At 35.7% G+C, this 134,295-nt stretch overlaps 2 protein-coding genes and 1 non-coding gene across 5 annotated transcripts; all 3 read right to left on the bottom strand.

The window, feature by feature from the left end:
* Nucleotides 1-22,321: 22,321 nt before the first annotated feature.
* Nucleotides 22,322-22,378, bottom strand: MIR12306 (microRNA mir-12306). Its single transcript, NR_162834.1, has one exon. It is a non-coding gene; the product is annotated as a microRNA mir-12306 (primary transcript).
* A 21,726-nt stretch (nt 22,379-44,104) lies between these two features.
* HEATR3 (HEAT repeat containing 3) lies at nt 44,105-90,059 on the bottom strand. 3 transcript variants are annotated; one of them, XR_458239.3, is made up of 16 exons: nt 89,730-90,059; nt 89,351-89,523; nt 82,804-82,891; nt 81,219-81,331; nt 78,364-78,473; nt 76,137-76,277; nt 74,288-74,568; nt 66,557-66,647; nt 66,273-66,430; nt 65,922-66,004; nt 65,184-65,320; nt 54,595-54,683; nt 52,118-52,261; nt 49,815-49,991; nt 49,194-49,317; nt 45,778-45,916 (listed from the first exon to the last, which is right to left on the bottom strand). XR_458239.3 is itself a non-coding variant. In XM_001371259.5 (15 exons), the coding sequence occupies exons 1-15, from the start codon at nt 89,850-89,852 to the stop codon at nt 45,794-45,796; spliced, it is 2,031 nt and encodes a 676-aa protein (XP_001371296.2). In that variant the 5' UTR covers nt 89,853-90,035; the 3' UTR covers nt 44,105-45,793. The 3 variants fall into 3 exon arrangements, 2 of the variants coding, with proteins under 2 accessions (XP_001371296.2, XP_056668246.1); XM_001371259.5 differs by lacking the exon at nt 49,194-49,317 and having other exon boundaries at nt 44,105-45,916; nt 89,730-90,035; XM_056812268.1 differs by lacking the exons at nt 49,194-49,317; nt 78,364-78,473; nt 89,351-89,523; nt 89,730-90,059 and having other exon boundaries at nt 44,105-45,916.
* Nucleotides 90,060-97,330: 7,271 nt separating this feature from the next.
* On the bottom strand, nt 97,331-109,508 carry CNEP1R1 (CTD nuclear envelope phosphatase 1 regulatory subunit 1). Its single transcript, XM_056812269.1, has 6 exons — nt 109,242-109,508; nt 107,777-107,848; nt 102,522-102,595; nt 99,919-100,028; nt 99,760-99,814; nt 97,331-98,897 (listed from the first exon to the last, which is right to left on the bottom strand). The coding sequence occupies exons 1-6, from the start codon at nt 109,264-109,266 to the stop codon at nt 98,856-98,858; spliced, it is 378 nt and encodes a 125-aa protein (XP_056668247.1). The 5' UTR covers nt 109,267-109,508; the 3' UTR covers nt 97,331-98,855.
* Between the last annotated feature and the right edge of the window lie 24,787 nt (nt 109,509-134,295).

The following is a 134,295-nucleotide window of genomic DNA, read 5'->3' as shown; positions in this document are numbered from 1 at the left end:
TTTTATGCATTAAAGACATTATTCTGAGAAGGGTTTCATAGGTTTCAACAGATTGTCAAAGAGGTTTAAGATAAAAAAAAGTTAATAAAATAATCCCTGCTCTAGTGGATTGATCTCTTCCCTGGCCCTGGCACATTTCATATTGGGGTGTGTGTGTGTGTGTGTGTGTGTGTGTGTGTTTTCTCTTCTGATAAATTATTGGTGCTCTAGACCAAAAAAGTAATGGTGCTATAATGGCACGATAGTTTGTCACATTAAAGTATCCATTTCTTCATACAAACTAGAAGAAAACATTTCATGTAAGAACAGTTATTTGCTAGGCTTCTAGGCTTCTCTATGATTTAGCTTAGAAAATATATCTCTCTTGATTTTTAGATAGACCCCTTTCCACCCCACCAGAATCCAAATGTTGCAAGAACGTCAGACTTAGGGCCAGCTCTCCTGACTGTTTACTGCCCTACTCCACACTTCATCTCCTTCTCCAATTCTAGAACTATAATCAGATCAGTTCTGTCATTGTTCCTGGATGGGGTGTGTCAATCATCACTAGCTCCATAAATCACCAATAACTTTCCAGCTAATCCCTTAATTGTGTGTTATTGTTTTTCCTATTAGTTTGTTAAGTTCCTGAAGGGCATTTATTTGTATCCCTAGAGTGCTTGGCACAACCATTAGTTCTTAATAAATGTTTTTCATTTTATTCATTGTTTCAATCGGTCTATAATTCACAAACTATAGTTTCAAATAAAGTATCTTTATAAAACTCTGACCTTGTTAACTCACATGACCATAAATAATGGTTATTCAACTGGAATCCTTATGTGGTAGAAAATTCACTTATTCCAAAAGCAATGTTTTCCCCATTTTTCAGTAACTTTAATTATTAGGAAGTTTTTCTTTAACATCAAGTCTAAATATGTGTCTTTGTCATTCTGTAACTTCTACTATTTGCTCCTAAATTCCCTCCTCTAGAGCCAGCTATGACAAAATTAACCTCTTTCTCCATGACAACTTTTCAAATTCTTGTAGAGTTATCACTTCTGTGGCCTCCCTTTCCCCACCTCAGCTTATGGTCACCTACCTCTGTACACATCAGCTTATCAGTGTCATTCCTAAAATGTGGCATTCAAACCAGAATATAATACTCCATAGTAATGTGATCTTCCTGGGGCAGAATACAGTAAAACTATCGTTCCTTCGGTCCTAGACAATATTTCCTTCAAAGTTGGAGCCTGCTGGCTTGCCTTCTTGCCCAAATTGTAACCTGCTGACTTGATCTCATAAAGGACAGAAATAGCAATATTGAACTAATCAATCAACAAACATTTATTGAGTGTCAGGCATTGTGCTAAGAGCTAGGGATACAGAAATAGACAAAAATAATCCCTGTTCTCAAGGAACTCACATTCTAAAGGGGGGGAACAGGCAAATGATTATGTATATAAGACAAAAAATAATTTTCTAGAGAAAAGGCCAAAACAATGGAGGTAACTAGCCAGGAAAGGTCTCTTGCAGAAGGTAGTATGTGATCTGTCTTGAGCATGAATCAGTCTAATAGTAGGTCATTTATTGCTCATTGATAAGTTTTATTTCTCTCATAAAGAATCAGCCTCAACTACATCAAGAAGCTGTGATTTTTTTTTTTTAAATCAACACGGGATTTCCAAACTTACTTTGGAAACCTACCATAGGAACTTCCTCTTTTTCTCCTCTGGCGCTCTTCTTAACTCCTTAAAATCTGGCTTAAAATCTTAACATTCCACCAAAATTGCTTTCTCCAAAGCAATTGGAGAAATTGTCAGTCTAGTGACCTTTCCTCAATCCTCATTCTCCTTGACCTCTCTGTAGCCTTTGAAACAATCACTGTTCCTTAATATTCTTTTCTCTCTGGGTTTTCCAGATACCTCTCTCTCCTAATTCTCCTCCTACCTGAATGCTCTTTCTCAGTCTCCTTTGCTAGGTCCATCTCCAAGTCACCCCCCACTAACTTTATGTGTCCCTCAGAGTTCTGTTCTGGGCCCTTTTCTCTCTTGCTTCTAAAATATTTCACTTGGTAAACTCAGCAGGTCCCATAAATTTAATAACTGTTTCTATGCTGATAATTCTTAGATATACTTTTCCTGTCTACTTTTCCTGCTGACCTCCAGGAGTCTCACATCTCCAGCTGCCTTTCAGACATCTTGAACTGGTTGTTAAGCAGACAAACTTAAACTCAGTATGTCCAAGGTAGAATTCATTATCTTTCCACCTAAGCCTTCCCCAACTTCTACCTTCCCTATTTCCTGTAAAGGGCAACTCCATATTTCTAGTACCTCAAGCTTACACCTAGGACTTCTCACTATCTCTCATCCCCCATATATCAAGCTCACCTTTGCAATATCTCTCAAATAAACCTCCTTTCCTCTTACTGTCGTGAAGGTCCTCATCTCTTCATGTCTGGTGGGTCTTCTTGCTTCAATTCTCTCCCCATTCTAATCTGTTCTCCATTCAGCCACTGCAGTGCAGGTCTTATCATGTCACCTTCCCACCTCCCCTCAATAAACTCCAGTAGCTTCCTATTGTCTCCAGGATGAGACATGCTGTTTGGCATTCAAAGTCCTTCAGAACCTGCTCCCCTCTTATCTTTCCAGACTTATTACACCTTACTCTCTAACACATACTTTAAAATCCAGTGACAACGGCCTCTTGGCTCTTCCAGGAATAACATACTCCATTCTCTAAGATCCAGGCATTTTTTCTGACTCTTTTCTCATGCCTGGAATACTCCCTTCTCCACTCGCTTCCTTTAAGTCTCATCTAAATGCCACCTTCTACAGGAAGCTTTAATTCCAATACCTTCCCTCTGTTAATTATTTCCTATTTATCCTGTGTAAAGCTTGCTTTGTATGTGTCAATTTGCATATTATCTCTTCCATCAGATTATAAGTCCTTTGAAGGCAAGGACTGTCTTTTGTCTACTTTTGTATACCCAGCTTAGCACACTACTTGGGCATAAGGAGGCATTTAATAAATGTTTATTAATTGGTTGATTAACATCACTCTTTCATTTTTGGAACTTGTGGCTTAATCCTGGCTTTCCAGAGTGAATGCTTCATTTGGTCCACTATTCTTTAGCCCACCTTATCCATATTTCAACTTAAATCCCTGCCACCCTCTAGCCATCGGCTCTGTGGCAAGGTACAAAAATTTCCTTCAGTCCTGTCTAGATCTGAGTAGACTAGAGATCAGAATGACACCTGTGGTTGCATTGGCCGAGAGGACTGCCAGATGAGGAAACTCCCTCTACCCAAGCTGATTGGCACCATCTCTGAAATTTATAGTCTTGGAGAGTTGCCTAGAGCTTTGAAGGATAAAATAACTTGTCCAGGGTCACACAGCCAGTATGTATCAGTGGTGCAACCTGAGCCCCAGTTCTAATAGCTCCTAGGCTAGTTCTCTATCCTTGCTGCTTCTCTGGAACCATAATCAAATAAATTTTGACATTGCTCCTAGAAAGCATGTGTCAATCCATTCTCTCTAAGGCAGTTAGGTGGTGCAGTGAATGATGAGCTAGACTTTGAGTCAGAAAGACCCAAGTTCAAATCCAGCCTTAGAAACTGAATGACACTTGGCAAAATGCATTTAATCTTTGTCTTCCTCAACTATAAATTGGGGGTAATAATAGTACCTACCCTACTCACAAGGTTGTTGTAAAGATGAAATGAGATACTTTCAAAGTGCTTAGCTAACCATACCTATGACTTTCCAAAATATTCTTCTCTGCCCATAATCATGCAGATCTACTCTCTACAGACTCTTTCTCTTCCTTGCTTGCCACAAGGAGGCCACCCTAAGAATGCTGCACATTCCAGCCCTCCTCACTGATGTCTTCTCCCCAGAATCACCATTTTATACATTACTATAGCCACTCTCCATCTCATTGTCACCTGAACTCTCTCTAGAATTTTTATTATCACCCCAGATAAGGTCTCCTATTCCACTCCCACCCCTCCATCTCCAATTAACTTCCCTTAACCTTCACCTCTCTCCAAGCATGCCTATTCTCCCATTAGAATGTAAGTTTCTTGAGGATAGAGACCATACAGCTTGCTTGTATTTGTATCCCCAGCATGTGCTTGGAACATAATAGGATCTTAATATTCTCTGAATTAAAATGTGTTCCTTGAAGACAAGTACTTTATCTGTTTCCTATTTGCATTTCTAGCACTTGTCACTGTGCTTGAACCATATTCAGTGCCTAATAAATGGCTTTTCATTCATTCATTTAAGAAATATTATTCTACACCTTCCTACCAAGAGTATATATCTTATTTGTACAGGATATACAGAGGATGACAGACTCTTTCACTCCATTAACCTTTAGTCTAGTTGGGGAGAAAAGATCAAAACCTAAACATTTGATATTTATGCAAGGCCCAAAAGACTTATTCTCCCCCCCCCCTTGTTTCTTCTTCCATAGTCTTTGTTTTCTCTCCCTAAACTCTATTTTCTCACCTATAGATAACTTCTGGTGAGTTGCTGTCAAAGTGTTCTATAACCATTTGGAAATGACATCAATAGTTTCCCTAATAAAATAAATAAATACCCCCAAATAAAATAATTTTGATTCAGAAAAAAATCTGCTTCGGTGTCCAAAGAGATATATGCCACTACCTGAAATGATCATTTTTAGGGATTGCTCAGCATTTTCATTTTGCTGTGAAAAGAACTGACATTTATTATGTTCTTCAATCTCATCTGCATTAAATGTACACACCAGTGAGCCAAAGAACAAAGATATTGTAGTACTTGAGCATTTTCTTCCATAATATATGCTCCCACTCATTCTGAGTACAGTATTCAAGTATTTATGGTAAAAATGTAGAACTGATGGTCTCTTAACTGGAAAGATTTATACAGAAATAGGTTCTTCAGGATAACAATTCAATATTGGAATGTAAAGAAGGCAAGTTACACAAGAGTGAGTCAAATTTAAATATATTTGCAATGATTTATTAAACTTCAAGAAACAGAAAGAAAATCTTCTGCAAATATTTTCTGTTATTATTCAATCAATCTTTGAAAATGTTTTATTAAATCATATCCTGATAATAATGAATAAAAAACAGAAATAATTTATAATGATATAATAGTCTAATTTGTGCTGCATCCACTCAAATTATCAAAATCTTGTGCTCTACTTATATTTCCCATTTCCTATCAAAGGATAGATTCTATTATTTTATTTCCTCATCCATGGAATGTAGATCCTAGGTAGCAAGGGATTGCCTTCTCCAGAGGCAGTCATGACTCCTAGTTGCCCCAGGATAAACTGTCAGGAGGTCTTAAGGGGTCCTGACAAACATTTGGGGGTTAGAAAGGAAGAGTTTTGGGGGCTTCATGTGAGGAGTGATCCTGGCCAGACCATGGCTTTGATTTTATTGGGGTCTACTCTCACTACTGGGGGCTACAATAAACTATAAATTTCTCTGTTTAGCATTTAAAATCCTACACAATTTGGCTCCAGCCAATCTTTCCAGGATGGTTACATATTACATATTACTTCCCCCCCCCCACCGGCTCTATTTTTCAACCTAACTGACCTATGAACTTAATGTTGCTCATATATAACATCTCATCTCTTGCCTCAGTGTCTTTACAAAGGAAATCCCTATTTCCTGGCATGTTCTCCCTCCTCACCTCCACCTCTTAGAACCCTAAGGAGCTCAGGTACCACCATCTCAGCTCTCATAAATCACCCCCTCCAAGTTGATGCTGCTCCAAGTCTCCCCCCCCCAATTACTTTGCATTTATTTAATACAGATTTTCTATTTACTTATAACAGTGTACATGTTTTGTTTCTTACCCATCCTTGAAATCCACCAATAGAATTTAGACTCCTGGAAGGCATTGACTATTGAATTTTGTCTCAGCATCCCTGGTGCCTAGCAGTCTGGCCTTTAGGTCCATGGTGTTGTAGAATTGAATTAAATTTTCAAATATTATCAAGAGGGGACAGCTAGATGGCTCAGTGGATTGAGAGCCAGACCCAGAAATGGGAGGTCCTGGGTTCGAATTTGTTCTCAGACACTTCCTAGCCCTGAGACCCTGGGCAAGTAAGTCACTTAATCCCCATTGCCTAGCCCTTACCACTCTTCTGCCTTGGAAACAATAATATTGATTCTAAGACAGAAGATAAGGGTTTAAAATATATATAAAATCAAGAAATCTTATTTAGCATATTGTAGAAACCTTTTATGGATACAAAGAGTCATTAGTTCTTTCAAATTCACTTGGGAAAATCTCTTATTGAACCCCTTCTGTCATCCTTTAAATAAGTTTGCATGTTTGATTGCATCATAATCAATATTATATCCCACAGGTTTCATGTAGTGGTTTTCAAGATTGACAACTACTTCAACTTGTTTCTGGTTTTAATGGGCATCAATAATGGTTAAATGTTTCAAAGAATCACCGAACTCACCTGCCTGCAGGGTAGATATAACTGCCATGGTACACAGGTTTCTTACCATTTAGCAGATAGTCCCAATCCCAGAGCTTTACTCTAAAATAAGGGAATCCCCCAAAAGAAATCAAGTAGCTCCCCAGCTTCAGCATGCCAAGATTCAAGATGGCCTTTCCCCCTGCATGTTAAAAGCAGACAGTTTTGGTTAATTGGCATCAGCAAGAATGTGCTCATTGGAGCTCAGTAGGTCCAATGAAGGCTTACAAATCTAATGAACACTGAAGATTTTACCCAGTGTTTATCTAAGCACCTTGTACTCTGCAGATGAGACATAAAACTCTGAGATGTTGCAGAAACTTTGAAAACCTAAGCATTCCATTCCTCTATTCTTATTCTATGATGTTGTTCTGCCACTATGTATCTACCAAGAAATGTACTCTTTGCTTATACAGTATCTTGTGGTATGAAATCCAATTTTATAAAGGCTGTGATAAGAACTTCCTAATGGCATTTTTGAGAGACAACATTATATTTCTCACCTGGGGACCTCATAGATGAAGGAAGAAGAAATAGAGAAATGCCTAAAAAATTACTCCACTGTGTATATATCCTTTGATTCAGCAATACTATTAATAGGCATGTACACTAAAGAGATTTTTAAAAAGAGAAAGGTTCTATATGGACAAGAAAATTTTACAGCAGCCCTTTTAGTAGGGGCAAAGAACTGGAACTGAAGAGGGGGCCAAACAATTGGGAAATGGCTGAACAAATTACAGAATATTAATCTAATAGAACACTTGTATATAAGAAATGATTGAAGGGGCAGTGAGGTGGCACAGTAGACAGAACACCAGGCCTGAAGTGGGAATATCTGGATTCAAATCTAACCTTAGACACTTCCTAGATGTGTTGACCTTGGACAAGTCACTTAACTCCATTTGCCTATCCTCATCCTTCTATCCTAGAGTTGTTACCAAAACTCAAAGTAAGGTTAAAAAAAATTATCAAAGAGACAATTTCATAAAAATCTGGGAAGACATATATAAATTGATGCAGAATAAAGTGAGCAGAACCAGAAGAACAATTTACACTAGAACATTGCCATTGTAAAAATGAACAGTTCTGAAAGACTTAAGACTTCTCATCAATATCAAGAATATTTTAATCCAAAGGACCAATACTGAAGAATTCTTTTCATTTCTCTGACAGAGAGGTCTCATTCTAAGCCATAAGAGAGAGATTTGGGGACTTGGCAAATATAGTATACATGGTACTTGATTGTATTTATTTGTTAAAAGAGTTTTATTTTTCTTTTTGTAAAAGAGGGGGAGGTGGGAGGGAGGAAAAATAAGTGATTGACAAAATTTTTGAAATGTGACTTTAAAAAAGAGAAGTGCACTAAAAAATGAGGTGAAAGGGGGAAGGAGAAACTAAAGACATGAAAACTTAGTACCAAATTCCAATTTTTCTTTTAATGCCATGGAATATTTTACAAGTTATTCAGAAAAGTAAACATTTGACCTGGCTCATTGCCTCTCTTGTATTATAGTCTTACTCTAATACTCACATAACTGAATGGATCTTTGATCTTGCCAATGCTGGTATTTCCTCTAATGATGCATATCTCAATCCATCCATGTCTTCCTACCCTGTGTAACTTGTTTATGTTCTCATAAATTCATCATAGTACAGGGAGGGAGACCCAATATTCTGAGGCCCTTCCTTGATTTCCCTTAAAGTGGCCTAGATACCAAAGAAGTATATTATTCATTGGTTATACCTCTTATTCACCATTTGACCAACATACCTTCATTTTCAACTATACATTTCTTTCAGGGCATCATTTTCTTCTCCTCTCCTGAATAATTCAGAAAGACACATGGTGACAAATTCTTTGGCCATGGCAATCCATGACACCTAGAAATATGGAAATAACTTCAAAACTCATGCATCTTATTCATCTTATATATCAAAACTGAAGCCAATTTTTCAAATAGGAGATAAGTCTAATTTAATTTGTGACACATAAAGCTGAAAAGCAGGTTAAGGCCAAAGAAAAAAAGAAAATGGAATTAGGCTGGCTTCTTGTCTCAGTTCTAAGCCACTAAATCATTATGACCTTGGGCAAGCCACTAAGCCTAAATTTCCTCCTATAAAATGTGGTAGTTAGACTAGGTGACCTCTCTGTTCCCTGCCAATTCTAAAAATCCTATGACTCTCTATCCACAAATTATCTTTTTTTTTAATGTCCTTTTTAAGAGACACAAGGGAATATTGAGTTAAGTCACAAATCTGCATTCCAAAGACCATTAAATTTGAATCACTTCTCTCTCCATATTCATCATCCCCTCTTCCAAGACCTTTAAGAGACACCTACCAGACTAAATAAATTAATAATAATAAAAAAAAGAAAACACCTTCCCCTCTGAAATTTTTCACATCTTTACTGAGAGAATTTCCACAACATAATCTGAACATAGTTTGGACATGAAATCCAAACTGTCAAAATCCATGTTAAAAATACCAGTATAGTGGGATTATTCAAATTGGTCCAGATAAACTAAGTCAGTCAAAGACCAAGTTTTTCAAAGGTAAAGCAGAGCAAATGAGTTACTTATATATTTCCTTATTTTGCAAGTAGATATGGGCATAAAAAAAAAAACATTTTATCTTCCATCTTAGATTCAATATTATGAATTGGTTCCAAGGCAGAGAAGCAGTAAGGGCTAGGCAGTGGGGATTAAGTGACTTGCCCAGGGTCACAGGGCTAGGGAGTGTCTGATAACAGATTCAAACCCAGGACCCTGACTCTAGGTCTGGCTCTCAATCTACTGAGCCACCTAGCTGCCCCCTAAATGGGCATTTTCATGAGAAGAATGGAGTTTTCCAGGAGTCCTGGAAATGATCTAGTTTTTTATTTTGGAAAGCAATCAGACTAACAGAACAAGGCTCTAGAATTAACCAAAATCAATAGCCAAAAGTCAAAAGTGTATGCTGAGACCATGAAGCAGTTTTAAAAACCCATTACATAGCTAGGGAAAATTTAGTCGTAGATTAGTGTGCCCTAATGTCCCACCTAGGCAATCAGTGCAAATGCCAGAAATAGAAGCTGCCACAGTTACCCAAGCTACTAAACTATGTTCTAATGTATATTCCCACTCTATCATATCATTTTAGTAGAGTAATTACATTTTTGCATCTACCTTCCTATTGTGAAAATAGCCTACATAATAAATTTCTGATACAGGAAAATGTTTGAAATGATCTGTAGAAGAAGAGTGTGGTAATGGATCCATCAAAAAGTAAACAGATTTTTTAAAAAGATACTATTTGTGATGTAACCAGAGGTAAACAATAAATTGCCCCCTTAACTTCCCATGATCAGAAGGGAATTATAATACCAGCAATTTTATTGAGCTTAGTTCAAAAATTTTTAATTGGATTTGAACACATCATTATAATCAAGGCTCAATCATTAATTAGCATCTATGGATAAACAATGATAGAGTAATAAGTTCCAGTCAGACCAGACTGTTCATTTACATGATCATGCCCTTTTTCTTCTCAGTGATATATGTAATATATTATATAACATATAATATAAATAATATAATATATCATTCATATATATCTAATTATAATATAATGTCATATGTTAAACTCTTACTTTCTGTTTTAATATTAATTCTAAGATAAAATAGTGACAAAACTTATGCAATCAGGATTAAGTGACTTGCCCAGGGTCACACGACTAGAAAATATCTGAGGCCAGTTTGTATATAGTAAAAGCAATAATATATAATGATCAACTGTGAGGGACTTAACTATCATCAGCAATGCAAGGATATAAGATAACTCTAAGTAACTCATGACATAAAAGCCCATCTACTGCCATGGAAAAAGTGGATGGAATCTGAATGCAGATTGAAGCATACCATTTTTCATTTTATTTCCTTCATGAATTTTTTCTTGTATAAGTGACATGTTTTCTTTCACAAGAAGTTGTAAGAGAAGTTTCTCTGTTCACATGATGAACATGGAAGTGTATTGAATGATATCACATGTACCTATAGCATGCTACTTGCCAGCTTAGAGAGGGAGAAGGAAAGGAAAAGAGGCAGATTTCAAAGAGACATGGATTTTGAAATGTCAAAAAACAGTTATTAAAAATTGTATCTACATGTAATTTGGAAAATAAAAATATAATAAAAAATATTTTCAATAAATCAATCATTTGTTCAATGTTTGGTCCTAACTGTTGCTTCTTGACCTTCATTTGGTTTCTCAGGAGACAAGAAAGATTATCTAGTATTCCCATCTCTTTGAGAGTTTGCCGCATTTTCTTGTGATCCACACAAAGATTTTGGTGTAATCAGTTAAGCAGAACTAAATGTTTCTCAGGAACTCCCTTGCTTCCTCCATAATCCAGAGAATATCGACAATTTGGTCTCTAGTTCCTCTACCTCGTAAAAAACCAGCTTACATTTCTGGTAATTCTCAGTTCACATATTATGGAAGTCTAGCTTGCAGAATCTTAAGCATAACCTTGTTAGTGTGTGAAATGAGTGAAATGTTCGGTAATTTGAACATTGTTTGGCATTGCCGTTCTTTAGGACTGGACAAAAACTGATCTTTTCCAATTCAGTGGTCACAGTTGAGTTTTCCAAATTTGCTGGCATATTAAGTTTTTAACAGCATCATCTTTTAGGATTTTAAAAAGCTGAGCTAGAATTTCATTACTTCCACTGGCCTTATTGTTAGTAATGCTTCCTAAGGTCCACTTGACATTACTCTTCAGGATGTCTGGCTCTAAATCAGTAACCACACAATGATTATGGGTGATATTAAGATCTTTTTTGTATAGTTCTTCTGAATATTCTTGCCTACTCTGCTTTTTTTTTAACCCTTACATTCTGTCTTGGAATCAATACTTTGGATTGGTTCCAAGGCAGAAGAATGATAAGGGCTAGGCAATGGGGGTTAAGTGACTTGCCCAGGGTCACACAGCTGGGAAGTGTCTGAGTCCAGATTTGAACCCAGGACCTCCCATCTCTAGGCCTGGCTTTCAATCCACTGAGCCACCTAGCTGACCCCTTTGCCTCCTCTTTTTAATCTCTTCCACTTCTGTTAATTCCCTAACATTTTTGTCTTTTATCATGCCCATTTTGGCATGAAAACATTCCCTTAATATTTCTAATTTCTTGAAGAGATCTTTTCTATTGTCTTGTTTTCTTCTATGTTTTTGTATTGCTCAATTAAGGAACTTTGATCTCTCCTTGCCATTTGCTAGAATTTTTCATTCCGTTAGGTATATCTTTCCCTTTCTCCTTTATCATTCACTTTCCTTCTTTCCTCATGTATTTACCTCATCACACAGCCATTATGCTTTTTTGCTCTTCTTTTTCTTTGCAATGTTTTTTGTTGCTGCTTCCTTTACTCTGTTGTGAACCTCAGTCCATAGTTCTTCAGGTACTCTGCCAAATCTAAAACCTTAAAAATCTACTTATAACTTCCACTTCATATTCATAAGGAAGGTTATTTAGGTCATACCTATGTTTCCTGATAGTTTTCCCTACTTTCTTCAATTTAATCCTGAATTTTGCAACAAGAAGCTCATGATCTGACCCATAGTCAGCTCCATTTCTTGTTTTAACTGATTATATAGAGCTCCTCCATCTTTGGTTATAAAGTACATAATCAACCTGACTTTGAAATTGACCATCTGGTGATGTCCAGAGTAGAGTTTCCTTTTGGGTTGTTGAAAACGAGTGTTTGCAATAATCAGGAAGTTATCTTGACAAAACTCTATTAGTCTCTGCCCTGCTTCATTTTGAACTCCCAAGACCAAGCTTGCCTATTATTCTAATTATCTTTTGATTTCCTACTTTAGCATCCCAATCCCCTATAATGAATGTGACTTAAAAAAATTTTTTTTTATAAAAACCTTCCATCTTGGAATCAATATTGGTTCCAAGGCAGAAGAGTGGTAAGGGTTAGGCAATGGGGGTTAAGTGACTTGTCCAGGGTCATATAGCTGGGAAGTGTCTGAGGTCCGATTTGAACCCAGGACCTCCCATCTCGAGGCCTGGCTCTCAATCCACTGAGCTACCTAGGTGCCCCCATGACATATTTTTTGTGTGTTTTTTTTCCTTAAAGATGTTGTAAGTCTTTCATAGAACTGCTCGGCTTTGGCCTCTTTGGCATTAGCAGTTGGAGAATAGACTTGTATTACTTTGCTGTTTAATAGTTTGCTTTGTCTTTAAACAGATATCATTCTGTCATTTTTGAGATTATACCCCAGTACTGCTTTCTCACCCTTTTATTGATACTCCTTTCTTTTTAGGGTATTCTTGCCCATAGTAGTATATGAGTGATCAGCTGAATTAAATTCACCCATTCCCATCCATTTAAGTTCACTGACAGCCAAGAAGTTGATCTTTAATCTTTCCATCTTTTGTCTGATTATATCTAGCTTACCTTGGTTCATATGTCTTACATTCTAGATTCCTTGATCTTTATAACATTAAACTTTCATCTGACATACCCATACCTCAGTTTTCTTTCAGCTTTGCTCAGATACTTCATTCTTTCTGGAGTTACTTGTAGTTGTCCTCCACTCTTCCTTTGTAGCAAATTGAACAGGGGCCCATCTTCTGGTATCAGATATTTTGTCTTTTTAATACTGTCCACAGGGCTTTCTTGGCAAATCTATGAGTGATTTAGCATTTCCTTCTCCAGCAGATTGCCTCTTGTCAGAACTTTCCACTATGACCTGTCCTCCTTGAGTAACCCGGCATAACCCATCTGATAATTTCATTGAGTAATGCAAGCCCTTCTGCCACATGGCAAGGCAGTGATCCAAAAGTGCAGTTTGTACATAATTGTTTGCATGTTGCCTCCTCCATTAGGCTGTGAGCTCCTTGAAAGCAACGATGATTTTTTTGCCTTTATGTGTATCCTCAATGCTTATCTCAATGCTTGACACATAGTAGGCACTAAATATTATTGACTGACCATAAAGAGATAAGTAATAGCTATACTGCATCTTGGAATTATGAGAATTAAATAATATAATGCACTTTTATGTAATTATAAAGCATAATTAAATGTAAATTATTCTTGAAAGTGAATATTGACTAAATGTTTACTTTTATCCATACTTAGCATTATATAGACAGTGTATACGCATGTTGATATCCATTGTATTCGGTCTTTTTCATTCCATCATATCTGTAACTGCTTATTTTACTTAATCTCCTTTAAAGCGAATGTGAGTTTCTTGGGGATATGAACCATATCTAAGTAAAATGACATAGTAGTCTTCTCTTGAGTTGCTACTGCTGATGTCAGAATATGTGTCTTGCTATTGATTAGGGAATGGCTAAACACATGGTAGCACACAAATGTAATGGAATATTACTACATTCTAAGAAACAATGGATGAATATGATGAATACAGAGAAGTTTAGGAAGACATGAATAGATACAAAAGCAAGCAAAAATAGGAAAACTATGCATAATGACTATAATATAAATGAAAATAATAAAAAATTAAAAATGAATGCTTTGAAATTATAATGAACAAGCTTGACCCTGCCCCCAAGATATAAAAAGGGATCTTATCCCAATTCACTGTAGAGGTGGGGAATTTAAGATTGTGGAAAATTGCAAATAATAGGGGCTTTTTCAATAGCTCAGCTGATTTTGCTGAACTACTTTTCCCATTTTTAAATTTTTTGTTATAAAAGTTGACTCTCTAGGACAGGCATAAGTAAAAATTCACTGGAAAACATAGATGCTATTAATAAAAACAGGATCTATTCATAGAAATCTATTTTTTAAAGAAAGAAAAAAGGACACAAAATATGTGATAGACTAATGAATGCCCCTATGGTCAACATTATTGTTATTTCTAACATTTATATAGTCTCAAGTCCACTGATATGAAATATTCTTTAAATCAATTTCATAATAACTTTAGAAAATTTGATTTTAGTAGGAAGTAGGTATCCAAATTTTATTTTTTTTAACATCGTTTAGTCTTCAGCCCTTTTTACCAAATTACCATGAACTCAAATCTACAGTGGCCAGACATGGGATATTACCAAAAATTACTTCAACTTACCTTCCTATATTCATCTCTAGTTATTGCATCACATGAAGCATGGAAGAAGAGAAAGACAGTAGAATAAATGCTACTCTGAAGCAGGATTCCTCATTCTCTTAGAATGTAATTCCAATAGTTTCAGCCTAACCAAGAGTCCATAAGGTTAGGAAAGAGAAAAAAAATTATTCTTTGTTGGAATTCCCATCAATCTATACTTGCCAGGTTACTCTTATAGATGTAATTAGGTAGATAAACTTCAGTGGAATATTATTATTGGTTAGCTTTTCAGATTCAAACATACTTTGACTGCTACTGGGCCAGGTACCATGGACTCTTACTGAATTTGATGGCCTTTTGTCTACAGTCTACTATGATGGTTTCTCATCATATAGAGTGATGTCACAGAGACCTTTTGGATGAGGGTGAGTTAATTCAGTGAATGCACTAAAACTTTCATGGAGAAATGATGATGACTCTTATTTGACTTGGATTGTCAATTCAACTCAAGAAGTATTTCTTAATTGACCGTTATATGCAAGGGACAGTATACTGAGGATACAAATATAAATATAAACTCAGACTCAAGGAACATATAATCTAATGAAAGGGAAAATAATAAAAAAAATACACTTTAGTGAATGCAAAGACATGGAGATAAATAACTCATAAAAGATGAAAGAAGATACAGAAGACATGCCTAGCAAATTTGCATATGACAAAGAACTATCAGAGGAAACTAATATAGCAGATGCCAGGATTTTAAAAAGACCTTTATAAACTAGAACAATGGCCCAAATCTAACATGATGAAATCCATCTGAGATAAACATAAAGGTTGATACTTGGGTTCAAGAAATCAGTTTCACAAGTAAAAGATGGAAAAAGAATGATTAGATAGTAGGTCCATGTAAAAAAAAGATTTGGAGATTTTAGCAAATTATGAACATATCAGTAGGGCAACATGGTGACTTAAAAAGCTAAATTGATTTTAGATTACAGTAAGAGCAGTATTATGTCTGGAGGGGGAGGGGAGAGGTGGGATGAAGAGATTAAAATTTTTTTTTTCATATTTAGTAGGGTTTTTTTTATCCTTACCTTCTGTCTTAGTATCAATTCTAAGACAAAAGAGTAGCAAAGGCTAGGCAATAGAAATTAAGTGACTTGCCCAGAGTCACTTAGCTAGGAAGTATTTGAGGTAAGATTTGAACCTAGGTTTTCCCAACTCCAGACCCAGTGCTCTTTCCATTGTGCGACCTTGCTGCCCTGATAATATGTTTTTGATCATTTAAAAAATAAGAAAATCAAGATTAAAAGGCAGTAAGAAAAGAAGAGAAAGACAGAAATAGAAATAAGGATGGAAATAGAGAGAGGTGAAAGAGAGAGAAGAGGAGAGAAAATGTGTGTATGCAAAGGTGAAAGCGAAAGAGAAAAATAGAAAGAGACAGAGACAGACAGAAATAGAGATGGAGAGACAGAGAGAGGTTTAGTGTTTAGAAGAAGGGAGGTAGTAGTCTTACTGTACTCTTGTTGGTCAGATCATATCTGAAGGATTATGTTGAAGTCTAGGTCCTACACTTTAGGAAGGTCATTTGTAAGCTAGAGTGTGTCCAGAGGAAGGTGATCTGGAAGGTAAGGAGAAAAGAAATAATATCCTGTATATAAAGAGCTTTGTAGTATGGTGGAAAGAATAAGTCATTAAGAATTTCTTTAGAGCTTTCTATGTGCCAGGCACTATGCTCAGAACTGGAATACAAAGAGTCATTTAAGAAAGGGAAAAAAAACTTAAACAGCCAAATACAAGAAACCTAAGTGGATGGATGGAATTCCAAGGGAGAAAGATGGTAGCAGATCAGGGGACCAGGAAAAAGCCTAACAATGTAGGTAACCTTTGAGATGACTCTCGAAAAAAGCCAGGGAAGCTAAGAGGTAGAAGTGAGGAAGAGCATTCCATGAGGCCAGGGCAAAGGCATAAATAGTAGAAAAGAGTGTTAGGTTTCAAGAATTGCAACTAGTCCATTATTGCCAGAGAAAAGAATGCTTAAAGGAGAGCAAAGTACTAATAGACTAAAAAATAGTAGAAAGAGGCTATGTTATAGGAGTTTTAAATGCCAAATAGAACTTTATATTTGATTCTAGGATAGGGAATGACTGAAGCTTAGTGAGCAGGTCATTGACATTGTCAGACCTATGCTCCAGAAAGATCACCTAAGACAGCTGACTGCTGAATCTGGTACAAATTCTGACTCTTCCACTAGCCAACTGTGTGCCCTTGGGCAATCAAATCTCTCCAGGTTTCAACTTCCTCATCTGTAAAGTGAGAGGATTAAATGATCTCTAAGATCTTATTTAATTCTATACTTATGCCTTCATGATCCTAAAGTTGATTAAAGGAACTAGAATCTTTTCCCTATAGAAAAGGAGATTTGGGGAAGGGAGAAAGGGGAAGGGAAATGGTAGCCAACTTCAATGTTTTAAAGGACTGTCTTCAGAAAGAAGGATTAAATTTGTTTTGAATGGTTGCTGAGGACAGAAGTAGGATTAATTAATGGAAGGTGTAAAAAAGGCACCTTCTGCAAGGTAAGGAAAATTTTTCTAACAATTAGAGTTATCCAAGTAGGTCAGAAGATCCACTTGATCAGAAGATAATGGAATCCTCCTCACTATAAGATCTTCAACTGAAGGCTTGAAATGTTGTGGAGGTGATTACTTTATTTGAGGTTCTATCTAACCCTAAGATCCTATGATTCTGAGGGAAGAGAAGCTAGGAAAAATTTCAAATCAGAAGGTAACCCCTGAGTTTGGTCTTGAAGAGAGGAACATGCAAATACAAAACTGTCATAGGTGGAATGGATGCTACCATTCCACACATGACTGATAACTATTATAACAGTCTAGGCAAAAAGGTAGTGTAAGGAATTAAATTTAGGGGTTTGACTAAAATATATGAAGATTCTAAAATAATCTTGTGGTTGCTGATTTAAAGTATTATAACAAACTGAAAATGATTTTTAATACCTTTTATTTAAAAAAGAGGTGGAAAGAGTGAAAGTAGAGAAATTTTTAAAAAGGGTAAAGAAGATATCTAGCCTATCACAAAATATTGCTCTGGGGCTTGGCTCAACCGGGCTGGGTTTCTTAACCCATAACCAGAGGAACAGGTGTTCCACCAATGATGCCACCTCCAAGAGATGAAGGCCTCTCTGGAACTAATCTCTCTCCAGGAAGCCAGGAAAGGAAAGGCCAGCTACTCACTCACCCAAGAAACAGTCCAATATCAAAGGCCCCAAGTCAAAGCCAAGGTCCAAGTCCAGAGTCACCTCCAAGAGGCAGATCACCAGCTGAAGCTCCAAGATGAAGATTTAAGCTAAAGACAACTTGAAGACTCAAATTGAAGACAACTCTCTAGCCAAAGAAGATCAGGACTTATATTGTCCTTTTTGTCCCTTCCCCTCTTCATAGGGGCCAATCACAGCTTCCAAATTGCCTAGCACTGCCCAGGTAGAACAGTGTCTGTAGGATTCACACCTCTCATCCTCTGAAAATGTAAACTCTTATCAAAAGGATTTACAAGTTCCTGACTGATTGAGTTTCTGAGGGTGTGAACTTTTTAAGTAAGTGACTTGTGAATTCTCTTACTTGTTGGCTAACAAATTGTTAAGTAAGGGTGTTTTCAGTTTTTGGTTGATTAAATTAAAAGTTGCCTATTGACAGACAAAGAAAGTTTGATTCACACTTCACAATTTCCCCTGTGATTCTTTGGAAGACTAGTCTCCCCAATGAATCCTTTAACATAACCAGCTTATACCTCTAAAGATCTTCTAACTAAAGGTGCATACAACATTGTACTTTCTAAGAGGAAACTACAATAGAGATAAGAGGGAAATAGAAGAGGGAGAGAGCAAAACCAATGTTTGCTAAGCACATTGACAAAAAGGCCGATTAGGGGGCAGTTCCATTTGGCAGAAGAATTTACATTTAGAATGTTTTCAAACCCCTTCAGTTTAATAAATTACACCCCAAAGTTCATTCTGGATCTTCTGATGCAGGGTGGAGGTTTCTTTACAGCACTTCTTCCAAACAGTTCATTTTCTTCATTAAAGGAGTTATCAAGCTTCTTTTCTGAAATGTTTTCTCAAAAAAATTTTAAATTTTGGATTTTATGAAAATTATACAGTAGGAGGATATGATTTTTGCACTATTGACTTATTGAGCTTTCATTAAAATCATAGATTTAAACTAGAATGGTTGATAATGGAGGTGCTAGCAGAACATTCAGATAGAGTTATCCAGGAGATAATTATAAAAGTACAAGAGCTCATGAGGAAGTCAAGAAGTTGCAAGGGATCTATGGAAGTCATCTACAGTTAGGTGACAAATGGTTCAAGTAGCAATCATAGATGAACTCACCAAGAAGTAGCTTATAGAGAGAATAAACAAGCATAGAACCTATAAAACATAAACATGTATAGAACACCAATAAAACTTAAAGAATTCTAAAGAAGGATAAAACCTTCAGGAATACCCAACTTTAAAGGGCTAAAAGAGGATATGGAGCTAGATACACAAAAGGAATGTTCAAAGAGATAGAGTAGAAAAAACCACAAAAGTAAATTTTCAGAGAAACAAAATGAGGACAAAGTATTAGGATAGAAGGGTTGGTCAATAGTGTCCAATGATATGGAGAAATCAAGAATACCTATATGGATTAGTGTCTTTATTGATTCAGAAGTTCCCTCCAACAATACAAATTGAAACCCATCCATGCCTACCCATTTGGTATAATGCTGTTTTTCCATATCCTCACATAAATTTGGACAGGAATGTTCAAATGCACTGATTGTACAGGAGGCCTCCCTCCCTCTTTCTCTCTCTCTCTCTCTCTTTCTCTCTCTCTCTCTCTCTCTGTCCCTCTCTCTCTCTCCTGTATTTCTCTCCTTTCTCTCTGTCTATCTCTGTCTGTCTCTGTCTGTCTTCTCTTTGTCTCTGTCTCTTTGCATCTCCTCTCTCTCTTTCTCTCTCTCTCTCTCTCTCTCTCTCTCTGTCTCTCTCTGTCTCTGTCTCTCTCTCCCTCTCTCTCTCTCTCTCTGTCTCTCTCTCTCTGTGTCTCTGTCTGTCTGTCTGTCTCTGTCTGTCTGTCTGTCTCTCTGTCTCTGTCTCTGTCTCTCTCTCTCTCTCTCTCTCTCCTAATCTCATGAGGATACCAGAAGAACACTCTGGCTATCTTCATTCCTCCCCCTCACCACATGATCAGGTCATTTTTTCCTTCCTAGCATCAATTCTTCAATGACATATTTAACCCCTAATCTTCAAAGTCCCTCTTGGTTATATTGTAGCCAGTTCATACCCACCATACTCCTCTTCATAGTCCTCTGAGTGATATTTATTTTTAATTTCCTTGAGTCTTATTATCTTCCATACTTTCTGCCATATAGCAATACTGGATGCTGGTGTTGAAAGATAGACCTTTGCTTTAATGGGAAGTTTGGGGTTACTTAAGAAGCTTTGCAATGTCCTGAAAACAACCAAGCTCACTCTTCCTCATTTCTTAGCCTTATACTGTTTACCTCAGCCATATATTCCAGGACAAGCTCTATGAGTTATCCATTCAAATGCATGTTATAATTTAGCCAGCAAACCTTCTTAATTCACATGATCTTTCCTACATGGATGGTCTGGTCAGACTCCTCTCAATTGTGACATATCTCTTCCAGGAGGCTCAGTGTTGTCCTAGGACTTGATACAATCATCATATCCATAAATAAGAGCATCTTGGAGGACCTAACCAACCACATGGAATCTCTCTTCAAATTCTACTCTAAATCTCCACCACTAAGAAGGAAAGGAAATAAGCATTTATTAAGTCTCTACTAAATGCCAGCCATTGTGCCAAGTGCTACATAAATACCTTATTTTTATCTTCACAACAACTGAGAGGTAGGTGCTATTGTTATCCTTATGCAGATGAAGAAACTGAGGCAGAAAGATGGCTAAAATGACTTACCCAGGGTCACACAGCTAGTGTTTGAAGTGGGATTTGAACTCAGGTCTTCCTCATTATAGCTCAGTGTTCAATTTACTTTGCCTCCTATCTGTCACAATAGCAAATGCTTTTGACAAACATGTATTTTCCTGTGTCATGCCTACCCTGATGTTTATGATTACAGGGTTATGAAATAGGGTTAATATTATCTTTTTTTTAATTTTATAATGACTTTGATGTATGGAAAGACATTGCCTTGTTGTAAAAGAGCTATTCAATAGAATGTTTTTTCATAATTTTTTGAAAGCACAATAGGATTTTTAAATTTTCTATATTTCAGTTAATTACAAAATGGCAGCAATGTCACCCATTTTTTTTTTTAATAAACCCTTACCTTCCGTCTTGGAGTCAATACTGTGTATTGGCTCCAAGGCAGAAGAGTGGCAAGGGCTAGGCAATGGGGGTCAAGTGACTTGCCCAAGGTCACACAGCTAGGAAGTGGCTGAGGCCAGATTTGAACCTAGGACCTCCCATCTCTAGGACTGGCTCCTAATCCACTGAGCTACCCAGCTGCCCACAATGTCACCCATTTTTAATATCACTTGCAAAAGTCTGTTTGTTTCCTATTAATAACCACATAAAGGACATCCTTGGTATAGAGACGACATAGTTTTTTTGTAGTTGGGTGACTAGACATAAAGATTAGTAGCAACTGATGTTTCTTTGATTGGATTTTTTCCAGTATGTAAGGTTCAAGACTTTTTTCACAGTATCCTTCCCCTTCAGGTATTTTGTATCAGTCAACACCCTCATAACTGTGTTGCCTAAAATAGTGCTCTCTATTCATATGCTTGTCCAGTCTCTCTCTCTCTCTCTCTCTCTCTCTCTCTCTCTCTCTCTCTCTCTCTCTCTCTCACTTTCTCTCTCTCCCCCAATTACATGTAAACTTTTTTTAACATTTGTTTTTTAATTCTTTGAGTTCCAAATTCTCTGCTTCCTTTCCTCCTCTCCCCTCATATAGAGAGGGCATGCAATTTTGATATCGGTTACATATATGCAGTCATGTTATTATTCTCTTTAATGACTTTTCTGCATCCTCTAGACTGTAATGTTAGAGTCTAAGTGTGGGACATCATTTGAAGTGCCAAATATTTTGCTATGCACTGCAGATACAGAGAGAAAATTGAGATAGACCCTGGTATGCAGAAGCTCACATTCCATTAGAGGAGATAGCACATGTAGGAGGTTTCAGCTTCAGGGCAGATGGAATCTAAGAATCATCAATAAATATTTATTAAGCACCTACTATGTGCTAGCCAGTGGCAAGCCTGGAGTCAGGAATCTTCAAGTTCAAATTTTTCTCTAAACACTTAGTAGCTGTGCGACCCTGGGTAAATCATTTAACCCTGTTTGCCTCCTTTTCCTCATCTGTCAAATGAGCTGAAGGACATGGGAAACAACTCTAGTATCTTTGCCAAGAAAACCCAAAATGGAGACATGAAGAGCCAGACATGACTGAAACTGAACAACAAGAACAAATATGAATGCAAATAAGACAACATGGATATATAAATATGAATATATATATATATCACACACACAAACACACATATATATGTTAACAGTGGCCCTTAACACTGGCCCAGAAAGATTGGGAAACACTTTATGGAGAAGGTGTGACCTGAGCTGAATCCTGCAGGAAGAACTCTATGAGGCAAAGATGAAGAGGGAGGGCACTCTAGGTATGCGGGACAGCCAAGGGCACAGTGACTAGAAATGGACTGAAAGGGATTAGCAAGCTCTTGCATCAGAGGGAAGACTAGAACCTCTGATGCAAGAGCTTGCTAATCCCTTTCAGGGCTGCTCATCCCCTTTTGTTGTCCATATGCTATCTAGCTCTCACCTGTGGCTCCAAGAAGCTATAGAATGTGCAGGAGTCACAACCTGGTAAACCATCCTGGAAGGCAGGGTAAGCCAATTTGGGGGTAACTGAGAAGTCTCAAACCTGTAGATAGGCGTGTGTGAAAATTTCCCCAGGTAGAAGGTATGGATGAGAATAATTCATTCCAATAGCCATGAAAGTGGCTCAAGCAGGTGCTGTGGAGCACTTAGCGGTTGATCAGGCATCCAAAAAGCCAAGGTCATCCCCTACATCCTGGGCCATCACCAGTCAACTTGACACTGGATTTGGATGACTCTAGAAGACAGAGTGAGGCTGATGGCTTTGTACAAGTCCGGTTCACTCAAATCCAAAACACAAGTAAGTCAAAAGACATCACTCATGATGGTGTAGCCTCTTTATCTGCTATTATCCTTCCTTTTTACTAAGGACAACAACCAAGTCAAGCATGAGGAACAGGAGAAGGCCAGTTTGTCTAGAATCACAGTTGCTCCTTCAAGATTAAAGTTTGAATGATGGGAGCTTTGGCCATTGAAAACTACAATGTTTGTTCACAGAAAATGAAATATTGTGGAATGATCAAATGTAATGGACTTCTCTACTAGCAGCAATGGACTGAGGATCTTATGAGAAAGAACACTATCTACATCCAAAGAAAGAACTGTGGGAATAGAAACACAGAAGAGAAACATATGATTGATTACTTATTTATATGGACGTAGGATTTGGGTTTTAAAAGATTACTGTGTTACAAAAATGAATAATATAAAAAAAACTACAATGTTACAAAAATTTTTTAATTGAATTAGGAATAAGTTCTGGTGTCCAGCAACACATAGAAGACGCCTCCACCTAGAGACCTTTTATTTTATTTCCTTATTTTTTAAACCTCACCTTCCCTTTTAGAACCAATACTGTCTATTGGTTCCAAGGCAGAAGAATCGTAAGCACTAGGCAATGGGGATTAATGTGTGACTTGCCCAGGGTCACACAGCTAGGAAGTGTCTGAGGCCAGATTTGAACCTAGGACCTCCCATCTCTAAGCCTGGGTCTCCATTCACTGAACTACCCAGCTCCCCCACAGAGACTCTTTACAACAAAGGGCATCACCAACTCAATCTGGCTTGAAGCTTCTTACAGTCTACTTAAGAGTGGACCCAATAAGTACCCTGCTCCTAGCTATGTAACCTAGAGAAACAAGAAGGCCTTTTTGCCTAAACAGATAAGGAAGTTCTCTTGTTTACCTGCCTGAGCATATTTAATTGAATGCTTCAGGTTAGCTTGTGGTCACTCCACTGACTGGAACTTTTGTTCACCCTGAGCTGTTGTGAGGATAAAATGATGTAATATTTGCAAAGCTTAAAGGGCTATGTAAATGCTAACTTTCATTATCTTTCTGCATAAAATCTTCCACAAACTTCCTTTCTTCTACTGTCCATTCCTGAACAAAAATGGTTCTGATAGGTGGCTGGTTCCTTGAAAGGGGTCTTCAGCATAGACATTCACAAATATACCTACATAAATCTGTGTGTGTGTGTGTATCAGTACTATACGTACTGGGGAGGGAGGTGGATAAAGTGTTGGACCTGGAGTCAGTCTGTGAGTTCAAATAAGGCCTCAGATAAGCTGTGGGACTAGGCAAGTCTCTTAACCCTGTTTGTCTCAGTTTCTTCATCTGTCAAATGAACTGGAGAAGGAAATAACCAAACCACTCCAGTTTCTCTGCCAAGAAATCCCCAAATGGGGTCATAAAGAGTCAGACACAAATGAAAAACAAAATGCATCAGTGCCACTATTAATGACTTTTTGACAGAACGGAAGCATTTGAGCTTCTGGCACAGTTTCTAATTTTCCAAAACCACCTCCAATTGTGGCTCTACAGGAGGTCCCTTCAGACATGGCTGATGTCTGTCTCCCAAACCAACAGGGTCCCAGGATGGACTTGATGAAAGGGAAATAAGTGAGAACATCTCCCTAGATCATTCCCCTGCCGATGCTCTAGCTCTGCTGACGTTCTTAGAGAAAACCCCAGTAAAGAAAGAAATGGGTGGAACATTCCCATTAGAGAAAAACAAATACCAAAATCTCTACTTCTGTCTCACACTTTCTAACCCATATGGCATCAGCCATATTAATTCAGCCTGGTTGTAATCTCATAAATTCATAGTGGTCCGAGGAAGAGGAGGAGAAGGAGAGATCTCTTTGCTTTAAAAGCCACTCATCTGGGGGCATCTGGGTAGCTCAGTGGATTGAGAGCCAGGCCTAGAAACGGGAGGTCTCTAGGTTCAAATCTGGCCTCAGACACTTCCCAGCTGTGTGACCCTGGGCAAGTCACTTGACCCCCATTGCCTAGCCCTTACCACTCTTCTGCCTTGGAGCCAATACACAGTATTGATTCCAAGACAGATGGTAAGGGTTTAAAAAAAAAAGCCACTCATTCATCCTTTCCCCACTATTGCCTAGCTCTCTTACCAAATATTCTCTACTTATCTCCACATACAATTTTTTAATCCCTCCAAGCCTTAACTTCTTTCTACTGGCTGCTTTTAGATTCTGCTGGCACAAATGCTAAATCAGATGGCAGAGCACAAAGTTCAGTAAGCAGGATCCATTTCAGATTCCCCCTGCTTGATCTCCATTTTCCAGCTCCAGCCCCAGCAGTGTATGAAGCTAGGCTCAGTCAATCCTGCCTGCTTTTGTCTACCTCAGGTCTCTGCTTGGTCCGAACAGTCACTCAGCTGGCAGATTGCAAAAAAACAAGTTCAGTCTAGATGCTCCTGCCTTGAGCTCTGAGAGCCCTTCTCTTTCAGGATGAGCCCAGCATGACCCAGCTACTGGAGCTGGGCTGTGGGAGCAATGGAAGGATCTTTTTATTTCAAGCAGTCTTTACCACAGGGTCCACAGCAGGAAGCTGAAGGGACACAACATGAGCTATTTGCTACTGCCTTCTTTCACCGGAAGACCTCCTTTTTCTCCTCCCTTAAGCCCTGTATTACTTCCATCATTGAATCCTGAAGAGGTGGAGGAAACCACCCAACTGTGATGTGTACATTTTAAATACATGTTATCCAGTTTCAACAGGCCATCAGAGCAGAAAGGGAATCTTCTTATTCCTCTCTAGTAGCTTTCATTTCTCATTTTCCACAGAAGCTATTCCAAATCTTACCTTCCTTCTTTAAACATCCCACACCCTATAAAGTCATGATTGAAAATGATTTTGGAAAATCAAAGACCATGCCAGAGGCCCAAATACCTTCTTAATTAATTTACTGGGAAAACTGAGGTCATTTAAAGAAAACTCCTTCCTTTCTCTTCTATCTAAAAATTCTTTGACATCATTTTCCACTCTTTCATTCTTTCCACCATTATCTGACAAAAAGGTGGCCTTTCTCTTTGTCAAAGCTCATCTCTTTACTTTTGTGCTTGAACCCATTCCTTCCCATCTTCTCCAACAGATTGCAACCTCCATCATCAACCCCATCAGTCCCCTCTTATTTTTCTATTGGTTCCTTCTCTACTGCTTTCAAGCATGCCCAAGTCTCTTATCCTTAAATACAAAACAACAAAAAACCTTCATTATATCCTACCATTTCCTCAAGTTATTATCCTATATATATAATCTTTCTCAAGCTTCTTGAAAAAGCAGTCGATGCTTGTTTCATCCACTTTCATTTTACCTACTAAACTTTTTGCAATCTGGTTACAGAAATCACTCATTTAAAATTCAATCTACCCTCCTGACTTCCAGGTAAGCATGGCAGCAGATTAGACTCAGCTTGCTTCCCCTCCTTAGACCCAACAATACAGAGGACTTCAAAAGACCCCCAAAAAACCATCCTCATAAGAACAGAGGGCCCCTACAGTAGGGCGCAGCACTGAAGGTATGTGGGACACGGGCATTTCCACACTATAAGGGAACAAAAAAGCTCCCACCCAAACCTGAGCTGACCTACCCTCCCCCACCACACCTATGGAGCCAGAGTTAAAGTCAGCGCGTGCCAGAACTAACGAGTGAGGGAGGGGTACACCAGAAGTGAACAAAGGGCAGCTCCAGGTCTTGGGAGCTACTAAGACCACCAAGGACTTATCCCTGAGAGCAGTAACACCCGGAACCCCAGCAGGCAGGCAAGGGGAGCTCAGATCTCAGGCTCTCAGAACCAGTGCGCCATAATCAACGAGTGTGTAAAGGGCACCCCTGAAGTGAGTAAGGGGCACCTATAGGTCTTTGGAGTTGACTAAGACCACTAAGGACCCACCCCTGAGAGCAGTAACAACAGAACCGCCGGCAGGCAGGGGAGGGCAGACCTTGGGCTCCCCCGGGAAGATAGCCCAGCTAGGAGAATCGAGAGCTGGCCCGAGGCAAAAAGCCTTGATCATTAGATCCATACACAGAGAGCCAGCCCTCCTCATTCAGATTTCTGACTGGAAAGGGAAGGGAAAACCATAGAGATGGCAAACAGTGCCCGGGAACAACTTCCTAACACCAAGAAAAGCAAGAAGAAGGGGTTGAATTTGGATAGTTTTTATGGAGGAAAATTACAGACTACAGAGGAAATAGCAGAAAAGGAAACCCAAATAAATGCTCCAAAACCTTCCAAAAGAAGTGGAAATTGTCTACAAGCTCTTGAAGAACTTAAATTGGAGGTTATCAAAAAGATGGAAGCCTTCTGGCAGGAAAAATGGGATATAATGCAAAGAGAATTTAATAATCTGAGGTACAAGAACTCCCAATTGGAGAAACAGCTGGAAGCCTCAAAAAGCAGGATAGACGAAACTGAAAAGGAAAAGCAGTCTTTAAAGACCAGAATTAGGCAACTGGAAGACAATGATTTTGCAAAACAGCAAGAATTAATAAAGTAAAGTCAAAAAAATTACATATTAGAAGAAAACATAAAATATCTCACTGAAAAGGTGACAGATCAGGAAAACATAGGAAGGAGAGACAATCTGAGAATCATTGGTCTACCTGAAAAGGCAGAAATAAACAGGAATCTTGATATCATAATACAAGATATCATCCAAGAAAACTGCCCTGAGATTCTAGAACAAGGGGACAAAATAGACATCGAACACCCTCTACACTAGAATACAATACAATAGAACACCCTCTACCCTAAATCCCCAAAAGACAACTTCCAGGTATGTAATTGCCAAATTTCAAAGCTTTCAGGCTAAGGAGAGAATCCTACAAGAAGCCAGAAAGAAACAATTCAGATACCAAGGAGTTCCAATCAGGATCACACAAGACCTGGCAGCTTCCACACTGAACGACTGCAAGGCCTGGAACACAATATTCAGAAAGGCAAGAGACCTGGGTCTTCAACCAAGAATCACCTATCCATCAAGACTGACTATATACTTCCAAAGGAAAGTATGGGTATTCAACAAAATAGAAGATTTCCAAGTATTTGTAAAGAAAAGACCAAAACTCAGTGGAAAATTTGATATCCAAACACAAAGAGCCAGAGAAACATGAAAAGGTAAATATGAAAGAAAGGGAAGAGGAGAAAAATGTTTTTTTTCTTTTATTCAAACTCTCTTCTACATTTAGATCAAATTATATATATATATATATATATATATATATATATATATATATATTAATATGTGGGGAAAATGTTATGTGTAATTCTCTCAAAAATTGTATGCATTATTAGAGTAATTGGAAGAATCACTCATAGAGAAAGATTGGGACATTAAGATGATATAGAGAAAGGGGAGGGAAAAAAAGAAATAAAAAGGGAAGGAGGGAATCAATGATGATATCAAGATATACTTGAAGAAATAGAAATAAATTAAATAGAATAATCCTTGTCACACAAAGATACACATGGGAAGGGGAGGGGAAGAATTCTCTTATAAGGAGAGGAAGAGAGTGTTAATTGGTACTACTTAAACCTTACTCTCAGTGAAATCAAATCTGAGAGGGAAGAGCATCTAGACCCGTTGAGATCTTGAATTCTATCTTATCCAACAGGGTAAGGGAGAACGGAAAATTAAGGGAGGGAGGGGGAGTACAAAAAGGAAGGGAAGGAGAGGGGGGAGGGAAATTAACAGACCCCCCCCAAAAAAGAAGGGAACAAAAAGGAAGAGGATAGAAAGGGAAGCATATCAAGGGAGGGGACTAGGGGGACTGATTTAAAGTAAACCACGGTTGTAAAAGGTTATAGCAAAAGAAGAAATGTCAGAATTAGGGGAGGAGATCAAAATGCCAGGGAAGTCACAAGTGACAATCATATCTTTGAACATGAATGGGATGAACTCACCCATAAAACGTAGACGAATAGCAGAGTGGATTCGAATCCAAAACCCTACCATTTGTTGTCTTCCAGAAACACACATAAGGTGGGTAGATACTCACAAGGTCAGAATTGAAGGTTGGAGTAAGACCTATTGGGCCTCAACTGATAGAAAGAAGGCAGGAGTTGCAATCATGATATCTGACAAAGCCAAAGCAAAAACAGACCTGATCAAAAGGAATAGGGAAGGTAAATACATCCTGATAAAAGGGAGTATAGACAATGAGAAAATATCACTAATCAACATGTATGAACCAAATGGTATAGCACCTAAATTTCTAATGGAGAAACTAGGAGAACTGAAGGAGAAAATACATAGTAAAACTATATTAGTGGGAGACCTAAACCAACCACTATAAAATTTGGATAAATCAAATAAAAAAAATAAATAAGAGGTAAAAGATGTGAATGAAATATTAGAAAAATTAGAATTAACAGATATATGGAGAAAAATAAATAGGGACAAAAAGGAATACATCTTCTTTTCAGCAGCACATGGCACATTCACAAAGATTGACCATATATTAGGTCATAAAAACATGACAAACAAATGCAGAAAAGCAGAAATAATAAATGCAACCTTTTCAGATCATAAGGCAATAAAAATAATAATCAGTAAGGATGCATGGGGAGCCAAATTAAAATCAATTGGAAATTAAATAATATTATACTCTAAAATCGGTTAGAGAACAAATCATAGAAGCAATTAATAATTTCATTAAAGAAAATGACAATGGTGAGACATCCTTTCAAACCTTATGGGATGCAGCCAAAGCAGTACTCAGAGGAAAATTAATATCCTTGAGTGCATATATTAACAAATTAGGGAGGGCAGAGATCAATGAATTGAAAATACAAGTAAAAAAACTTGAAAGCAAACAAATTAAAAACCCCCAAAAGAAAACCAAATTAGAGATCCTAAAAATTAAGGGAGAAATTAATAAAATCGAAAGTGATAGAACAATTGAACTAATAAATAAGACTAGAAGCTGGTACTTTGAAAAAACAAACAAAATAGACAAAGTACTGGTCAATCTAATTAAAAAAAGGAAAGAAGGAAAGCAAATTAACAGTTATCATAGATGAAAAGGGGGTCCTTACCTCCAATGAAGAGGAAATTAAGGCAATCATTAAAAACTTCTTTGCCCAATTATATGGCAATAAATATGCCAATCTAGGCAATATGGATGAATATTTACAAAAATACAAATTTCCTAGACTAACAGAAGAAGAAATAGAATTCTTAAATAATCCCATATTAGAAAATGAAATCCAACAGGCCATCAAAGAACTCCCTAAGAAAAAATCCCCAGGGCCTGATGGATTCACAAGTGAATTCTATCAAACATTTAAAGAACAGCTAATCCCAATACTATACAAACTATTTGACATAAGCAAAGAGGGAGTGCTACCAAATTCCTTCTATGACACAAATATGGTACTGATTCCAAAGCCAGGTGGGTCAAAAACAGAGAAAGAAAACTACAGACCAATCTCCTTAATGAACATAGATATAAAAATCTTAAACAGGATACTAGAAAAAGACTCCAGCAAGTGATCATGAGGGTCATTCACTATGATCAAGTAGGATTTATACCAGGAATGCAAGGATGGTTCAATATTAGGGAAAACATCCACATAATTGACCATATCAACAAGCAATCCAACAAAAACCACATGATTAGCTCAATAGATGCAGAAAAAACCTTTAATAAAATACAACACACATTCCTTTTAAAAACACTAGAAAACATAGAAATAGAAGGGTCTTTCCTAAAAATAATAAGCAGTATATATCTAAAACCATCAGCAAACATCATCTGCAATGGGGATAAACTAGATGCATTCCCAATAAGATCAGGAGTGAAACAAGGATGCCCATTATCACCTCTATTATTCAACATTGTACTAGAAACACTAGCAGTAGAAATTAGAGAAGAAAAAGAAATTGAAGGTATTAAAATTGGCAATGAGGAGACCAAGCTGTCAGTCTTTTCAGATGATATGATGGTCTACTTAAAGAATCCTAGAGAGTCAACAAAAAAGCTAGTGGAAATAAACAACAATTTTAGCAAAGCAGCAGGATACAAAATAAATCCACATAAGTCATCAGCATTTCTATATATCTCCAACACATCTTAGAAGCAAGAATTAGAAAGAGAAATTCCATTCAAAATCACCTCAGAGAACATAAAATACTTAGGAATCTATCTGCCGAGACAAACACAGGAACTATATGAACACAACTACAAAACACTCTCCACACAACTAAAACTAGACTTGAGCAATTGGAAAAACATTAACTGCTCATGGGTAGGATGAGCTAATACAATAAAAATGACCATCATACCCAAACTTATCTATTTAGTTACCCATTGAACTTCCAAAAAACTTTTTTACTGAATTAGAAAAAAACATAACAAAGTTCATTTGGAAGAACAAAGAATCAAGGATATCCAGGGAAATAATGAAAAAAAAAATACAAAGGAAGGTGGCCTTGCAGTCCCAGATCTCAAACTATATTTTAAAGCAATGGTCATCAAAACAATTTGGTACTGGCTAAGAGACAGAAAGGAGGATCAGTGGAATAGACTTGGGGTAAGTGACCTCAGCAAGACAGTCTATGACAATCCCAAAGACCCCAGCTTTTGGGACAAAAATCCACTATTCGATAAAAACTGCTGGGAAAAATGGAAGACAGTGTGGGAGAGATTGGGTTTGGATCAACACCTCACACCCTACACCAAGATAAACTCAGAATTGGTGAATGACTTGAACATAAAGAAGGAAACTATACGTAAATTAGGTGAACACAGAATAGTATACATGTCAGACCTTTGGGAAGGGAAAGATTTTAAAACCAAGCAAGACTTAGAGTCACAAAATGTAAAATAAATAATTTTGATTACATCAAATTAAAAAGTTTTTGTACAAACAAAACCAATGTAACTAAAATCAGAAGGGAATCAACAAATTGGGAAACAATCTTCTGACAAAGGTTTAATTACTCAAATTTACAAAGAGCTAAATCAACTGTACAAAAAAATCAAGCCATTCTCCAATTAATAAGCACATGAAAAAGTGTTCTAAATCTCTTCTAATCAGAGAGGTGCAAATCAAAACAACTCTGAGGTATCACCTCACACCTAGCAGATTGGCTAACATGACAGCAATGGAATGTAATAAATGCTAGAGGGGATGTGGCAAAGTTGGGACATTAATTCATTGCTGGTGGAGTTGTGAATTGATCCAACCATTCTGGAGGACAATTTGGAACTATGCCCAAAGGGCGATAAAAGACTGTCTGCCCTTTGATCCATCCATAGAACTGCTGGATTTGTACCACAAAGAGATAATAAGGAAAAAGACATGTACAAGAATATTCATAGCTGCACTCTTTGTGGTGGCAAAAAAAATTGGAAAATGAGGGGATGCCCTTCAATTGGGGAATGGCTGAACAAATTGTCGGATATGTTGATGATGGAATACTATTGTGCTAAAAGGAATAATAAAGTGGAGGAATTCCATGGAGACTGGAACAACTTCCAGGAAGTGATGCAGAGCGAAAGGAGCAGAAGCAGGAGAACATTGTACACAGAGACTGATATACTGTGGTTCAATCCAACATAATGGATTTCTCCATTAGTGTCAATGCAATGTCCCTGAACAATCTGCAGGGATCTAGGAGAAAAAACACTACCCACAAGCAGAGGACAAATGGTGGAAGTAAAAATAACGAGGAAAAGCAACTGCTTGACTACAAGGGTTGAGGGGATATGACTGAGGAGGGACTTTAAATGAACACCCCAATGCAAATACCAACAGCATGGAAATGGGTTCAGATCAAGGACACATGTGATACCCAGAGGAATCAGGCATCGGCTATGGGGGGGGGGGGGGAGAAAAAGAAAATGATCTTGGTTTCCAATGAATAATGTTTGAAAATGACCAAATAAAATAATGTTTAAAAGGAAAAAAATAAATAAAAAATAAAAATTCAATCTAAATGACTTTACATGAAGTAATCCTGAACAACTCGGAAGGAGTTATGAGAAGGTACTATTCACATCCACAGGAAGAACTGTGGGAGTAGAAACACAGAAGAAAAAACAAATGCTTGATCACATGGGTCGATGGGGATATAATTGGGGATGCAGACTCTAAATGAATATCCTAAGTGCAAACACCAACAACATGGAAATAGGTTCTGATCAAGGACACATGTAAAACCCAGTGGAATTACATGTCAGCTACAAGAAGGGAAGGGAGGGGAGGGAAGGCATATGATTCTTGCAACCAAAGAATAATATTCTAAATTGACTAAATAAAATTTTAAATTTTTTTTAATTTAATTAAAGAAAAATGACTTTGTATAAACTGTCTGTCCCTTGTGCCTGGAATCCCTAGTTTCCTTCATAATGAAGCTTAGGTATCACCTTCTCTATGAAGGCTTTCTTGCTCTCCCCAACTCTTAAGTGCTTTCCTCTTAAATGACCTTGTATTTTTATATACTTATGCTTATTATATATGTTGTCTCAATAGAAACTCTTGAGGGCAAAGCTCTTTTTCATTTTTGTCTTTGTATCTTCAGTGCTTAGTACATTATAGATACTTAAATGCTGATTTATTGATTTCGCTCATAGTTCTTGGATTATCAGTATTTGGTGTATATACATATATACACATATAACACAAATATATCTATACCTATATGTTCTTATATAGAGATATGCTAATATATATCATCTGAATCTTCCATCTTAATTAAAATTATTATTTATTCCTTTTTTTACAGTATTCATTTTCAAAGATCTTTCCTCTCCCCTATCCAGTAAATCCCCTCTTACCAAAGATCAAGGAGAGCAGAATTAAAAAAAAACAAAAACTAACCAACACACCAAAAGTGTCCATTATAAGCAACATTCTACACCTTGCCCCTTGAAATGAAGGGAAGCAAGAACATTTTATCCCCTCTTTCCCAGGGCCAAAATTTGTCATTTTAATTTCACACAAATTTCATTTTTTCTTTCAGTTTACATAGTTGTCATTGTGAACATGTTCTCCTGGTTTTGTTTCCTATTTGTTATTTCTTTTAGTATTATACCATTCCAATACAATCATGAATCACAATTGTATTTAGTCCTTACCCAATTGAAAGGCATCTACTGTTTCTACTTTTTTGCTGCCATAAAATTTGCTTTATGAATATTTTGGTGTATGTGGGTCATTTCATTCTTTCTCTGACCTTTTTTGGAATAAATGGGTAGAAGAGTAAATCTCTGGATCAAAGATTATTTGCTTTTTTTAAACCATAATTCCAAATTGCTTTTTGAGAATTAATTCACAGCTGCAAGTGTATTGGTATACCTTTCTTCTTCTATTGTCTCTGTACTTTAATAGAAACCAAAGTTAACTATAACTTTAATGATTACTAGATTTGAATTTTAAAGTCAGTTCAATGTGATATTCCTCCCACTTCCTACAAATGACCAAATTCCCCTTTTACTTTAAATGATTTCAAGTTCACACTCTTTTAAAAAAACATCCCTATTAATATAATTGAATAAGTTAGCACCTACTCAAAAGTACGAAAGAGAGCTCTCCCTCCGTCTGTGTAAGCTTTTTTAAAAAAAGAGAAAAATGTTTGAGATCTATATATATATACATACACACGCACGCACATCTATATCTATGTATAGTTATATCTATGTATTACCTTGTTTCTTTAGAACTTGAGTTCCCAACTTGGGCTCAACAAAACACAGTATGGATTAATGTCTCTTGAAAAGTGTCTAATGACTTTGGAATTACACATTTTATTGGTACAGTGACTCAAAATACACTGCCTAGTTGATAAATGGTGAAGACAGAGTGAGTTTGAGCCAATTTTCTGTAAGCAAAGCCAAACTGTGAGTTCAGACTCTTAACTACATTTCTTTGCATTTCTAACTGCCTACCAAGACAGCTCCACCTAAATATTCCATCATCATCTGAGAGTGAGCATTTCAAATCTTAGCTTTTCTTTCCTTCTAAGCCCCGATTCCTTTCAATTTACTTTGTCTTTCCTATTCAAAACCTCAGTTATTTTTGCCATTTCTACCTCACCTCTCAAACTTATTAAGACCCATTGGTTCTACTTCCAAATTTCTCACATCTGGTTCCCTCTTTCCTGTTGCTACCATCACACTTCTATAGGCTCAAAGAAAAGTTAAGCAATCCACAAGGAAAGGCAGAGGAGGGAGTGTATTCCAGCCAGAAGGGAACAGCTTCTGTATGAAGATTAGCTGATAATATGATTCACATGGAGAACAGGAGGTATGGATGGCCATTTGGATAGCCCGCATGTGGCAGGAAGAGGAGTAATGTATAAACCTAGAAAGGCAAGGAGGAGCAATATTATGGACTAGTAGAGCAGCTAGTGGCTTAGTGGATAGAACACCAGACCTGGAAAGGGAAGGTCCTGGGTTCAAATATAACCTCAGACAATTCCTAGCTGTGTGACCCTGGGCAAGTCACTTCCCCTCATTGCTCAAACCTTACCCCTCTTCTGCCTTGGAATGGAGAATATAAATTCTAAGACAGAAGATAAGGGCTAAAAAAAAAAAGAATTTAATGCCAAACAGATATCTCAAGGGCAGTTTGGAGCCTCATATTGAGCTTCTTGAGCAAGGGGGTAACATGGAGGGTGGAATGAAGAGGAGAGTTTTTAGAAGGAGGGAGTGCAATCAGGAGACTACTGCAATAATCCAGGTGAGACATGATGAGGGCCTTAACTTAAATCTGTGATCGGAGAGAAGACCCGTAAGAAGAAATACTACTGAGTTAAAATTTACAGGATGACAACCAAATGGCTATAAAGGAGGAAAGGGGGCAACTAGGTAGCACTAGACCTGGAGTCACGAGATCACACTTCCTAGCTGCACCCACAGCACGTCACTCAACCCCCTTACTGTTCTCCTTTCGCAGTAGTTATTAAGACAAAGGATGGGGGGGGGGGGGGATGATACCGAGTTTTATTACCTGATTAGAATAGTGAAGCCCTGAACAGAAACAGTGAAGAACCATTTTCAAACTTCAAGTTGCTTTCCCAAAAATGTAATGAAACACCCCTTTGAAGACAAAATATTCTTTCAGTTTAGCAATAAAAAATTTAGTTATAAACTTTTGACTTAGCATCCCAAATGCAGGGCTTAAAAGGACTCCAAAGGTCATCTAGTTCAATCCCAGCATTTTATAGATGAAGGAATGGAGGCCCGAAGAGACCAGGTGAGTTGTTCAAGGCCATTGGAGTGGTAGAGCCGGGATTAAACACCCAGGCCCGAGACTCCAAATCCAGCTCATTGTGCTGCCTTGTAGACCCTTTTAAGTTCGTGGTAAACTGAAAACTATCAGGCAAGAAATGCCAAAATTTCATTATTGTTTCTATGTGGAAGTTCAGCATTTATGAGTATTTATGGAATAACAAATAAGGTATGAATTTTAATATAAAATGTATGTGAAATACAACCAGTGTTTTCATTAAAATATTAGAGTTCTCATTCAGCACCAGGATTTTATGTTTCTATTCCAGGAGTGCATGAATATTCCCAGAGAGGGACAAAGGAAGAGTCCATTTAGGCCAGTATTCTGAAGTGTGGCAGCACTGGATCTGGAGTGAGAACTCGGGTTCAAAGCCTTGCTCTTAATCTGTATGTGTGGACTTGTTTAAGTCCCTGCTCTGATGTGAGCTTCTCTTAGAAACAAGAAGCAACTGGATTCGATATCCTCGAAGGCACCTTCCAGCCCCTCTCTATGGATATATGACAGACTCAGCCTTAGGGAAGGCAGCGTGGTGTGATGGAGAGGCCCGAATTTGAAGTTTGAGGACCCAGCTTCAAAACCTGATTCTGCTACGTATTACCTATGTGTATTCTAACTCCTTTGTGTGTATTGGGGCAGTTTCCTCATCTAAAAAATGAGGCACGTCTGCCCAGCCTAGCTACCTAAATGGAAGCAGAAAGCTCAGCTCTCAGGTGTAAGTAATGTGGCTCTAGCAAATATCTAAAAATCTCACCAGACTGAATAATGATTGAGAAATGCAAAGAGAAATTTCAGGAAGTGACTTTATCAACTCAGAAATGCAGAAAAAGTCAGAAATCCACAGACAATAGAAAAAGTGACCAGCAAGCCAAACAAGCCTATGTGTAACAGCTAACTAACCAGAGAAACTTGTCTACGAGGCTCCTTTTCCCAAGGCAGCAAGATGGAGAAATCTGCTTAGAAAGGCCCTTGTGGTTAGAAGCCCAGAGAGTCAAACTTTAGATAACAGTGGAATAGGCAGTGATTCAATAACTCAATAATTGCAATCAGAGACTCAATGAAAAAAATGAAATGAAGCAAGATTTTTTAAAAAATGAAATAAATGTCCTTAGGGGAAAAACTAGTAGAATAAAACTTAGAAGATAAAAGAGGCAAAGTACCCAAGTAATGGACTGACTAAAAGTAGAAAAGACCAAACAGGAAACATTGACTCCATGAGACAGCAAGATAAATCAAAATATTGAAAAAATTGAAAAATATAAAATATGAAAAAAAATTTACATGGAAAAAGAAATAACTTAGGAATCACTGTATACTTTCTAAAAATAATGACAAAAAGGACATACATTTCAAGAAATAAGTAAAAATCATCCAGATCTATTAGTGCCATAACACACGCACACATACACACACAAAATAGAATCAACTGACCACCTCACAAAAGAAATCCAAAGGAGGCAGCTTTGGGTGGCTCAGTGGACAGAGAGTCAGGCCTAGAAACGGGAGGTCCTAGGTTCAGATTTGGCCTCAGATACTTCCTAGCTGTGTGACCCTGGGCAAGTCACTTAACCCCCATTTCCTCGCCCTTACCACTCTTAAGATGAAAGGTAAGGGTTTAATAAAAAAAAAATCCCAAAAGGAATGTCATAGCCAAACTCTAGAGCCTCAAATCAAAGAAAAAACAAACTGAAATCACTCAGAAAGCCGTTCAAGTAACAAGGAAATAGTCAGGACCTGGCAACTTCTATCATAAGCAAGAAATGTTGAACACAATATTCCAAAAAGGGAAAAAGAGACAGACTTACAATAAAAAATAACATCCTGCAAAGTTGAGCATAATCCCACAGGGAAAAACATGGGTTTTTTAACAGAAGATATTGTCAAGCATTTCTAATGAAGAATCTAAAGCTGAGAAAACTTTGAAATTCAAATTGAAAACTCAAGAAATATATAGAAAAGTAAACTTATTTGAGCAACTAGCATCATGATGAGGGGCAAACATTCCATTGGGGGGGATGAAAAATTTCCTTTTAGTAAACATTCATCTTAATGTCTTCAAAAGGAATTGATGAGGTTCATAAAAAGTTAATTCTGAAAGGTAAAAAGAAACATGTACTAATATAGAAAGGGAGAAGAAACAGGGAGAACTAACACTTATTTCACATAACTGTAGTGAAAAAAATACACAAACATCGGTCAGTGGGGATCTTATGAAATTCACTCATCTAAAATTTTCCATGTGAAAGTTTAGTGCAGAAATTAAATCTAAAAATTGCATTGACTTTTCCTCTTATAGATAGGGAAACAATCACAGACAAGAAGAGAAAGAGTAAGATGGACAATATTAGAGAGGAAATAGTCTCAAGGAATACAAACTTCTTGATCATGAATGGAGTATTAAAGGAATGAAAAACCTGTAAAGTGGGTGTCCAGCAACTAGGGAATGGCTGAAAAAAATTCTAGTATATGAATCTAATAGAGTATGAAACAATTTGAGAAAATCCTGGAAAGTACAGACTGATGCAAAGTAAGTAAATGAAGGGAAAGTTTATATGATGCTGTAAAGTATCTTTGCAACACTCAAAACAATGATCAAAGCAATAAGAAGTTGCCTATAATATAATGAAGCATGTTACTTCCTCTACATAGAGGTGATAGACTTATGGTCTGGAAGGCAACATAGATTTTTGGACATGGATTGGGGGTAGATGCTTTGTTTGATTATTCTTTTTTTTTTTTTAATTAAACCCTTACCTTCCGTCTTGGAGTCAATACTGTGTATTGGCTCCAAGGCAGAAGAGTGGTAAGGGCTAGGCAATGGGGGTCAAGTGACTTGCCCAGGGTCACACAGCTGAGAAGTGTCTGAGGCCAGATTTGAACCCAGGACCTCCCGTCTCTAGGACTGGCTCTCAATCCACTGAGTTACCCAGCTGCCCCCGTTGATTATTCTTATTTGGTAAAAGGGTTTGTTTTTTAACTTGTTCTTAATTTGGCATTGGGATTCTGAAGGAAGAGTATTGATAGTAATGCCAAAAAATAAATTTTAAGAGAGGAAAGAGGCTCAGTGAATAGAGAGCCAGGCCTAGAGAAGTGCACAGAAAAGGCAGCTAGATAATATAGTGGATAGATCACCTGAACTGGCATCAGGAGGACTTGAGTTCAAATCTGGTCTCAGACACTTCCCAGCTGTGTGACCCTGGGTAAGTCACTTAACTCCCACTGCCTAGCCTTACCACTCTTCTGCCACAGAACCCATACTCAGTATTGATTCTAAGACAGAAAATAAGTGATATATATTTTTTTTAAACCCTCACCTTCCATCTTTGATTTGAACTCAAGTCCTCCTGAAGACAGATTTGAACCTAGGACCTCCCATCTCTAGGCCTGGCTCTCAATCCAGTAGGCCATCCAGCTGTCCCCTCCAATTTTTTTTAAGTGCATAGAACACACATAGAACATATCAAGTTCAAAAGAAACCTAGATAAGCGCAATTTTTGAAAATAATGGATTGGGTTTACATACATTTTTTTAAAAGTTGATATGATTCATGATTCTTTATATAATTTAAGCTTTTGTTAATTAAAAAAAACTTCCTCTCAAAATCAGTTTTTTTAAAAAGGTCATTCCTTTAAATATGAAGTTTGGTCATCACTTTTATGTCCCATAAACTCAATCATCTTGTGAGCATTTTTTGTATTCATAAAACTAAAAATTCAAAATGTATTGAATTAGACATCCTTATATGCAAATTTAAAATTCCTTAAACCAATTATTAAGAAATAAACTATTGAACCCAACAAACTCAGTCATTAAAAGATCAGTAGTCATTTTTGGAGGGGTTGTAGAAAGATAGCTATTTACTGTTGGCATTCTTATAAATTATTTCCATTTTTAAAAACAATTTGGAATTATGCTATATAGAAATTAAAATGTTCATATCCTTTGATCTAAAGAGTCCAATGCTAGGTATATAACTCCCAAAATACAAAAAATTTTCATAAATTTTTCATAAATATCAAAAGTTCTAGTAGTACTTTGAGTAGTAGCAAATAACTGGAAAAGCTCATGAACTGGGTTATAGTTAATCAAATTGTGATATGTGAATATAATGGAGAAAAATATGAAAGATATACATGAGAAAATTTTTAAATGCTATATAATTATGATTAAGGTTGGCACTTTTTTTTTCTTTGCAGAAAGTGTGGAAAGCATTGCATGTAATGCTAGACTTGGTTAGTTTTGCTTTTCTCCTTCCCTCTATCCCCATCTTTTTCTTTTGTTTTGAAGAGAGAGATGGGAAGTTTATAAGTAATGGCTCTGAGTTAGAGACGGGTTATATTTGAAAATGAAGATACAAAAGCAAAACATAAAAATTGCTATAAAAGAATTAACCTATGAAATTGGTTAACTGTCAAAGGATTTTATTTAAGCAGAATTCCTACTTCTTTGATATTCCTAAAAGCCATTTTTCTAAACTGAGTTAGCATTTTCAACATAATCTTCCAGGAAAATAATATAAATTACATGGATTTCTTAAAAACTTAAGTTTTATTATATGAATCAATATTGACTTTTTAAAGAGTCTTGCTTTTGGGGCTGAATTGTCCTAACTAGGGCTTAAGGGTAATCAAGAAAAAAATTTAGTTTTTTAATGTTCTCTAGAACCATTATACAATGCCTTGCTTTTAATATATATACAATATCCCTTTATTTAAGTTCAAGTTTTGAATACAACTCAACAAACAAATTTGTAATTAAATAACAGTGTCTGCAATAATTAGTAAGCCATTACTTAAAACTCTAAGTCTCTACATTGTCTTCATAGACCTAACAAAGGCGTTCGACACAGTGAACAGGGACGCGTTGTGGGTGATCCTCAGCAAGCTCGGTTACCCAGCAAAATTCGTCAAATTGATTTGGTGGAGAGACTTCCGATCGCTTCAACATCTCCAATGGCATGAAACAAGGCTGTGTCCTCGCTCCGGTACTATTCAACCTCTACTTCACCCAAGTATTACGACATGCTGTGATGGATCTAGACCTGGGCGTCTACATCAAATACCGACTGGATGGCTCACTATTTGACCTTCGCCACCTGACTGCAAAAACAAAGACAACAGAGAGACTCATCCTGGAAGCTTTGCAGATGACTGTGCTCTCATGGCCCACCAAGAAAATCATCTCCAAACCATTGTGGACAGGTTCTCCACCGCAACAAAACTGCTTGGCCTAACTATCAGCCTCAGCAAAACAGAGGTGCTGTTCCAAACTGCACCAGGGAGGCCAACGAACCAGCCATACATTACAATTGATGGTACGCAGCTTTCTAACGTCAACACTTTCAAGTACCTGGGCAGCACCATCACCAACGACAGGTCCCTGGACCACAAGATCAATGCGAGGATCCAAAAGGCCAGCCAAGCACTCGGGTGACTGCACTCCAAAGTCCTCCAACACAGCGGTGTAAGCACTGCGACGAAGCTCAAAGTGTACAACTCAGCTCGCTCCTGTACGGTTGTGAGACATGGACACTGTACCAGAAGCACATGAAGCAGCTGGAGCAATTCCACCAACGCTCCCTCCAGTCAATCATGAGGATCCGATGGCAGGACCGAATCACCAACCAGGAAGTCCTCGACAGAGCCAACTCCACCAGCATCGAAGTCATGGTCCTCCAAACCCAGCTACGATGGTCTGGACACGTCATCTGCATGGACCCACAGCGAATACCAAGACAGGTATTCTATGGTGAACTATCAGCTGGACTCAGGAAACAAGGCCGACCAAAGAAAAGATTCAAGGATCAGCTAAAGTCCAACTTGAAGTGGGCTGGCATTACACCAAAGCAACTAGAACTTGCTGCCTCTGACAGAAGCAGCTGGCGAACCCACATTAAACGTGCCGCCACCACCTTTGAAGATGAGCGACGTCGACGTCTTGCCGCTGCGCGTGAACAGACACCAGGCCACAACCGCACCTCCTGTAACAACTGGAGTCCCATGCCCCATGTGCCACAAACTCTGTGCCTCAGCCTTTGGACTCCAAAGCCACATGAGGGTACACCGTAGATGAAACTGCACAAAGACAATAGTCATTCTCGGTCACCGAGAGACTACCATTACTACTACTACTATTTAAAACTCTCTGAACCACTTTCCAAACTCACAAAAGGCAAGGTTTTGACCTAAAGTGGACGACTTCTGTGAATTCTTCCCATTCTAAATTTATGACCTTAACACTGACTTATGAGTCACTGAAGCTTTGATTTTAATGATGGGAAATATAACAAACCCCAAAACTTTTTCCCTAAGAGACTACTATACATTTAGAGTCTTTCCAAAATGGCTTAAACTAAAGCTAAAACGGTAGTCTGAATTAAAACACTTCCTCCCTTGGTGGGCCAGAGTTTTGGAAACCATATTTCAAAATTATTCCTGGTTAGACACAAAATTTATATATATTTTTGGTTCAAAGCAAGCAAGAAATGAAATTTGGTTAAAAGATGTTTCTACATTCAATCTGAGAAGCAGTATGGTGTAGTAGATAGCTGGCTTCAAAGCTAGGAAAGCCTGGCTTTCTGTTTTTGATCCCTGGAAAGTTGCTTAAAGTCTCAGGTTTCTAGGAGGTTATGGCTTTGTGCCAATTTGTGTTGGTAGAGGGAGCTTCCTCCGGGGGCAGTTCACAGGTGCCTAGCCTACATTCCATATGCAAAAGTAAGAAGTAGAAAAAGATGTAGTGGGTCCAGGGCCTTTTTGGGGGAAATGCTTTCCATATAAAGACATTTTTCCTTCACAAGTAGCTCTCTCCTTCAATGCCTAATAGGGATCTGAATCAATTTATCCATATTATTTAACTGAATTTTATCAAGGGATTGGCAGAAATTTTAATCTCTCCACTTATGATCAACTCTAAAATAAACCCACCTTAGTTACACAATATTTTTTATCTTGGTTCTCTTGTACTTATACTTACTTATGTCTACAGAACAGAGAGCGCCTTGTTTCAATTGGTTTGAGCAACTCAATTGTTAAGACCAGAGTTAAGAGAAAAAAGTGTTTAACATTGCCATCTTAGAGAAAAAAGCCAAGAAAACTTAACACTATGATAACAAAAGCTTCATCCATGCTTTTTAAGCTAAGAATTATTTGAAATCTACATAAAGTGAAATAACTTCCCAAGTTCAAGGTATTGTTCTTTTATTATGTCATAAACATGTTAAAAACTGATAGCAACAGCAAAGAAATGGAACTAAGAGTTCCTTTCCTTATATAGCACATAAAAGTTGTAAGGATGCTTAAAAAGAAACGAATTTCATTTAGTTCTGAATGCAATTTACCTCTCCCATTTTCCCTCGAGATGTAAATAAGAAGTACTATGTTTAAGTTGGGAAATTTGTCAAATTAATTTGCAATTAAAGGCAAGGCAGGTTTTACTTACATAGAAATAAAGTATAAAAGATTGCACTTGTGTCATTAACTTAAAAAGAATTATTTTATGTGAACAAAATGGCAAGGTAGTGAAGTCAATCGTTTGCAAAATGTTTTTAAATTCTATAAAATATCCTTAAGTAACAATTTTCAATTCATTCTAGTTGAAAATGAAAGATGAAATTCTATGAATAGAGTATATACAACCTGCACGTAGATTTAATATAATCAGTTATTGTCTTGATTTACTTTAAAATGGTATAAAATACATCTGACAATAGAACTGAGCAGGAATGTTATATAGAAATAAGGCTTTTCCATCTTCATAATTCATATGCATATTTGTGAAATATTAAATAATGACAAAACTGAAAAGTTGAGGAATTTAATCAACTGTTTCAAAAGCTGAATTCTATTTAAAATATTTTTTCCTCCATCTTAATGAACAAAAAAGCTTTAGGTTACAAATTATAGCATAAGGATTTTTATCCCATCTTGTACTCTTATCTTAAAAAAATATATACTCACATCATTTAAGATAATTCAGGTATGGGGAACATATTTTCTTAACATTATACCGGAAGGAAGCCTACTGAAACATGAAATATGTATATACACAGGTCCTTGGTATACTTCATTGTGAAATCCTTATTTTGTGTGTGTGTGTGTGTGTGTGTGTGTGTGTGTGTGTGTGTGTGTGTGTGTGTGTCTCTCTCTCTCTCTCTCTCTCTCTTACACACACACACACACACACACAAAATCACTACAAATGCCAGTGGGTTCCTCTAAATGGTATACAAATGAAACTACTGCCCTCCTAGACTACTAGTAAAGTAGTAGTATATTATATAATAATACTATACATGTAAAATAAAATTCTTCTGTTCTGTAATGACTACAGCATAAACAGCTCCAAATATAAAAAAGATTTAAATAGCTTCCCTTTACATTTAGTTGGTTAAAAGATTGCAAATACAAATCAAAATAGTCATTGCTCAGAGTCCACAAATACTTTCACTTCCTTTAAGACTTTTTAATCAATTCCACCAATTGATCCTTTATACAAGTCAATTTCTGGGTCCAGGAATGTATTTATAGGTTTCATATAAATACTGAAGGCTACAATATAACACCATTATAAAATGATGGCAATCAAAAGAAAAATGTATTTTTGAAAATATACTTTGTCATACAATGTTTATTGATAATCTCTGGTTTCTTTCCCCAACACCCAATCTCTTTTCTTCACCTGATCTACAAGAAATCTGAATTATGTTAGTACTATAAAAAGAAGGCATAATATAAATGAAATGTAGATTAGGAGCTAATTTTACAAGCTATAAAACCAGCCAATAAAAATTAATATGCTGTCCATTAGCACTCCCCAATATATTAACTCTGCTTGAATAGTTGAAATGAGATAGATCTCTAAGAGAGATATTGCTATTATCCCTTCTTTCCCTATCAGAGCAAAATGAAGTTCTTTTAGCAGCCAGTCCTCTCTGTTCTTCTCATCTCACCACACCTCACCCCTACCCACTGCACCCCTGCAACTGTAAACCCTTGTCTTCTTATCCTCCGGTCTCAAAGAGTTTGGGAGAAAGTTGATATACTTCAAAAAAAAAAGGCTAGAAAGCACTACTGTAGATCTTGTATGTCTAAAAAATGCTATATACATTAATGAGCAGATATTCAAAGTTTGAATTATCCAAGTTATTAGATATCTGTACAATTTCAATATGAAGTTTTTAAAAAAACCAATGAAAAAACTCCAAAATTCCTCTACTTCCCTAGGCACACTGAATTGAATGGATTCTCATAATTACCACCTACACTATTATTAACCTACTTGTAAATCCCAAATTGGAGTAGCTCACAAATTCAGAAAAAGGGAACACAATTGGGAAGTCTCTATGGATTCTATTTTTAAAATTTAGAAAACTATATTAACTTCCCACCATGAGTACTGTTGAGAGGATCTATTCTGCAAAATTCATCTAAAACATGATCATTTAGTGGTTTCTCTTTTACTTACAGTTTAGTTAAGAACAATTCAATTCCTTTAAAATACGATTTCCCTACGAAATAATGATTATCCACAGGAAAAAAAAATTTAAAGCATAATATCAAACTCTGTAAAACTTTCCAAAGGCATTAAAAACATATAACCCCGCCATTTTTTAATATTTAAAAACTGAAAATATGCAGTTAATTTTTAAAAATTGCATATATTGTAAAATACAAGTGGCATTTGAGATAAAGTAAAGGCCTCCATTTTGTAATAGTAAACACCCAATAGCAATTAAAACAAATGAGAAGAATCGGTTTTCTGGTAGTTCAAGGAGTTAGTCTTTTCTCTACAGTCTCTTGATAAGCAATAAATCTTCTCAAGTTCATTTTCACATTGTCAAGAACACAGAGTTGATCTGTACTATATTTTCCTCTTCCTTCTTTTCGAATCTGTAATTGGGAGGAAAAAAAAGAGGGAAATTTGTTGTGACAATTATTTAACAAAAAAATTTGACTACTATAAATAGAGTAGAGAAATCTTTGAAATGACAGCTACTAGAAATATGGGTGGTATCTCCAATTTCCTCCTCTGAATGACAGAGTACAACTGAGGCATTTAAAGCTCAAAATTAATTCCTTCAAAATTACACCTGCAAAGTCAGTGGTGCATTAGCAGTGAAACAAACTGTTACATAGTATAAACAGCCCAATAATCACAAGAAACAGAGCATCATGGACATCTGGCTAATGCCATTACCAGTATTCAATTTCAGCATTTAACCTCCAGCATATATCATCCTCTAGAGAGTTCTTTGTTAGAAAGCAGTGTATTGGGTTTAATGCAATTTAGGGCTAAAACATTTAATGAAGAATGTTTAAGATAACTGTGGTTTCATTTTATACAATGCTATTTCACAGAAATCCAAGCTTCATCATAAAATAATGAAGTACTCTAGGAGCAAAACGTTTAGCTTTTTTTTTAATTTAAAAAAGAATTAAGTCAGCTACTATATGATAAACTATTTAGTTTAGTGACTTGAAAATGCTGTACAGGTATCAGTTTAAATTCAAGTTTAACAGCAGATTCCCAAAACAAATTACTTTTATTGCACATATAAGACTTTAAAGTTTTTCTTTCTTACAACAGGAAATGTTTTGTGTTGATAAAATTTAAAATACTAACAAAATAAAATAAAACAGGCAACCTGCATAACTTCAAAATGATTAATGTAAAGATTTTAATGTAAAATCACAAACACCAGATCTTTATAACTCGTTACACTAGGGATAAGCAATAGAGACTAGATCTCAAATGTAGAAGAAAAATGCATTCCCACTCCAAGGAATCAATGCTATTTTCCTAAGAAAATGGTTGACAGGCTCTTTTTTGCTTGAGGCTCCCTCTTAGTTATATCTTCCCTCTAGCAACATAGTATAAATTGGCAGTATTATTTATTCATGAGGAAAATTAAAGTATATGTTCTTATAGAAAACTAAGAATCTGAAGTGATCTGAATCCAATTTGGTTGGCAGTTTCCTAAAGGATATGAATGAAATAAAAGCTCTGATAACTCCTTTTAAATTGGAAAGGCTTTGAATATTTATTTACATGTTGTGCCTGGTGACCAAACAATCTAGAAAGGTAATAATGTCAGAAGGTTGGCCACAGCAACTAATGAAAATATTATCTACTGTGTAACACTGGGACAGAGGAGGGACAGTTATGGCTCTTTTATTATTATATGAGTTATTAGCTATATCAGCAATACTGTTCATATCCTAAGTGGTTCAATGGATAGAGAACCGGACTTGAATCAGAAAGATCAAAATGCAAATCTGGCTTCAGACACTCACTAGCTGTTTGCCTCTAGACAAGTCATTCCAGTATCTTTGCTAAGAAAACCCCACGAACAGGTGTGATATGGCCCATGGAGTCATGAAGAATTGAACACAGCTAAATAACTGAACAACAAATTCATTCTATGAAATAGCACTGGATTTAGAGTTAGGTAGGTCAGGGTTAGATTCAAAACCTGGCTGTCATCTACTGCCTCTGTGCCCCTGGGCAGATTACATTCTTGGGGCCCTGAGCTCTAGGGTCTCTTATTTATTCAATGAGCACCAAGTGCCTAATATGTGTGATACTGTGCCAGGCACAGGGGACACAAAGTAAAAAAAGGAAACAGTCCTTGCCCTCAAAGAGCTTATATTCTACTAGGAATTAACAATGTTTCTGGTTTTTTTTTAAATTGAGACAAAATATATGCAAAGTAATTTTTAGAAGGAGGGTCTTGCAGTCTTGCAAGGATAAAAGGTAGGATAAAAACTGGTATCTTATAAGAGTAGTCCCAAAAGTTACGTTTGGAAGCCTAAGGATTCTATGAACCAGAAGAGAGCACTGTTATAAAAACATATAAGCCTATATCATTTGTTGTTAAAAACAACCTGGGGCAGGTAGGTGGCTCAGTGAATAGAAAGCCAGGCCTAGAGAGACAGGAGGTCCTGGTTTCAAATATGACCTTAGACACTTCCTAGCTGTGTGATCCTGAGCAAGTCACTTTACCTCAATAGCCTAGCTAGTCCTTATTGTTCATCTGTCTTGGAACTGATGTTTAGTATTAATTCTAGGTCAGAAAATAAGGGGTTTTCCAAAAATTTTTAAGTTAAAAATAATTGTCTAACTAATCTTGGCCTTCTAGTGCTGAAAAATTGTTTACAGTTGGTACAGAGTATATATGCATGTGTTGGGAATAACTTTCTTAAATGCATATAAGCAACTGCTTTGTTCTGTCAGCTAACCTCTTTTTCAAAATTAGGATTAGGTTAGGTATTAACACTTCTGAGTTCTAGTCTCAGCTCTGCTATTAATGAGCTATGTGTTTTCTAGCATTTCAATGAATTTTTGTTAAGCTTCAGTTTCGAATTCTGTGAAATGTGGAGATTCAACTAGTTTCCCTTATGAAACCTATCTATGCTGTTATTCTGGGAGGAAATTATTTGCACATACTTCGAATAAAAAATGCAGTTCCAAATGAGGCTTATTCTATAAAGTTCTGCTTAGCAAAAGTGATTTTTTTTCCCTTAGTAACTCCTTTTCTGAAAATGAGCGCCTTGACATTCTGAAGAAAATGACATGCAGCAAATATAGTAATTTTGTTTTACTAAAAAAAAATTAAACTTTCAAAAAAGTTTTTGTTTCTGTCTTCTAAACTGGAAAAACTAAAATGCTAGAGCACAGAGTTTAGTGGCTTATAATACCTATTGTAATTGAAAATGAAAACATTTAAAATCAATTTTTCTAGTACTGAATCTATTTTAACATTACATAGTTTGGGTGCAACATCTTAAATTACTTCTCAAAGAATCTACATACTTATGGTTAAAATCCACGTTACATTAAAACAAACTTATTGTAATTCTGTACTAGGTGCTGCTCAGAATATTAAAAAGAACACTTGAAAGTAAAAGAAAAAAGTTAATTTTACAGAATCCTCATTTCCCTTCCTGCTTCCACCAGTGATTTTTTTAAAAAACAAAACTCCACATTTAGATTTCTTTACATTCCACATTACAGCTTAGTATAACTTTATAAAAATTTTACACAAGAGAAAGAAGTAATATAAAGTTTGGATGGAAGAGGAAAAAAGGGATCTAATGCTAGTCAGGACAATTCTCACTAAGTAAATATGCAAGAAACAACAGGGTAATGTAGAACAAAATTACTTACTTAGCCTTTTCTTTAAGTGACCAGTAGAAGATTAATTGGAGTACTAACATGACTTAAGATTTAGTCAATTTACACACAATGTTAGAAACAATAAGAAAATAACCTTCCCGACCATAATCTTTTCCTGTAAGAAAGACCCAATAAAATTACTCTATGGAACATACTAGTTGGCTAGTCAACAGAAATCTATTAACAAATACCTGTGTTACTTATTAGTAAGTACAGTTATGCATTAATCAATGGGATATAAGGGTCCTGTGCTCCAATTCATCATATATATCCATTAAAATACATAATTATGAGGGCACCTGGGTAACTCAGTGGATTGAAAGCCAGGTGTAGAGATCCTAGGTTCAAATTTGACCTCAGATACTTCCTAGTTATGTGACCCTGGGCAAGTCACTTAACCTCCTTTGCCTAGCCCTTACCATTCATTCTTCTGCCTTGGAACCAATATATAGTATTGATTCTAAATTGGAAGGTAAGGATTTAAAAAATAAAATACAGGATTAAAAAAAAAATTATTAATCCTTATGCCCACAGCCTGCTGAAACTGATCTGATTCTAACCACAAGGCTTTAAATTATATACACACACACACACACACACATATATATATACCTTTGTTTTGAAAACTGGCTGGAATTCTTTCAGTGCAGATAATAATTTGATCTCAACTGCTGCCTTTTCAGCCTCTTTACCATCTGCAAAAACATCAAAGATGGCATCTAGAGTTTCTCCGGCTACTACAAGAGAAGAATCTTTGGTGGCTACTTCAAGAAGAAATCTGCCAATAGTCTGAAACAAAATAGAATTATTTATTCCTGAAAGGTTACACTCCAAAAAGCAATTAAAATATTTTTAAAATACATCATAATCTTTAAGAATCAGATGAAAATCCCAAGTATAGTGAAGTTTTTTAAATAGAGTTTTGAAAATTCTGTTCTCAATAATACAACTAAAAATGACATAGACACATATACATTTACTTCAATAGCAAAACTATGCTTCATTTAAAAAAAACAAACAGGAAAATGTTCCGAACTCATCTATTTCAATACAACTTCCACCTAAGTAAATTATTAAATTTATTATAGAATCCCTAAAAAGTAAAGTTTGAACATTCGTACTAGGAATAAAATTTACTCTCATCTATCTGTTTTTGTTTGAAAAACATTTAACACTCTTTTTTTTTAAACCCTTACCTTCCATCTTGGAATCAGTACTGTGTATTGGTTCCAAGGCAGAAAAGTGGTAAGGGCTAGGCAATGGGGGTCAAGTGACTTGCCCAGGGTCTCACTTCTGGGAAGTGTCTGAGGTCAGATTTGAACCTAGTGCCTTCCGTCTCTAGGCCTGGCTCTCAATCCACTGAGCTACCCAGCTGCCCCTTCATTTAACACTTAAAAGAACTACAGATGTAAAAGTCCATGAGCTGTGGGTATATGAGGAAGACTACTAGTATGATTTTTGAGTTGTACTTATATTGTCTTATTGTCCATATCATCTCTCAGGCAAGTCACTTTCCCTCTGGATTTAGAACTTTTTATCTGGGAATCTAGATAAGGCAGTCACTTTGAACTCTAACAACACATGACTCTTCTCCACAGGGAAAAACAAAGACCACAAACCTTTTTCACTGATGCCTTATCACATCCCTTTGTCCCTCCTTAAGTTATAAAAATAAAATCACTTCCCCACAGGCTTTCAAATTTCTAAACTAAGTATGAGAAATATATTTTTATCTTTCTAAACTATAATTATAGACCTTTAACAGGTGTTTAAGAATGTTAACTTTTGGGGGCAGCTGGGTGGCTCAGTGGATTGAGAGCCTAGAGACGGGAGGTCCTAGGTTCACATCTGGCCTCAGACACTTCCCAGAAGTGAGACCCTGGACAAGTCACTTAACCCCCATTGCCTAGCCCTTATCACTCTTCTGCCTTAGAGCCAATTGGCTTCAAGACAGAAGGGTTTAAAAAAAAAAGAATGTTAATTTTTTGGCAAATCATGGCAAATTAAAATTTTCCAAATTATGCCAAGTCTACTACTTCAATTTTTAAAAATCCTACACTAGACACTAAAGGATTATTCAAAAAACTAGATTTTTAAAAATTAAACTTCAAATGAAATATATTTTATCATTTCTACATCTTCAATCACAGAATGAAGTAGGACAGTGAATTGTGAAAATTATATTTAAAGGACACAGCATTTAGTATGGTGGATATTGTGAATTTTAAAAGTTTCCATCTTGGTCTAGCACCCAAAAAATTGTGCACACCCACACTACACGGGCATGTGCTAGTCAATGACAAATCAGAAATAACTAACTGCCCACCTGGGCTGTCCTAAGCTAAGCTAGAGCCAACCATTGGCACTTGTGAGAGACAGGAAGTGAGGTAGGGAACAGCCTCTGGAATTCGCTGACTTCCTGTGGAGAGAGCTAGAGGAGTTGGTATTAGGAGCTTGGAGGGAGAGGACGCCCGCAGACAGCTTTCCTTCAGATCACTCACGTGAGTTAAGGACTGATTCTTTCCACCTTGGCCCTTTGGGCCTAGAACTCACTCTGCCTTGGTCAGAGGTTGAGTAGCCCCTTTCCCTTTTCTCTTCTCTCCTTCTCTCCCTCTCCTTTCCCTACTCCCAGTGTGATTAAACCTCCATAAACTCCATTCTGACTTGAGTGTTTCATTTTAGGAATTTCATAAGTAAATTCCTTGGCGGCCATTGTTCAATATTATAACAATCCCAGAAGCTAAAAATTTTACCCATTACACTATTAAGCTGGCCTTGAAATTAAGAAGGCCCCAGTTCAAGTCCCACCAGTTATCCATTCCAACTACATGGGTCAGGTCACAATTTCTCAGCGCTCTATGTAAATAACACTACAAATTTGAAAACTAGAATTTTATTCTAGAAAAATATTTTACCTTCAATGTTTCAAGGGTACCATCTTCTTTGGATAAGACACTGCCTGTGATTCCTAAAATACTAACGACATTTACTCTAACACCAATATTACTGCTATGAATGCCAGCTTCACATAATGACATCAGCTGCTCAGGAGTCATGCACTGTTGAGAGATAGTAGGGGACATATAATTTCATGTTAGATTGAATCCATTTAGCAGTTTAGGACAACACATTAGATTTCATTAGCATGCACAATGAAATCACTTGTTGAGAAGATACAATATAATTAAAAATCCAGGGAATCAAAAGGCAGATTCCTCATTATGAAATCTAGAACTTTGATGCTATTGTTAATATCAATGTTATCACAACAGTAAACTTAGCCAAGGTCTTACCCACTACTGTTTTGCACTTGAAGATTTCATGAGTCTTTCTTTTGAGCTCATTTTCATATCTTAGATAGATTACATATGTTGTAAACATCATAGGAGATCAACTGCTGTGTTAGACCTAAAGATCTGGATTTGTATCGTGCTGCTATTATATTTGAACTATCTAACTATGAACAAGTCATCTAACCTTTCAATAAAAAATATTTAAAAAAAATAAAGTGAAGTATAAAATAAAAAGCATCCATCCAAATAAAATTCATTTCCAAGTCATTTGGATTCATCTTTCTTAATATAGACTTAAAGATCCTCAGAAAAGATGTATTTTATGTGCTTAAAAATATTATACTAGGGGCAACTAAGTGGCTCAGTAGATTTGAGAACCAGACCTAGACATGAGAGGTCCTGGGTTCAAATCTAGCCTTAAACAACTTCTTAGTTGTGTGACTGTGGGCAAATCACTTGTCCCCCTTGGCCTTATTCTGCCTTGGAAGCAATACTTAGTATTAATTCTAAGATGAAAGGTAAGGGTTAAGGGGGGGAAAAATGGAGAAACTGATTAGGTAGACAACAAACAAAGAGTAGTATATATGATAAACCCGAAGACCCCATTTACTGGGATAAAGAATGAGTATCCAACAGAAATGTCTGGGAAAACTAGACAGTAGTCTAATTATTTTCTTCTTTTCCTCAATTACATGTAAAAACAATTGATGTTTGTTTTATCTTGGTTTTCACTTTCACTCTCCCTCCCCTCTCCTCTAGCCTTGTTGGGAAGGTAAGCAATCCAATTTAGATTTTACATGTGAAATTATGTAAAACATTTTTCCATATTAATTCTTTTGGGGAAGAAAACTTGAAAAAATGAAGAAAGTGAAATATAGTATGCTTAAGTCTGGATTCAGATTCTCTGGAAGCAGCTGACAATTTTTCATCATGAGTCCTTTGAAACTGTCTTGGATCACCATATTACTGGGAATAACTAAATTATTCACAGGTCATAGAACAATATTGCTATTATGGTGTACAATGTTCTCCTGGTTCTGCTTACTTCACTCTGCATCAGTTCATGTAAATTTCCCCAAGTTTTTCTGATATCCTACTGCTCATCATATTTTTAGTACAATAATATTCCATTACAATCATATATCACAAAAAGGACTATTATAAATATTTTTGTACATATAGGTCCTTTTCCTTTTTTTTTCTTTTAAACTCTTTAGGATACAGACCTAATAATAGTATTGCCGGTATTTGATATTTTTCTTAAAAGGTAGCACAACCAATTACCAAAGAAATATTTGGTTAGTCCTCAGTTTTTCTACAGTTGATCTCTCATATGAGTTCATAAACCTTCTACGTGCTTTTAGCTCCTATCAGAAGTAACATGGGAAAAAAACTAAATGTTTACTAAAAAAAAAAGTCATGGCCTGTGATTCCCAATTTAAAATCAGATGAAAATCCCAAGTATAGTGAAATTTTTATAATTAGAATTTAAAAAATTCTGCTCTCAATAATACAACTAAAAATGACATAGACATTATATATTTACTTCAATAGCAAAGCCATGCTCCATTTTAAAAAGCAAACAGGAAAATGTTCCAAACTCATCTATTTCAATACAATTTCCACCTAAATAAATTATTAAATTTATTATAGAATCTCTAAAAAGTAAAGTTTGAACATTCAGTACTAGGAATAAAATTTACTCTTGTCTATCCAGGAATAACAAGGGGCTACTGTTCAGAAGGGTAAAAATCATTAACTGCTTTTTTACTATTTATTTATTGCCACCAAATACAAAGCATAACTGGGCCAATAATCCCTATGATTATTTATAAAGTCAGAAGATAGGTGACACAGTGAATAGAGCACTGGAACAGAAGTCAGGAAGATCTGAGTTTAAATCTGGAATCAAACTCTTTTGAGCTGTGTGACCTTGGGCTTTGCAAATAAATGCTAGCTACTATTAATATTATTATTATTCTAAGAGTTTGTTGCAAGGTCATTCAAACTACAGAAATAAATCATTAAACTTTGCTTACCTGTGTAACAAATACCTTCCACTTAACCCCAAATTTTATACAAAAAAGAAAAAATCTCACCTGAGAAATGTTCTTGGATGCCATTATCTGCAAGAGAGTCCTTAAAGCACTACTTATGGCTTCCAGAAATTCTGTGTGTTTGGCAAAATCTAAACATACACAAAATACAAAAATATAATCCCCAAAACCTCATTTTACAAGTGTTTTGTTTTGTTTTTTACAAGACAGTGGCAAAATAAGTTAGTACACTAATAGCAATACCCTAGTATAATAAGAACATGACATGTCTTTCTTTAATCTACAAATCTGAAGTCCCTATCAGCCTATTTTGAAATGCCTTTCTCTGCATATACATTGATAATTTGTGATCATAAGTTACAGTAATGAAAAATGGATTTTTGTACTTACATTCAAATACAACTATATCTGATATAGAATTTGTAACCCATCCACATGAAGTACAGTCATAAAATTTGGAAAATGTCTCATGTTTTATAATCTGCCTCAGGATCAGTTCTTCTCCATCCCCCATTCCTTGTTGGTTAAGAACAGAAGTGCCTCTTTGATTCTAAGTATTACCTCAAACCAAAATGTCTTTTGAGATTTCTTGCTAACTCACACTGTTCTTTTTATTGGAGAATATTTTTTTCCACATCTGAAGGTAGATCATTTCAAATATCCTTCCCATTTTGAGGAATTGTAATGACAATGCCTCTGTTTAGCAAAATTCAACTATAAAATCAAGGTAACTGCACACATAATATTAATGAGTCATTATTTGAAAGATTACTTTATTTACAACAAATCTTTAAGTTGTTTATGAAGCTGTATAGAAGGAAGACACTACTTTGGGTCACATCTTTTTAACTCTTCTTTGACATCATTCCATTTGATGACCTTCATGAATTTTGCCTAAACACTGGCATTGTCATTACAATGACAATACAGAACTGTCTTTCCTCTCATTTTAAAGCTTAATCTGCATAACATTTTCTCCTTCATTTTAAGTCTTAAACCAACAAAGCAATTTAAATCAAGTCCAGGTTTGTAGTAGCATTTGCTGATTTGTTAAAAGTATAAATGCTCACACAAAAAATTTTGCAGTATGTTGATAGCCTTATAGAGCTGGCTTCAGCACATCCTTACCTCTACTCCTCAGTTCTTTTCTAGGCTCTATCACTCCTATACCCCCTACTCTATTCCCTTCTTCATCTAGATCCTTTGGATTCATATGTTCAATTGTTCTCAAGTCCCTTGCCCCATTTCCTATCAAAGATTATGCCATGTTTAACCTCGGCCTTGGATTACTCCCACATTCTGCTGTCTTTGTGTCTACTCACGTTACTGAATGAAGATGAAACATATTTTTTTTACAAAATTGTGCTGAATGGATCCATTACTATTTTATTATATAATCCCAACAAGGTCCTCACTGCAGCAAGGCAATCCTTTTATATCTCCTTCACTGACTATCTCACTTGCCACAGTAATTTTTGATGACTGTTTTTTTTTTTAAATCCTTACCTTCCATCTTGGAATCATTACTGAGTATTGGTTCTAAGGCAGAAGACTGGTAAAGGTAGGCAACGGGGGTAAGTGATTTGCCCAGGGTCACACAGCTAGGAAGTGTCTGAGACCAGATCTGAACCCAGGACCTCCTGTCTCTAGGCCTGGCTCTCAATCCACTGAGCCAACCAGCTGCCCTGCCACAGCAGCTTTTCTACAACTTTTCATCCCTCCTCAAGCCTCCCACAGCTTCTGAGAACTCTATATATTTCACTCTGAAAAACAGGCTATTAACAAAGATTTTCCTTTTAATCCCTCTTCATATCTTATAACTAAAATGCCTCCTAGCTCCACCTTACCTCACAGAAGTAGCCTTTCTCATTGCTAAGTCAAATTCAAGTTCCATTCTGTCTTTTCTTGCAGATCACCCTCTCCATCATTACTTATACTCACTATATACTTATAATCTTCATTTTTTTTGTACATACCAGGATTTCTTTATCATTTTGTATAACTATCAATAATATAGACAGATGTATTTACCATCCTTTAAATTTGTGGTAGGATGAAAAACATCTGAGAAAATTTGTTATTTTGAAAAAATGTGTAGAGGATACATGGATTTTTATATATATTTTTTTTATTTTACTTTCCTCCTCCCATTTTACATGTAAAAATAATTTCCAATATTTTCCAAAGAATACTGTGTCTTAAATTCTCAACCTCCCTTTCTTCCACCCACCCTCCCCCCACTGAGATGGCATGCAATCTCATAGATTTTACATGTACAATCATGTAAAATATTTTTCTACATTAATCATTTTGTGAAAGAAAACTCAAATAAAATTTAGAAAGTAAATAATGTTTGCTTTGGTTAGGATTCAGATTCTATTAGTTCTTTTTCTGTAGAAGCAAATGGCATTTTCTATCATGGGTCCTTTGGAATAATTTTGGATCATTATATTGCTGGGTACAGCTGTTATTCAGTTGTTTTGGACAGTATTTTTATCACTTTGTACAGTATTCTTCTGGTTCCGCTTCATTCTGCTTCAGTTCATGTTATGTCTTTCCAGGTTTTTCTGAGTTTTTCTCCTGCTTGTCATTTCTTACAGCACGATAGTATTTCATTACAATCATATATTATAACTTAGTCATTCCCCAATGTGAGTTAGCCTCACTTTCTAATTCTTTGCCACAACAAAACAAGTTGCTTTAAATATTTTTGTGTGTCTATAGCTATATATATATATATATATATATATATAGAAAGAGAGAGAGAGAGAGAGAGAGAGAGAGAGAGATATCTTTCCCCTTTTCATTTTTTATCTCTTTGGAAAATAAATGTACTAATGATATTGCAGGGTCCAAGGCTATATAGAGTTGTTCGGGCATAGGCCCAAATTATTCTCCAAAATAACTGAATCAGTTCACAACTCCCCCACAGTGCATTTATTTGTGTCTCAACTTTCCCATATTCCCTCCAAGTTCTGTCTTTTTCTTTTTCTGTCATAAGTCAATTTGATAGGTTTGGGGTGGTACCTCAAAAGTTGTTTTAATTTATATTTCTCTAATTAAGTGATTTATGGGCTTTATTTTTGTACAACTATAGAAAGTTTCAATTACTTTGATAACTGCCTGTCCATATCTTTTGACCATTTATTAATTGGAGAATTACTTGTATTCTTATATGTTCAACTAATTTCTCTATACATTTAAGAAATGAAGCTTTTATTAGACTTGTAAAAGATTTCTGCATCATTGTGATTACTGTGTATTATATTACTCTGTCCCATTTACACTTTAGTTTTTGACCTCCACAACCCACGATTTTCTATTAGCCTCTCTCCCTTCCCTTCTCTTCCCCTTCCTACTTTCCTGTAGGATAAGACAACTTTCTATATTCAATGATTGTGTATGTTCTTCCCTCATTGATCCAGTTCTGATGGCAATAAGGTTCACATGCTTTTCTCCCCAACTCCTTCTCCACTGTAAAACTGATCTTTCATGCCTTTCTTATGCATGTTTACAATTTTGTTTTTCCTTTCCTTCTCCTCCCAATGCATTCCCTGTTCTCATAATTTTTTTTATATCATCCCATTGTCATTCAAATCACACCCTGCCCTCTGTCAAAGTTCTTTGAAGTTACGAGAATCATCTCCCCATGGAAGGATGTACACAATTTAACCTTGTTGAATGGCTTCTGAATTCTCGTTCCTATTTATATTTTTATGCTTTTCTTGAGTCAAATTTTCCATTCAGTTCTGGTCTTTTCAATAGGAAATGCAATAAAGTCCTTTATTAAATACCCATTTTCCCACCTAAAGGAGTATGCTCAGTTTTGCTGAGTAAGTCATTCTTAGTTGAAGCTCCTTTGCCTTCAGGAATATCATATTCCAGGCCTTCCAATCCTTTAATTTAGAAAACGCTAAATCTTGTGTTATCCCAACTATAGCTCCATGATATTTTGTTTCTTTTTGGCTGCTTGAAATATTTTCTCCTTGACCTAGAAGTTCTGGAATTTGACTATAATATTCCTGGGAGTTATCCTTTTGGTATCTTTCAGGAGGTGACCAATGGATTCTTTAAATTTCTATTTTCCCCTCTGGTTTTGGAATATCAGGGCCCTTTTCCTTGATAATTTGTTGAAAGATAATGTCCAAGTTCCTTTTTTGAACATGGCTTTCAGGTGACCTGACAATTCTCAGATGATCTGAATTCATTTTTCAGATCACTTTTTTTTTCTAGTGAGATAATTTTTCTTCTATTTTTTTCATTCTTTTGACTCTGTTTCTTGATGTCTCATAATTATTAGCTTCCAGTTGCCCAATTCTATTTTCTAAGGAATAATTTCATGATTTTCTTGAGTCAGCTATTGTACCTCTTTTTCCATTTGTCCAATTCTACTTTGTAAAAGAGTTCTTTTTCTCATTAAATTTACATATTCCTTTTCCCAAAGGGCCAATTCTGCTTTTCTAAGTTGTTCTATTCTTCATTGGATTTTTGTGCCTCTTTTACCAATTGGCCTATTCCGTTTTTTAAGATATTAAATTTTTTTCAGTTTTTTTTTATGCCTCCTTTACCAAGTTGTTGATTCTTTTTTCATGATTTTCCTGTATTATTCTCATTTCTGTTCCCATTTTTTCTTCTTTTCTTTCTCAATTTCCCTCTCTTATTTGATTTATACATTTCTTTTTGAGCTCCTCTATTAATTCTTTTTGGACTTGAGACTAATCCATATTTTTCTTGGAGGCTTTGGATACAGTAGTGTTGACTTTGTTGTCTTCTGTTCCAAGTTTGTATTTTGGTATTCCCTATCACCAAAATAACTTTCTATGTCAAGTTTCTTTTTTGTTTGTTTACTCATTTTCCAGGCTTCTGCTTTCATTTTAATTTTTTTAAAAACTGTTAAAAGTTGGGCTCTACAGAACCAGGAAAACATTTTACACAGAGACTGATACACTGTGGTACAATCAAAGGTGATGGACTTCTCCATTAGTGGCGATGCATTGTCCCTGAACAATCTGCAGGGATCTAAAAAACACTATCCACAAGCAAAGGATAAACCGTGGGAGTAAAAACACCGATGAAAAGCAACTGCTTGAATACAAGGGTGGAGGGGATATGACTGAGGAAAGACTCTAAATGAACATTCTAATGCAAATACCAACAACATGGAAATGGGTTTGAATCAAGAACACATGCGATACCCAATGGAATCACACGTGGGCTATGGGAGAGGTGGTGGGAGGGGGGAGGGAAGAAAAGAAAATGATCTTTGTTTCCAATGAATAGTGTTTGGAAATGACCAAACTAAAAAAATTAAAAATAATAATAATAAAAAAAAAAGTTGGGCTCTATAAGTGTGGAAAAGGGAGCACTAAAGCAAGCTTCAAGTTCTTTGTGCAGCCACCTTCAGACCAGGCTCTGGGGATCTATCTACTTTTAGTTCTTTCAACATATTGTGCTCTGGTCTGTGAGTAACCCCCACCTCTCTTTTTCCCCTTGGAATTGTGACCAGGGTTCCCTATTTCCCCTATGACTACAAGCACTGGTATCTGTTAGTGTTCCTTTTCACCCTGAGATCACACACACATTCTGTGACCTGGTTTTGTGTACAGACTATGGGACAAAAGTCTTGTACCCAAAGCCTCCAAAGGAACTCCTATAATTTCCTTCTGCCCAGTTGTAAAACACTTTCTTATACACATATGGCTGAAAGTTGCAGAAGCTTTTGCTGCTGCTTCAGCTGCACTCACAACCTGTTGCTCCAGTGGGGCTTGCCTTGGAACATTGTACTCTACCTCCACCCCAGTGCACTAGGCCTTCTAAGTTCTTTTAGGCTGAAAAATTACTTCACCTTGCCTTCTTGTGGGTTATGCTGCTCCAGGATTCATTCTGAGGCTTTATATCAGTTTTTTGGGGGGAAGGAAATTTAGTAGAGATCAGATGAGCCTATAGGTACCTCTTCTACCATCTTGGCTCCATCCCCTGATTCTGCATATTTTCAACAATGAAGTGGAAAAGAGCAAATGCCTCAAAGTTTTAAAAAATACTTTAAATGCGTCTAGAAATTAAATAATTTAAGATCCAATTACATAGTAATTGAAAAAAGATCTTTCCATTCTCAAATATATACTGAATGTATAACTATGTTAACGGTACTCATGACCTTTACACTCAAGTTGTAATTTTACCTGTGCAAACTGTTGGAGGAAGTAGACAAAAACACACCACTGTTACATTGCTACACAACTCCTGCAAAAATACTTCTGACCAATACAATATGTGAATTTTCCATCTGACTCATTCTAATTTCTGTAGTTTACTAAAGGATAATAAGGTGGTTAAAGCCAGGGCAAAAAAAGGAGGAAAGTATGGGTGAAAGGTATAAGATATAGGATGCAAATTTTTGATCAATAAATAAACTGAAATTTTAGGTGACAGTCTACTTTTCAAAAAACTACTTGTGATTCTCTATCTTGTGTTATTAGTTTTTGTGCATTACTTATTATTGAGAACAGTGGCTCAAATAAGTGGCCTGATTACAATTTAAACAATTCTTAAATCATTTGTTTTTCCCAAATAAAATAGTTTAATTGTAATAACATCCCTGATTAATCTTTCCAGCCCACAATTAAATTAAAATTATCTTCCATGAAGTAGTAAATTTACCTGTTTGAAACACAAATGGGTAGCATTGTAATATGCATTTATATATCCTTGTTGAATTAAATCTGCATGGTTTTATGTTCTATCAGGCTTGATTACAATTCACATTAAATTCAGACTATAAAATACAATATAAAATAAATTCTCAAAATGCCATAAGCTATGGCTGGTAATAAATAATGATAGCAAGGGATATTTAACATTTATGTAGTGCTATCAGTCAAAGCTACATATGAATTCTAGGATACAAGTAGGATTATGTGATTTTTTAAGGATCATCTAATCTAAACCCCTTATTTTAAAGATTTTGTAACTGAAGACCAAATTTCACTGATTTTACCCAAGATCATGCAAGTTCTAAATGGCAGAGGAAGGATTAAAAAACCCAGGCATTTTGACTTCAAATCTAGTGCTTGTTCTAATAAAGCAGCAAAACACAGAGTAAGGGAATTTATTTAATTTGTAGCCTATTGACTAATTTGCCCTTTTATAAAAAATCCTGACCAAAGCCATTCTCCAAGAGATGAAATGGTCCAGGGTATAAACCATCAGTTCACAGAAAAATGTCAAATTACTAACCATATGAAAGAATATTCCAACTAATATAATAAGAGAAGTGTAATTCAAAACAATTCAGGTTGTTTTGCCGAAAACTGGCAAAAATGACAAAAGATGGGAATAGTCATGTTGAAAGAGTTGTGGGAAAATAGGCAAAGAAGTGCTTATAAATAAGGTAAAGAAGTTGGTAGAACTGTGGATCAGTACATCCATTTTAAAAAGCTACTTAGAATCATGAAGTGTCTAAAATATCCACACCCTTTAACCCATAGTCAAAGGCATACTAGCCTTATATCCCAAAGAAACCACTGAAAAGAAGAAAATCTTCACATATCCAAAAATATTTAAAGCAGCACTTTTTGTGATAGCAAAGAATTGGAACAAAGGAAATGCCCATTGTTAATGGCTTAACAAACTGTGGTCTATGAATGTAATAAACTATTACAGTAATGTAAAAAATAACAAATGGAAATTAATACAGTAAAAATTAACAAATGGAATTAATACAAAGAATCATGAAACTAAACAATACATGAACCTGAAGCAAAATTAAGTGAATACAGCCAAGAAAACAATATACATGGTAACGATCTACAACAGAAATGGAAAGAACCATAAAAACTCTAAAAATGTCCTTTAAAAGTCCTTACCAATTAAAGAGATAACCTAAAGAACAGCTACTTTTTTCAAACTACTGAGTCCAGTGCTAGTTGCCAACTCCTTCCATTGTGCTCCTTGAAATTCCTAGTCCATTCTCAACAGATCTCCTTTTGTCCAATAACTCTTCCTATCACTCTTCTTTACTAGCTCTGACTGTAAGTCTCTCTCACTCTGTCAGTAGTCCTCCCTATCACTGGCTGTACTTTCATTTACACCACTGAACAAACTAGTCCAAGAAGGGGAGTTGGAATATTCATTGCTCTCCACTGCCATTTCTAGATTCTCCCGTTACCACAGGGATTCCTAATTTGAGACCCAGGAAGTAATTTTGATAACTGTATTTCAACATAATTGGTTTCCTTTATAATCCAGGGTATTTTATTTTATGAATTTAAAAATATTGTCAGAAAGGGTCCATGCTCCATCAGATTATCAACTGCGTTTGTTACACTCCTCTCTATCCAATTGCTTTTCTTCCTTTACACAACAGGCCCTTGTTACCTCCTGCCTTAATTACTGCAATAGCTTCCTAAACTGATTTCCCTGCCTTGGATTTTTCCCTATTTCAGCCCATTCTATGCGCTTAATGCCCCATGACTTTTTAAATTATATACTTAATAACCACCACCACCAAAGAACATTTCGCTAAACAAATGCATAAAAAAGATTATGTATAAGAACACAAACTCCACATTATTTTACAATTTGCTTTTAAGATATGTAAATTATATATGTATACTAATATAAGCATCCTCTGCTTTTGAGTTCCCTTTGGATTTGTTTTATTTGGATACTTTTTGTGGCTGTTTTTTTTTTAAAATGTAATCATGGTATATATTCTCTTTTCAACTCAATTTCTCTAATTTTCTTTATATTTCCAATATTTGTCATTCCAATTACATTTCACAATCTATTCAGCCATTTCTCTCATTCATTGCATTTGTTATTTTTAGTTATTTTGTCATAATAAACAAAGTTTCCATAAATATTTTCCTACATAGCTTTTTACCTTTTCAATAATGCTTTGTGAAGACTGGATTTAGCTATCTCCTGATTGTAACAATGAAGGTATTTAGCTCTTCCTTGATAGTGAAGATAAAATTGTAATCCCCTATCTATTTTTAGATTTTAATCCCCAAAGTGTAAACCCAGTATTTAAAGTAGATCTACTGATTTTAACCACAAAAAGATGTGAATTAACCACAAAAGATGTGAACACCCATTTCAAACACTGAGTGGAAGGTCTGTGACCTACCTGTGAAAGAATGGGCAATCCTGGAGAGAAGTGTCTACGGTGATTGGTAGACATAAAATTTAGGGGAAGTGACACAAGACTCGGAAAAAGGTCTTTAAATAGAGGAAACAGAGGTACATGAAGATAAGATCAATCAAGATTCAGTCACTTGGGAGTTGGACTGGAATCAAGATCTGTCACTTGGGCTTGTAGTGAAGAAGAGTCACTCGAAAGAGAGACTAGAAGACAGACACTCAGACGTGGAGTGAAAACACTTGGCTGTGGAACTGGACCCCTGGAGGAGATCGTACCGACCTCAGACTACTTCCTTTTAGATGGTCACCATGATGAGTGAAAGGCTGACTTAGTTTCCTTGTCCTCTCTGGAGGTATGAACCTCTGGGAAAGTCCCATCATCTTGAGACTCCTTTCCCCAGGCTGGGACCTAGAATTTCTATCTGGCTCTGAGGAAGCCAGAGCTCTCTCTCCCTCTCTCTCCTTTTCTCTCTTCCTTAATATCTTCCCTCTATTGTAAAAATAAACTACATAAATTCCATTCTACCTTAGTAATTCATTTTGGAATTTAGAAATTAAATCCCTGGTGACCACCAATTAAATATATTCAGTCCAACCATAATAAATTTAAAAGCTTTTAGGGCCTACTCCTAGTAATGGGATCTCTAGGTCAATAAGCATGAATAGCTTTACAGCTCTTAATATATAATTCCATCTAGTTTTCTAAAAAGAAAAAGAAAAAAAAAGGAAAATTCATAGCTGCTCTAGCAATGTAATATTAGGCTTGTTTCTCCATGTTCCTATCAGCATCTCATTTGATCACTTTAGCCCAGCTCAAAGTGACTTTTAAATAAAATTCTACTGGCTTCTGTTGGTCCTTAGGATAAAATATAGACTCCTGTTTTAGCTTTTATTTTTATTTATTTTTAGACCCTTACCTTCCGTCTTGGAGTCAATACTGTGTATTGGCTCCAAGGCAGAAGAGTGGTAAGAGCTAGGCAATGGGGGGTTAAGTGACTTGCCCAGGTCATACAGCTGGGAAGTGTCTGAGGCCAAATTTGAATCTAGGACCTCTCATCTCTAGGTCTGGCTCTCAATCCACTGAGCTACCCAGCTGCCCCCTCCTGTTTTAGTTTTTAAAGCCTTTTATAACCTATCTTTCTGGATTCAATGAGCATTACTTCTTATCCCAAATTGTGACCCTGCCAAACTGTCTTGTCTCTGCTCCTTGTACACAATTCTCCATCTCCCACCTCTGTGCTTTTGCCCTGACTATCTTCTATTCTTAGAATACAAATTCTGAGAGACCACTTAAACCTTCCATGAGGGTTTTTTAAACTAATTTTCTTAATCATGTGCTCTCCTTCTTCAGTGATTGGCACATAGCAAGCACTTAAAAAGCCTATTGGTTGATTAAATTTGCAGGCTGGTTTGTCAACAATCCTAATTCTCTGACCCTTAAAAATTTAGATTAAGGCTAACTTTCACAATACAGCTTAAACATTTACCTGGCTGAGAAAAAGCAAGCTGTGACAGGTGCTGTGCAAGTGTCTGAAGTGCTGGGGCTCCTCCAAGACAGTCTATGTCTAAAACAGATAAGATACTGTGAAGGCACACAAGGGCTCTACACTGTATAGTGTTCATCCTGAAACAAAAGTACAATGATAAAGTGATGATCAGAAGTCAACAATTTGTTATGAATTTTTCATTTTTCTAAAGTGACAAGACAATGGAATTGAATATTAACAATTAATGTAAATTCTACATTAAAATTAATAGTGACTATATATTTGGTGAAAAGAGGATGAAATCTGTGGTAGTTAGTACAGGATGAATCTTGAGGTAAAATGAATTTTAAGGTCTTCCAAATCAAATAACTTGTGCAATTATGATGTCTTCAGAGCAATTCATTTTTTTAAACCCATACCTTCTGTCTTAGACCTGATACTATGCATCAGTTATAAAGAAAGAAGAGGGTAACTGTTAGGCAATTAGACCTAAGTGACTTGCCAAAAGTCACACAGCTAGAAATTGTGTTTTGAGACCACACTTGAACCCAGGACTTCCTGTCTCCAGGCCTGATTCGTTATCTATTGAGTCACCTACCTGCCCCTAAAGCAAGTCACTCTTGTATTAGAGATATGGTATCTGCTTATAAATTTAAAAATGGTTTAATATACCCTAATTAATGAGCCATAATTTCCTATAATAAGATGAAACTGTGTTACAAGTATAAAAATTCCTACTTTCTAATCAATGGCTTCCAAGTAGGATTTCTGGAACAGATGTCAATTGCCACGCTGTTTGGAAAGGCAATTTTCTCAACAATCTAGGGGGCAAAAAAAAAGGGCAATAAATTACAACACACTAGCATGATTTCACAAGTTTTCACTTTGCTATTAATACCCAATACAATCTCATAGTTAAGAAATTACTGAAATTACTTTAAAGGGATTTATTAGTTGATTATTGCCAGTCCCCCTCCCCCCCAAAAGAGGAAATATAGGCTACTACATGTTAGATGGGTTTTGACTATAACATGATTTATTTCTCAAGTCCTTCACATTATCCCAAAATACTAGAAGAAAACAGTTTACCTTTTTGGGAATGAGGTAGTTTGTAAGAGCAGTATGAACCTCAGCAGAAAGGCAGAGTGGGGACATTAGTTGTCCATTGGATTCATTGAAGGAATTATCCATAAATGCATCACTTTCATCACTGCTAGAAAACTCATCCCACTCATCATCAGAAGGATCTGAGCATGAACAATACAAACCACAAATAAATAACAATAAAGTTCAAATATAATCTAGCCCCCTGCCCCATTATTTCATGGGGAAAAGGCTACACCCAAAATGCAAACTTAAAACAAATAACATACCTTCACTGCAACACATGTTGACAATAATTTCTAGGGCAATCTGCTGAGCAGTGAGTAAGGCTACTGTCTGTTTCAATTCCTTTTCATTTGGCTATAAAAGAAAATAACAAATATTCAATTTTTGAAAAAGAATTCTGTGATGGCATTTGGCTGACTTAGAAAGACTACTTTCTCATCTGAAACTAGGCACTGTAGAGAAAAAGAGTAGAAAAACTCAAAAAGACAAAGATACAGAAAGTCTGTAATTATAAGCTATAATAAACTATAAGTTAATGATATTAAGTTTAAGATAAGAGTTGGCTCATTCTAAATACATTGTTGCAAGAAAGATGGAAGTCTTTTTGGAAAGTCTGTTATTACAAGGGTTTGGTTTTTTTTAAATTTAATTTAATTCAATGATTTAGAATATTTTTCCATGGTTACAAGACTCGTGTTCTTCCCCTTCCCTCCCCCAACCCTCTGTATCTGACGCACAATTCCACTGGGTTTAACATGTGTCACTGATCAAGACCTATTTCCATATTATTAATATTTGCACTACTAAAAGGGTTTCTAATAAGTGTTATGCTATAACTTTCTTATGACCAAGAAAACTTGGTTAAAAAATAAAATCTATAGTTTTTTGGGGGATAAGCATATTTATTTTAATTCATTACATACTTATAACAAGTTATGTTTATATTGTTATTGTTATATATTTTATATATATGACTAGGATATATATGAAATACATAGATATATACATATGATTAGGAAACCACACACACAAGATTGATTGCAGAAAGTATAATTTTAGCTGAGACTTGAAGCAAGGGAAGCAAGGAAGTGAAAACAGTGCTGACCATACAATGTTATTTTAATTGTGGGAGGAAACTGAAATAATCATAAAAACCTAAAGACTTTTAAAATTATTTTTTTAAATCAGGCTTAAGACCATATCTAATTAAGGATTCCTAATGATAGGATTTAAGGTGGATATAGTTATCATGTCCCTATATTAAAATGTTAAGTTTATTTTTGTTTTGTCCCTTACGATTGTTCACTTACGTTTTATGCTTTTTTATGTTTCCTTGACTCCACTGTATAACATTAAAGTTCCTATGTAGTTCTGGTCTTTTCTTAAGGAAAGTTTATTAGTCTTCTATTTCATTAAAGATTTATTCCCTTGTAGGATCATATTTAATTTTGCCGGATAAATTATTCTTTGTTATAAGTCCATATTTTTACTTTCTGGAATATAGCATGCCAAGATTTCTATTTTGTAAGTCTGGTGGCTGCCAAATCTTGTGTGATCCTATGTCTCCTAAATACTCGAATTTTTTCTTTCTGGCTACTTATAATATTTTCTATTTTACCTGGAAGCTTTGAATTTTGGGCTATAATTCTTGGAAGTTTTCAATTTCAGGGTTCTTTCAGTAAGTAATCAATGGATTCTTTCTATTTCACTTTGCCCTCTATTTCAGGCTCTTTTTGCTTATTTTTTATTTTAGCTTTTAGATTGTCCAATGATTCCTAACTCTACTTTCTAGGATATTTGTTTTTACTATAAGATACCTTGCAATTTCTTCTATTTTTTCAGTCTTTTGACTCTGCTTTACTATTTCTTGCTATCTAACAGAGCTTCTATTTGGTTCATTCTCATTTTCAGTGAGTTTATTGCTGGAAAGGTTGTAAAATTGAAAGAAGATTAAAGTGAAAGCTACCGTTTTTTTATTTGAAGAGAATAGTAAAAAAAAGGAAATGGTGCCATTTTAGGTATTAAACTATATCAAGTTTTCTTTCTGAAAGAAAGTATTTAATTTATATATGTTTTAATTCTAGATAAAGAGAGAAGTTTTTTAAAAACCGTAGTATCCAGTAAATGTTATTTTTGGAAACAATGATTTTTGTCACTAAATGTTCTATTGTTTCACATATATAAACAGAGGCTAAATAAGAATGTTATATATTTTAACATAAATCCATTTAGAGATTATCTAGTTTCATTAATTTTCATAGTGCTTTCTTCACATGTCAACTGAAAGTCTGCAATAAACAATATTTGTTGTATGTTTAAAAAAAACAACAACACAAGACCTGAATGAAATATCACATTAACAAAATTTCTGAATGATAACGTGTTTTAAAAATTAGCAGTCTGGCTATTTGTAGCAATATCCATTTTTGGTGATAATACTAGTAAATACATTTTATGTTTCAACAATCTCAAATATAGAGAAATATGCTTTAAAAAAACCAGTCCTCTTCCTCTTAGTATTTGTAATCAAGTCTTTTTCAGATAGCTACAGCATTGTAAAAGGTCTAAAGAGTATTGGAAAAGATCTCCTGTTTTCAGGGCAAAGTAAAACTGCTCTTCTGTTCTGCCTTACTTCATTTGTTATAAGATGCTTATTACAATGGAAAGATTGAATAACCTCTACAAAATGAAATTCCCGTAAGGCCATTCAATTTACTCTTTCCTAGGGTCTTGGCACACTGCTATTCCATTTCCCCCAAAAGAATTCCTGAAATATATATTACTTTTGTAGGAGTACATCCATGGGTGGATAGCTATGATAGGTAGTATAGAGGGAGGATTCCTTTATGTTATTTTTACCTTTTCAGTAATGATTAAAACTAAGCAGATCAGTATTTACTTAGCTTTCTAACAGTATATAGAATGTCGTTTCATGGACTTTTAACATAGATTAGAAAAAATTTTTTCTTTTAAGTCACATTTTTAGATTCATACTCTACCTCAGTGCCTCAAAGGCCATAAAATTCATAGGTTCTGGTCACACTCTTTAAAGCAACAATATTAACTAACTTTGCTTATCTTTCTGTGGTGAGTCTTGCTTTCAAGTTAAGCTACTTGCTTGAACCTTTTGTTGTCATTTAGAATATAAGCCATTTGAGGGAAAAGAACTATTTATCTCAACCAGCATCTACCAGAGCACTGGACACAGTGAGCTAAATAGATGTTTCTTGAAAGACTACCATTTTAATTTACTCTTATAGATTGGCAGGGGCTGGGCTCTTAAATCAAATACTTAAATAGTTCCTCAGGAAAGATGAGTTAGAAAAAGAATTTAAAGTTTAGATAGGATGCAATGGTGGATATGGGAAACTACATACATTTCCTCTCCTCTATTGATTTTACAGCATAGAGCTTCATTCAAAAGTTTTAATGTGCTTCATTTTTTTTCTGTATTTCTGTATTGTAAATTTTCTAAGACATGGCAAACTTATGTGAAAATAAGCACATTATTCCAAAGTCTTCTGATAAAGACCTAGGCAAACCTCTGATGTTTGAAGCCTTATCTGGCAGAGATTGCCACTGGTAACAAAACTTACCAAGAGGTCAATGGACCTTGTGCTTATGATCTGGGAATAGCCTATATGAGTTATATTTTTTTGGAGGATAACAGAAGCTCTTAAGAACTCTCAGTGGGTAAGCGCTATGGAAATGTATCTGTTTTGAGAAATCTTTTGGTCTAAAAGATGAAACAATGCCAACCTTACTTTCTCAATATTTTCCATTTTGCTACCATTCTCTAGAATCATCGTTATCTGAATCAGTTAATGGGAGAAATAATTTGTAATAACATAGGCTTTTCTCAGCATGAATTACCTTGGCTTTTCTATAGCAAATTAAAAGGATCAATTTCATTTCACCCACCTCCATGAAGTTATACTAAAGGTTAGATTGTTTCTGTGCCACTGAAGATCCTTGAGGGTAATATTAATTTTTTCAGAGAAATAAAATAGAGGACATTTCCTTCCAAATATTATCACAGACCTTTTTTGAGTTTCAAAATCTTTTTCAGGCTTCTATTTGTGGTCCCATTTCAATCTAAATAACATTTTTTTGATGCTTCAATTGAAGCTGTTGATCAGTTCTGGCAAGGGAACTGAATTAGCTGTGGCCTGTCCTATAAGTTTCTGGGTTGATTTGTGTTAATGTCATCAGGACTTACTTCCTTATAGAAAATTAATTATGAAAGATGTGTTCTAAGGTAATAAGAACAAAAAAAGAAAGAAAAACGTCAGTAAAACATGTAAAAAATGAGGGCAAGAGGAAGTTCAGAAGAAGATACAGATAAGGTTTTGTTAGTATTAATAAGCTAAAAATTTGTTTACTTTAAAAAGAAGCTATATGAGATAGATTCATGGTTATATATGGAATCCTTTTTCTATCCTTTATATGTGGAAATATTCATGTTGAGTATTAAGTTCATAACTTAAAAAAATTAAAGATTACCCTATCTTAAAAAAAAAAAAGAAAATATATGAGCTTGATATAGCAATCACTAATGCTGTCTTGAATGGAAACTAAAAAATCTTTAAGTTAATAACTCTTAATCATCTTTGAAGATAGAATAAATGTAATTTTTTCACAATGCTGTATAGTGTAAAAAAATTCTATTTAACATTAAAATGTAGTATTTTTTATACTTGCATTCTAATTTCTATGAAAATGATTAAAGTAAAATATTGAAATCAAACTATGAAGCCCTGATTTGATAAGAGCAGGAAATTGGTTCACTTTCCTTATGTTTCTTATCTATTTAGGACTCTTGATTCCCACTTCATGATTTAGAACATTATTTTCCAAATGGGAAAAAAACAAACAAACAACTTAAGCTGAATAGCTCCATATATACGTAGAGGGCTATAACTTTCTTAGGTTAGAGTGTATGTTTTAGTTCAAAAGAACTGCTGTATAAATTACTAAATAAAAGCAAAAGATATTATAACAACAAAGAATTTTAACATCAAATGTGTTTAAGTGACCTGAAAATAAAATTTGTTCAAGATAACCAAACTTTTTCAAAGTATAATGGATATACTGCTTCAAGAATTTAGGAACATATAGCAAAGGAGTATACTGGAGTTCCTAATTACAACTAAATGATATCTAAATAATTTAATTTACAAAACTGATTTTTAAAATAGAAGCATTGATCTATTTATAAAACCTGAAGCCTATGAGATTTTTAGGTTGATATAAATCATCTATTAAGTCAGTGATTGACACAAAACAAATATATTCAATATATAAGATTATATTGGTGGGTCATCTACTTCATGAATGTTTTATTGTTTGTGAGATATGTGTCTTCTATCATGACATGAACAATATAGAAATACGTATTGCATGAAAGCACTAGTATAACCGGTATCAGCCTCTTTACCCTCTAGGGCGAGAGAGGAGGAGAGAGGAACAAAAATCTAAATCCTAAAATGACAGAAAACAATTGTCAAAAATTGTTTCTATATATAATTGATAAATTAAAAACATTTTTTAAGATTACTTTGATTTCATGTTGACCAGAAGTAACTGATCTTTTTAAAATCAACAAAACATTTTACCTATAGTAACTCATTTGAGCCTCTGAGTAGTGTACGCAGATGATTATGTTCAAGATGAAGCCCAACCTCTTGTCCTTCCCTAGGATACTAAAGCTCAGGTATACCAACAGAAGAAATATCTCTGATAATTCTGTTGGTAGGCTCAGCCAGATAAGCTCCCAAATATGTGGCTTCTATCACTCCACCTTCCACTCTAAGTCACCAAGAATATGTATGGTTGCCAATTGTTGAATAAACAGTGGCATACTAACATAATGAATTACTACATTCATTGTAAGACACATTGAATGTGACAAATTCATAGAAATGGCAAATCTTTTATGTGAACTAATGAGAAGTAAAATAAGCAGAATAATGTAAACATTAATGGGTAGTAGAATTGTGATTAAATGTAATGCCTAGTCTTGATCCTAGAAAACTATTGATTAAATAAATTTCCATACTCTTGATAAGAGTGATGGGAGAAATATGTCTAGAATGTTGCTACCATCAGAAAAAGTGACTCATTTTTTCTCAACTGCTTTTCTTTCTTATGAGTAAGGGATAGATAGATAGATAGATAGATAGATAGATAGATAGATAGATAGATAGATAGATAGATATAGATAGATAGCTACACACACACACACATACAGGTTATATCAGAACAGAAAGATGGTTGGAAATATACATTGAAGAAAATAACCTATGTTTTTATTTTATAGGGAAGACAAATACTTTTGTTTAAAAAAAAAAAAAGATCACAGCAGGGATAGCTGGGTGGTTCAGTGGATTGAGAGCCAGACCTAGAGATGAGAGGTCCTAGGTTCAAATCTGGCCTCAGACACTTCCTAGCTATGTGACCCTGGGCAAATCACTTGACCCCCTTTGACTAGCCCTTACCACTCTTCTGTCTTGGAACCAATACACAGTATTGACTGCAAGACAGAAGATAAGGATTTTTTTTAAAAATCACACAAAAGAAAATAAGATTATTTTCATTACATGCAAATATTTTGCATACAAAAACATTTGTGCAAATAGGATAAACAAGAAAAACTGTCATTTGAGAATATAAATCTTTACATTATTGCTGCCATATCATCAAGCAAGCTTCAATCATTACTATTATCATTCCTCATTCCTTAAAGCAGTGGTTCTCAACCTCTCAATTTGTAGCAATGAGAATACATAAAGCATATCAGGTATTTATATTCTGAATAATAACTGTAGCAAAATTAGTTTTGAAGTAGACACCAAAATAATTTTTTGGTTTGGGGTCACTGCAACATGAGGAACTGTATTGCGGGGTCATGCATTAGAAAGGTTGAGAACCATTGCCTTAAAGAGAAAGAAACAAACACTTAATGAACTATATTGGAAAGGTGATTAAAGGACAGTACATACTGGCAAAGTATAATAATGAAATATAACACTAGAAAAAACGTTGTAAATAGTGACATAAAAGAACACATGCTAAGTTCTAAGAGATACAAAACAATAATCAGTCATTAATTCCTATTGTCTGAAAGAAAACTGGAAAACACTTTATGACAGCAGAAGAGAGAATCTAGAGACTAAAAAGGACTGGAAAACAAAACCTAATCTAATTTGCTGGTAGCATTATGTTTTGCTTTAAAAAATATGGAAGAATAAATTAATTTGAAGTCTTTTGATGCTTCTCTGAATTCTTAATATTTATTGCTTCTTATAAGGACAATAGCTTAAGTAGTAGAATACAAAATTACCCCCTCAAAAAATCAATAGTAATTCCACATAACAATAACAAAATCCTGAAGGAAAAAAGGGGAAACTGCATAATACTAGCTAACATTTATATAACACTTAACTATATGCCAAGTACTGTGCTAAGCATTTTATAATATTGCCTCATTTGATCCTCACAATAACCCTGGTTTGAAGTAGGTGCTATTATTATCCCCATTTTACAGATTAGCAAACAGAGGCTAAGCGACTTACCCAAAGTCACAAAGCTAGTAAACCAACTGAGGCCAGATTTGACCTCAGGTCTTTCTGATCTCTGATTCAGGGAGCAGCCATTCAAGGACCTAGTACAAACTATCTGGGAGAAAATATTGCAGAGCTCTATCAATGTCACAAAAGCATTTCCAGTACAACATCAAGCATCATTTAGGCCTGATTTCAATATTACCTCACCAAATGTTTTTCAATCTGTATTTTATGGGACTCTTTTGGGGGGAGAGGGCAAGAAGGGGAGTGGGAATGGGAATATAGCTCTAATTTTGTCATGGAAATAGGAGAGATAAAGGATTGATTTTAGCATTCAGTTTCACTGGAAAATCTAGAAAGTAAAGGAACATGAAATATTCAAAGGAAAGATTTGGAGTAATTGGTTTTAGCTGGCACCACTTAACTTACTGGAAGTAGGTCTGAAATGAAAGTTTTCCTTCTGACTTTCCTTTTGTGGGGAATTTCTTCCATTTCATCATCTTCTTTCAAAGTATCACCATTCATTTCCTCTGCTTCCTCAGTCTCTGTCTCTGTAGCAGTATTTAACCTTTGAGTTTCAGCTTCCTTCATCTGAATAACCACTTCCCCAATATCCACTTCTAAAACATCAGAGAAAATCTTTAGAAGTGCATTTATGGTATCTGCTTGACTCTTGGATGGAAGAATATCCTTTAGATTCCACACTGTTCCTAAGAAGAACAAATATAAGAACAATTAATTATGTCATTTTCCCGCTCTACAAATTCTACTGGCTTTGGATTGCTTCCAAGATTAAATACAACTCTGGTTGACATTAAAAGCCCATCACAACCTGGCTTTCCAACTATTTATTACATCACTCCTATTTATCCACTCTAAGGTAGAGTCAAACTGTCTTTTCCTGCTATTTCTCACATACAACATTCCATCTTCTGTCTCTCTGTCTTTACAAAGGCTATAACCTATGCCTACAATGAATTCCTCTTCTCATCTCTGCCTCTTAGAATCCCTAGTTTACTTCAGAGTATGGCTCAAGTGCCATATTCATCTATGTGAGGCTTTCTTTAGTTCCTCTCAAACTACTTTCTACACACTTTATATAAGTTTACATGTTCACATATTATCTTTCCCGTGACAGAAGGTAAACTCCTTAACGGGAGAGACTCTTCTGTTTTTATCTGTGCATCACCAGTGCCTAGTATAATGCCTAGCACATAGAACTTAATGCTTTTTTATTGAGATTTATAATCACTGTCATCTCCACAAGGTATTGGATACTTTTAAGAGCAGGTGTAATGTCAGCACTTGGCCTCATCACCCAATTCAAGCTTACATTAAATGTCAATAAGCTTCAAGTCAGTGGCTGTCTCCCTTTTATCACAAAGCTTTCCTTCCCTTAACAAAACACAATACCTTCACTTGATGTGCCTACATTTATTAGATAAGCATACCCAGAAAACACTAATCAAATTTCTTTTTAAACCAAACAAACTGTTTGCATTTCTTTTCCATCTTAACATGAGCTACCCTATTCAACAACATCTTATATTTCAAGAGTGGAATGGAATGTACTAAAATTTTGATGTTGTCTCTTCTAGTATATAGTTGTTTTGAAAATACACATTTTGATAAGCAAAAGTAAGTTAAACAAAAAGGGCAGAGGAATATAAAAAAGATGGCAATTATGAAAATGAATGCATTTTTCAAAATAGACATTTGGCTCATCTTACTGCAATGTGGAATCTATATAAAACTATAAAAAGCACGATACTCAGGAAGATAAGACTTAGAGGACAAAGGAGAGATACATTAAAAAACAAATGTGATGTAAAAAGAAAAGATATCAACAAAAATCATTTTTACTTTTTTTTTTTAAACCAGCCTCTGCCATTTCTCTATACAATGAAACAACAGGGTACATGGTAAAAAAGAGAAAGATCTACAATAAAATTATTGGCCATACAGCTTCAGTTTCTTCATCTAAATTCAGCAGTTAATAATTAAGAATAGAAAATCCGTAACAAGTTCTTTAAACAATTAATGAATGGAAGTTCATTCAAACTTTGACAAATTTTAAATGAAAGCTTCTCCTTAAACAAACTTAAATCCTCTAGACAAAGACCAAGATTTTCTGAAACATAAATAGAAGTCAATCCAAATTTTGCTTCTCACTATGGCATTTTAATTATTTAACAAAGCTATGATCTAGTAAAAAGTTCCATCTGCTCACATAAGATTAAATACATATACTATTCATTCCTTTATACTAAAATTATACCTGCCAATAATGTTTTCAGAAGAGTGTATTCCATAGAAGAGATAGGTGAGAACATTGCTGATTCTAGAACCTGTAAAGCCGGAGCACTGAAAGATTTTAAAAGCTCTGGGTTATCTTCTGTTACTGCTTGTAAACAAAATGCTGTGGAAACAAAAATTGAACAACTGAAATAAATCCAATCTGAATAAATATACAGTAACCGGACAACTTAAAAAGCATCTACATTTTTTATTTTCTCTAGTCATGTTTAGTTTAGATATTTATTTTTCTGGTATAAGTCTATCTACAAAATAGCAATATTAGCATGTTCCTTTAAGATAACAGGTACTAGAATGAATTACTTCATCACAAATAGTTCTATGAATATAGTCACATGTAAAAATATAACCGCATTTACAAATGGCTGAGATGTTAATATAGTGAAATCTTTATAACTCTTTTAGAGTTTTAATGACAATCCATTCCTTAAAGAAAGGAATCAGACCATAATCTGTCACTTGGATAACACTGAAGATAGCTTATTTCTAGATTGCACAGCCTTTGAGAGCTTGAGGCCACTTCTATTCAACAGAACAGAAACCAAAAGCACAAAAGGGAAATTTATCCTACATTTCTTTCTTGAAAGTCTCTTTAAGAGCATAAATGCCAACCTCACCCTACTGAATTTAAAAATTAGGGTTTTTTAAAAGCTTACCCAATAAAGAAACATGACTTTTTTATGTGAACTGGCTCTAATATACTGTTTCCTATAAATTCTGATATTTGTAACAATTCTTTTCTCCTTCAGAATTTAGTTGAATCCAACTATATGAACAGGTAAGAATGACAAACTCTAAGCCAGGAGAATTATATTAAATTCTAAAAAGAAAAAGAAATATTATATTAAAATTGAGGATATAGCCTAGTAGGATCTCTTCATATTTGCCTTGTTTCAAAACCAAAGCTTTAAGAACAAGTAAACATAATCCACTTCAATCCACTGGATAGCAACTACAATAGATGACATTTATATAGCACACTAAGGTCTTGAAAGTAGCATTACTTTCATTATATCATTTGAATCCTACAAGGTAGTTACACTGTAAGTATTATTAGACTTATTTTACAGGTAAGGAAATAGGGATGAAGAGATTAAATGATTGGCCCATGGTCAGACAAAGAACTAAGTGTAGGACTGAGGACTCAAATCCAGGCTTTCCCAATTCCAAGTCTAACACTTTTATTAAACACACCACACTGAAACATTTGGAATTGGCTCAAAGGATTTCAGTATGAAAAAAGGACTAGAGATGCTGCAATGATTCATTCTGTCAATAAATGACAAAACCAAAGATGTAAAAGACAAGATGTATTATATTTATTGTATTTATTTTATTGTATATTGTATTTTATTGTATAAGTGTTTAAGTCCCTTAAATTCATTTTTAATTAGTTACTATGTTGTTACTGTTGTTGTTTTTAAAGCATAACACCTGTAGGTGTAAGTTCCCTTTTTTAAAAAAATGTCCTCACATAGCTTTTTGAAGAGTGTGGAAAGAAATGTAGTAATCAATGAGAATTTATTTTAAAATTTCTTAATTAAAAACATCCTCATCAATATATTATTTCATCTCCATTTTGAGAGGAAAACTCAGCACTTTTGCCTGTACTAATTTGTTCCACAAACTTTTGCCCTGCTAACATCTGTTGTTGCCAAATAAAGAGTTTAAGTGGAATGTACCATATTCTTGTCAGGGAAAACAAATAGTTGAATCAAAGGGCAACTAAATGCTTACCATTCTTTACTGTAAAGGGGAGAAAGGAGCAAGGCAAGAGTTAATCAGGATATCCTTATTCTACTCCCAATCAAATATTACCGATTCTTCTTGCCCCCTATATTTATTTCTCTCATCTCTTCTAGGTTGGAAGAGGAAAAAACTGAATTGTTAGCTTTCTCAGTGACCATTCTTTAACTCTGCATAATCATAATTTTGTAAGAGAAATATAAATATCAAAGATTAGTGACTACAGTTAAAGATGGTAGAAAACAAGGACTCAAATTTTATACCTCCTTTTTAAAGTGAGAGTGGTGGTGGTTTATTCAAGTAAATACAATAATAAGAGCAAACTAAAAACTATTCCTTTTATACATTAAAGAATATAATAAATATGTAAACTCTATGAAAAATTTCCCTCCCCCAGACTATACTGTAAATACTTAATAAACCATCACTTTTTCTTCACTTACCTACTGAAATAGCCAGGTCAACATTGGTGGAAAACCTACTTAAATACTTTAATACAATCTCCAAGCACCCTTCTTTGTTGAATATAGATACTGCTCTACTACTGCATTCACTAAATTAAAGGGGGGAAAAAAAGTTTTACTATTCACATTTTAACATGAAAAAACCAAACACATATAAACCCACAATCTAGCAAATTTTAAAATGAGGTATCAAGTTTAAAATACTAAAATGACTACCTGGACTTATCATAGGAAACTGTGAAGTGAAAAAGGGTATAAAAGAAATAATTTTGAACACTACACAATTCAATTATAGTTTAAACATAAATTATATGTTCTGAGAGGCTTGAAAAACAATAATGGGGGGCTACTGGGTGGCTCAGTGAATTGAGTCAGGCCTAGAGATGGGAGGTCCTAGGTTCAAATCTGGCCTCAGACACTTCCCAGCTGTGTGACCCTGGGCAAGTCACTTAACCCCCATTGCCTAGCCCTTACACTCTTCTGCCTTGGAGCCAATAAACAGTATTGACTCCAAGATAGAAGGGTAAGGGTTTAAAAAAAATGTCCTAAAGTTACTATTCTTAATGAAGACTAAAATTGTCATTAATAAAACATAGCTACTCTATCAAAAAATTAAAGTCATATTCATATTATATCAACATCTACATCACAGAAATATTAAATTATCTTTTTACATATATGCAAGTACACTCAGAAAACCAACATGGTCTTCAACAAAAAAAACTCTAAAGTTGGGAATTTTTCTGTTACTTAGGCTACCACTGAATTCCTAAAGCTATGCCTTATTGTGACAAGTACATGGTCTTTGGTTCTTATGTCAGTAGTGTTTACTTTGGCATCTATAGATAAGCCTAATTTCAAAACCTTCTGACTTCTCACCAGGTTTGCAAATTTTAACAGAAATTCAAGAAAATACCTAGTGAGGTGGGAAGATTACAATCTCTATTGAAAGGATGAGCAAGTTTGACGAAACCATAGATCTACTGAAGTATTTTTAGAATTTTAATTTTATAAAAGATATGCCACATGTTCAATATGTATAAATTATTGTACTAGATGCTTTTGGACCAAAGACAATTATTCATTCTTTCAAGCTGATATATACTGTAGAGTTACAACAGATACACAAATAAGTATACATAAAAATACTTAAAAGGGAAAAAGAATACATTAACCAGAGGGATCAGTGAAGGCTTCAGAGTCTATGGCACCCTAGTTGAATGTTAAAGGAATATAAGGATGTTGAGGCAGATTGAGGAGAAAGTGTGTTCCAGGTATGAGGGATGAAGTCTTGGGTTGATTGCACTAAAGTAGATGATGTTTTGAATTAAATGGAACATTTAGTTGTTCAATATGACTACAGTGTAGTGTAAAGGGGAGTAGATGGAATAATATGAGAAGGGTTCAAATCCAAGGATAAGAAATTTATATTTTCTCTAAGAGGTCACTGATTGTTTCTAAGCAGGCTAGTTGATACATTTAGACCTATGGTTTAGGAAAATTATTTTGGCAACTATGAAGGACAGTCTAGAAAAGACAAACACTAAAAAGTAGGGAAATAAATTAGGCTGGTATAATAGTCTAGGTGAGAATTTGTTCTCTGGCACAAATTTTGAGAACTACAGATCACCTCCCATGTCATGACAATTTCATGTTAGATGCTGAGGGGGATACAAAAATAGTAGTAGCATTAACTACTTTCAAGGATTTTTTTTTTTGCTACTTTCTGGAGATATTTTAAAGTCTTCTATATGTAATTTACTCATTTTTATTAGTTTGCTAAATTTAAAATTCTTTCTTAACATGTATGGAGATAAGGTCAACAAAACAAGGCAGTGGAAAATCTGCATTTAACTTCCATCCTTAAATAACATTCTTTCTACCTAGCTTCCTCCAATTTTTTCCCCACAAAATAAATGCATCTACCACTTTTAATAATGACTCAATTGGGAAATATTTATAGGCAGCTTTTCAGAAACTTTTAATCCTTTACCACAGAAAAAGAAGTTACTCTTTAGGGTGAGAAGGTATGAAGTTTAAAAAAAAAGAGCAGTAAGATATAGAGAAAAAAATGAAGTATGAAAAAATATTTATTGAATATTCATCATGGTGTGTTCACTACCATTTCTACACTCCTATAAGGATAGAATGGAGGATCAAACACATAGTGTTTTAGTTACTGGGAGTGGTAGGGAGTGGGGTAGCAAGCTCTTTCTACCAATTAGCTTCAATCTTATGTCAAACTGTCTACTAGAATAATGTACCAGGAATTTTGTGTGTTTCTTTTTTTAATCTAGTTACCAAACTGATGCAACTATACTTTACCATGCTTGACATGTCAGATAGAGAATATCAGTCTGCAAAAGATCTGAAGCAGGATCATTACTACTGTCTTCAAATGTCCAAGGAGGTGTCATGTGGAAAAGGGATTATATATTATATTTTGCTTGGCCCTAAAGAGAAGTAGGACCAACTAGAACATTTCATGATCAATTATAAGTCAAAAATTCCCAACAATTCTAGTTATACAAAAAAGAAAGGTAAGGGGCAGTTCTACAAGGTAATGAGCTAGGAGAATGGGGTAAAGAGACAAAGTGAGGGTCAAGTTTCATTGCAATGATATGTTCTCCTGGCGACAAAAGTAACCAGCTCCAGGAAAAGAAAGGCTGGGAACTGGAAATGGAAGTAGTTGATATGAACAAAGAGAATAGGGGTTGGACTACACATAAGACCACTGTAAATTCCATGAAGGGGATCTAGTTTCCCAAAAGAAAAAAAATGGTAAACTAAGTAATTGTATTAGGAGTCTACTGTAAATGGAAAGATGCTCTTACCATATATTCCATAGCACATTCACAGCCTCATTAGCTATATCTTCGATATAATTTTTATTCAGATCTTTGTTTTTCTTCAAAGAGGTTTCATTGGAATCTAATCCAGCACTACACTGTAATCAAATGCTACAATTAGTTCCCTGTTTCATAAAAATATGAACAAAAAAACTAGTACGAAATAGAAAAAGGGATAAAAACTGGTGATTAGGAATGAGGTTAACATGATCTTGTGTCAATTTCAATGCAAGTCTATATCCCCTTTTAGGATAAAATGAAATATCTACAAGTTACAGTAAAATATGGATATAAAATAATTTTAATTTCAAAGAAAATTAAGAATTAGGTAAGAAGGTTCAAATCTGGCCTCAGCCACTTCCCAGCTGTGTGACCCTGGGCAAGTCACTTGACCCCCATTGCCTAGCCCTTACCACTCTTCTGCCTTGGAGTCAATAGTATTGACTCCAAGGCAGAAGGTAAGGGTTAAAAAAAAAAAGAATTAGGTAAGAAACTGAGATACAAGATGGAAAAAAAAACAATTTCACTAATTACACGAGATACTCTTTAAAAGGAATATAAATAGCATATATTATAAAAAATTTGTGTTCCTAAATATAAATTATTAAACATAAAAAACAGTAGCACAGAGGTAAAGCAAAATATTACAAACACCAGGTGAGCATTGAATTGTCAAGATACAACTAGATCATCATCATATGAACTAGAACTATCTTAAAGATAAGTTTTACTTTTTCTACATCATTATGAGGATCAATTTTTCAAAGACAATAATTTCACATAAAGGTTTTATGTTAGAATGATAAATTGAGGAGAGCAGCCTCTTAAGTCTTTTCAGTTGCAAGTCAGTGGAAGGTAAAGTTTTCAAAAACAAAAAACTAATGCCTTATTTGGATCAATTATCATAGCCTTCTCATAAAATGAAAAGCCAGGAATATGAAGAAATAGTATGTATGCAAACAGTATTTTTTTTATTTCTGAATGCTATCAAATAGGGTGATGTTAATAAATGAGAATTTATTGTTCATATTGAACACTTATTACAAAAGTTTATACTCACTACTGGCCAAAGATGCTAACTTTATATCAAACTATTAAATTAATTTTGAATTTTATATTCACATGTAATGACTTTAAATCTGATTTTAAAACATAAAATTGTACATTTTTTATAGTTTCTAGCTGATATTTATATATATATGAAATTATGTGTATATATAAAATACATACAACTATTGAAAACAAATGGTCATATTTACAACATAAAGTTTCTTTTTATGGTTAGTTATGTGTAGTTTCTATCTGGTTTTAATGTGTATTGATAAATTGTCAATTTATTAATAATGCATAAAATATATAAATAGATTAAAAAAGGTATGAAAAGAGAGCAAGTAAGATAATGAGTATTTCCCAAATCCCAAAGGATACTCTACAGAACTAAGTATCTACTTAAATAACGAATAAACTTTTCATCTTCACAAAGAGGAAGCTACATAAGTTTATATTTTCAAAAAGTTTATAATTTTAGACTGACATCCAATATTACCAAAATATTTTTTAAAATACATACCTCTTTTAACAGTGCAACAAGTGGTGTCATGATGTCCTTAGTAACCATGTCATCACAAACTTCAAAACCTCCACAAGCACTGAGATTTCTAAACAAGGAGTTGAAATTATTACATTCTATTCTTGGATTAAGTGTAACATTATGTGGCTAACTCTACACCGGAAATATTCATATTTTAAATGGTTCTTAACTTATTTCCTAAATCACATTGTAGGTGGGAAAAAGACAAGCTAAAGAGAACAGAGAAATGGATAGTAGGATGATAAGGGGACTAAAAACCATGCCAAAAAAAGACTAGGTTTTTTTTTTTAATGAAAAACAGAAGTTAAGATTTGAAGGGAAACTAGAGAGAGGCAAGCAAACAATCTTTAAAAGGATTGTCAGATGGAAGAATTATGAAACTTTGTCTGGTCCTGGAAAACAGAACTAGGAAAGTAACAGAACATTACCAGGTCATCTAATTCAGCTCAACATAAGGAAGATCTTCCTAACAAATGAATAAAAGAAAGTGAGCTACCTGGGAAGGTACTAAGCTAAACACTGATATAGAAAGTAGTATGGCAGGAAGTAGATGTAACACAATTTCTCACACCCTATCCAAGATAAGGGGTCAAATGGATCCATGATTTAGACATCACAAATTAGAGGAACAAGAAGGAATTAATTTTCAAATCTCTGAATGAGGGAATATTTCATGACCAAACAAGGGATAGATAGGATCACCAATGAAATTTAAAAAATTTTGCACAAACTAAAACAACATAGCCAAAACTAGAAGTAAAGTAAATAACTGGGGGGGAAAAATCTTTGCAGCAAGTTTCTCTAACAAGGATCTAATTTCCAACAATATAAGGAACTGAATAAAATCCATTCCCTATCTGATCAAAGGCTATGAATGGGTAGTTTTTGTTTTTTTTTTTTAAGGAAGAAACCAAAGCTATCAAGAACTCAATGAAAAAAATATTCTAAATCATCAGTAATTAGGGAAATGAAAATTTAAACAACTCCAAAATTCCACCTACTAGGTAGCATAAATGGAAAATGGCATTATAGAGGAGCTATGGAAAAATAGGCACATTAATGCATTGCTGGTGGAACTGTGAATTGGTCTAACTAGGCTGGGAAGTAATTTAGAACTATGCTCCAAAAGTTGCTAAACTGTGTACATGCCTTGACCTAGCAAAACCACGACTGGGCCAAAAGCCCAAAGAAATAAAAGGAAAAGAGTTCATACACATAAAAATATTAATGGCAGTTTTTTTGTTTTTGTTTTTGTTTGTGTGGTGGCAAGGAATTAGAAACTCCAAGGGGATATCTATCACCTGAGGAATAGCTAAAGAAATTATGCTACACAAATAATGGAATACTATTGTGCTAGAAGAAATAATGAAGGGAAGATTCATATATGTGAAGTGAACAGAATCAGGATAACAATTTATACAATATCAATAACAAAATTTGAAAGACTTAAGAACTCTATTAAAACAGTAATGATTTTAGACTACTAATGATGAAGCATTGTACCCATCTCCTGATAAGAGTGCTGATGGGTTCGGGATGTAGAATGGAACATACTTTTTGGACATGGCTAACACAGAATTTTTTTTTGCTTGACTATGCATATTTTGTTACAAGAGCTTTTTCCTCCTTCCTTTTTTTTTCCCCAGTGGGGGGAAGGTGGGGAAAAATATATTTTTGTTCATTGAAAAAAATAACATTTAAATTTTTAAAAGTTACAGTATCTTGAGAGGAATGTTTATGAAGTAGCTGTCCAGGATGAAAGCGATATATGATGTCCTCAGATTTCGTTTAGGTTTAAAAGAGTCTAATATTACTACACTTTTCAGAAAGGCATCATAGAGTAGTAAAGGGTTATCCTTAGAGTTTGGAAGACCTAGGTTAAAGTCCCTCCTATGTGGAAATAACCTCTCAGTGCTGCAGGCAACTTTATTTTATTTTATTTTATTTTCTAAGTTTTGGAAAGTTTTATTTGATTAATTTAGAATATTTTTCCATGGTTACAAGATTCTTGTTCTTTCCCTCCCCTACCCCCATATCCCTCCCATAGCCAACGCACAATTCCACTATGTTTTACATGTGTCATTGATCAAGAATTATTTCTATATTATTGATATTTGCACTAGGGTGATCATTTAGAGTCTATATTCCTCATCAACCCATGTGATCAAGGAGTTGTTTTTCTTCCCACAGACAACTTTAAAAAAAGTCTAAGTTACAGAAGACAGTGATGCTATGTACATGGTAAGGTCATTGGTTTTAAATGTCAGGACCAAACTTCAAAATCCCTACCTCTACTGTGTGATGCTGGGCAAGTCACTTAGTCTCTTGAAGGGACAGAACTAGATGACCACTGAAATCCCTTTCCAGATTATATAACCTTATGAAATGATAATCTGTTTTAGAAATAATTTCTCACTAGAAGCTGGTACTTTGAAAAAACAGACAAAATAGACAAAGTACTGGTTAATCTAATTAAAAAAAGGAAAGAAGAAAGGCAAATTAACAGCATCAAGGATGAAAAGGGGGATCTCACCTCCAATGAAGAGGAGATTAAGGCAATCATTAAAAACTACTTTGCCCAACTATATGGCAATAAATATACCAACCTAGGTGATATGGATGAATATTTACAAAAATATAAATTGCCTAGACTAACAGAAGAAGAAATAGTTTTCTTAAATAATCCCATATCAGAAAAAGAAATCCAACAGGCCATCAAAGAACTTCCTAAGAAAAAATCCTCCAAGCCTGATGGATTCACCAGTGAATTCTATCAAACATTCAGAGAACAGTTAATCCCAATACTATACAAATTATTTGACATAATAAGCAAAGAGGGAGTTCTACCAAACTCCTTTTATGACACAAACATGGTACTAATTCCAAAGCCAGGCAGGCCAAAAACAGAGAAAGAAAATTATAGACCAATCTCCCTAATGAATATAGATGCAAAAATCTTAAATAGGATACTAGCAAAAAGACTCCAGCAAGTGATCAGAAGGGTCATCCACCATGATCAAGTAGGATTTATACCAGGGATGCAGGGCTCTTTCAATATTAGGAAAACTATCCACATAACTGACCACATCAACAAGCAAACCAACAAGAACCACATGATTATCTCAATAGATGCAGAAAAAGCCTTTGATAAAATACAACACCCATTCCTACTAAAAACACTAGAAAGCATAGGAATAGAAGGGTCATTCCTAAAAATAATAAACAGTATATATCTAAAACCATCAGCTAATATCATCTGCAATGGGGATAAACTAGATGCATTCCCAATAAGATCAGGAGTGAAACAAGGATGCCCATTATCACCTCTACTATTTGACATTGTATTAGAAACACTAGCAGTAGCAATTAGAGAAGAAAAAGAAATGGAAGGCATTAAAATAGGCAAGGAGGAGACCAAATTATCGCTCTTTGCAGATGACATGATGGTCTACTTAAAGAATCCTAGAGATTCAACCAAAAAGGTAATCGAAATAATCAACAACTTTAGCAAAGTTGCAGGATACAAAATAAACCCACATAAGTCATCAGCAATTCTATATAATTCCAACACAGCTCAGCAGCAAGAACTAGAAAGAGAAATCCCATTCAAAATTACCTTAGACAAAATAAAATACTTAGGAATCTATCTCCCGAGACAAACACAGGATCTATATGAACACAACTACAAAACACTTTCCACACTACTAAAAATAGACTTGAACAATTGGAAGAACATTAACTGCTCATGGGTAGGTCGAGCCAATATAATAAAAATGACCATCCTACCCAAACTCATCTATCTATTTAGTGCCATACCCATGGAACTTCCAAAATTTTTTTTTACTGATTTAGAAAAAACCATAACAAAGTTCATTTGGAAGAACAAAAGATCAAGGATATCCAGGGAAATAATGAAAAAAAAATACAAAGGAAGGGGGTCTTGCAGTCTCAGATCTCAGACTATATTACAAAGCAGTGGTCATCAAAACAATTTGGTACTGGCTAAGAGACAGAAAGGAGGATCAGTGGAATAGACTGGGGGCAAGCAACCTCAGCAAGACAGTATATGACAAACCCAAAGATCCCAGCTTTTGGGACAAAAAATCCACCATTTCATAAAAACTGCTGGGAAAATTGGAGGAGAGTGTGGGAAAGATTAGGCTTAGATCAACACCTCACACCCTACACCAAGATAAATTCAAAATGGGTGAATGACTTGAACATAAAGAAGGAAACTATAAGAAAATTAGGCGAACACAGAATAGTATACATGTCAGACCTTTGGGAAGGGAAATACTTCAAAACCAAGCAAGAATTAGAAAGAGTTACAAAATAAATAATCTGGATTACATCAAATTAAAAAGTTTTTGTACAAACAAAACCAATGTAACCAAAATCAGAAGGGTAGCAACAAATTGGGAAACAATCTTCATAAAAACCTCTGACAAAGGTTTAATTACTCAAATTTATAAAGAACTAAATCAATTGTACAAAAATCAAGCCATTCTCCAATTGACAAATGGGCAAGGAACATGAACAGGTAGTTCGCAGCCAAAGAAATCAAAACTATTAATAAGCACATGAAAAAGTGCTCTACATCTCTTATAATCAGAGAGATGCAAATCAAAACAACTCTGAGGTATCACCTTACACCTAGCAGATTGGCTAACATGACAGCTATGGAAAGTAATGAATGCTGGAGGGGATGTGGCAAAGTGGGGACATTAATTCATTGCTGGTGGAATTGTGAATTGATCCAACCATTCTGGAGGGCAATTTGGAACTATGCCCAAAGGGCGATAAAAGAATGTCTGCCCTTTGATCCAGCCATAGCACTGCTGGGTCTGTACCCCAAAGAGATAATGGACAAAAAGACTTGTACAAAAATATTCATAGCTGTGCTCTTTGTGGTGGCCAAAAATTGAAAAATGAGGGGATGCCCTTCAATTGGAGAATGGCTGAACAAATTGTGGTATATGTTAGTGATGGAATACTATTGTGCCAAAAGGAATAATAAAGTGGAGGAATTCCATGGAGACTGGAACAACCTCCAGGAAGTGATGCAGAGCAAAAGGAGCAGAACCAGGAAAACATTGTACACAGAGACTGATACATTGTGGTACAATCGAAGGTGATGGACGTCTCCATTAGTATCAGTGCAATGTCCCTGAACAATCTGCAGGGATCTAAAAAATACTACCCACAAGCAGAGGATAAACTGTGGGAGTAAAAACACCAAGGAAAAGCAATTGCTTGACTACAGGGTTGGAGGAGATAAGACTGAGGAGAGACTCTAAATGAACACTATAATGCAAATTCCAACAACAGGGAAATGGGTTCGAGTCAAGAACACATGTGATAACCAGTGGAATCATGCGTCAGCTATGGGAGAGGGAAAGGGTGGGGGGAGGAAAAGAAAATGATCTTTGTTCCCAGTGAATAATGTATGAAAACGATCAAATAAAATAATGTTTAAAAATTAAAAAAAATAATAATTTCTATGCTGCCAAGTTCCATACAGGGATGAAATAACATGTGTGAAAGAAAAAAATTAGCTACAGAACCAATTCCTTTGCTTCCATCATTCTGGATTCTCTGGTATAAGAGGAGGGAAAAGATCCTGCCACTGAAAAAAATGTTCAAACTAGTAGGCAACAAAAAGCAACAGCATTTAAGTGACTATTACATAATCTAGCATTATGTCTAGGTATACAAGAGGAAATAGTTCCTACCAATCAAAAGATCACATTTTAAGAAAATAATAATTAACACTTACATAATTGGCAAAGCACATTCATTACATGTTATCTGATTCGATCCTCACAATAATCCTGTGAGATAGGTGCTATTTTCTACATTTTGCAAATGAGAAAATTTTGGAGTGATTAAATGACTTGACCATGATCGCATGACTAGTGTGTCTAAGGCAGCATTTAAACTCAAAATCCAACACTTCATCCATTATACCATCTAGCTGTCTCTTAATGTCTACCTAATGTCTAATACAAATATAGGTAAATGCCAGGCATACATATATCAAATACACAGTTAACTTTGGTGATAGCAGTTGGAGAAGGGGAGAGGGTGGCTGGATGAAGCACCTGAGTCAAAGTATTGAAGGAAATGAGGGAGATCATACCCCACTCCTGCGGATTGAGAGGATCCCTCCTGTCAATTGGTTCACCTAGTGGGAGATGCAGAACCTCTACCCCCACCTAGGGAAATAAGGATCTCTAATATCGGTGCCCTCATCTGGCTAAGCTAAGAAGAGTGAGGTGAAGGATGTAAATCCCACACTTACCTGACTCATTCCAGGGAACTAAGAATTCCTACATCTCCCCTCTCCCCAACCCTGGCCCACCATTCAACACCCCCAGCCCCATGCTACCTACAAGCCAGACCTCACTAGGTTCACCAAAGGGTTGGGGGTGGGAACGAAGGCCGCTTTCCCCCGCCCCCCAGCACACCCACCCCTCCCATCCCGGGGTCTTTAGATCTCGTCTGGGGTCCCACCCGGTCCACTCACCTCAGGGCGCCGGCCGCCGTCTCCCGCACGGCCAAGCTGGGGTCGAGCAGCAGTGGCCCAAGCTGCCGTACGGCGTCCCTGCGGGTCAAGGCAGAGATGGTGGGCTGCTGCTGCGCCAGCCGCGCTAGCCCCGCACAGGCGCACTCACGGACCTCGGCGCTCGGATGCTGGAGCTGCGGACAGAAGGGGAGGAGGGTAGGGGGTGTCAAGAGTAGGAAGGATCCGGAGGACGACGGTTGAGACGACGCGCTGAGGGGAGTTGAGGGGAGAGAAGAGGACGAATGAGTAGCTCGCGCTCAGTTCTAACCTGTCCACGCGCGGTGAGGAGGGGGAAAGAAGGAAGGAAGAAGAAAGAGGAATCTGATTTTGGCGGCTTCACCTTTTCTAGGAGCTCCACAGCCGGCGAATCGCCAAGTATGGCCTCCTCATTCTCCACTGTCTCACGTTCACCCGTGGGAGAGAATGGAGGCCGTTTGAAGCGCTTGGTCTTGCTCTTGCCCATGGCTGCAGCGCCGGTTGGGAGATGTGGGAATCTGTGGACAGGACAACCGAAAGGGTCGGAAACCAAACTTGCTAACCTCAAGAAGTTCAGCTGGATCCGCCGTAAAGAACCTCAGAGCACACATGAGAAACAGTGCGCAAGCGTGGCGTGAAGGGCAGATGGGGGCTGGGGCTGAAGGCGCAGAGAGCACGCAGGCGTAGAGGAGAGGCAGTAGGAAGTGGGCGGAGACAGAATTTGGTCCCAAAAGCCCATAGGATTTTGTAGGTAGAAGTTAGGATTTTAAGAATGATAGAAGTGGCAAGGACACTGGAATTTATCTAGCCTGATCCTGTCGGATTACAGTCCCCCCCTCAAATTTGAAGCTTATAAAGTCACTTGGCCAATATCGCTCAGTGGCCGAGCTAGGATTCGAACTTGGGTTCTTTGATTTCTAAAGCCCTTTCCACGGCACTATACCACTTCAGGGATGTTAGAGGAACATCTCTAAGTCTGGAAGAGACTTCACAAAGCAACCAGTCCAAACACTTCAGTTTACCAGTGAGGAAACTGGACAAAGAGGGCACAAGAAGTATTAAGTGGCAGAACCAAACATGGAGACTCCAAAATCGGTGCTATTTCCCCTTGATTAAGCCCATTCTCGTTAAAGGTTTCTTTTTTTTTTTAAACCCTTACCTTCTGCCTTAGAATCAACACTGTGTATTGGTTCCAAGGCAGAAGAGTGGTAAGGGCTGGGCTTTGGGGATTAAGGGATTTGTCCAGAGTCACATAGCTAGGAAGGGTCTGAGGTTACATTTGAACCTAGCACCTCCCATCTCTAGGCCTGGCTCTCCATCCACTGAGCCACCCAGCTGCCCCTAAAGGTTTCTTTTCCAAACAAATAATAGCAGTATATTCGAATTTAGGTCTAGATTAGGCTGTCAGTGCTGAAGCAGGAGAATTAGTGAATAAACCACAGTTTAGCACTTTGGTTTAGGACTAGAGTTTTACTAAGTGTTAGGGATTTGGGGTTGATGAGCTAAAGAGAAGAGTGATTATAGTTCCATGCCCATCAAGGATCCAGACCTTTCCAATTAAATCCAAATTTAAATTAAATTAAATCCAAAGCCTTCCTGAAAACTGGGTAGAACTGCCTAAGGTTTCTGAAAAGTAGCTGGAAAACTTCTCTCTGAATCTCTGTAATTCAGAACAACTCAAAATTATCTTTGCCTGCTATCCTTACCCCTCCCATATCTCTATTTTGTTTTGCCAATCCAGTCCATTGTACTTTTGGTACTCCTGTTACATTATATTTATAATTATAAACCCTCTCATATTAGATCACTTCTTACATTCCTTATTCTATTCTTAGAAAACTGGCTCTCCTAGAATTTTTTTTTAAACCCTTATCTTCTGTCTTGGAGTCATTGACTCCAAGGAAGAAGAGTGGTAAGGGCTAGACAATTGGGGTTAAGTGACTTGCCCAGGGTCACACAGTTGGAAAGTGTCTGAGGCCACATTTGAACCTAGGATCTCCTGTCTCTAGGCCTGGCTCTCAATCCACTAAGCAACCCAGCTGCCCCCTCTCCTGGAATCTTGATTTGCATTGGTAGATGTGTTTCCTCACAAGGAATTCCCTAAATCAATGAAATGACAAAACCAATACTATTCCTTTATCCTGTAAAATAAATACAAAAAATAGCCATTAAAAAGAATAAGATAAAGGTGAAATAACATAGAAAAATATCCATAGAAAATAGAAACCTTGAGAGAAGTTTATTGAGAAAGTAAATGAGATGATCAAACCTATTTTTTAGCAAAATCACTTTGGCAACTGTGTGGATAATAGATTAGAGGAGGGACAAGTTTAAGGCAGAAAAAACAAAAAGGAGGCTATTTCAGAAGTGCAAGATGTGGTAGTTGTATGAATAGAAAAGGGAAAGATGTAATTGGGAGATGTGAAGATAGATTTAGTAAGATTTGGCAATGGATTAGATATGCGGGATGAAAGAGAATGAAGAATCAAGAATGACACTAAAGTTTCAAACCTGGGTGACTAAAAGAATCTTTGCCTCTCAACATAAAAGGGGTAGGTTTTGGGGGGAAAGTAATGAACTCTGAAATGCAGACAGCAACCTATCCATAACTAAGCATCCTCTGTGACTCTCTATACTAAAATGGACATAGAGTATCTTATGTTGGATATGTATGTTGGGGGAGGGAAAAGGGATTTAACTCGTGCAGCTACAGGTGTGGGTTCCTAAATTGTGACTAGGTTACAGTGACTATAAAGAACTTCTTCCCGAAGCAGATGGGGGCCTAACAATGGAATTAGGTTTCCATACCAACCAGAAATGTACAACCCAGAGATAAATTTGACTGGGAAGCTTAGCATTGTTTTTTTGTCTACCTAGTGTGATTTAAATCACTTATTCACTTAGGGTTAATATTGAAGCAATGGGAGGGGTGGGGATGGATCTGAAAGAAATATATCAGTTAAGGATGGCTTGGGTGTTAACATTTGAACTAATTCAAATATTCTTATCAAAAGTAAAAAAATTCTGAAAGTATACAAAAAAGCATTTAGAAAAATCTGATGTCAAAATGAGCAACTGTACAACTCCACATAGAAAACTTTACCAATTTTTTTCATTACCAATGTAAAATCTCTATGCAAAGCAAAATAAAGGAGCTAATAGCAATACTAGAAAGACAAAAATGTTCTTTTGTTACAATTGGAAAGACTGATACGACTAGCATGCGATGTATAATTGGCAAAATAAATAATGAAAATTTTTATCTTCGGCAAATAAAACTGGTTATTTTGAACAAATAATTTGGGAACATTGTTATGTTCTGATAGAAATTATTATAAACTACATTGTTACCAAGTTAGAAGTTCTTTGAGGGCTCTGCTATAAATTGAAACATCTCATTCATTTGAAGCAAATTATTTTTGTACCGCCACTAGAATTATGCTGAAAGGGAAGAATTCTATTACTGTGCAAAAAAAAAAAAAGGGTAGCATTTCTACTTTCACATGTATAATGAATGCTATTTGAAATGAGTTTGCAAACTTAGTCTAACATCAAACTAATTAATTTTATCTCATCTATTTAAAGAACCTAATGATGGAGATTCTAGCTACAGATTTACCATTAGCAAAGTCATTTAAAGTAATATCTCAATAAGCAACTAAGTGAATTAGAGACAAATCTAACAAAAAACATAAATAGGCTAGAAATTAAGGACATGGGGAATTTCAGAAAAGTTAGTTATGACAAATATCTGGGGATAATGAAAGAGAAATACAAAGTGATATACATATTTCTCATCTGTGTGTTGTATTTCTCATCTGTGTGTTGTATTTTATAAAAACTGACCATGTGCTAGGGCATTAAAAACCTCATAAACTCAGAAAAGCAGAAATACTAAAAACATCCATTACTGACTACAATAAAAAAATAAAAATCAAAAAAGACCTTTTAAAGAACGAATTTAAATTTAAACAGAAACTAAATAATTTAGTGCCAAATTAGTAAAAAAAAATCAATATATATATTCAATAATAATTCAATTAAAGAAAATTACAAGAATAAGACAACATACCAGAACTTTTTTGGAGGGATTAATGGACCACTTCTACAGCCAAAGCAGTCTTTAGGGGGAAGTTATATCTCTAGACACCTCTACACTATTGATGATGCTTTCTATCCACTTCAGGAAAAAGAGGTAATGGATTCAGGGTGCAGAATGAGACATTCAATTTTTGAAGATGGTCAATTTGTTTTGCTTGATTATGCATATTTATTACATGGAATTTGGTTTTCTTTGGTTTCTTTATCCAAAGGAGTGTGGGGCTGGATAGAAAAAAGAAATCTTTATTAATAAATAAGAAAATGAAAAAACCCAACCAAGCAAAATAGAAATTCTGAAAATAGATGAACAAAAAAAACCCCATCATATTGATAAAACTAGATGCTTAAAAATATAAATAAATCAGTAGCTAATCTGATTTAAATGGGAAAGACCAAACCGTATCAAAGATAAAAAGAACTCATAACAAATAGATAAAGGAACAAATAAAAACTATTTTGCTCAATCATTTGCCAATAGAATTGATAAATAAATTGGATGAACATTGACCAAACTACTTTGTACCCAGTTTCCTAAGTGAGGGGGCTGATCTTGATATTTCAGTTCTAAATCTATGATCCTATAAAATAGACAATTTAAATAACCTGTTCTCAGAGAAAGAAATCAAACTATGAAGAAAATCTCAAAGAAAAACATGCAGGAACAAATCCATTTACAAGTTAATGCTACCAAACATTTAAGGAAAAAATAATTTAGGTATGTTTGCCAAAATAGGGACAGAAGTAATATGGAAATAGGTATCAAGTGATAACATTTGTACGACCCAGTGAAATTGCTTGTTGGCTCTGAAAGTGGGGGGAGAAAATGAATCATGTAAACATGGAAAAATATTTAAAAATCAAAATCAAGATAGGGACAGAAGGAATCTACCAACTGCCTATTAGGCAAAGTTGATACATAAACCAGGAACATATAGAGCAAAAACCAAAAAGTCTAGACCAATATCGCCAATGAACATTGATGCAAAATATTATCTAAGAGACTATAACAATATGTTAAAAAGGTTAATGATCACTATGATCAGGTTGGAATTATGCCAAGAATGCAGAGCTGATTCAATATTAGGAAAAATATATACATCATAGACCATATTAAAAATAATGACAATCATATATTGATAAAGATTCTTAGCTGGGGTTGGTTAACTTATTTTGAAAAATATTCAGATATTTCAATATAATTGATTTCCTTTCTAATCCTATGTACTGGTGCATTAAAAATAATTTTGAGAATACCTAAGTTTTACCCCACTGTCAAAAGATGTCCATGAGATAAAGGTAAATTCTGACAATAGATACAGAGGAGAAAAAAAAATCCACCCTTAAGTGATAAACATTTAAAACAAAAGAAAAAAACTCTTCTTTGCCAGATTTTCATTTCAATTATACTTACTAACTTTGAGTACCACTGTACTCTTATGTGGGTACCCATTTTCCCCAAGGACATTTATATGTATATTTTTGTGTGCTCCAAGTTTGGAGTAGGGGGGGAATATTTTGTTACTGTCATTTATGCTAAGCCACTTTATAGTCTTTGAGCTAATCGTGTCTACTATTATAAGAACACTCTTGGAGGCTTTTGAGCTATGGCTTTGGGAGCATAGACACACAAAATACCTAAAACCTGTCAATTTGGGGTAGTTGCCCAATATATGGTAGTACTGATACAATATATATTACCCACATCAAATGGCCTTCATTGCCGCAAGGCAATATTTTATTCCTAATTTAATCACTTGCACTCTCAGGAATTGCTCTTGCAACCCTTTTTTCTCAAGCCTCCAGTAGTGGTCATCTCACACTACCCTCATAGGTGTGGCCCTTCCCTCATAACTTTTTTTTTTAACTGGGGAAAAAAGAAATCAAGGAAGTTGCTAAGAACTCTCCTCATCTCAAAAGCTCTTGACATGATCTTCCAACATTTCTTAATTCTCTGAAGTCTTTCTTGCCAAAGACCAACCCTACTAATATGTAGCCATATTTTAATTAATTTCATTTCCAGATTGCTCCCAGCAGCAACCTTTCTCTCTAGTGTTCACTCTCCCATCTGTTGTTGGTTCTATGTCACTTACAAACATGCCTAAATCTCCCATGCTTAAAAATGCCTCACTGGATACCACCACCCCTGCTATTGTTTTCTCTATTCTTTCTCAGCCATACTCCTGAAAAATGTCATCTACACTTGATCCTTCTACTTTCCTTCCTTCTCACTGTTTTGGCTTCCACCCTCAACTCAAATTGACTTTTTCAAAATCATCAGTGAGCTCCTAAATACCAAATATAAATGACCTCTCAATTTGCATTTTTGATGCTTTCAGAAGCATTTGACACTCCTCATTGGCCTTCCCATGTGAATTTTAGATTTACTCCACCTTAGTCTTTAGAATTTTAGCAACCAAGGTTATGTATACACCCCCACTTAATGATTAAATGTGGGAAGGATGGCATACACCAGCAAGTAACAAATCAGAAACAACTGACTGACCCCCTGGGCTGTTCTAAACCAAGTTTAAACCACCATTGGTACATGTGAGACACAGGGAATGATGTAAAGAACTGCCTATATATTTCGTGTCACTTCCTGTGATCTCTCTCAGAGATCTAATTTTATCCCCAACACCCAATACTGCTCTCTTCTGATTCTCCTCATCTGGGTCCTCTTTCTTAAGTCTCTTTTGCTAAATCATCATACATGTCACACCTATTGTGAGTGTATCCCATGGTTCTGTCCTGGATCCTTTTTCCAAATACACTCTTATTTGGCAACTTTATCAGCACCCATGAATTCATTTACCATCTCTAGATATAAGACTCTATCTACTTAGATATAAATATCCATTTCTAGTCTCATACCTGAATTATCTTTCCCTCAAAACTTGCCGGTTCTTCAGAATTTTCCTATTTCAAGGATACCATCATTCTTTCAGGAACCCTGCTTATCAAACTCCATGTCACAATTTCCAAACATACACATTAAGTTGCAAAATCTTGTGATTTCTGTTTCATTTCCCCATACACACATGACCTGGACTAACAATCGAAATATATCCAATTCCTACCTCAAGCATCTTTCCAGTCCAATCTATTCTCCACAAATCTGCCAAAGCAATTTTCCTAAACCACAGGTTTGATGTCATCCTATATTCAATAAATTCCAATGGTCCCTGATTACCTCTAATATCAAAATTAAAGGTGGCACTTATTTCCTACTTTCCAATCTTTGTACACGTCACTCTTCATATATTTGCCCATCCACCCACTCTTTATCTTCTGTATGCACTCATGTATGCACTGTTTGGAGCCACATATCATCTAGGTAATCCTAGCTAATCACTTTTCTTCAGTTATCTAGGCAACTCTCTTGACTAGAAGCTACAGATAAGTGAATTTCCTAATCTAGTAATTAATTCCCTAGATAAATGAAATCATAGGTCTAACCCCTACTCTATGGATATACTTACATGTGTAAATGTTTTCTCCCCCCAATAGAGTATAAGTTCCTTAAAGGCAAGAATTTTACTTTTGTCTTTATATTCCCAGCACTTAGAACAACCTATAGTAAGAACTTAAAAATTCTTGATTAACTGGATATACTTCAATAAGAGTAATAACTAGGGAGCCAAGAAAGTATGTTTATAGTTCCAACTATGTGGATTTGGGCTCATTATTTTGTGTTTGGGCCTCAGTTCCCTCATCTGTAAACTGAGGGGTAAGGATTAAATAATAAATTCCCATCTAGCTTTAAGTCCATAAGTTTTTGAAAGAACTGATACAAAAAAGGCAGAGACCTAAATAAAGGTCTTATGGTGACAGTAATTAAATCTAATTTTCCTAATTAAGAGCAAATTTAGACTGAAAATTAGAACTTGGTTTATTAGTCACAGATTTTAAAGTAAAATACATAATTTTTAATAAATGTTTTGACAAATTTTCATATTTTAAGTCTAAATTAATGTAGATTTATAGTACAAGGAAAAACAAATAGAACATTTATATATATAAAGTGTTTAATTTTTATGCACATATTTACCTACAATATTTACAGAAAATAAAACAATGTAGAAACATGAGAATAGACATCTCTTCAGACTTCTTAGGAGCTGAGAGTCTTATTGCTGTAGTTCAACCAAAGAATAACATCTTATACACAAGAAAGCTGGGAGATCAATTTTAAGCTGAATGGCAGCCTTATTGAAGAGTTTTGTTTTTAAAAAAAATTAAATTGTTACTGAAAGTTCAGGTTTTTTGTTAAATGAAATTAAAAGGATGCTCACTAATAACTTAAAACCCTTTCAAAATAATAAGTAAAAAGGCACCTCCAGAATGTTAAAATATTTATAGCAAACCCAGGCATTTACTTTTATGGGCTATTATAGTGCATGTGGCTATTCTGCATACATGGTATGTCATTAACACTTACTCTCTAAGTAGTGAGAACTGTAGACTATTTTGTGGCACTGTTAACATATTACCTTTTCAGATGGTAGAGTAAGATCATAAATTACACTTCTGCAACATGAGTGTAATGTTATGATTACCACAGCATAAAATCCAATTATCTAAAATAATACAACTACTGAATTCCCAGATACTACATAATTTATAACTGAATTTTCATATTCAGAAACCTGTGAATTGTTTTTAAAAGCATTTTAAAAGTATATTTAAAGTTATATTGAACGACAAATGAAAATCAAGGTGAACTAGTAAGCAAAATCACAATGGTGGCTGAAGTTCTGTATGTAGTTTGACAAAAAATGTTATCTCAAAATATCTGTAATTTCTTACCACATAATGGAGACGAGTTTTTCCTCAACCTAAGTTCAATTTGATGTGTTTTTGTTTTTAAATCTACTTTCCTACAACACCATTTAAAGAATAAGTTGGGAGAACAAACAATACAGCCATATGCAGTAACTATTAATAAAAAGCTGTGGGAATGGCAAGTAGGTGTTCTTTAAATACTGGTGCAGGAGAACAAAGGTCCACACAACATGTTTTTTCTTTGCTTAACATTGGCATTGATTTGCTATTTACAGTAGTTTGCAAAAATACATTATAAAAACTGAATGAGGTTCTGTCTCTAAGCTTTAACTTAGTAACTGCAATACATACTTCATTTGCAATTACTCTTGCAGGAAATGAAGTACTAAAGTGACACTAATACTGAAATACAGGTAATCAAAAGTACCAAAAGCACTGATAACATGAGAAATCATCAAGACAATCTGGGTTAATATTGCACACATCTTGTCAGTTGTTGCTAAGACTTTCATATAAGTAACTGTAAAAAGGAATCCTGTATGGCTTTTCGCTGCATCACATATTTGAAGAAAAGGCTGTTTCAGGTCCCATGAGAATGTATAGATTGTCATTGAACATGAGGCCTAGGTTTCAAAATTAGCTTTCCTGTCTGGGGAAAAAAGAAAGAAAGAAAATTTAGTTTGTACACGTTGTTATAAGGAAAATTACTTTAAACAAGTTTTTTAAAAATTCTAACATCTCTGGTTATTCATGACCTAGAAACTAATTTTGTTTTTTAATCACAAGGGTTTTAATAGCTTTTCTTCTAAACTTTTTGAACATTTTTCTCTAAATTCATATATCTGATGCTTTCCCATGATGTTTACTTGAAAATCAATGATCCATTAAATGAAATAAAACAAATAACTATTGCAAATAGTGAGGAATATTTCATGTTCATCAACAAGTAAAATTATTTTAATAACACAAATAAAGCTGAGTAGTTGACCTAAATTTAAATTTATACAACACTGGAATTGGAGTTTTAAATATTTTAAAAGCATACTGGGATTTTGCAGAGTACTTCAGTCCACAATAAATTAGCACAGAAGCAATATTAAAAGAAACAAAATAAACACCCATACTCTTAGTATTTTTGCCCATAACTTTTCCTTCTGATCCCATTACATAGAAATGAAATTATGCTAGCTAAAAAATAAACACCTACTGTATTACTGCTAAATATATCATCCTGAACATGAATCCTATTAATGAAATTACTATCAAACAAATTTTTAAATTCTTTTAAATCTAAGATCAATTATTTTACAAATATGACAAATCTAAAGGAGCCATGATGAAAAATGCTATCTACCTCCAGATAAAGAACTGATGAACTTAAAGTGTAGATTGAAGCCTATTTTTTCCCTTTATTTTTCTTTGCTTTTTTTGGTAACATGGTTAGTGTGGAAATATGTTTTGCAGGAAAAAAAAATTTTCACATATAACATACAAGTAAAAAAATTACTTACATCATCACAAGACATATTATACTCAGCTAACACAGTTCGACATCGGGCTGCTATACTATATATATGTAGTCAAAGGAAAATAGCATTATTTTAGAGAAAATTAAAATTAAAGTCTGAATAGTGGTTCCAGAATAAAACTCAGCCACATTTAAAGGATACATTGATGGTGCTACCACTCTCTTGTGTATTCCAGCAAAGAACAACCCTATCAGAGTGATACAGCTGATTGTAAAAAATGGATGATTCCATAAAGACGTAAAGAAGGATACCTATATCAATAAAGTTTTAATTATTTTCAAAATTATTATTATTGGTTAAACTATACTCTTACCTGCATATTCCTTTTAATCCTTTTATTTTCTAAGCTAACAACATAATGAAAATTATCCTAGTTTTCTTTATTGCGATGATGTGTGAAAATTTGGTTAAGCATCTGAAATTTATGTAGCTTGTTAATATTTCCTTATCCCTAGTATTCACTACATGACCAAAATCAGTACTATCACACACTCAGTATTAACATTTATCCAATGCTAAGTAGAAGTGTAAAACATGAAGCCTGTCTTATAAGAGATTAAAATTTATTTGGGGGAGGGGGGAACAGCTGCGTAGACAGTGGATTGAGAGCCAGGTCTAGAGACGGGAGGTCCTAGGTTCAAATCTGGCCTCAGACACTTCCTAACTGTGTGACCCTGGGCAAGTAACTTGCCCCCCCCACCCCCCCCAGCATTGCCTAGCCCTTGACACTCTTCTACCTCGGAACCAATACACAGTATTGATTCCAAGACGGAAGGTAAGGTTTGATTTTTTTTTTTTAAATATCTATTTGAGGAGGCTAAACTAATAGGAAATAATTTTTTTTGAGCAATATAAGACTGTATATAAGTGCTAAATCATGTGATACAACTTAGTGATGTAGAAATTCAGAGAAAAGTAAAACAAATAATGTGGACTTCAATGAAGAGGTAGATTTTGTGCTAGAATTGAAAGACAGTTTGAGTTTAGATGAGCAGAAAGGTCATTTCAATGTAAAGGCACAGAATCATAAATTTAGAACTGGATGAATTTTAGAAGTCACTTAATCCTCATTTTATAGATGAGAAACTGAGTCCTTGAAATGTTAAGTGCCTTTGGCTAAGGTCACATAGGTTTTCAAGTAGCAGACTGGAATTTCTGAACCTAAATATTTCCTTTAATCATTTTATATTCTAAGCTAACAAAATCTGTGGGCTGTCACCACAATTATCCTAGTTTGTTTTTTTTTATTGCTATGCTAAGTAAAGATTTAATTAAGAAGATTTTCTGATTTCATACCCTGCACTCTTTTCACTGTGCATGTAATAGATTAATGGGAGTTTGAAGGGTTAATCTTACTGGAAAAGATGATTCATGTCAGAGAATGTTAGAAAGTATGATATTGTTAAATCTAGTAAGCCTTCTAATTTTTTTTCCAATGAAGAATGGTCATTTTATTATATCTGTATTTTAATGACCAGAAATGGGAGCATGAATGGAAAACAAATGATCTCACTGAAAATATTTCCCCTTCCCCAAAATGGAAAAGCATTAAAATATACCCCACTTTCAATTAGCACCAACTTTTCATGGTAACAAAAAAATAGAGCATCTTTCTTCCCATTCAAAGCTTTTCTAAGGATCTAAGACAAAAGCAGCAGGTAAAGAAAACATAAGGGGACAAATGGGGCTAGCTAGGTGGCTCAGTAGATTGAGAGCCAAGCCTAGACATGGGAGGTCCTGGGTTCAAATCAAGTCTCAGACACTTCCTAGCTGTGTGACTCTGGACAAGTCACAAACCCCATTACTTAGCCCTTACCACTCTTCTGCCTTGTAACTAATACACAGTACTGACTCTAAGACAAAAGGTAAGGGTTAAAAAAACTGTAATGGGGCATTTTAAACCCAAGTTTCTTGATGGAAATCTTCTGTATTACAAGATAATCTTCTGGTTTCCTTAGGGGCCGCCTACTATATCACTCCTTCTGGTTTCCATCCCCCACGATTCCCCCAGGTTTAAATATATCCTTTAATGTTGGATACTTGGCCCTGTACATCAATTAATATTCTCCAAGAGGAGTTACAACTGCAAAAATTCCCTAAGCTTAGGTATAAAATTAATCATCTGAGATATCTTGAATTTTCAGTGGCATTTTGAACTCCAATGAGGTTTACAGAGGCCCAATCCTAATTGTCTAGCAGCTCCTCTTTTCATGTCTCAATCCCAAATTACATAATTAGTGACCTTTGATATTAAATAAGCACTTGGATTATATGATGGTTCTATGGTTCCATTTACATTAGAAAAGCATGACTCTATCACTACATTTTCCTTTTACATTGCCTAAAAAGGTTACTGATACACTTTCTACAGGTGACCTTTGTATGTATAAAGGAAAAACCAGGGAATTTTTTAAAACTGTGATATAAATAAATAAATAAATGTTTTATTATTTTATATATATAATATATATGTTATTTATATATATTGTGTTATATAATTATATGTAAATAAATATATGATAATAAAATAATATATTAAAAAAACAAAACTTGTGGTAATAGTTACAGACTATAAATTAAGAGCAGAAAGTTTTACATCAAAGAAAGCCATAGATGAAAATACCATAACTTATTGCTGCAAAATAGTTTGATTTTGGCAAATGAACACAAAAAATAGTCTTCAACATGATTTATTTTTCTTAAGAACAACAACAACAAAAAAAAATACCCTAAATTACTTCTACCTTTTGTGTCTCAGGATCTATCAACCAGTTCCAGGCACCAGTAGCTGTACAGACGGACACCACTATAAGAATCACTGATGAAAGATCAAAACTAAATTAGTAATCAAACTTCTCACATAATACCAGAAAAAACAATTTCTAATAAATGAGAGCTATAAGAGGCAGTACTAAGTAGAGTATCACAGAGAGATCAGAGAGAATACCCTAGATTCCCTTGACTTGCCATATTATATGACTGAAAAATTCAACTTCACACTGTGACCTAATATTCAAATGATATATGCCCCATTCTGGTTTAAGTTTCTTGGAAATTAAAAAGCTTAAAAACAAATATTTCATAAAAATTATGTAAATGTGACATATCGACTCTAGAAATAAAACAAAAACATCATACCTCAGAGCCCCTAACAGACTACCATTAAAGGATTTTTCCTCCTCAATAACTACAGATAAATTGATAGAAAAGTTTGACTAAAGAAACAGAATTTTCTTCAAGGTACTTAAGGGATGTATAGAGTATAAATTATAGGAAGAAAAAAAGGAAAACTACTGTTAAAGTAAGATTCCCTGAGCAAAGAATGACTATTCTAGAAACTAAAAAGTCAAAATATTCTACCATTAAAAAAAATTTCACATTAATTTTTTTTTAAGTTAAGTACACATCTAAAATATAGAGCAATACGTTTTGAAAAGAAGATATAATTGTTTAGTCTATTTTTTAAAAGGCATGTATAGATTAAAAAGGAGATTGAAATCATGCTTGTATCATCTGAATATGAGGCAAAACTAATTATTCAAATTTTTTGACTACCCTACACTTTTAGAGGTTAATCAAAAGAAAATACATGTTTTTTAGGGCTGGGTTCATTTTAAATATCAGAGGATATGGAAAATTTCCTAAATCTACAATAATAATAATATCTAACATTTATGTAGCTCTCACATTATCTTATTTCAGTAGTGCTTTAATACAAACAATATTCATAACTATAATTCTGAGCACTGTGTGATTTTGAATCTTCAAAGATTAAATTATATTCATTATGCTGTGATTAATTACCTAGGAAGGTATGCTAATAGTTTTAAAAGATTTTTCCATTAAGATTAAAACAAAATCAGTTTTCAAAGTTAAATCTTTTAACCAATTAACTAAAATATTTAATTCCATGAGAATTCTGTTTAATCATATTTCTTTAACCATATATTAGTCAGTACATAAAAAGAACTATTCTAACAACATCTGATAAAATGTACACCAAAATCCTAGCCACCAGTTTTAAAAGAAGTAATAATAATAAAGTCCCTCAAAATCTAACAAAATTGATTTGAAAAAGCAAACACTTATGAAAAAGAATGCTATTCACCTCCAGAGAAAGAACAGTTAGAGATGTTAGAGATGAAAACAGATGATTTATCACTTGTTTATTTGGATATATGATTTGGGGTTTTGATTTTATATGATTAATCTCTTACAAAAATGAATAATATGGAAATATTTTTGCATGATAGCACATGTATAACGGGGGGGGGGGGGGGGGGGAGGGGTTGGAAAAAAGAAGAAAAAAGGAAAAAGCAAACATTTTAAAAAGCAGAAAGATTAGGGGCAGCTAAGTGGCTCAGTGGATTGAGAGCCAGGCCCAGAGACAGAAGATCTTGTGCTCAAATCTGGCCTCAGACACTTCCTAGCTATGTGAACCTGGACAAGTCATTTAACCCCCATTGCCTAGCCCTTAGTATTCTTCTGTCTTAGAACCAATACATGGTATTGATTCCAAGATGGAAAGTAAGGGTTTATATATATATATATAAAAGCCAAAAGATTAAGAAATAACAGAACTATAAAAACCTGTTATAAATGCTCTTATTTAATAGATTCAGTTATAACAGGGGAAATCATATGTTCATATGCAATTACATATATATCATTTGGTATTTGGATGTAACAGACCTTTGAGGTGCAACACAGGATGATTCATTCATTTAACATATTTTAATTATGTGCAGGATATTAAGCATCTACTGTGATAGATACTATATGACATGCAAAGTTTAAATAAGAAACAAACCATGTCTTCATGAGCTTACAGTCTAGTAATGGGATAAGGCAAAAACAGAAAACTATAACATAGTTTTTGATATAGAAATACATCAAACAGCTTCAAAGCAAAGTGCTATAGTTGGCACTGGGTTCAGGTTTTAAAAGGTAGGAATCCAAATGGTGATGAAGAGAATAGAAGACATTCTAGAAATAGGAAACAGCATGAGTAAAGTCAGAGAGGTGATAGAGTGTAGGGTATGTCCAAAAGAGACAATATTTTGAACTGTTTAGTGCCTCATAGGTATTAAGACAAAATTGCCCAAGATTGTAGATTCTTGGATGCCAGGGAAAACAGATAATAAGAAGCCACTGAAGATTTTTGATCTTTTCTGCTCATGACCAAATCTATTCAGAAAAAAAAAGGTTATTTTTGGCAACAAGAGAGATTAGACCAGTAGGAGAATCAAGAGAGTGTATTTTGAAAGCAATGAAAAAAGTATCCAGTAGGAGACAGTAATCAATAGTGTTAAAAACTCCAGAGAGGTCAGGATATATGAGAATGGAAAAAATTGCCACTGGATTTGGCAATTAAATCATCATCAATGACTTCTGAATGAACTGTTTCGGTATGGTGGGTAGGACATAAGGCTGAGTGGAAGGGGTTAAAATCTAACATTACATTACATTGTTCATTAAGAGTAGCAACTGTTTCATTCTTTGCATGTATAACCTTGTCTAGCACAGTTCCTGAATATAATAGGCATTTAATAAGCATTTATCTATTGATTAAAGGGAATGAGAATAGACTAGTGAAGCCTTAAAGGTACAGATTATAAACCTTAAAATTTCTTAGACTTATAAATGTTGGAAATTTCACCATTGGGAAATTTCATACTTGAGAAAATTTCCTACTGATAGTCTATTGGAATGTGAACCCCATTGGCATGGGAGAATCCTTCTCCTCCCTACTTAAGATTACTTTAGGACAGAAACCTTTTGCTGAACAATGGAAAGGGCTTTGACCTATGCTTAAGCATAGAACAGGAAGTTCTTTGAGTCATGATTGATTTTAGAATTGATACAATAGAGATACTTGGAATGACAGAACCAGGTCTTGGAACTTCCAATCTCCACCCTTCTCAGGGTAACAGGATTTAGGAAGGGCTGCAGCAAAGGATCAAGATTTTATTATTTGAGAATATGACCTTCAACAGACATGTGCAAAGCCACAGACCTCTGGGCGGTCCTGGGTTAAGCTAGAGCCACCATTGGCACAGGGAAGACATGGACAGTGATTGGTAGATGTGAGAACTGAGGGGAGGGAACTTGGATGGTTTCCTTAAAGATAGCGGGGTCTGAGGACTGAAGGTGGTTGGAGAGGTTTTGCTCTGAGAGGTTGTGCTCTGAGGAGCTTGCTCTGAAGGAAGCTGGAGGTGGAGGCCCCTGAGACTGTTTCTCCATTTTGGTCACGTGAGTGATAGGGACTGATCTCTTTTCTTTGCCTCAGCTATCTAAGGGCTTGGGCCTTTTGGCCCAGCCTAAACAGAGGGGGTGTTTAAGCCCTATTCCCCCCCCCCCCCCTCTCTCTCTTTCTCTCTCTCTCTCTCTAATACCTTTCTTCCTCCTGTTTGTAATTAAACTCCATAAAAGGTTGACTGCTGACTTGAGTTTTCATTAAGGAATTACATAGCTGAATTCCTTGGCGATCTTAAATTAATATATATCAGTCTTTTAAAGTGATTTCCTTGTCACAAGTTAGACAATTTTTAAAAAGTTTAGTATATAGGGTGAGAGCTAAATAGAAGAATATAAGAAAGTCTTTTTAAGGATTATGTAAACATGTCTATAGGCTAATAACACAGTAGAGAATGAAGATGAATGAGATAAGTTGACTGATGGATGGATTAAAGTCTCAAAAAGATAGGATGGAATGGACCTTACTGAATAGTAGTGATAACCTTTTTCTGTAAAGACTGGGTGATGATGCTACAATCTGTGAGGAATGGAAGAGTTGAAAGAGCTCATGGTGAACAATCTCAGCCTTCTTAGTGATAATCTTAGGAGGTTAACCATGTTCTCTAAGTGGTGATGCTGTTAGAGTAAGAAGAGAAAATGTTGAGAACAGGTGCTATAGGGAATGAGAAATGAAGTCCAAAAAATATGATGTAGTCAAACAGTACCTAGGGCTTATGTATGTTACATATCACAAAATTATCTTAGTTGAAACCACACAATATATAGTGTGGTGTTGTGACTTTATTGAGCAAAATTCAGCAGCCCAAGAGAAACTGAAGAATGGTGGTAATTCCGGGATAAGAATGCATAGGTCAACATTGATGGAAGGTTAAAGGGACAAAGTATTTTACAGTGGTAGTTAATGAAACATCAGTGAGAGATTATTAGCTCAAGACCAGGAATGCCAATGAGTCAAGTCAGTCAGAACTAACATATAGAGTGAATGAAGTAGCTTAATGTAAGGTTGGAAATAAGGAGACTAGAAGAATACAGACAGACAGATCAAAGAACTAGATCTCATATAATGGCAAACAGTAGGTTTAACATGATAAAAGAGTTGAATGAATAGGAGTAAAATTTCAAAGTTCCAAATCTTAGAGGTATAATACAATTCTAAAAAATTGTATGATTCTGAGATAGTGAGATCTTCATAATTTTTCTCTTAGTCTCTTCAGACTAAGAAATTTGAGGCAATTAGTTATTCAGAACATGTTGTTATCACATTTCAAAAAATCTTTAAGTTCCCACAGGAAATAACTGTATATTTTTTAAATGAATTTTGTACTATGCCTGAAGATGATTGAAGAATTGTATATTATCTTCTAAAATGCCATAAATACACCCTAAAAAGACTATTTACTAAGTATAGGTTCTCAATCCACTTCATGGTCATGATGTTTCTTCTAATTAAAATTTCTCTTAATTAATAATTAATGAAATTGTGTATAACCTAATATATTATTAAGTTTGGGCATTTTATTACATTTATTTTATATCAATTTAAAAAATTACAAATGTAAACATTTTAATGACAAAGATACAAATAATCTGAATAGTCTCTTTTAATGGAAAAGCCACAGTGGTATCTTGCAAATGTGCACATTTTCCGCATAAAATTTGAAACAAAGTAAATTACTCCTACAGAAGAGAAAAATATTGAATATTAATTCCTCTTCTCTTAAAAAAAATTCAATTAACTTACTTCTCCAACGTCCTGTAGCAGGTTGTAAACAAGAAATATATTCAGTAAGTCTTCTCTCAAAAGCCTTGAGATCTAAGGTGAAAACATTTAAGAATACTAGTCACTGATACTGGTTTTCTCTTTTAAGCTAAACTATAATTATTACAAATTGTTTACAATTCATTCATCAAGTTACATGTTATTTATAACCTCAGCTTTAAGCACTGATTGGAAGTATTTCTTATTGCCATTTAACATGAAGAAACTGAAGCACCTGACTTACTGAAAAACTATACATTACGTTATATTAAATGACAGTCATCAGAGTTGGACATTCAGTCGAGTTTTCTCTGCTACAAAGTAATCTAAACTTTTATTTCTCTTAAACCCTTTTAGTACTGAAAATTACACACACAATAGTAACATTTTATTAAACAACATATGGAGTTTTAATTTTACCTCTATTTATTCTATGCTTTTTATAACTTGAGAGATGAACTAAACACATGACAATTTGACTTTACAAACATGTACTTAACAGTTGTTCATAATTAATTTAAAAGGCATTTCCCCTTCTCTAAACTTGTCTAATCTTAAGCAAGTTGAAAGAGGCATTCACTTTAATATTTGTACCATCTTAAAATAAACAACAAAAGACTAACACAGAGTAGTCCCATTAAGTGAATAGAGGCCTTGAATTATTTACAAAGAACTACCCACACAACTTGAGAGGGTAGGGATACTGGATTGGCCTTGGAGTCAAGAAGTCCTACCTCAGACACACACTAACTGTGTTAAGTAAGCCTGTTAACCTCTCAATGACCTAGACAATTTTCTAAACTATAAATTACATCAGAGTCGCTGATCTGCATCTGGAGACCAAATTCCTACATAGAGCTTTACCCTACCGAAACCCTCCTCCCGAAAATCTGAAACTTACAACCGACTGTCTAAATAGCTGAAAGACGTGCCTGAGTGCATGGTCTTAAGGCCTGATTATACACAGGGTTGTTAACTTGAACCTAATTTTGTTTTCATTCAAAAAGGAGAGTCATAAGTTCTATCTTACCACCGTTAGTATCAGACACCACCGTAAGGCACTATTAGAGTGGTTTAATGGCCTTATCTGGGGAGGGGGGACACAGACCACAGACACAAACACACACACCTGATCAAAACTGAAGGACCAACAGCCAGAAGCTTTTTCCCCAGAACGAAAGGGCTGGGGCTGGGACCGGGGCTGTCCCGAGAGCTCCAGGAAGGACCCAGAGGCTTCTCCACAGGACATGCATCCGCCCCGCCCTCCCACCTCCCCTGGGCCCCGGCCATGGCCATGGCTCCGCTGGGCCTGGGCCTCCCGGACGCCCCGGAGATGAGGGTCTCCTCAGCTTCCCTCCCCCCACACACACACCCCCTTCGACCAGCTACAGAGTGCAGCCGCCTACTGGGCGGGCGTTGGGAGCTCCGAGTGTGCTGGATTCCCTACCTTCCGCTTGCTCCAGCGAGTTCATGTCGGGCGGCAGCTCCAGTCACCGCCACGGCCCCGTCCGCATCCCGACCCCGGCCTCAGCCCCGCGGCAGCCCCCCACCCCCTCAGACAGCCTCGGTCCCAACCGTCCCTCACCCCCTCCTCCGAGCCCGGCAGCCCCTCACCTACACCCAACTCGCTCATTGGGCCCCACTACCGTACCCCCAAACTAACCTGGCTTCCCATTGGCTAGGGAGAACGCTCGCCGCCTAGCCATTTTAGGATAGGACTCCACCCCCTTACCCCCAAGTGAGCGAGTGCCTCGGGTAGAAGGACCACTTCCTAGTCTGGTTTGGCTCCTCCCGCTGCACCGGGTACGGAACTGCACCCTGTCAAACGTCTTCTTGTCATAATGTCTGGAGCTTCCAGTTGTTGGAAAGAAGCACCTTCCTAAACATGCTCTTCAAGCTTGTTCTTCCTTCCTGGTTTCCCTATTTTTCTTGATGGCATTTCCCCAAGCACCAACGGTAGAAATCTGTACTCAGTTAACCACGGTGGCTTCCTATTGCTCCCTAGGCTAAAATATAAACTCCTTTTTGGTTTTAAAAGTCCTTTACAAACTGGTCCCAATCTCTCTCTTCAGACTCCTACTGAGAAGTCCAGCTAAACAGGCCTTCTGTCTGATACATAAGTAGGAGATTGCAGTGCTCCTTGCCAAGAATGGTGAGAAATAAGAGACAACATATTCCCTGCACTAAGTGAAAGTCAAGAATCATTTTAAAATCACTGACACTGAATGTAGCATTTACAACAAACATCAATTAACCAAGTATTGAGCCAAACATGAGATAAAGCTCTAAAAGGAAGAATCAATTACAATTATTTTTCAAGATGAAAATGTGATCAATTTAATAAGGCTGATTTTGAAGACAATTTGATGTCTCTCCCCACTCCATGTATATCTTTGTTTTTATATTCTGTGAGATAGGTGCTACTATTACCCTCACTTGGAAATTGAGGCAAATAGAAGTTAAATGACTTGTTCAGAGTCCACAGCTAATGTGTCTGAGATCAGATTCCAACTCAGCTCTTTCTGGCTCCAGATCTAGCACTATATCCATTATGCCACCTATATTAGAGATGAGGTTATATTATGGATTGACTGAATCCTGATACCATTCATTCATTCATCCATCCATCCTTTCATTCAACAAGCATTCATTAGGTAACTGCTTTGTGCAAGACCCTTCTGATATAAACAAACAAAACTAGTTACTGACTTAAAAGAGCTTATATTCTTTTGGAGGAACTTATATTCTATTAATCATTTTGTGACAGTATATGATTTAATAATTTTAAAGTAAATATAATTTATAATGAACAATAATAAATAACTTAAAACCAAAATATTTCTTCAAGTTAGCAAAGAAAGCCTTTTATATATATATTACCTCATTTGAACCTTACAACTTGGCAAGTAGTTTTTGTGATTATCTGTGGGACCTTAGATAAGTTGCTTCTCTTCCTTGTTTGTTTCTTCATCAGTAAAATAAAGGGGATGAACTAGATGGCTTCTAAGGGCCCTTTCAGCCTTATATATATGATTCTAGCTCTTTATATCCTTACTTTATAGATGAAGAAATTGATCACACCGCTAGAAGTTGATGGAGGTAGTATTGGAAACTAGGTCTTCCTAATTCCAGGAATTTCAATGTTCTGGATCATAAGGGTGGAGAGAGGGAGAAGCTAGTGAGGTATAAGGATATGACCATGGCTATGTGGCAGAATTGACATGAAAATCTAGATCATGGGAAATGAGGATACTGATGAGCTGGGAGGTAGAGGTGCTTAAGGAATACATTGAAATCGGATAGTAAGAGGATAGAGGTTGGAGTGGAAAGAAGACTGTGAACCAGCTACTAAACTGTTTAAGAGAGTGATCTGGAGGTTGGCAGATGTCAGCAAACAGAATCCAAATAGAAAAAGTGAATCTGAAAAGAGAAATGATTGCAGAGAGATGGTGTGAAGATTAATTTTAATTTTCCCATGATTTTGAAAATGAAATTAATTAACTCTCCCCTGGTTGTGAAAATTAAATTAACTCCCCTGTTCATTTTTAGATTTAATCTCCAAAGGTGTAAACACCCCATTCACACTTGAGTGAGAGAGGTCTATGACCCACACATGCAATAGTGCGTGACTAATCAGAATTAAACTGACTGCCCCTGGGCAGTCCTAAAGCAAAGCTTCAACTGTGATCAGTAGACGTAAAATTAGGGGAAGGCATAGGAAGTGACGCAAAAGAAAGTGTCTTTAAAAGGGAGTTACAACTTCCTGAGTGCAGTTTTTACTTGGAGTTCTACTTGAAGTTGAACTTCCTGTGAGAGGCAGTTCTTCATTCTTTGGAGTTAAGACTGGAAAAGAATCTGCTGACTGAACCTGAGACCTTGATCCTGGTGAGGCTGTTCTTAAATCTCTTCCTTTCGACCAACACGTGGTAAGTGAAAAGGCTGACTACTTTCCTGGATTTTCTGAAAAAACTAGCCTTAGGAGAGACCTACCTCTTGAGGAAGAAACTTCCCCAGGTTCTTGGCTTCAAGGGCTGAGGCCTCTCTGGTTAAGGACTAAACTCTCCTGCCTGGTGTGAGTCAGGGGTCAGAGTAAATTACTTAGTGCTTAGGCTAGATACTCTTACCCTATGCACTCTCTGATTTTCTAACTTCACTCCTTCTATATTTTGTAAATATATTGTAAATGAATCTCTTTGGAATAAATTAAATTCCTGGCAACCCTATATTAAAATAATCAAGTCCAACCTTTTATAAAATAACCCCTTTTTCACCCTTACAATGGTGACACAGGAAAGGTTTGTATATGAAAGTGAAAGGCAAGAAGTATGCTTTATTCTCTCTTCTAGTTCAGTATGTGGCAGGGAGAGTAAAGTTTCCAATGCTAGAGATGGTAACCAGGAAATGCAGTGTTTCCTAGTGGGGGAACCAGGCTTCCCTGACTGTGGGATCTAACTAACTCTCCTCTTCCCAGAAGGCTATCCTAGAGTTCAAGCTCAGGTCCTGACTAGAAATCCATATTCATTCTACTATACTACAATTCTATGAGGCAATTAGGTGGTGGCTACAGTAGACAGAGCACTGGCTGGAAGTTAAGAAGTCTCATCTTTTTTGAGTTCAAATCCAACCTCAGATACTTATTAGTTGTATGATCTTCACAAGACACTTAAACCTATTTGCCTCAGTTTCATCATTATATAAAATGAGCCAGAGAAGCAAATGGCAAACTACTCCAATATCTTTGCCAAGAAAAACTGAAATGGGGCCATAAAGAGACATGAGTAAACAACAACAATTTTACAGATAAACAAAATAAATTATCATTCACTTCAAAGTTCCTTTTGATCAGATTTATAAACTCTATTCTCAGTATCCATGAGGTCCTTAAAATTTACAAATCCAAAGCCTCAGATCTTTGTTCTTACCTCCATCTTTTTTTACAAACCCCAATCCAAGGAGTACAGTTCAGAGGTTATAATAAACTCATCAAAAAGCCAAGAATCAGCTAATCAGAATGTCTCCACTTTTCTAGGATCATAGTCAAAGTCCTTTTCTTCTATCAGAGAGATGTAATGAATGTTCCAAACCAAGATCTCATTTTAAGTAGTTCAATCTTGGCTTGTCCTTCCTTCCACATATCTACTAGTTAGATGAAAAGAAAAACAATATTATAGTGAACATTTTAGTAAATTAAAAGCAAATCAATAAGAATATTTGCCCTGTATCTTCATCTGAATCCATCTCTTTTTATGTAAAGTTTATTTTTTTTCATTTTTAACATTTATATTCTTAAACTTTGCATTGAACAAAGTTATCTCTGTGTTTATAACTGTAGTATGACATCAAGCCCAACTCTCTACAGGCTCCTTCTATTCCTAGGCTGAGGTTGACTTGTTCACCCCATCATAATCATGATGACATATTGGGATGGTATCCTCTGAAGGGCAGCAATGTGACTACAATTCAAGTCTCAAGATACTAGAGCAGTGATGGTGAACCTCTTAGAGGTGGAGTGCTGGGCCCTGGCCTCACCCCTCCAGCCCCCCCCCCCCCCCCGCCTTACCCCAAACAGGGGAGGGAGGAAGCAATCCCTGAGCAGAGGGGCAGGGGAAGGTAGCAGCTCTGCCTGATTCTCTATGCCTTTCTAGTAACAAACTCTTTGAGGGGAAGTAACAGGGGGGAGGATGGCTAGCATGCCCAGAGATAGCTACACATTCTGTGTGCCATCTTTGGCACCCGTGCCATAGGTTCATCATCACTGTCCTAAAGGCACTGGATATAACTTAATAATAATTTAATAATAAAACACTTCTTAAAGATGGCAAAGACTTTTGGTTACATTATCTCATTTGAATTTTATAACAATTTGGGAAGCAGGCACAACAGATATGATTATATGGATAATTATTACTATCTGTTATAAGATGATACACTCTTATAACATAACCCCAAGTTTCTATTAGTGTAAAACTTTTGTTATAAATAGCAGTCACAACACCATTAACCCTTTAAAATATTTTATTAATCTGTTTTTCTTATTTCCAAGATATCTTCGTATAGCCCCATTCACTTCTCTAAGAGAATCATTTCTAAAGACAAAGAATTTTTTTTAAGAAAAAAAATTTTTTCTAAGAAGAGAAAAATTTCAGGAAAACTAATCAATACAATGAACAAATTTCATATGATATGTAGTGTTACATGCCTATAGATTTCCTGCCTCTGCTAAGGAGTTGGTAGAGGTATCTTCTCATACATCTTATTTGGAACATCATTAATACTTTTTTTTTTTACTTTTAAGTTTATTCATTTAATTAATTAATTTAGAATATTTTTCAATGGTTACATGATTTATGTTCTTTCCCTCCCCTCCTCTAGCCTCTCTCCTATAGCCAATGAGCAATTCCACTGGGTTTTACATGTGTCATTGACCAAGACCTATTTTCATATTATTAATATTTGCACTAGATTGATCATTTAGAGTCTACACTCGCAATCATATCCCCATCGAACCATATGATCAAGTAGTTGTTTTTCTTCTGTATTTCTACTCCCAAAGTTCTTTCTCTGGATGTGGATAGCATTCTTTCTCATAAGTCCCTCATAACTGTCCTGGATCATTGCATTACTGCTAGTAGAGAAGTCTATTATATTTGATTGTGCCGCAGTTTATCTGTCTCTGTGTACAATGATCTCCTGCTCCTTTCACTCTGCATCAATTCCTCAGAGGTCTTTCCAATTCATGTGGAATTCCTCCAGTTCATTATTCCTTCAAGCACCATAGTATTCCATCACCAACAGATACCACAAATTGTTTAGCCATTCCCTAAATGAAGGGCATCCCCTCAATTTCCAATTTTTTGCTACCACAAAGAGCACGGCTATAAATATTTTTGTACAAGTCTTTGTCTTTTTCCTTATTATCTCTTTGGGGTACAAACCCAGCAGTGTTATGGCTAGATCAAAGGGCAGGCAATCTTTTAAAGCCCTTTGGGCATAGTTCCAAATTGCCTTCCAGAATGGTTAGATCAATTCACAACTCCACCAAAAATACAATAGTGTCCCAATTTTGCCACATCCCCTCCAACATTTTACTTTCCTTTTGTAAGAATTAAATAATATTTCCACCCAGATATATATTTTATAAAGTTTATTAGGAAGGTAGACAATCATTCCTAAGCAAACTGGCCACATGGCCCCTAGCCTTCATCTCTCTTCTCTCATTTCTCTTCTTGGTCCTCCCCATTTCTCTTTTGATTCTCCCCCAAGAAGCCCTCAACATTGACCTTTATTGAGGCACAGTATGTAGACCAAAGCAAAACCTGGTGCAACTGTGGTAAGTCAGGAATGTTTGATAGACTTGTAAAGCTCCTTAGGAGGGGGAGGGGATAAACTTCCTTGACACACTTTGCTGCCACATTAGCCAATCTTCTTGGTGTGAGGTTGGATCTCAGTTGTTTTGATTTGCATTTCTCTGATTATAAGAGATTTAGTGCTTATTGATAGTTTTGATTTCCTTATCTAAAAATTCCCTATTCATGTCCCTTATCCATCTATCATCTGAGGAATAGCTTGATTTTTTTTGTACAATTGATTTAGCTCCTTATCATTAATTCTTAAATATAAAATTATTGCAATCTTGGGGATCCCAGGATTGGGACTAAGGGGTAGGGTAGCACGAAGGGAGGAGAGACTCTTATACACTGCAGGCTTATGTCAATCTAGCTTTAATCCATCATGTTACTCTATCAACAGACTTTAAGCTTCTGATTCCCTATATTCCCTATATAGCAGTCCCTATTTTATCTCTTTTACTGTAGGAACTAAACTTAATGCATAATTAGAATCAAATAGTCAAACACACATATATTTGGCTAAAGCATGGCCTCTGGAGCCAGGGAGGAGTTTCCTCTCTGCTTAAAATATCTTTCTTAAGGAGTAAAATGGAGATTTGAACCCTGGACTTTAATCCCCAGAAGTCCTTGGTACTTCCCAGAATTCCCTATAATCTTACCTGAGTCCTCACCTGAGTGCAAGAACACAATTTAGTATTTAAAGGGCTCTCTGCCTCCCAAGCTCTCTCTTCTTCCTCTTCTAAGCACACTCTAATTGGCATACAAGATGTAGTAAGTGAAATATGAATGGGCTAATCAGCCCTAGGCATGTGCTTTTCTTATTTTGTATTTCTTTATCCTTGATTTCTAATAATCTTTAATAAACCTCATAAAAATATAATACTTTTGGTAGAGAAACTAAATTAATTTTTACAGTTTGGCTGATCACGTCGGTTGTGACAAAATACCCTCAATCTTCTTAACTTTCCTAAATCTTTTCTCTATTGTGACTAAGTTCAGCTTTTAATAGCTACTGCCTAGATTTTTTTAGCCACGTTTCTCCAAGGCTTTTCAGAAAAGCCTCTTGATCAGTTCTGCTCCTGCTACCTGCTCTTGCTTCCTGCTATCCCCAATTGCCTCACAAGCATGGCTTATTTCAAAGGGTATCTTTTGAGTGTACTGGTCTTTTTATTTATCTCACCTGAAATTCAGGAGAGAATTTCAATTCCCTGCAATTCTTTGGCCCAATATGAGATTTCAAAAACCCACCCTCACTATGGGAGAACAGCTCAGTGGCTAAGTGTCTCAGTGGCTCAGTGGATTGAGAACCAGGCCTAGAGTTGGGAGGTCCTGGGTTCTAATCTGGCCTTGGACACTTCTGGGCAAGCCTCTTGACCCCCATTGCCTATCCCTTATCAATCTTCTGCCTTCTTACAATAGGCATCTAAATGGTTAAAAAAAAAAAAACCAACAAACTTTTGTAAAATAGAGACTTGAATCCAGGACTTCAATCCCCAGAAGTCTTTGTTCCACTTCCCCAGAATGCTTTGTAATAGTACTGAATTCTCACCTGTGCCGAGATCAGATGGGGTATTTAACCTGATTGGAAAGGCTTTTGGCTGTTTTTCCTTCCTGTTTCCCCTTGTAAGCAGACATAGCTCTTTTCATAATGTAGGTGAGGTTGTCTAGGCCAGAGGCCTAGACACATGTTTTCTTATTCTGTATTTTCTTTAATCCTTAACCTTTAATAAACCTCTAAAAATAAAATACTCCTTGCAGAGAGAAACTAATTTCTACCTGTCTCAGTTCCCCCTAAATTTTAATCTTTACACTTTAAAGAGACTGGAGGTTATATTTTTAAGGTATTTCAGACTCCAATGTTTTAGAAAAATCTCTGTATTCTATTGCATTTTGCTGATTGTTTTGTTTAAAATTTAATTTTGTTGGTTTTAAGTTCATATATTAATGTATTCAATAGTATTCTGTTACACTGAATCATTTTAACGTACTAGGTTTTAACTACTGTTAAATTTTGTTGCTTTTCCCCTATAACTATACTGAACAAATATTATTGAATAAGCCCATATAAAAACAGCCTTTTTCTGTTTTGAATTTGTAAATTGTCACAAAGAGGATAGATGGACTTCATCAGAACTAGTTACAATTGTATAGCAACCTTTGGAAAATTTAATGAGCTAAATATCTCAAATTGATTTTAAGGGGTCTTTAGACATGATTTTTAGAATTTTTTTAACACTCTCTGGTCATTTTTCCTGCCCCTAACAGGGTGTAAGGTCCATTTTAGTAGCTGAAGTGAAATACAAATTGAATCCCCACCTCCCACATTTATAAAAATGTGAATGAATGGGACATCACAGTGTCATACCAAAGGAGTTGGGAACTTAATCCCAGGGCATTGTATGCCTAGAAGACTCCCAAAAGAAGAACATCTCTCATTTATAACTCTTTAGCTCACTTTACCCAACATCAACAGTACATGGGTTTGGGTTTTTCCTAGATTTCTCTTCCACATTTTTTGTAATGATATCTAGATTTCTTGATGATGTTCTAGACCCAAATGAGTTTTACTTTGTTTAAATATGTTTACCAAGGTTTAAAGATTTGCTACACCTGAAAAACGTGTGACAAGTATCCATTTTCTTTAAATGTCATACAGAAGACTCATATAAAAAATGATAGTGGTTTGTTTGCTATTGTATTTTATTGGGCTATTGAGAATTTTAGGGATATTGATACCTACATATTTGTACTACTGCTCTTTATTAAAAAAAAAACTGTTACCTTGTAAAATTCATTTGCTTGTACTCACAGTGAATCATGGCCAGATATGAAGAGGAAATGGATCTCATTTTTGGTGAGAAAGTCTTGTATTCTATATTTTCTTAGCTGACACAGTGGGTCAATGATTATAAGCTACAATTTTGAATTTTAAAACTCTTTTATTATTATATTTTTCTTGCATGTGCAATATACTATTTCAGTTTTTTTATTTTTTCTCTCCTTTTTATATTTGAAGCATGTCACCAGTATTAACATTTTCTTTAATTTTTTTTTATTTAGTAGTAATATAAGTTTAAAATACATTTGCTATAATGTCAATGCATTCCCCAAAACCTGAGACTATAAAAATGATGCCACTAATTGTTTTTAAAAAATTATGGGAATATGATTAATGATTCTGTCTGATTCCAGGACAAGATATATAAAAGAGCCATTGCACGGGGCCAAAGAAGTACAAAGCTAAACCTGAATAGTGCCAAAAAGAGCACACAGGAAATATTAATGTGGAGTTGAGGTTACGACGCGACACTTGACATATGTTAAGTCATAGGCCTTCCTTGTATCCACACACTTTGTGAAAATACTTACAGACAAGTATCTCAAATTTGCTCCTATCTGGCTCCTATAATCTAGTCCCTTTTCTGACTTTCATAATGTGGCAACTTTCTGTAGTCCTGGCTACTGACTGGGTAAATGCTTACTTGCTTATATCATTTTAATTGGGCCCTGATTCAAGGACCTGTTATAGAATTACTTTTCCTTTACTTGGAATTTTTACACATAAGACTTTGATAGTATATATTTCATCCAGAAATTATCTTTTTTTATTTGGATTTTTTTTTATTTTCATATCAATTGATTCATATACCTCATAACTCAGCCATGAATCCCTAAGTGATCCCTGTGTTTTTCAATCACTCTTTTCAGGGGGAATGTATAATTATTATTATTTTAAATTGCAAAGTTTAAATTCCTTCAGAGAGAAATTTTAGGTTAAGAAACATGATACTTCTCCAAATCCAGAAACTGAACTGTTTGGAGAAGACACCATGAAGATGCCTCTACAGACCACAAGCTGCATGAGAAAGATCAAAAATGAACTTTGGGTGTGGTTGATTGAACATTTAATTTGTATGTATACTCTTATGCCAAAGGGGACTGCCCCCTAACTGGCTTTTTGTCAATGCGCCTAGCAGTTATTGGTTTTGTTCTCTTTTCCTCTTATCCTCAAACTATTGTAATCTTTAAGTTGATTATGTTTCCATGATCCTTTTGGGGAAACTGGTTTCCCAATATAATCACAGGGGGAATGTAAAATGGAGATTTGAACCATGGACTTCAATCCCCAGAAGTCCTTGGTACTTCCCAGAATTCTCGATAATCTCACCTGAGTCCTCACCTGAGTGCAAGAACACAATTTAGTATTTAAAGGGCTCTCTGCCTCCCAAGCTCTCTCTTCTTCTGCTTCTAAATACAAGCATCTCTCTAATCAGTATGCAAGATGTAGTAAGTGAAATGTGAATGGGCTAATCAGCCCTAGGCATGTGCTTTTCTTATTTTGTATTTCTTTATCCTTGATTTCTAATAATCTTTAATAAACCTCATGAAAATATAATAATTTTGGTAGAGAAACTAATTTAATTTTTACAAAGGTTATGTTGCTCTCTTCTCTGCATCTGTGTCTTCTTTGTGAATTTACAGGATAGAGGAGTGTTACAGTTAAAAGACTGGTTGCCATAAACTGTGACCGAGAAAATGTGTAGATGGCCAAACTGGTTTTGGCCACACTGGTAAAGATAACTTTTAGTGTCTTGATTTTATATTAAAAATAAAGTGGTTGCCATGGGAAATATTCCCAAATATGAAATACCCAGGTCAGCTGGGATTTGTGGAGATTTTAATTAATACAAATAAGGAATCAAGGAAAGAGAGAGAGACAGAGTAAGAGGGAATAGTAGGAAAAAAGCCTAGGCCAGCCTAGGCCAGTCTAGGCTTAAGCCTTAAGAGAGACCAGTCAGTCTTTAATCCACTCACCACAAGATTTGTCCTAAGCAAGATTCTAGTGTTCAGAGAGACCCTCCAGTTTAGCTCCTCAGCTCCACTAAGTTCAGCCACTGAGCCCTCCAATTCAGCTTTGGCAAGCTGACATTTTCAGAGGCCTTTCTGACCTCCTTTTAAAGAGAATTTTCTCCTATGTCACCTCCCCTAAATTCTCACATATACCAATCACAGTAGATGTTTTCACAGGACTGACCATTCTTTTTTTTAATATTTTATTTTATTTTATTTTAACATTATTTTATTTGGTCATTTCCAGACATTATTCATTGGAGACAAAGATCATTTTCTTTTCCTCCAACCTCTCCCATAGCCGACAAGCAATTCCACTGGGTATCACATGTGTTCTTGATTCAAATCCATTGCCATGTTGTTGGTATTTGCATTAGAGTGTTCATTTAGAGTCTCTCCTCAGACATGTCCCCTCAACCCCTGTAGTCAAGCAATTGCTTTTCCTTGGTGTTTTTACTCCCACAGTTTGTCCTCTGCTTGTGGATAGTGGTTTTTTTTCCCCCTATATCCCTGCAAATTGTTTAGGGACATTGCATTGACACTAATTGAGAATTCCATTATGTTCGATTATACCACAGTATATCAGTTTCTGTGTACAATGTTTTCCTGGTTCTGCTCCTTTCGCTCTGCATCACTTCCTGGAGGTTGCTCCAGTCTCCATGGAATTCCTCCACTTTATTATTCCTTTTAGCACAATAGTATTCCATCACCAACATATACCACAATTTGTTCAGCCATTCTCCAATTGAAGGGCATCCCCTCATTTTCCAATTTTTGGCCACCACAAAGAGTGCAGCTATGAATATTCTTGTACAAGCCTTTTTCCTTACTATATCCTTGGGGTACAGACCCAGCAGTGCTATGGCTGGATCAAAGGGCAGGCAGTCTTTTATTGCCCTTTGGGCATAGTTCCAAATTGCCCTCCAGAATGGTTGGATCAATTCACAACTCCACCAGCAATGAATTAATGTCCCTACTTTGCCACATCTCCTCCAGCATTCATTACTTTCCTTTGCTGTCATGTTAGCCAACCTGCTAGGTGTAAGGTGATACCTCAGAGTTGTTTTGATTTGCATCTCTCTGATTAGAAGAGATTTAGAACACTTTTTCATGTGCTTATTAATAGTTTTGATTTCTTTATCTGAAAACTGTCTATTCATGTCCCTTGCCCATTTATCAATTGGAGAATGGCTTGATTTTTCGTACAGTTGATTTAGCTCTTTGTAAATTTGAGTAATTAAATCGTTGTCAGAGGTTTTTATGAAGACTGTTTCCCAATTTGTTGATTCCCTTCTGATTTTAGTTGCATTGGTTTTGTTTGTACAATGCCTTCTTAATTTGATGTAATCAAAATTATTTATTTTACATTTTGTGACTCTTTCTATGTCTTGCTTGGTTTTAAAGTCTTTCCCTTCCCAAAGGTCTGGCATGTATTCTATTCTGTGTTTGCTTAGTTTACTTATAGTTTCCTTCTTTATGTTCAAGTCATTCACCAATTCTGAGTTTATCTTGGTGTAGGGTGTGAGGTGTTGATCCAAATCTAATCTCTCCCACACTGTCTTCCAATTTTCCCACCAGTTTTTATTGAATAGTGGATTTTTGTCCCCAAAGCTGGGATCTTTGGGTTTATCATATACTGTCTTTCTGAGGTCACTTGCCCCAAGACTATTCCACTGATCTTCCTTTCTGTTTCTTAGCCAGTACCAAATTGTTTTGATGACTTTGTAATATAGTTTGAGATCTGGGACTGCAAGGCCCCCTTTCTTTGTATTTTTTTTTCATTATTTTCCTTGATATCCTTGATCCTTTGTTATTCCAAATGAACTTTGTTATGGTTTTTTCTAAATCAGTAAAGAAATTTTTTGGGAGTTCAATGGGTATGGCACTAAATAGATAAATAAGTTTGGGTAGGATGTTCTTTTTTATTATATTGGTTCATCCTATCCATGAGCAGTTAATGTTTTTCCAATTGCTCAAGTCTAGTTTTAGTTGTGTGGAGAATGTTTTGTAGTTGAGTTTGTCTCGGGAGATAGATTCCTAGGTATTTTAATTTGTCTAAGGTGATCTTGAATGGGATTTCTCTTTCTGGTTTTTGCTGCTGAGCTGTGTTGGAGATATATAGAAATGCCGATGACTTATGCGGGTTTATTTTGTATCCTGCAACTTTGCTAAAGTTGTTGATTATTTCAATTAGCTTTTTGGTTGAATCTCTAGGATTCTTTAAGTAGACCATCATATCATCTGCAAAGAGCAATAACTTGGTCTCCTCCTTGCCTATTTTGATGCCTTCAATTTCTTTTTCTTCTCTAATTGCTACTGCTAGTGTTTCTAGTACAATGTCAAATAGTAGAGGTGATAATGGGCATCCTTGTTTCACTCCTGATCTTATTGGGAATGCATCTAGTTTATCCCCATTGCAGATGATATTAGCTGATGGTTTTAGATATATACTGTTTATTATTTTTAGGAATGACACTTCTATCCCTATGCTTTCTAGTGTTTTTAATAAGAATGGGTGTTGTATTTTATCAAAGGCTGTTTCTGTGTCTGTTGAGATAATCATGTGGTTTTTGTTGGTTTGCTTGTTGATATGGTCAATTATGTGGATGGTTTTCCTAATATTGAAAGAGCCCTGCATCCCTGGTATAAATCCTACTTAATCATGGTGGATGACCCTTCTGATCACTTGCTGGAGTCTTTTTGCTTGTATCCTATTTAAGATTTTTGCATCTATATTCATTAGGGAGATTGGTCTATAATTTTCTTTCTCTGTTTTTGACCTGCCTGGTTTTGGAATCAATACCATGTTTGTGTCATAAAAGGAGTTTGGTAGAACTCCTTCTTTGCTTATTATGTCAAATAGTTTGTATAGTATTGGGATTAGCTGTTCTTTGAATGTTTGATAGAATTCACTTGTGAATCCATCAGGCCCTGGGGATTTTTTCTTAGGGAGTCCTTTGATGGCCTGTTGGATTTCATTTTCTGATATGGGATTATTTAAGATTTCTATTTCTTCTTCTATTAGTATAGGCATTTTATATTTTTGTAAATATTCATCCATATCGAATAGAATGGTATATTTATTTCCATATAATTGGACAAAGTAATTTTTAATTATTGCCTTAATTTCCTCTTCATTGGAGGTGGTGTCCCCCTTTTCATCTTTGATGCTGTTAATTTGCTTTTCTTCTTTCCTTTTTTTAAATTAGATTGACCAGTACTTTGTCTATTTTGTTTGTTTTTTCAAAGTACCAGCTTCTAGTCTTATTTATTAGTTTAATAATTCTATAACGTTCGATTTTATTAATTTCTCCCTTAATTTTTAGGATCTCTAATTTGGTTTTCTTCTGGGGGGTTTTAATTTGTTCACTTTCAAGTTTTTTTAATTTACATTTCCAATTCATTGATCTCTGCCTTCCCTAGTTTGTTAATATATGCACTCAGGGATAGGAATTTTCCTCTGATTACTGGTTTGGCTGCATCCCATAAGGTTTGAAAGGATGTCTCACCATTGTCATTTTCTTCAATGAAATTATTAATTGTTCCTATGATTTGTTCTCTAACAAATCGATTTTGGAGCATCATATTATTTAATTTCCAATTAATTTTTGGTTTGGTTCTCCATGTACTCTTTCTGATCATTATTGTTATTGCCTTATGATCTGAAAATGCTGCATTTATTATTTCTGCTTTTCTGCATTTGTATGCCATGTTTCTGTGACCTAGTATATGGTCAATCTTTGTGAATGTGCCATGTGGTGCTGAGAGGAATGTGTATTTCTTTTTTGTCCCTATTTATTTTTCTCCATATGTCTATTAAGTATAATTTTTCTAAGATTACATTCACTTCTTTTACCTCTTTCGTATTTATTTTTTGATTTGATTTATCTAAATTTGATAGCAGTTGGTTCAAATCTCCCACTAATATGGTTTTACTGTCTATTTCCTCCTTCAATTCTCCTAGTTTCTCCATTAGAAATTTGGGTGCCATACTATTTGGTGCATACATGTTGATTCTTGATATTTCCTCATTATCTAAAGTCCCTTTTAACAAAATATATTTACCTTCCCTTTTAATCAGGTCTATTTTTGCTTTGGCTTCATCAGATATCCTGATTGCAACTCCTGCCTTCTTTCTATCAGTTGAGGCCCAGAAGGTCTTACTCCATCCTTTAATTCTGACCTTGTGGGTGTCTACCCGGCTCATGTGTGTTTCTTGAAGACAACATATGGTAGGGTTTTGGATTCTAATCCATTCTGCTATTCGTCTATGTTTTATGGATGAGTTCATCCCATTCACGTTCAAAGTTATGATTGTTACTTGTGGACTCCCTGGCATTTTGATATCCTCCTCTAATTCTGACATTTTTTCTTTAGCTATAACCTTTTAAGCCAGTGATTTCCTTTAAATCAGTCCCCCTAGTCCCCTCCCTTGATATGTTTCACTTTCTAGTCCCTCCCTTTTTGTTCCCTTCTCCTCCCACCTCTCCTTCCCTCCCTTTTGGTGTTCCCTCCCCCCTACCCACCTTGGTTTTCCCTTTTCCCTTACCCTGTTGGATAAGATAAAATTCAAGATCCTGATGGATCTGAATGTTCTTCCCTCTCAGAGTTGATTTCACTGAGAGTAAGGTTTAAGTAAAAACTCTCTTCCTCTCCTTCTTATAGGAGAATTCTTCCCCTCCCCTTCCCATGTGTATCCTTGTGTGAGAAAGATTATTCTATTTAGTTTTTTTTTTCTATTTCTTGGAGTATATCTTAGTACCATCAACAATTCCCCCCTTCCTTTTTCTTTCTATTCCCCCTTTCTCCATATCATCTTGATGCCCCAAACTTTCCCTATGAGTGATTCTTCTTACTACTCTAATGATGCATACAATTTTTGAGAGTTACACATTACATTTTTCCCACATATTAATATATATAAATTGATATAAATGTAGTCCTTATAGAAGAGAGTTTGAATAAAAGAAAAAGATAACATTTTTCTCCTTTTCCCTTTCCTTCATATTTACCTTTTCAGATTTCTCTTGCTCTTTATGTTTGGATATCAAACTTTCCACAGAGCTCTGGTCTTTTCTTTACAAAAGCTTGGAAATCTTATATTTTGTTGAATGCCCATACTTTCCCCTGGAAGTATTTAGTCAGTTTTGATGGATAGCTGATTCTTGGTTGAAGACCCAGCTCTCTTGCTTTTCTGAATATCATGTTCCATGCCTTACGGTCTTTCAGAGTGGAAATTGCGAGGTCCTGTGTGACCCTGATTGTTGTTCCTTTATATCTAAATTGTCTTTTTCTGGCTTCTTGTAAGATTTTTTCTTTTGCTTGGAAGCTTTGGAATTTGGCAATTACATTCCTGGGAGTTGTCTTTTGGGGATTTAGTGTAGAGGGTATTCTGTGAACTCTTTCAATGCATATTTTTGTCCCCTTTTTTCTAGGATCTCTGGGCAGTTTTCTTTGATGATATCATGTATTATGATATCAAGATTACTGTTTATTTCTGGCTTTTCTGGTAGACCAATGATTCTCAGATTGTCTCTCCTTCCTCTGTTTTTGAGGTCTGTCACCTTTTCAGTGAGCTATTTTATGTTGTCTTCTAATTCTTTAGTCTTTTGACTTTGCTTTATTAATTCTTGCTCTTTTGCAAGATCATTGTTGCCTGATTTTGACCTTTAAAGACTGGTTTTCCTTTTCAGTTTGGTCTGACCTGTTTTTTGAGGCTTCGAACTGTTTCTGCATTTGCACATTTTGGTCTCTCAGATTGATGAGTTCCTTTTTTCATTGTTTCCCATTTTTTCCTGCCAGAAGGCTTCCATCTTTTTGGTAATTTCCGATTTAAATTCTTCAAGAGTTTGTTGAGAATTTCCATTTCCTTTGGAAGGTTTTGGAGCATTTGTTTGTGTTTCCTCTTCTATCTCCTCTGTATTTTGTATTTTTCTCCATAAAATGTGTCCAAAGTCACCCCCTTCTTCTTGCTTTTCTTGGTGTTTGGAGGCTTTTGCACTTCTGTGCTGTTTGCCATCTCTATCTGAGTGAGGAGGACTGGCTCTTTGTGTATCTGTCTGATGATCGGAGGCTTTAGCCCCAGGCAATTTGTTCATTCTCTGCAGCTGCGCTCTCTTCCCAGGGAAGCCCAGGGTCTGCCCTCCCCCTGCCTGCCATCGTTTCGGGTGTTAGTGGTCTCAGTTTCCTCCAGTTGCTTCTCTGCTGCCTTACTTCCATACTCTGAGCCTGGCCCAGCATTGTCCGCAGGGTACCTCAGTGTCTTTGCCAGCCCTGAGGTTCCTGTCCTTTCAGAGGGTCCTGTAGTCAAAGGGGAGATGGGTCCTGGCCTCCTTGAGCTCTGAGGGGCCCTGATGGGATTAGGTTTAGCTGGGTTGGTCTGGATGTGACTTGCAGCAAAAACCTCAGCTGCTTCCCTGCTTTCTGTGTTGGATGCCCCGAGACTGGCCCAGGTTACTTTCACAGTATGCCCTTTGGAGCAACCCCTTTGCAGTCCCCGAGGTTTCTGTCCTTTCAGGAGACCCTGCACTCTAAGGGGGGAGGGGTCCTGGCCTCACTGAGCTCTGAGAGCTCCTGATGGGATTAGGTTCAGCTGGGTTGGTCTGCATGTGCCCCGAAGCAAAAACCTCAGGTGAGACTCAGATGGAAGGACCCAGCCAGGGGGCTATAGGCTCCCTCTGTCTCTCTCTGTTTCCCTTCCCTCTGTGTTGGACACCCCCAAGACTGGCCCAGGTTGCTTTCAAGGTGCACCCTTCAGAACAGCCGGTCCTGAGGTTCCCACTGCTGCCACGGGCTCAGAGCTCTGGATTGGGGGAAAGGGGTCCTGGGACCTTCCTTCTACCTTCCCCTTAGACCCGAGTGATCTAGGATTCTGGCTTTTGTGGGGCATACCTTTTGATCCGAGTCCATAAGGAGGGTTCCCCGGCTCTGTCCTGTTGTTAAGTTTGAATTTCAGTCCCCTAGCAGCATTTGGTTTGTAATCAGTAAGGAAGGGTTTTCAGAGGTCTGAACTTTTGCTGCCTCTAAGCCTCCATCTTGACCAGAAGCCTGACTGACCATTCTTAATTCACATCTTCTTTAGTTCTCAACTTCTCTGGGTAGACTAAAACTTCACAACTCTTTTGTTAAGCTTGTCCCTTGCAAGTTTGCTAGTTGCCTGACCTTTTAGTGATTAATTTGACCTTCATAGGTACTTAGTACCTTTTTGTATTAGATCTAAAAATAGACTTAGCTTTAAGGGCTTTTAGCTTTACTTTAAGTATGTGTTAAGTACTTTTCATTGTTCAGTAAGGAGTTTATAACTTTATCTTCCCCTAAAGTATGCTTAAGTATGGGTGGAGTAATGTTAGAGTTCTCAAATTCCTGATCAAGTTCCTTCATTATTTAAAATGGGGAATGGTCTTAACCAAATGTTCTAAGGTAGAGTCTGAGAATTTTTAAAATTCACAAGTCTGAGAAATTTTAAGATTCATAGGAGGGAGAGTTGGGGGGGATTTAACCCCTTGATCCCCCACATGAAATATTTTCTAAATGACAAGTTAAAATAATTAAAATCATGACAAAACATTTATTCTATAGAAGGTAAATATTAAAATAGAAGTCCACCAATAACTTGGATTATACTCTCCTATTAATGTATGTGGTGAGAGTAGGGGAGAATGAGTACACACTTATAAAAACTAGGAGTGAACTAGGCATATATTCCAAAAAGGTTATTGGCAAAAAGAAGAACTCATTCACCAAAATATTTATGGTATATGGCATATGGTAAATGAATGGAATGGAATATTATTGTGATGTAAGAAACAGCCATGATGAATACATAGAAGCAAGGAAAGATTTACATTAATTCATCCAAAGTGAATTAATCATGGCCCAAAACCCAAATTTGTACAATAACTATGAGATAAAGGCTGATCATAGTATATTACATTTATGAAACTAGGGAAATGATCTGAGAGATAAAGAGGATTCTGTTTTCTTCCAATGTGTTCCCAGCAACAAGAAACCTCTTTTAACTTAGCTATCTCTGTTCAGAACAATTAAGAGAAATCTTTCATGGGGTTGACTAAATCATCTATAAACAGCAGATTTACCATTCTAAAAGAAATATACCATTTTAATTCAGAAGGATGGAAAAGGAAGCAAGGAAAAGGAAAATCTGTATTTCTAGTGAAAGCATGGAAAAGCAGTAGAGGAGTAGCATAGGTCTCTAAACTTTTATGATTAAGCATAGCTCTCAGTGAAAAATATTTGAGCATTCATCCCCAATATGTGTGTTTATTTATTTGTAAATTACATATACTGTACTAATAAAGATGTACGTTATAAAGCTTACAAAATAGAAATAAAAATATGTTGAGATAAAGAGGACATATTTGATCCCAGAGTAAATAGAGAGCCACTAAAGGTTTCTGAGAAAGGGAATAACATGGTAAGACCTATACATTAGAAAAATCAATCTGGCTGCTGTGTGGAGGATAGATAGGAGAGCTGAGAAACTTGAGGGAGAGAGACCCATTAGGGAGACAATTACAATAGCCAAAGTGAGAATGATGAGGGCCTGAACAAGGACGGTAACGGTGTGAGCAGAGAGAAGGGGACAGATGGAAGAGATATTGTGGAGATGGAATATGTAGAAATGGCAAGATTTGGTGGTTGTTTGAATATGTGGGGTAGGTAAAGTGCAAAGAGTTGATAGTGCTGACTTGATGGTGACTGAAAGGATGGTACTACCCTTGGAAAAATATTAAAAATTGGGGAAAAGGTGGGTTTAAGTGAAAAAATAATATAATGAAGTCCTTGATGAAGATTACAACCTATCTATACTTCCTTATCCTATGAGACTCATTTGGTCCCATCCAAAATGAAAAAGGAGGAGAGAGGGAATAAGTATTTATTCAGAGCCTGTTTGTGCCTCAGACTTTATTAAGTACTATGTTAACAGAGTTGACTCTGTGGTAGGCCCTATTATTATCCCCATTTTATAAGCTGAGGTAATAGAAGTTGTGAATTGCCCAGAGTCACATAAATTAATAAGTGTCTGAGCTGATAGTTGAACTCAGGTCTTCCTGAATTAAGAGGCAGTTAAGTGGTTAAGTGGATAGAATGCTAGGACTCAGGTCAAAAGGACTTAAGTTCAGATCCAGCCTCAGACACTCTAAATTGTGTGACCCTAGGCAAGTCATTTAACCTCTGATTGCCTGACAGAAGAATCCACTGGACTCCCTGGAAAAGGAATGTCAAACTACTCCAATTCCTTGCCAAGAAAACTCCAGATAGAGTTATAGTCTCTGAGAGAGACTCATCTGAACAACTTCCTGATTCCTGGCCTGGGGCTCTATCCACTGAGCCACCAATTGACTCTAGGGGGGGGAAGAATGGTTAGTATCTTACTGTCCAACCTCTGCTTGGGGTTGGGAGTGTTTTTCCAATGCTACATAAGCAGCTGTTGATGTGGGTTCTTGGCTAGTAGATAGGTTACAACTGCCCTGAAAAACTAGACACTGGGATCTAAAGGGAGAAGTTGGAAGCTTATACAATGGAGGAAGAGGGTGGTACCTTCAGAGGCAAGGGTAGGTGTGGCTGTTTTAGAAAGAAATCCCCAAACTGACTGTCACTTGGAGAGTGGATACAACCCATCCTTTTACTCTTTGCTTGGTAGAACTCATAGACTTGAGATTAGCCATTGTTCCTAGAGAGTCCCAGGCCAACTTTGAAGACAATTGACTAGGAATTTATAGGTTGAATCATCTTTTAGTACTAGAAAATATAGTGTAACCTATTTTTAGAAGGCTATCCACTGTTTTAGAGGGGTGGGGGTCTTGTGCTGGTAGCTCAATTAGGGCAACACCTCTGATATTGAATTTGGCTAAATTCCTTGACTGGCAATCTTTCTGGGTGATTCAAAAGGTTCCATTGCCCTTTGATACCTGTAGGCTATCCTCATTTGTTACCAATAGATTGCATGTTCCTTGGGGCCAGGGATTATTTCATTTTTGTTTCTGTATCCCGAATGCCCAATATAAATTTTACTGGATTGAATTGAAAATGGTAGATTTAAAGAGACTAGAGATGGTTATCATTAGTGCTTTGGGTTCATATAGTTTAGCCTCATCACTGTATTTTCTTGGCTATATTTCTGAAGATCACTATGGTTGTCAATCAGAAATGTGATTTTATGTCTTCTCTTCTCATCTGGAGTCTTATTTGTGAGATGGTAGGATTTAGAACTGAAAAAACAAAAAACACCAGAACTCATCTAGTCCAACCCCCACTCATTTTGGAAATAAGAAAACTGAGTGTTACATACTCAAAATGTGATTTTGTAAGAATGTAAATAGTTTAACCTTATTTAGTCCTCATGATTTTTCATTGATGTTTTCTTTTTGTTTCTCTTGTATTCTCTGTTGGAGTATCAAATTTTCTGTTCAGCTTTGGTCCTTTAAGAGTTTACTTGAAAGACCTCTATTTCATTAAATATCCATTTCCTCCCCTATAGGATTATATTCAGTAGTAAATTATTCTGAGTTGTAATCCTAGCTCCGTTGCCTTCTGGAATATCATATTCTAATACCTCTGTTTCTTTACAGTGGCACCTGCTAAATCTTATTGATTAATTAATTAATTATTAATTAATTGTGACTCCATTGAAATTTTAATTATTTCTTTCTCACTACTTGCAATATTTTCTCTTTGATCTGGATGTTTTGAGTTTTGTCTCTAATATTCCTGGCAGATTAATTTTGGGGGTTCTTTCAGGAGGTAGTTGGTGAATTCTTTCACCATCCACTTTTCTTTAAACTTTTTAGCATGCCATTTGTTCTTTACATTTATATTTTTATAGTTACTATGTTTGTTGTTTTCTTGGTTATTGGCATTGGATATTCCTTCAGATACTCAGGCTGTTCTTTACTTCTCTAAGGAGTGCCTTGTAATCAAATCTATACACATCTTTTGTGTATGTTAGGAAGGTGATTCTCAGATATTTAATGCGTTTTATTTATTTTGAATGAGATTTCCCTTTCTATGATTACTTTGTGTATTTTGTTATTATTCTATAGAAATTCTGTTCATTTTTGAGGATTTATTTTTAGCCTGAGACTGCTAACATTACTAATCATCTCAGTTATTATCTTTTCTGATTCCCTGGAGTTTTTCAAATAAACAATTAGATCATCAGCAAATGGATAGTTTTTTCTCTTTACCTGACTTTATTAATTTAATTCCTTTCTCTCATCTTACTGCTAATGGTAGTCTTTCCAAAATTATTTCCAATATAAATAGGTATTCCTACTGTGACAAGGAAATCACTTTTAAAAGACTGATATATATTAATTTAAGGTCGCCAAGGAATTCAGCTATGTAATTCCTTAATGAAAACTCAAGTCAGCCGTCAACCTTTTATGGAGTTTTAATTACAAACAGGAGGAAGAAAGGAATTAGAGATAGAGAGATAGAGGGAGAGAGAAAGGGGAAAGAAGGGAATAGGGCTTAAATACCCCTTCTGTTTAGGCTGGGCCAAAAGGCCCAAGCCCTTAGATAGCTGGGACAATGAAAGGAGATCAGTCCCTATTACTCACGTGACCAAAAATGGAGAAATAGCCCCCACCTTCAGCTTCCTTTCGAGCAAGCTTCTCAGAGCACACCGCTACCACCCTGACAAACTCCTCAACCCTCCTCCAGTCTTCAGACCCCCCTATCCTTAAGGAAACCATCCAAGTTCCCTCCCCTCAGTCCTCACATCTACCAATCACCTGTCCATCAATTTCCCTGTGCCAATGGAGGCTCTAGCTTAACCCAGGACCGCCCAGAGGTCTCTGGCTTTGCACATGTCTGTTGAAGGTCATATTTTCAAATAATTAAATCTTTGATCCTTTGCTACAGCCCTTTCTAAATCCTGTTAACCTGAGTAGGGTAGAGATTGGAATAATTAAATTTTGATCTAGGCTGCAGCCCTTACTCAATCCTGTTAGGACTGAATAGGGTGGAGATTGATTCCAAGTATCTCCATTGTATCAATTCTAAAATCAATCATGACTCAAAGAAATTCCTGTTCTATGCTTAAGCATAGGTCAAAGTCCTTTCCATTGTTCAGCAAAAGGTTTCTGTCCTAAAGTAATCTTAAGAAGGGAGGAGAAGGAACCTCCCATGCCAATGGGGTTCACATTCCAATAGTCAAGACCCACTATCAATAGGAAATTTTTCAAGTATGAAATTTCCCAATGGTGAAATTTCCAACATTTATAAGTCTAAGAAATTTTGAGGTTTACACTACTTTACTCCCATGTTTACTGGGAAAAGTTCTAGTACATTCCTAGTCTAGTACATGTGATGCCTGCTTTTGGTTTTAGGTGATTTTTATGATATTAAAAAAGGTTCCTTTATGCCTATACTTTGTAAGATTTTTAGCATAAAAGAGTTTTATACTTTGTCAAAGACTTTCCAAATTAATTAAGATGATCGTGTGGTTTTGGATGTTTTAATTTTTAATATGGTCATTATTTTCTCAATATTGCACAATTCCTGTATCACAGAAATAAATCCCATTTGATCATAATGAATGATTTTTTTGTATAAATTGCTTCTTGAAAGGATTTTGTTTAAACCTTTTAAGTCTATGTTCCTTAATGATAATAGTGTATAATTTTCTTTTTGTGTTATATCCCTCTCTCGTTTAAGTGTTAGGACTATATCTCATAAAAGGATTCCTTTACAGCTAGCAGTATTTACTTTTCTGAGATTGGATTATTTAAGATCTCTATCCAGTCTTCTGATGATTTGGTTATTTTATACTTTTGAAAGTATTCTATTTCTTTTGTGTTCTCAATTTTGTTAGCATCTAACTGCATAATATTTTTGGATTCTCATGTTTATTTATTTTGGTTTTACTATGATTTCATCTTGTTCATTTGTTATTTTATCAATTTGATTATCTGCTCTCTCCTTTTTTTTATTGACTTATTAAGGGTTTAAGAATTTTATCTTTTCAAAAACTCAGATTTTATTTTTATTTGTAATTTCTATGGGTTTTTTCCAGTTTACTTTTCTTCTCATTTAAATAATCTCATTTTGTTCTTATTTTAGTTTGTTTATTTGTATTTATAAAATGTACACTCATTTTATTAATCTTCTCTTTTTCTATTTTGTTAATGCATGACTGTAAGTCTATGATCCCATCCTCCTTCCCCACCCAAGACTGCTTTAGTTACATCCAGAAATTTTGGGGTGTTGTTTTCATAATTATTTTCTTTTATATAGTTATTTCCACAACTTTTTCTTTCACTCATTTCTTTTTTAATTCAAATGTTTTATTCAATTTATTTTTTTAATTCAATTGAAAACAAAATTAAATCATTTTTATTCAATTTATTTTATTAAAATTTTATTTTTCCAATGACATGTTATAACAATTTTTAACATATGTTTTCTGAAATTATAAGATCCAATTTGTGTCTCTCCCTCCATTCCCTCTCCCCTCTTGGAGATGGTAAGCAATTTGATCTGGATTATACATGTATTATCATTCAATGCATGCTTCCATATTGGTCATTGTTATAAGAGAATACTCATATAACACCAAAATCCCAAAATAAAAGCATAAACTAATGTGAAAAATGATATTCTTTTATCTGTGTCTGACTCCAACAGTTCTTTCCCTGGAAGTGAATCACATTCTTTGTCATCATTATATTGCCTAGAGTAGATACTGGATGTGTCACACATTAACAAATCACTTAATCAACATTATGTGATTATTTACCATGTTGTTACAACAGACGGAGGTGAATGACATGGATAGGGTGATCTGGAGATTAGTTCTCCCTGACCTGTGCGATGACCAGCTAGGAGAATCATTGTTGCTTTTGATCAGCTTTCACAATCAATCACAATTACTCAGGAGATGGGTAATAAAACATTTTATAGCTAGGTACAGGGTTAGAGAATAATTTAAAGCAGACCAGAATTGGTATTTTCCTCAATTTCCAAGTTACATTTTTCTTGTGTTTCATTAAGGTACTTTGACAATGCTGCCTAGTTATCATAAACATAACAAACCAACAAAGTGTATCAGTAGCTTGTGCTTCAGAGGAGTGATTGATTGTGGTGCTTATGTGTTTGGCTAACAGTGGGTGTGGGGCATCTAAATGTACCTTTGGTAAGAGAGAAAAGGGAGGGGTAATGGGTGAACTTTAGGTTTTAATTCTGTTAATGTAATCTTTTTAGGGTAATCTGGGGGGATTAAAGTGGGACATATGTGTGTCAGCCCTGTAATTATTTGCTCTTATTTTTCCTGTACTG

The sequence above is a fragment of the Monodelphis domestica genome, chromosome 1, assembly GCF_027887165.1.
Source record: "Monodelphis domestica isolate mMonDom1 chromosome 1, mMonDom1.pri, whole genome shotgun sequence".
NCBI classification, from domain to species: Eukaryota; Metazoa; Chordata; class Mammalia; order Didelphimorphia; family Didelphidae; genus Monodelphis; species Monodelphis domestica.
This window is presented reverse-complemented; position numbering and strand designations above follow the sequence as displayed.

Excerpts from the sequence above, each read along its gene's own strand:
- HEATR3 (XM_001371259.5), bottom strand. The coding sequence starts at position 89,852 with ATGGGCAAGAGCAAGACCAAGCGCTTCAAACGGCCTCCATTCTCTCCC. Across the intron at positions 82,892-89,350 it reads ACGGCGGCCGGCGCCCTGAG|AAATCTCAGTGCTTGTGGAG; the intron begins GTGAGTGGACCG and ends CTCCTTGTTTAG. Across the intron at positions 78,474-81,218 it reads AATGTGCTATGGAATATATG|TGAATGCAGTAGTAGAGCAG; the intron begins GTAAGAGCATCT and ends CCTTTAATTTAG.
- CNEP1R1 (XM_056812269.1), bottom strand. The coding sequence starts at position 109,266 with ATGAACTCGCTGGAGCAAGCGGAAG. Across the intron at positions 107,849-109,241 it reads CTCGCTGGAGCAAGCGGAAG|ATCTCAAGGCTTTTGAGAGA; the intron begins GTAGGGAATCCA and ends TTTTCACCTTAG. Across the intron at positions 100,029-102,521 it reads TAGATCCTGAGACACAAAAG|GTATCCTTCTTTACGTCTTT; the intron begins GTAGAAGTAATT and ends TTATTGATATAG.